The 140,617-nt window shown below is 52.7% G+C and overlaps 6 protein-coding genes across 12 annotated transcripts; 4 read left to right on the top strand and 2 right to left on the bottom strand.

Moving 5' to 3' along the window:
- Positions 1 to 23,103: 23,103 nt before the first annotated feature.
- Positions 23,104 to 24,688, top strand: cimip5 (ciliary microtubule inner protein 5). Its single transcript, XM_018731104.2, has 3 exons — positions 23,104 to 23,471; positions 24,177 to 24,216; positions 24,358 to 24,688. The coding sequence occupies exons 1-3, from the start codon at positions 23,260 to 23,262 to the stop codon at positions 24,553 to 24,555; spliced, it is 450 nt and encodes a 149-aa protein (XP_018586620.1). The 5' UTR covers positions 23,104 to 23,259; the 3' UTR covers positions 24,556 to 24,688.
- Positions 24,689 to 27,648: 2,960 nt separating this feature from the next.
- slc66a3 (solute carrier family 66 member 3) lies at positions 27,649 to 32,330 on the top strand. The gene is made up of 7 exons (XM_018732283.1): positions 27,649 to 27,948; positions 30,450 to 30,532; positions 30,627 to 30,696; positions 30,826 to 30,883; positions 30,984 to 31,104; positions 31,217 to 31,258; positions 31,362 to 32,330. Exons 1-7 carry the CDS (start codon positions 27,803 to 27,805, stop codon positions 31,451 to 31,453), a joined length of 612 nt encoding a protein of 203 aa, XP_018587799.1. The 5' UTR covers positions 27,649 to 27,802; the 3' UTR covers positions 31,454 to 32,330.
- A 74-nt stretch (positions 32,331 to 32,404) lies between these two features.
- On the bottom strand, positions 32,405 to 58,730 carry rock2a (rho-associated, coiled-coil containing protein kinase 2a). 6 transcript variants are annotated; one of them, XM_029258281.1, is made up of 34 exons: positions 58,421 to 58,730; positions 46,693 to 46,774; positions 46,391 to 46,491; positions 46,043 to 46,180; positions 45,610 to 45,870; positions 44,832 to 44,976; positions 44,590 to 44,728; positions 44,414 to 44,505; positions 43,372 to 43,531; positions 43,006 to 43,069; positions 42,763 to 42,774; positions 42,175 to 42,263; positions 42,039 to 42,087; positions 41,789 to 41,924; positions 41,347 to 41,685; positions 41,155 to 41,261; positions 40,806 to 40,965; positions 40,521 to 40,681; positions 40,114 to 40,298; positions 39,813 to 39,882; positions 39,630 to 39,733; positions 39,271 to 39,457; positions 38,945 to 39,038; positions 38,713 to 38,807; positions 38,239 to 38,430; positions 37,911 to 38,079; positions 37,346 to 37,549; positions 36,806 to 36,876; positions 36,591 to 36,679; positions 36,408 to 36,486; positions 35,817 to 36,084; positions 35,294 to 35,507; positions 34,847 to 34,916; positions 32,405 to 33,706 (listed from the first exon to the last, which is right to left on the bottom strand). In XM_029258281.1, exons 1-33 carry the CDS (start codon positions 58,517 to 58,519, stop codon positions 34,883 to 34,885), a joined length of 4,389 nt encoding a protein of 1,462 aa, XP_029114114.1. In that variant the 5' UTR covers positions 58,520 to 58,730; the 3' UTR covers positions 32,405 to 33,706; positions 34,847 to 34,882. The 6 variants fall into 6 exon arrangements, with proteins under 6 accessions (XP_029114114.1, XP_029114116.1, XP_029114112.1 ...); XM_029258282.1 differs by lacking the exon at positions 32,405 to 33,706 and adding an exon at positions 34,589 to 34,655; XM_029258283.1 differs by lacking the exon at positions 34,847 to 34,916.
- A 4,965-nt stretch (positions 58,731 to 63,695) lies between these two features.
- Positions 63,696 to 102,041, bottom strand: sobpa (sine oculis binding protein homolog (Drosophila) a). Its single transcript, XM_029258656.1, has 7 exons — positions 101,758 to 102,041; positions 92,123 to 92,258; positions 89,869 to 90,075; positions 85,434 to 85,585; positions 74,003 to 74,098; positions 69,075 to 70,997; positions 63,696 to 65,959 (listed from the first exon to the last, which is right to left on the bottom strand). Exons 1-6 carry the CDS (start codon positions 101,851 to 101,853, stop codon positions 69,084 to 69,086), a joined length of 2,601 nt encoding a protein of 866 aa, XP_029114489.1. The 5' UTR covers positions 101,854 to 102,041; the 3' UTR covers positions 63,696 to 65,959; positions 69,075 to 69,083.
- A 5,192-nt stretch (positions 102,042 to 107,233) lies between these two features.
- On the top strand, positions 107,234 to 132,992 carry pdss2 (prenyl (decaprenyl) diphosphate synthase, subunit 2). The gene is made up of 8 exons (XM_018733677.2): positions 107,234 to 107,975; positions 114,278 to 114,412; positions 119,623 to 119,821; positions 125,376 to 125,450; positions 126,223 to 126,396; positions 126,561 to 126,692; positions 126,899 to 126,934; positions 129,171 to 132,992. The coding sequence occupies exons 1-8, from the start codon at positions 107,731 to 107,733 to the stop codon at positions 129,324 to 129,326; spliced, it is 1,152 nt and encodes a 383-aa protein (XP_018589193.2). The 5' UTR covers positions 107,234 to 107,730; the 3' UTR covers positions 129,327 to 132,992.
- bend3 (BEN domain containing 3) lies at positions 129,474 to 139,714 on the top strand. Of its 2 annotated transcripts, XM_018733664.1 has the most exons (5): positions 129,474 to 129,502; positions 133,593 to 133,773; positions 135,396 to 135,450; positions 135,602 to 135,756; positions 137,292 to 139,714. In XM_018733664.1, the coding sequence occupies exons 3-5, from the start codon at positions 135,399 to 135,401 to the stop codon at positions 139,572 to 139,574; spliced, it is 2,490 nt and encodes an 829-aa protein (XP_018589180.1). In that variant the 5' UTR covers positions 129,474 to 129,502; positions 133,593 to 133,773; positions 135,396 to 135,398; the 3' UTR covers positions 139,575 to 139,714. The 2 variants fall into 2 exon arrangements, with proteins under 2 accessions (XP_018589180.1, XP_029114307.1); XM_029258474.1 differs by lacking the exons at positions 129,474 to 129,502; positions 133,593 to 133,773 and adding an exon at positions 133,789 to 134,362.
- The last annotated feature ends 903 nt before the right edge of the window (positions 139,715 to 140,617 follow it).

Genomic DNA, 140,617 nt, shown 5'->3' with positions numbered 1-140,617 from the left:
CTGGCATGAGCCCCGTGCTCTTGCAGTATTGCTGTACGATGCTGAATGCGACATGCTGTGCGTGATGTGGATGCCGAAGTGAGCCCAGGGTCGTTCGTACCCGTGCTCTTCACACATCCACTTGAGGGGTGTTTTTAATGAGCCAGTGTTTGGCATGGGTCACAACTATCATGTCGCTTTAAGGCCTTCAACGAGGTGAGAGCTTCACAAGAAAGAGTGGGAGAAGTGTGTACGGGGGGTATGTGCAGCTTGAAGCTCCTTGAAGCACATAGTTACTCATTTGGGAAAAATGTGAGGTATATTCATTAACAATAAAGCTGTAAGATTGTTGTTGTGTGATGAGGGTCATTGTTGGTACTCATTCAGTCTCCTTCAAACATGCGCGCGCGCGCACACACACACACACACACACACACACACACACACACACACACACACACACACACACACACACACACACAAAACGTTCATGGAAAGTCACATTATTTCAAGGTAACAGGCTTCAGAAACAGCAGAAGACTATCTGAAGGACAAACGCACTTTGATTTTGTGTCCTTTGGCTGCCAGCCTTAAAGTTCACTCTAGCTGTTGGTCTAAGTCATTGGAGTTAGAATAGATTCCTTGCCTTGTTCCCATACTATACTGCACCCTTGGCAACAGTCATCCATACTTCAAACATCTCCCTTTCTCTTGCAGAACATCACCTCCCAGGTTGGTTCCCTTCAAAGGGAAATCAGCATCTCTGCATTTCACCCTTCAGTGTTTAAAGAGCAGAAAGCATCCAGGGTGAAGGCCTTCATACGAACACAACACCCAGAGGTGATGTGGAACTGAGTTCGAAGGATGTTTTCCTTGCAAATGAGTATGCAAATGAGTGCGGATTCTTGAGAAGCTCCAGTTTGTTTCCTTGAGGGCTTAAACAAGTGAGAGCTGAAGGTCAACCCTTTTCTCCCCACCTGATCAGCCTTCTCCTTTCAGGATGGTGTGGCAGAAGGGATTGGCAGGGTGACACGCAAATGTCCTACTTTAAGGTTTGCCTTAGATGTTTTTTTTTTTTTTACAAATTACAAAACAAGCACATAAATGTCAAACACCTCCATCTCTGCAAGGTCCCTACTGCTTCTTTGATCTTGCTAGGCAACAAACAAACATCATTTCCTCCATCTTCTAAGCAACTCTCTATATCCATTAGGCCATGTCTCCATATGCTAGACCATCATGATTAATTCAAGGCCACGCCCCTTGTGTTTTAGGCCACTCCCTCTATTTCAAGACAAAATGCATATGTTCTCTGCAACCTGCATTCCTCACACAGCAGGAGCGGAGGTACAAGACAGAAGGCTCCCTGAGTCAGCTCATCTGACTCCTCCATATGATTGCCTCATTTATTCATGGCTAATGCATAAATTAATAACTGAGGGGTAGGAAGGAACTGATGGAAACCATGAAGAGTGTGCCAGGCAGGGGGCCATGTTGTGGGTGGAGTGGAGTAGGTGGGAAGGGGTCTGTATGCACCGATGGCAGCACTGGGAGCAAAAGCTGAGGACCAGTGGGATGTGTCCAAATGCTAACAGTAGTGTCCAAAGCAACCACTTGAAGAAGAACCACTGAGCCAATAAAACATCCAAAATTATTGCATTTACATCGCTTGTTCATGAAACTCTCCTGGATAGCAGGGGAAATGACAGGCAAAGGAGTGAAACCAGGAAGGTCTATGAGCTCAGAATGTCGCCCTGCTGTCAAGGCTGGGCAGAAATCCCAACATTTCACCTGGTGAGCAGGACTTAGTCAGCTGAAAACGAATTAGTCATAATTCCCACCAGCATTCATAAAGACACAGACACAATCGCAAGCAGTAGCCTGAATAAGCAGGCAGAAGCACATATACGCACAGCTTTGGTTCCATTTCTATGTCTCTTTATAGTCGAGAGAACACAGGAGAAAGGCAAGGTTCTGCACTCCATGCAGATCATCAGAGCGCTTCTGATGACGCACAAAGAGAAGTGTCCCAAAAACAGGGCCTCCTCCTGTTCATCAGCCGCTCCAGAGAAGTACAGAAGAGCGGGATCCAGATGAAAGAGCGTACAGAACTCCGAATTCCCATCTCTCAGTTACAACTCAATTTCACAGTGCTGCACAACACGGCCCCCTTTCCAAACCACACTTTGGACAATGTATGTGTGATGGAGGGTGCAATTACCTGAATGAAGAAAATCATGGTGATAAACAGTAAAAGCTGTAACAAAGAGTGATCAATGCTCTGGTGAGCACGCAGGGCTCAGGACGAATGTCATGTGTCCACTTTTTGGACTGATTGGCAGATTTTTTTAATTTCTATTGGACTGATCCATCTGATCCATCTGTGTCTAGAACAGACGGTATCGTCTCACTCCCACACGACACACTCACATATACATATATATGTATAAATATACAGACACGTGGATGGACATACTGTATATACATACAACACAGCACTAGACACTCATCCATTTATCCATTTAGTCCCAGTGCACGCTCCAGTCGGCACACCAGCGTACACACGCTTGTTTTTCAGAGAAATAAAGTATGCTGAGTCTCACAGTGCAGTACCTCACAGCATGAATCACCTTCCCAGTTTAATTCTCACCTGAAGCCCCCTGATAAACCCCATGCCCGAAACATGATGCCAAAATGATAGGGTAGGCGCCAAGAGAATGACGTCACTTCTCACACTCCGATTAGGCCTCTCCCTGCCTGCGTGGCATCGCTACCTGTGGACGGAGAGCGATCGTGCTTTAAAATGTCCCTCTCCATGGGGCCCTTGGTAGGAGCTCTCAGCTTTCTTCTGGCAGAACTCCATACTGCAAACAGTACTGTTCCATGTCTTTCAGATATACTAAACACATTTGTATGTACACTTCAGCACAAGGGTGCAGGATGTACTAAAAAGCCGAACTTTGATCACATAAATGGACACTGGCTTGGAAACCACACACACATTTCAGAACCGCTTGTCCCATACGGGGTCACGGGGAACCGGAGCCTACCCGGTAACACAGGGCGTAAGGCCGGAGGGGGAAGGGGACACACCCAGGACGGGACGCCAGTCCGTCGCAAGGCACCCCAAGCGGGACTCGAACCCCAGACCCACCGGAAAGCAGGACCGTGGTCCAACCCACTGCGCCACCGTACCCCTGGTGGAAACCAAACACTATAAAATGGAAAAATGTGCACTAGGTATGTAGTGACCCCCCCCCCCAAACACACTGTTTCTGTCACTGGTTTAATTTTTTAACATAAAATGATGAGGAACGTTATATCCATAATAACACAGAAATACACAAAGTCAGCGTGATGCTCAAGCTACGATCGTTGCCCAAGAAGCAAGAAAACTCCCTGATAAAGCAGAGAAAAAATGCGGAGGGATATTGAGACACAGACAGCTTCTGAGTGTTTTTGTGGAAGAAACACAATGGAGGTGCGTTGACCTTTCCGGCCCCTTTCTTCCGGATCCGGCCGAATTACAGCACGCCCCCTACAACGCTCACTCCGCTGCTCCTTGCTCTCTCTTTTATCTCGCCTTCCATCCAGAAACTTCGTCCTCTCGCATTTGACAAGGACGGCAGACTCTCGGGGTTCGGGGTGGGGGAAGGGGTCTGGACCAAGGGGAAAATAAAGCCCAGGAAAACAAGGAGGTCTGGAATCAACAAGCACTGGAATCAATAATGCAAGTGTTCACAGGGCAGTCACCGTGAAGGAGAAACAGGTTAGCGTGTGTGTGTGTGTGTGTGAGAGCATGTGGAAGGGTGCATGGTTGTGCTTCGAATGGTAGTGGAGGAGTATCCAAACCTTGAAAAAGATATAAAAGATCTTGCTTGCAGTTACAGGGTGGCTGGGAATCTCTCCATCCTCTGACCTGTTACCATGGATCACAAACTGGGGTGTGTTTCCTTTGGCTCAATACGAGAAACACTGCTCGATGCTCAAGTGGAACGACCTTATGGTTACCTTGGCGCCCAGAGGAATCTGCGCACCCGTCACCTACGGCAGAACAAATTCGCGCAGCAGCCGCGGTGCAGTAATTAAACCAGTGCTCCATGGGACCACGCTTGTTTTTCACACACATTAAACTGTCCCAGTGCGATGTCCTTCCCTGCAGACTCCTCAGACAGACCATGTAGGTCGATTGGGGCAGAGAACTGTGTGTGTGTGTGTGTGTGGTGTGGACAGACTCAATTCCATTAAAGCAGTTTGTCTCCCCAGTGTGAACTCCTCTGACTGATTTACCAGCACACAGTCACGGTCTCTATTAAAGCGGACCTGTTGTTGGCGATCAGCAAGGACCTTTGTGGACGGGGTGAGCTCGGAGCCCTTCGCAAGCACATACGCAGGCGCGCGCTGCTGGGGTCGCCTGAAACACCGCACCGTTTGAGGCGCTGTCTGAAAGCAGAAGCTCGGTGGCGACCAGTAATGAACGAGAGAGATGAGCCTAAATTATTCACACGTTCCCCACCTTTTCATTAATTCCCCTCAACATGTGCTGCTGAAACCTCTTACCTCCATCTTATTTATTAATAGCGCTTCCTGTCAGAAGGGCTGGGCTGGCAATTCAGAGTGGGGTGGGAGCGGGATGATGGTCTTGGCCACGAGGGCTTGGGAGGTGCACAGGTAGCCGTGCGGCTGAGAGGCGAGGGACCGCTGTCACCAGCCTTCAGGAGCAAAGAGCAGGAGACACTGATCAGGACTGACAGACAGATATATAGGTGTGACCCCCCCTCCCCCCCACCACACGCACAGTCTTAGTAGTCTGCACAACATGCAAAACTAAAACTCGTGGGATTTTTACAGCTACAAACTTTGCACTTCGGATAAGAACGCTAATAGAAATCATTTTTATGCATTTATTTAAATATTTTAATTTATTCATTGTGTTCAAAAGTTTTTTTATGCTTGTTATCGTTGTAAGAGCCTCCAGCACTTAATGGCGTCAGAAAACACTGAACATTAATTACCGTCACTCAGCTTGTTTATGAAAAAGCGCTACCTTGCAGATGTAATGATAAATCACATAAATCACATGGCCAGTCGACTCTCATCAGCCTGCTGTCGTATGCCAAACAACGCAAGGAACCGTTTTCACATTCCGATAGGGAGGAACAAACCTGCCACTTTGAACAATTTATTCTCGGGACGAGAAATTGTGTCGTATATCACAGATTAAAGAGTTGACAGCATGCATGTGGTGCAGAGATTTGAAAAAAAAGATCACATATTAAAAATGTATCACATCTGCTCTCTCTGAAGACATTTGTCGACTTTGTTGTGCAGCTGAAAGCTAAGGAAAAAAGTCAGCGTTAATATTTTACCACCTCCCACGGCACAACCATCAAAAGCAGAGTATTGGGGAAAGAGGGCGGGGTTTATCCTTGGGATGTCGTACGGATGAGCCAATAGGATTTCACACGTTGAGAGACACGGACACCTTGTCAATAGAAGCTCCACAGCAAAAGCCAGTGATTGGCTGACTGGGGTCGGGTGGTCAGGCCGTGCTGCGGCATGACTCAGGTGTCCGCTTGTGGACGTCCCCAGGGTTCGAGTGATTCTCTGTACGGATGTACCCCAGTCTGAGGCACCAGTGGACCGCAAGGAGGAGTGGATACGTGGCAGGGTTACGCGTTCAGGTCTTCAGAGTGAACCTGCTGAACCTCTGAGGGAGCAGTTCTGAAATAAAAGTCTAAGTGGACGAATATGTACACGGGCAACAAAGAGGCCCCGTTTCCTTCAATAGGATCCTTTCGTTATTGTTTGCGTCACACCGCATTCGGAAGTTTCCTAGCCGGTGACTGATCTGGAAAGCAACAGCTCTTCACAGGTTCGGGAGTGAGTCAGAAGACGCCGGTGGCTGTGAGGCGGGGTGGGGGGGGGATCTCCGTTCGCAGTAATGCCTCAGTAATGACCGGGGTGATAACAGTGCGAGTCCGACACGGAAACGCTCTTCCTGGCCCTTGTTAGCGATGTGCAAAAACAGCGGGCTTTCAGCGCGACTCCAGCGTGTGGAGCGAAGTGGCGGCCGAGCGGCGGCCGAGCGGCGGCCGAGCGGCGGCGCACACAGAGAGTTGGGCTGCAGCCAGGAAGGGCTTTTATACTCTCTGACAAAATGCACAAGAATGACTTTCTCACCATATGGGAGCAGCGGATGGGAAAAGAGCATTTAGCAGTGGCGCACTTAAAAGCTTGTCGCCGGCGCCTTCCGCCACGTCTCAGTACGTGTCGGAGACAGAGACCATGTTTTCGAGCAAAATGTCTCCTGAAGGACAGCGGGCCTGAAAAAACAGACAAAATGTCATTACTAAAGGGTAGTCATAACATTTCCTAAATTATTTCTGCTCTCAGCCTTCACGTGGTTTTGAGTCTCACTGGGGTGGACTCATTCCTTGCTTTAAAGTGACGGTCAGTGTGAACAAGCTACAATGACAGAAAACAAATGTGTGTTTTTAGAACATACGAACATCTGAAAAAGCAAATTTGGATGGATGACCCCCAGTTAAAAAAAAAGACTATGTGTGCACACAGGTGCGGGGCCTCAGATGGTCTCTGTTTCACAGTCGAAGCGACCGAGGAGCTCCGTCGAGGAAACGGATTACGGACGCAGCAAATCACTCGCATCACTCCCGAGCCAGAGTCGGACCCTTATGGCCAGAGCACACACCCTGCCTGCTCTTCACAACTGGCTTCAGTCCAATGTTGCATTTCAGGTTCTCTGCCCTTCTCAGCTCCCTCTGTGCTGCTCTGCCTCCGTGAAATTAAAGCGAAATGCACGGCCAGCATGGACCGGTGCCTCTGCCTTGACCGCTCTGCAACGTGAGGGCTGTTCCTTGAGGACCCCAATCTGTGGACCGTGTAGCCCAGGGCGCCGGACCTGATCTGCTTAGTTTTCATCCTCATCAGTCAGTAAACTGTAGCGCTCTAAACTCTGTCACGTCTGATAAGCGGCTGAACATTTTTCGGGAAGTTTTGCCTATTTTTGACTGTTTGCAGCAGTCTGGCTGGCGGAGACCCCGACCAAGTTCACAGCAGGTTGGAGAGAACATGCAAATGCTGCACAGCAAACTCATGATATCAGGCTAAATCCAATAAAATAAAGCTTTATTTTTCAAAAAAAAATATCAGATATCCTCTATGTATGGGCGTGCATGTTTGCCTTTCATAGCGCAATTCTAACAAACTACGCATTATTATAATTCCTACTTGATTAGATTTACATTACATTTATATTTTTATCATATCTGTATTATTCACAAATATAATTATTTAATGATATTTCATATCTGGAATTATTACAAGATCTCTGCCCTTTGTGATGCAGATTCCAAATGTCTAATGTCTCAACGGTGCCGGCTGTCCCCCCGTCTGTCAGATGAGCCCCTGTTTTGACGCTGGAATACCCCAGTTGTTCTTGAACCAGTGGCCCCCACCCCTCACCCTCCACCCCCGCAGCTCCCAGCCAAAGAAACAGCAGCGGCATTATGGTTTCACAAAGGCCAAAATGCCCTTCCTTCCTGCTTGCGCGCTTAGAGACCACGTTATTCTTAGCGACAGAAATATCTGTCACCAGAGGCAACGGGTGCAGAGAGAAGTCGTTCAATAGCTTTAGAAAATCATACCCACTCTGAACACTCAGTGTGACAAAGAAATAAAGACATGTTCGGGGGAGCGGGGAGGGGAGGCAGGGGGTGGAGGGGGGTGTAGCGGCGTTCAAACGGGAACGCCGAGGCAGAAACGAGCTTTGTGGAAGCGCACCCGCCATCCTGGCCCCGAGGCTTCGGCGAGAACATCGCTTTATCTCTCGTATCTGCAGCCGAACGCGGACCGTCTGCCGCCTGCGTTAGCTCTTAATCAGATCGATATCCGCTGCAGCCGTCATGTTCGTTTTTATCGTCTCCCCACCTTCTCCCCTGCCTTTTTACTTGACGAACACTATACGGATGTGCCTGCATTTCTTCATCTGTCAGTTAGAAGCTGTATTATATTCATTATAAATAGAGCGAGAGAGACACTGAGCAAGTGAGCTGGGTGTGGGTATAAAAGATGGAATCAGGCACAGTACGTTGTCTCCAAGGGCCATAACTCCGTTGCTGGACATCGCTGCTCTCTTATTTGGGCTGAAACACCAATCTGAGGACATGGTTGGGTCACAGAGCCCTGGCCCACACCGCGGGGGCAATATCTGCTGCTCAATGGGGGTTTCCTCCCACCCTTCCAGTTCGGCTCGATTTGGGTTTGTTTCCGAGGAACGAGCTGCAGCTGTGGTGCTGTCCCGATGGAGCCTCCACCGTCCCCCTGGCGCCTTCTTCTCCTAAAAAGTACAAAAAGGAAAGAAAAACTTGCTGAAACACAGAGTTTCTGAACATGATTGTAGTCACTCGTTCCAAGATCAAGACTCCTTTTACATTTTTTTTTAACTCTGCAAGATTTTCTTACATTTTCTGTAGAATTTATTTGTAAATATTTATGAGACTGTTCCCCAAGTACTACAATTATTTTGATGTGCAGAGGAGGTTTAGTGAGAGTTTTTTAATTAACTCTATGAATGATGCAAAACCCACAGACGGCTAACCACTCGTAAAGCTGGTAACGAGACCAGTGCAGAAATTTCAGGGGTCTTGACCTGAGATCACTCCCCTGGCCGCCCGCATCTGAAACACCTGGACGTGAACTTGACCACCACATGCCCTCTGCATGGCCTCTCTGTGGACCCTTTCAATAAGGGTTGGCGATATGAGAGGATTAAAGCTCAAGTCTAGCCCTCAGGAACCCAAACATCTCAGTCTTTTTTCTGTTTTTGACCCTCAAACCCTCAAGCTTCTGTTCTGAATATTCTTCTTGCCCTCCATTTCCCTAATCCCCTAAACAAATTTGCTAATAAAACCTACTGTTCTTTATTTAACTCAGATATCTTAGCCCTCTTACCAGTTGAGGGTAACTGGTAATGTAGTGGTCAGAGGTACTGCCTTTGGACCTAAAAGATTGCAGGTTCAAATGCCAGCTGTAGCACTCTTAAGCAAGGTTTTACTCTAAATTGCTCCAGTAAAACTAACCAGCTGTATAAATGGGTAAAAAAATTGCAGGCAGATTAGCACTGTAAGGTGCTTTGGAGACTGTCTGGGGTTCGAGCCCTGCTTGGGATGCCTTGCGGCGGACTGGTGTCCCATCCTGGGTGTGTCCTCTCTTTCTTCGGCCTTGCGCCCCGTGTTGCTGGGTAAGGCTGCAGCCCGCTGCGACCCCGCTCGGCACAAGCAGTTGTTGACGTTGGTTGGTTGCTTTGGAGAAAAGCATCAGCTAAATAAATAAATGTAAATGATGTTCGGTTCTGCACTTTGTAGTCATCTGTATTGCTGCTCCAGATTGAAAAAGATGACACCGAGCAACTCGTTCGGGTAGCTAAAGTTGCCCTTCTCCATCTTAAACACATAACCTTTTTTTTTCATTCTTCGGCCACAAAAGGTCACCCTGCTGCTCTGCTTGCAACCTGGCGAACTGGATTTTCAGGTGCCTGGCAAATAAAGGTTACACAGAGTGCTCTGGTCCTGCTGGTCCTTATTCTCTGTGCTTGCAGGAACCAGACTGAAATGCCTATTGAAAGGGCAGAGCTGCTGGAGGTCCGGAAACAGGATGGAGCCGTTAGTCAAACCGATCAGTAACCCACTAAGGTGAGGTGAAAAAAAAAAGGGCTGGCTGTCGATGGCCTTTGATTTTACAGTCAGTTCCAAAGAAAAATCCAGTTTGTCTACGAGGACCAGCTCCTCTTGCTGCACACACAGTCCTGAGAAGACTCCAGTGTTGAACTTAAAGACCTCTCCTTCTCTCTGACTGATCTCTTCTCCGCCAATACGAAGGACCCCCCCTTGCCCTTTCGTACATTCCTTTCTTTGGACAGATTCCTTTGCTCTGGATTCCCCGCTGTATTGGATTAAACCACAATCGCTAGCCTTGCGAGTGAGCCAGATGTTGCAGGGTGTGAGGAGGCGATAGCGATAACAGGATTAACAGCAGAAAGTCGCGCACAGGGGATTGACTTGGGGTGATTGACTCCGGGGGATTGACTCGGGGGGATGGGGGTTGCGGAAGCAGCTCATCTGAATCCAGCGAGCGAGAACGATTCCTGCCCTCGTGGGCCGTACCAGCGCTGTGCTGTGCCACGTCTCCTCAGCACCGACTGGGCTGACAGAGACCCCATCTCCACCTAGTCAGCTGTCACTCGCCAGCGAATGGAGGTGTCATCCTACATGGCTGGTGTCACCACCTTACCTAGAGCCCCTAAATCCTGATCATTCCACCTGACTTTTTAAGAAAAAGGACTTGAAAATTTGATAAACTGAAATAACCGCCAGTACAGCCCTAAACTCTAACAGTCTGTCTGAACCGCTTGTCCCATACAGGGTCACGGGGAGCCAGAGCCTAGCCCGGCAACTCAGGGCGTAAGGCTGGAGGGGGAGGGGACACACCCAGGATGTGACGCCAGCCCATCGCAAGGCACCCCAAGCAGAACTTGACCCCCAGACCCACCGGAGAGCAGGACCTCTAGACTCTAACAGTAGGCCGTACAAAAGGTCAGTTGGATTTTCCCTGAGTTGTTACAAACAAGCTACAAATGAAATACCCTTCCAATGTCATATCTCCATCCCTCGTGGACTAGACCAACACAGACCTTCCAATAAGCTGTTAAACTACTCAAACAGGACATTCCTGACATGGAATTGCTCTGTGATATCCTTCTGCTCTCACCTTTATGTTGTGCTGGTGGAACTGCTGCTCTAAGTGTGTGTATGTGTGTGTGTGTCTGTTTTTTTCCATGACGTGACTTCATCCCTAATTTTAGAGCTTGGTTGGTATGTAGTTGCCTGGTTACAGATCGGAATAGCAAAGCCCCCGTCGGTCTGCAATTCCTCCAGTATTGCGAAAATGTAAAGAGTACGTTACCCGTGGCTGAGACGCATTCGGACCGCCACGATCGACTTCCACGGCTGACAGGTGCCGTCACGCTCCCCACGTCACCAGTCAACCGGCCTGTGGTTCAACCGCCTCCATTTTTCAATGTGACCATTCTGCAGAAAGGGATTTAATTGAGGCCTTTAACTTCACAAATAGGCCTAGGATGAATAAAAACTAAAAAAACCACACAAATACAGGGACATATAATTATGTGTGCAATTAACCGTAACTACGGGATACGAACTCCGTGAGACAAAATTCCAGCGCCTGTCTTGCAAAACTGAGACAAATAAAAACCACTGTAATTTGCAGAGATGATACAGCCTATAGTGTATTAATATGAGGAGGTTGGCAGGGCACAAGCAGCACTTGTGAAGACGAGGCCATTTCTGTCTGGGTGACGGAAGGAGTGAGGGACATCCCCCCACCTCCACTGCCCCACTAGAGACAGTTAAATGGCCACCAAGTAGCAGACGGATTTTAAACACTTATCTTCAAATGCCATGTCAAGAAGTGATAATTACCATCATAATCCTGCCGTTGCCAGTGGAGGACCGGACAAGGAAAAATAAAGATTACATAATGGCTCCTAAACGCAAGGGGGAAACACGATATCACTGATGCCGAGTGTCAGCGAGAACAATTTACGATATAAATGCACATGAGGTTATCGTCCGCCGCTTCAAAGAGTGACCTCCGACCCCCTGCCGACAAATGCTGACGCAGGAGCTCGTAGCAGAATTGGCAACCAATTTGAGCTTGTCTGTCAAGGAGGGCCCTGGATGTGGCAGAAATAATTAAGCACACTTTCCTTGTCTGCTGGCATTTAAAGCTGTAGTGTGTGGAAGTTGAATATGCAGAAAGACTGTTTCTGTCTGTCACAGTTTACTGGGAGGCCTCATGGACTCTCGCCACCGCTACTCGCTGCCCTACTCGAACCCCGCTCAAGTAGTCCCCGATGTGAATGGTTTCGTGGGGGTTCCAGGGTGGCTGACAAGGTGGATCTGTAGCCCACACCCTCCCATCGGAGAAGATATAATGCCAATACACGTAGAGACACAAGTTTGACACAGAGCATGCTTTCTCCTAATGTTCCCACTTGGCACCACATTCTGGGGGCACAGATAAAATTGATGGTGTGTAACCCAGAAAAGGGAGGGTGCGGTGGTGCAGCGGGTTTGGCCTGTGCCTGCTCTCCGGTGGGTCTGGGGTTCAAGTCCCGCTTGGGGTGCCTTGTGACAGACTGGCATCCTGTCCTGGGTGTGTCCCCTCCCCCTCCAGCCTTGCACCAACGCCATAACTCATATGTGTCTCCCCGCATCAGTCAGACCTTCAGAGTTCAAATACTAAAAAAAAAACAGTAAAGGGTACAAAAATACCATTTTAAGATGTTTAAGTGTTACTACTTTTTCAGACACTGATGAGCAATTTCCCTATATTGTATCAATTGTGTTGTGTTTTGGGGTTTTTGTTGTTTTCTGAGAGGTTTAGTAGCTCAAGGTCATGGGAGGCTGGAGAAATGAATGTAGATAGTGATATCATGGTAGGTCAAATGAGGTCAGGTTTCCAGAGAATGATATTATTGCTACTGATTATTACAGCATCTGACTGCAGTACAGTACCTCTCCTTCTTGGGTCTGTCCCACACCGCCATCGGTCATCCACACAGGCCTGCAAGGATCACTTCAGTACTGCCCTCTCTCAGTATTGCTCTCTCTCAAAAAAGGAGCAGTCCGCTACTCTGGCCCAGGTGTCTGTGGTGCTGCGAGTGAGGACCAGAAACCAGCAACATCAACATCATTGGGACACCATCACTCCAGGTGGCAGCTGTCCACTCAAATACTCAAGGCAAACTGTATTTCGCATCACCTGAAGAGTGACAGAGCCGGATGGTCAGCTGCGATTACCTGGGTCTGAAAACCTGCTATCACACCAAGCAACCAGCATGCTGTCAGCCCGACACACAAGCAAAGACTGTGTCTCAGTGTGATCAGCACAGCTCTGCTGCAACCCGGTGTTTCTCAGTAGGATCAGCGTGTCTGTCACTGTGTGTTGTGTCACTTGGGTGCTTCACGAAGAGTAAAGGCCCGTCTCCGACGCGCTCGGCGGAGGGAGCCTCTGGAGGAGTGGCACCGGAGGACAGGTGAGAGTAGTTCGCTGAAATGCTGGTACAGAGACAAGAAGTGACACGGAGGAGGACAGAGTGAGATAGAGAGCACAGAGACAGAAGGTCACCCTGTGAAAGGGAGACACTCAGGATGGGCCACACTCTCTATTTTTCCTATGTATCACCAGCTATCAATCAACAAGTCACTCGCACCCCACCAGCACTCCAGGGAGGAGGTATTTTTAAACACGAAAACGAAACCCCGCCACTGCCAGATCCTTCTTTGCTGTTTACTCCTCATGCACCTCCTCTTCTCCACTTTGTCTCTCCACGCTTCCCCAGCGGGCTACGTGGGAGAGATCAGCGCCATGTTCCGCCATGTCGGCTGCTGAGTGACGACATATCAGTCACACACTCGCGCGCTTCTGCCAGCCATGTCAAGCATGTGACCTCCCACCACTTAATTTAATTTCACCTGCGGAGCCACGTGTGATTGACTGCCCCACTGGATCCCTTCTTACTCCGCGCATTTCCAGGAACCACTAGAAGAAAACTGTTCTCAAAAATAATGACTTTTGTCTGAAGTGTAAACATCACTAATGGTACTAATGGTCCCCGGCATGTCACTACACATTACAACCGAGTCTTTAGTTTCTCCTCATGGGTTTGCCTTTTCTCGATGTACTAATACTGTATACAACTGTATGCATTAAAGCATGAAGGTCACTCATAATTATTTCCCACTGATCGATGGCAAGAGGGAATGTTTTTAGTACATTACGTAATAATTCATTTACCTACTGCTATGATGCACAGGAACTTTAGTTATTCATTTGCTTGGGAGATTATACTTCCTCAAAAGCACATAACCTAGTTTAAGGTTTTCATCCACTTATTTCAATGGATATTTACAAAGGCAGTTAAGTGCCTCTTTCAAGGATACAATAACAGAGACCTCACTGGGACTCAAACCTAGAACCTTCACTTCGTCATCCACTATGTTACATTACACTTCTTTCTCCCTTGCCGTGACCGCTACTTTCCTCGCAGTGAGGCAGAACCCTGTTAATGCGGACCGAGGCTGTGCCATTATCACAAAAAGTCTTTCCAACCAGGGAAAAGCAGCGTGAACCAAAACAAATGGTTTTTTGAAGGTGAAGTGATTGAAAAGCACTCAATTAGGATTCAGACTAGGAATCGCTCGTTAAAGTCACACAAGACAGCCAACCAGAATACATTACGGGGGGCGGTTCATTAAGGAGAGTCTCCCAATCAATAGGAGTGTTCCCCGCGGGAGATCCCATGCTGCAGGTAAGAAGCCTGACATGAAGACCTAGAGCTGCCCTCAGCTTCCCGTCCCCACGGTCCTTCTAGAAACCATGGCAGTCAGTCCTGAGTAGTACTTCCTAACCTCCGCTGTAATCCTCAGTGCTCCATTCCCCTCGAACCCTGTTCACCTGTTGCACAGATATATTGTCATCTCATCATCTCATACATCACCGTTAAGGCATGCACTAGGAAGATGACCTCTAGACCCCATCATCACTCCGGTCTGAGAGTTTGAGTCCCTGCCCACAGTTTTGATCCCCTTGTGCCCGAGGCCTCGTCCAGCCTAAAATAAAGATACACTGAAGCAGGAAACCTGAGTCGGCGTCCTCTTGTTCCATGAATCACTGCAGTTGTTACAGTGATCATCTGAGCAGCACTGGCCTTCCACAGGAGAGCAGGAATACAAGACCTCGGGAGGCAGTCGGAACCAAAACACCGTTTTCTTCAGAGTGGTGGGCTGATGGTTCATAATTGATATTGGTTGTCTGATGTCAGGCTGATTGTACGTTAGCATTTCATTGTAATTTAAATATGGTATATTTCTGTGATGCCGCTGTGACAGCTGATGCCTTGTTTATTCAAATTGCTCGCCTGTCGTTATTATCTAACCGAAGCAGCACTGCCGTCAGGGTGCTGGTTGTCCAATATCCTTCCACTGTGTTATGTAACATTGGGACATCTGCGAAAGTGAGAGAACACTGACGGGTGTGTATGTGCGCATCCGTGCATCTAGGGTTGTGTGTGTGTATCCAGGCTGTGTGTCAGTGTCTGTGTTTGCGCGTGTAGTGCCGTGCCAGTGCTGACCTCGTTGACCCCAGCATGGCCGCAGGGGAATCTCCGACCTAACAAACGACCACCATTACGGCTACGCTTTACGCAGATCAGTCAGAATGAGGGAACATTTCGCTCCATTTGGTTTCTTGAAGGTAGAGCTGACCCCCCCCCGAGGACCACAACCAGGATGGAGAAGAAGAACTATAGCATAGCGCTAACCCTGAACCAAGACAAGTCCAAGATCAATACCTGCAGGAGAGAGACCAGCAATGAGACCACAATTGAGACAACTGACTGACAGCAAGAATGACTCCAGGACTGATACCAACAGTACGACAGGGCCAGAGAGCAGGACAGAGACCATGACCTCCTTGTATTAGTGGGAGAAGGGGAGGGAGCTTCTTCAGTGAGTTCCACACCCAACTGGCACTAAGTGCCAGTGTAATTGCAGAGAGCCAAGAGGCATCAAGCACATTCCACACACACCATCAACTTGCCAGGACAACACACACAGCCCGCCAACCGCTGACCCAGGGCCAGGTAACTAAACCATCCACCTCACCCCAATTATTTGAGGGCAGACACTCAGAAGACATCCTGCGTCACTGCTCGAGGAGTCACTCGTGGGCACTCATTATACCCAAAGGAAGCCAAACGACTTTATCCGTTTCAGTAGCATTTTGGAACGCTGTCATTACCCAAACCTGTGGGTGTTAATAAAGAGAGACGACCCAAAGAAATGACAACTTCTGAGCACTCAAGGCCTCCGAAAACACATTCTCCATCCATTATTCCAGCTGAAGGAAGAGGAGACATTTTTTAACGAGTTATCTGTGTTTCCCAGCATCTGCGTGGGTTGCAATGTTGTGCACGTATCCACAGGACCGCCAGAGCCCACTAGCATCCTGGGTAATTAAATGATTACCTTTTTTTAGTCCTCCTTCCCCCGCACTTGAGGAGACACCTTTGAGCAGAAAGGAGTGAGAGAGAGCATTTTCCGTGACTCGCTGTGAAAGAACAGACTTTTCCCTAATCTCCAATGCGAGGCGCCTTTTTGAAATTGCCAAAAAATGGGATACAAACATAATTCTGATGCAAATTGTGCTGAATTAGTCTAATTAGCATCAGAGGATTCTGTGGCTCTGGACTCCAGTGATTGATGGTGGTTCTTCCCAGGCACATAAGGCAAAAATAACAATTCCCCCCCCCACCCCAGTGGACAGAAATACATTTTGCTGGGGTCTTTAACTGGTAAACTCTCATCCCGATGTTGCGAGGCAGTGTCGCTCTTACCTTCACACCTCCACTGCCTGGCTTCTCGCCGCTGTCAGCAAGTAACAGGGTCCTTGTACAGAAGCCATGCTCTTCGCTGGCATCGGAGACAGGGCTCCTGTTATTTCTCCTGCTCCGGCTGCCAAATATGGCGACGAGGCGCTCGCTGAGGCCCGTGGCGACACGTCCAGCAGCTTTCGCTGCAAGGCCCATGTTCCAAGCAGTTTCGTTCGGTAGCTGAGCGGCCCGTGAATGCGGTTACCACGTTTCTGCAACGTTTATAGCTGCAGAAAAGGAAGACGAAGAAGCAACACAGTAAGAAGTGACAACGCAGCCCATTTCTTCACACTTACAGCAGACGTGGAGCCGGGCAGGACCACCGGGACGGCCCACGGTTTGCAGACACCACTTCTCTTCCACTTTGTCAAAAGTGAAAGAACAAGGAAGCGGTTCTCCAATAAGGGACCATGAGGAAGTGAGTTTGGCAGGCAGCGATGGCCACAAACTGGAACACAATGAAATTTAGTGTAACAACAGAAGAGAAAATTAATTGAAACACTTTCACGGTTAAAAGCGTTAATTGTCGTTTTGTGCGCGGGGCAGATTAAGGAGGTTCAAAGAGTGAACGCTGCCGAATTGTCTGCTGTAATTTAAAGCGGAGGCTGCAGTTCAGACGGAGGAGCCCAGCACTGGAATAACAATAACGGCGCCTCCAAATCCATTATAATACGGGGGGGGGGGGGAGCGTGGGTGGGGGTCCTCAGTCACAGATACGATGCCTTTGTTCCAGGATGTGAAATCCCCCATTATTAGACACAACAGAGAGCCGTAACTGTCACACAGTTGGGCATCATGCCATACACACACTGTACACACTGGGCACATGCACACACACACGCGCGCACACACACACAGAAGTTCCAGTACGTTCTATAGGACACTCCACTCACTCTTCTTGCAAGTTACCGAGAACATCTCGGTTTTCTGCCCTCTGTGAGATACACATGTGGATATTGAAAGGCTCTGCTCTAGCTTATAATATGCGGAGCCCAGCCTGGGTGACCCTGAGGAGCACCGTGGAGCAAGACCCTCCCCCCAGCCCCTCCTTGGCAATCTGATGACCCCCCCCCAGTCTACCACTGGCAGTAATGCCAACTTCAAGGTTAATGGTAGAAAAGCAGCTCCTCATCCTGGGAGTGTGAACATTCTTCTGTGTCCGCTTTGCCTAATTAGAGCACTGCTTTATTGGAGCCCAACATGCGTTCCTTTTTATGTAGCCTGTTCACACGCTCCCCACCGAGAGCACAAATTCATTTTCCTCACTGCTGCCTTTGGCGGCGACCCACAATCCACAGAAAGCAGTTATCCTCTTTTGCTGAGTGATTCTGAATGCCAGAACATTCTGGCCACGCGGCCGCAGGATTCAGCTGCCCGGCAACACCAGGCAAAACCATGTAACGCAGGAGCTGCAGCCAAGTAGGAGATGGGGATGTCATGGGCAGCAGAACTGTGAAAACACCGGCACTTCTGGGCATCGACTGAGACGTCAATGATCTCTCCTGTGGGAGAGCGGGGAGGGTGGGGCCAGGAGGCAAACGCAGCAATCAGTGCTCCCCAGACTAGGTGCTGGGAGGAGTCTCCTCCTTAAGACATCCTGCATCAGTCGCACTGGGGTCCGGGTCGGGTCTCATCACTGAAACTCAGTTTTTAGGGTACAGCTGATCTGGGGCAGAAGCCTTTTGCCTTTCAGTCACAACAGGAAGCAGCGTGGCAACACACTTGTGGTTTTTTTCATGCCAATGTCCCACTTTGCTCCAACCCTTTGCCTCGGCCACTCTCTTTGGGGGGGAGCAGAGTCCATGGGGCCAAGTTTAATTTTGTTTGAAAATGAGGCCAGAATATTCCATTCAGTGTGTGTCTGCTTTCGCTCCATGTGAAAATACCAAATGAAGCGAAAAGAGGATTGCGCTGTCGGACAGCTCGCTTGTGCGTTCAGGTGCGTGTCTGCGTGTATTCATGTACCTGCTGGCATTGTGCTCGCAAGCAGCTCGATGCTCTGGTGCCTCACCCGTTGCCATCAACAGCTCCGCTGCAAAAACAGTGCACGTGTTTTCAGACAAAGCCAGAGAAAGGAGGCTGAGCAAATCCCACTCTAGACTCTAACTACCCAGCATGAGCACAAGCAGCTTGGACATGGCTGGACACAGTTGTGGGACAGCAGCTGTTTGGTCACTCATTAACAAAACCGGGAGGAAACACATCAGTATGGCCACATGTTGGATCTTACACTGATTTACACTCCAGCTTTACTTGTCTTTCTCTGCTTTTATGAATATTGCCAGTATTGACTCAAGTTATTTTTTTCGCTCTCCTGCCATTCTTATGCTGGCTTCAAAACCTCTGTCATGGTGCCCATCAGCACAGTGGACCCCCGGCTGCCGACCGCACTGGCTAACGCCCTTTTGGCTAACACTGTGCTCTCCATAGTAATTCATTGATTTGGCTAACGTCTTATCCATCACTTGATGTCCTCTCGCTGTCCTGCCGGCCTGGCTTTCCAACGCAGTCCCAAAGTGTCCTCGGGGCTCAAACTGCCCAGCATGCCTTGCTGCAGGCTGCCCAGACTCTGTCCAGCCAATCAGAGTGCAGCTGGCCTTAGCTTCCACAAACAGATTTATACACTCACCGGCCACTTTATTAGGTACACCTTGCTAGTACCGGGTTGGACACCCTTTTGCCTTCAGAACTGCCTTAATTCTTCGTGGCATAGATTCAACAAGGTGCTGGAAACATTCCTCAGAGATTTTGGTCCATATTGACATGATAGCATCATACAGTTGCTGCAGATTTGTCGGCTGCACATCCAAGATGCGAATCTTACATTCCACCACATCCCAAAGGTGCTCTATTGGATTAGATCTGGTGACTATGAAGGCCATTTGAGTATAGTGAACTCATTGTCATGTTCAAGAAACCAGTTTGAGATGATTTGAGCTTTGTGACATGGCATGTTATCCGGCTGGAAGTAGCCATCAGAAGATGGGTACTCTGTGCTCATAAAGGGATGGACATGGTCAGCAGCAATACTCAGGTAGGCTGTGGTGTTTAAACGATGCTCAACTGGTACTAAGGGGCTCAAAGTGTGCCAAGAAAATATCCCCCACACCATTACACCACCACCACCAGCCTGAACCGTTGATACAAGAAGGATGGATCTATGCTTTCTTGTTGTTTATGCCAAATTCTGACCCTACTATCTGAATGTCGCAGCAGAAATCGAACATCATCAGACCAGGCAACATTCTTCTAATCTTCTATTGCCCAGTTTTGGTGAGCCTGTGCGAATTGTAGCCTCAGTTTCCTGTTCTTAGCTGACAGGAGTGGCACCCGGTGTGGTCTTCTGCTGCTGTAGCCCACCTGCTTCAAGGTTCAATGTATTGTGTGTTCAGAGATGCTCTTCTGCATACCTTGGTTGTAACAAGTGGTTATTTGAGTTACTGTTGCCTTTCTATCAGCTCGAACCAGTCTGACCATTCTCTTCTGACCCCTGGCATCAACAAGGCATTTTCACCCACAGAACTGCCACTCACTGGATATTTTCTCTTTTTCTGACCCTTCTCTGTAAACCCTAGAGATGGTTGTGCATGAAAATACAGATAGATCAGCAGTTTCTGAAATACTCAGACCAGCCAGTCTGGCACCAACAACCATGCCACGTTCAAAGTCACTTAAATCACCTTTTTTTCCCATTCTGATGCTCAGTTTGAACTTCAGCAGATTATCTTTACCATGTCTACATGCCTAAATGCATTGAGATGCTGCCATGTGATTGGCTGATAAGATATTTGCGTTAACGAGCAGTTGAACAGGTGTACCTAATAAAGTGGACGGTGAGTGTATAATAGAGACTCTGCAGTCAAAATGGCATCAAAAACAACAGGAAATGTGATTTTTGTGAAAACAAAATAAATCGTTGCCCAGTTTGAAGCTGGAAAAAAACTGAATTATTTGGCTAAGGAATTTGGACTGAATAACACGACTCTCAGGACCATCTTGAAGAATCGTGGCAGCAGCAGAAAAGCCTTCAATCTCAGAGTGGAAGTGCTGTTTGTCTCCCGGCTATGCGTTTTCCATCAAGACCTTAGACAAGCTGGACCTGATGAAGTTAACTTTACTTCACCACTATGTCCTTATATAAAAGTTTCTAATATAGTGATATACATTCTGGGAGGCGTGGTGGCGCAGTGGGTTGGACCGGGTCCTGCTCTCTAGGGGGTCTGGGGTTCAATTCCCCCTTGGGGTGCCTTGCGCTGGACTGGTCTCCTGTCCTGGGTGTGTCCCCTCCAGCCTTACGCCCTGTGCTGCTGGGTTAGGCTCTGGCTCCCTGTGACCCTGCATGGGACAAGTGGTTCAGACTGTGTGTGTGATATACATTCCTATGGAATAAAACTGTGGAACTGTTTTGAGATCAGAAAGAATTATAACATAATTTTCCTTTTAAACACCATTTCAGAGCTCTTATCCTCTCTCAAGCGTCTCATTTCTGGTATTGTGAACGCTATCACTGCTCAGCTCAAACTGACGAAACACAAAAAACATCTAAATGGACAGAGGAGGACGGGACCATATCCATGAGGAAAGGCGGAGTCCGACCCCTACCGACCCACAAAGATGTCATCCAAAATGCTCATCCCACATGTCATTATAATCACTCGACACACAGAAAAGTGAAGCTGTTATCTAAGCTCCCGGTACTTTGCTGTTGATTGTTTGTGCATAATATACATCAACATGGTCTCTAAATAAACCTGGTTGAGCACACAGACACGTATAACTTTTGACTGTGGACGCACGAGGACTGTGTGACTGCGTGGGTGTGCGCAGTCTCTGTGGAGAACCGGTTAACTCTGCTTCATGTTGCCATGGAGGCCAACAATCTCAAACGACTTGTGTGAATACCGCTGTAACACAGCAGTTCCCACAGAGCCACGCCCACTGAGACACTACTCCCACAGGGAGTGTCCCGCGGTCCTTCAGATCAATAACCACCAGTGCGTCGCCTCAAGCTTTCACCTGTGATCCGGAACGGGTCACGACCTCTCAGGTGTCCCAGAAACACTCACTCCTGTTTTGACCCCAGATAGAAGTAAGACCAAGTTTGTGGATGTAGCTGTTGTTCATCTGGGATTTAAGGATGTATTTGTTCATTTGCTTAACAGACGTCATCTGTATCAAAATGAATTACACAATACCCTTTGAAGAGATGTAAAGAGGGTGCGGTAGCGCAGTGGGTTGGACCGGGTCCTGCTCTCCGGTGGGTCTGGGGTTCGAGTCCCGCTTGGGGTGCCGTCCTGGGTGTGTCCCCTCCCCCTCCGGCCTTACGCCCTGTGTTGCCGGGTTAGGCTCTGGCTCCCTGCGACCCTGTATAGGACAAGTGGTTCAGACAGTGTGTGTGTGTGTGTGTGTGTGTGTGTGTGTGAGAGAGAGATATGCAAGTTTAACAGAAGTAATCAGATGTCTGTGAAAGACTCCCTGAAACAGTTTTTTTTTTTTTTACCTTCAAAGGATGAATCAATAATCTGAACCTAAATCCACTCCTTTTCACCAGTGGATGGAGCCACAGTCGTCCACAGTCATCTTCTTCCTCTCCTCCTCCTTCCCGCCGGACAAAGAGTCGCTCTGGATGCCAACATGTTCCAGTCCTGCAAGGAAAAAAAAAAACACAGTTCCCACAGCGCCTCCTGGCGGACATCCTGCGACCTTCTCGACACCGAACTGAACGATTGAACTACTTATATTTATATTTACATTCGTCAGACACTTTTCTCCATGGCGCCGTACATCTCATAGAAAATACAATGTGTTCATTAAATTAGTAGCAAGAGAGACGATTCTAAGTACTTTCCACTCTATGAAACTTTATCCGAATATCCACGATTTCTAATCACTTTCCTATTTTTTCAATTAAACATTTACATTAGAGGAGTAGCTGCGTGGAAGTTTAGCGTTATCTCAGTTATAGAGCATAAACATTTGTACATTACAGTGTAATGTAACTTGTGAAGCGAATTCAAAACGTTCATTTGCAGTATGATCACAGGAATACTGAAGCAACACGAACTGCCAGGTAACGCTTTATTGATTAATTTAACTTTATGAGGAAAACAGTTACGAGTCGTGTGTGAGGAGGGACTTTTAACAAAAAAGTTCATATTTCTTGTTTTGTTTTTCACAGCTGCTGTTATGAAGAGTATCGGGACAGCTGGACGAGGTCGTTTTTGGATTAGCACCCAGAAAAGGCGCATATTTACTGTTTATTTTTAACTAAAACTCTACCGTGTTAACTAAACACCTGTCCTGTGAGCTTTTTTTAATCGACATTTATACTCAAATTTACTTTAATTCGTTCAATAGACACTTTTCTCCAGAGCGACGTACTTCTGAGAACAACACAAAGCAGAGAGAACTGGAACTGGAGTCCGTTTTCACCCAAGAATTTCCACCTTTTCTTTCACAAATATAAATCCCTCCATTAACTTCGCCTCGAGCGAGGCGCGCGACGCCGAACGCGGCGAAGGGCGGGAGCATCGCGAGGCCGTTTCCACGGATACAGCGCGAGCGAAACACAGACACAGAGCGCCGCGGCGCGCGCGCGCGCGCTTCCCACAAGGGGAAAGTGAGCGGACGGCTTGTGCCGTTCCGGTTTTCGCGTTTAAGAACCTTTTCGTTTCGTTTCGTTTCGTTTCATTTCATTTCATTTCATTTCACGCTGGTTTGAAAAGGCGAGTAACCGCAGCCCGGGGATGGACGTCGTGAAAACGTCGCCTGGGTACCGCTTCCCGGACCCGTCCTCGCGCTCCTCCGTCTCCCTGAACCGGCACAGCGCGGGCAAGTCGCGAAGCGCGGCCGAGTTGCGCGCTCCCGACCGGCGCGACCCCGACCTGCGGGACCCCGTCAAGCAGGACCAGGCGTGGAGGGAGTTCGTGCGCGCGGAGCGCCACTCGGTCAAAGAGTGGTAAAGACAAAGTGTGTGTGTGTGTGTGTGTGTGTGGAGCCCTGTGCTGTCTTACAGCACCTGGCTGGGTGGTGCGAGAGGACGTGGGTTCGATCCCTGCTCAGTCTGTGTGGAGTTTGCATGTTCTCCCTATCATGTCTGTGTGGGTTTCCACCGGGTGCTCTGGTTTCCTCCCACAGTCCGAAGACATGCTGCTCAGCTTCACTCATAGTGTGTGAGTGACAGAGAGAGTGTGTGTGTGTTCCACTGTGGATGAGTGACCCAGTGTAAGTCACTGCAGTGAATAAGGTGTGTGGGCTAGTAACACTACATAGTATGCATTGTAAGTTGCTTTGGAGAAAAGTGTCTGATAAAGAAAGTAACATATAATATTTTTTCAACTTTACAATGGTGAGCTGGCAATAGGCATTCAGTGGAAACTGTACTGTGAATTTTGAATTTAGTTTTTTTTCCGGGTTAGCGAAACTCTCTCGCGATGCTGCGCAGTGGCAGCGATCCGCATCTCCCAGTCTGTCACCCAGAGGTGTGTATTAGTGTATTAAATGCACTTTCGACTTACGATATTTTCAACTTATGATGAGTTTTGGGGAACATAAACCCATTGTAAGTCGGGGAACGCCTGTATAGATGAAATATGAATCATCATCTAGTGCCCTCACTGACTGCTCACTATCTCTCTCTCTCTCTCTCTGTCCACCACCGCAGGCACAAAAACTGGGCTTTTCTCACGGACTTCGACCAGCTGGTAAGGCGTCTCACGCAAACTTAGCTCCACATGTCCACGACTTCGTGTGCCGCACAAGTGGTGCCTCTAATGTTCCGGATGTTTCTCAGCTTCCGGCCTTCAAAGCGACGCGTCCCATGACGAGGTTCCTGTCTCCCGCAGGGCCGTCCCAGAAAGGAGACGCCTCTCCCAGCACACGTGTCCGTTTTCTCGGACCGGGTCCCCAACACGGCCAACCAGGCGCTGGGCAGCCGCGTGGGCACCGAGCTGGGTTGCGAACTCCTCCGCCTCGAGCGCCTGGTCCTGCTGAGCTCCGGCCACCGCAAGGTCCGGCCCGACCCCGAATTGCAGCCCTGCTAGACGCCGTCAGCACGCCGGTCCGCACAGAACCGCTCCGGGTCCATACAGGGGGAGGGGCAGGCCAAGCACCTAAACTGCAGGGCCGACATGCAGCACAAAGCTGTGCTACTCACCTCTCAGAGACACACACACACACACACACACACACACACACAGTGTCACTGATCTCTGTGATACACTGCAGGGTGCAGCGTGTCTCCTGTTGTCGTGGAAACGGGAATACGGTGCAGGGTGTCAGTCTGTACAACAGTGTGCACATCCTCGACCACTCGTGTTGCCGACACATTCGTGAGCGTCATGTGAGAGCTTCTGAACTCTGCTGTGTTTGCAACAGTTATTTTCCATGTTTCTCTTTATTTTTGTACACACACCTGTGCATGAAATTAGCACTACGATACAAGTGTGGGAAAATGTCCATTTGTAGGTTCGGCACAATTCTGGACATGGTTGTTTAATACACTTTCGATAAAAACTGGTTTCACGTGTGTTTCGTTTTCAAGACATATCGTGATTTAATCACACACATAGTGTGTGACTGACCAGCCTGGCTGCTGCTGTTCGGTGCACAGGCCACCTAGTATGGAGAAGACACACACCACACTGGTGTCACTGTACACCAACATACACCACGCTGGTATTGCCATTTAAAGCTCACACCGCAGACTCCCGTTCCGGCGGGGTCTGTGCAGGGCGGGGGTCTCCATGGCGATGCACCCTCCCATCCAGCCTTGTGTACACAACAGGGTTAATGGCAGAGCTGAATGTCCCGAGCACCACAAGCAGCAGCCGGAGCGAGTCCACCCTGTAACTCGGACCGGGGTCGCTCAGAACCAGCACGTAGAGCGGAGTCCAGCACACGGAGAATGTGGTCACCGAGCTCAGGACCCACCAAGCGGCCGACGCCGTCGCGCACCGGCTCTGGGGCAGCCGGCGCCCTGCGCTGCACAGCCGCACCAGCAGGGGGCAGCAGCCGGCAACCATGGTGGCCAGAGGGAAGAGGTAGGCAGCTGAGAGCGTGGCCCACTTCCAGAGGCTACACCAGGGCCAGGGGGAAGCTGGGAAAAGCAGGCCGCACGAGGGCAGGGACAGAACCGCCGAGAGCGCCAGCGGGGCCGGACCCGCCGCGGGCTCGGGCGTGAAGGCAGCGAGAGGCCGGTGCGCCGACACAGACGTGGTGTTGGAACGCGGCTCGGCGACGCTTGCCGTCTCCGTCCGCGTCAAGAGCGGGAGGTCCGGCCTCGTTCCTGCCACCGGAGCTGCTGTTGACACAGGAGCTGGACCGAGTCTGGAAGAGCGATCGCACTCTGAGGGTAACGCTGATCCGGGCAGAGCTCTGGCCAAAAAGCCAGCTGGGGCAGCGAGCAGCAGCGACACGGTCCTGGGGAGGAGCGGGAAAAACACGGGACAAAACATGGGACAACACATTGGTCAGCGTGGAGGCAGGAAATGGGACGTTTGTCGCTGTCATATATCCATCCATTATCAAAAAGCACTGATCCAATGCAGGGTCATGGCGGTCCAGAGCATACCCTGGGGGCGCAGGGTGCGAGGCAGAGTACAGGACGCCAGTCCAAACTACAGCACGCACACACACACACACACACAAAAGGCAACTGAAAGTCTCTTGTGCACTTAAAACATATCTTTGGAGTGTGAGGAAAGCCCCAGGAACCCAGGAAGAGCGTCAAACTGCACAAAGACTGGGCCAGATTCGAACCCTGACCCACTGCGCCGCGCGGCTGTGTTGCGATGTACGGACAGACAGTTTTACAGCTGTTGTGCGTGTAAAACTGAGCCGACGCAGTGTTTTCACACACTCACCATATGAGAGCGCACAGCGCCCAGCCGGCCCAGCGGTGACCCCTGTGACCCCAGTGCGTCCGCAGCAGAAGACACCGAAACACACTGAGGGCTGCGAGGGCGAGGCCTCCGCTCACGTGAGCCAGGTATCCGAGGGCCAGGTGGGCCCCGCAGACCGTGTCCCCGAGCATCCTGGGGGGCAGCAGCAGCTGGGGGAGGGGCAGTAGCGTAGCCAGCAGCAGCAGGCAGTCGGACAGAGCCAAGCTGCGCAGTAGAACGTCACTCGCGTGCCGGAAGCGTAGCTGCGCAGTCAGAAGTGCGCAGTTGCAGGGCAGCCCGACGACGCAGAGCAGGACGGAGAGCCCCACGGGAAGGAGCTTCATTGCACCCGCACCTGGGCCGTCCTGCCGCCGGGCCGACATCGGGCCCACGGCTCCCTGGCAGTTCAGCTACGCACCCGCGGGAACGCGCTCTCGGGCTCGACGGGAGAGCGAAAGGACCTCGTCCTCGGGTTCGAGATGAGCGCGGATGAGCCGCGGGCCAGATTTGTGCCGAGGACTCGGCGGCGGGCGAACAAGCTGAGGGCGGCGAAGGCTCCTCCAGGGCTGTGTCCTCGGCGCGCGGGTTCCACTCTGCTGGGGGCCACGTAATATACCTGAGCTCGGCCCCCCATTCGTGTGTCGGCGCCTGCTGGGGGCGGTGGGAAAATGAGGTGTTGTACCTGAGCAGACACACACTTCCTCGCACCCGCATCGCAGCATCCGGCCGGCCGGGAAACCGGGGCCCCCGAGGACAGTAAACAAGCAGGGCGCGTTGGGGGAGGGTGTGCGGGAAGCGGTGTCTTTATAGCACCTCTTACCGTACAGAGCCCTGCCGTTTCCCACAATGCCTTGTGAGTGTGTGTGTGGGGGTCCATCACCTGGGGAGTTATTTCACACTGTGTTTCAGTGTTCAGTTGCAGCACCACAGTAAAGTGTATGAAAGAACATTTCCGCCATTTATCACTGAAACCAAAGCGTTTCCGGAGCCTGTGTGTGAATTATCAGTGTGGCACTCCGGGTTCCCGTACCTATTGTACATAAGTACGCATGTTATGTAAATGTTTCAGGAGGCTACAGGTGTACAGCTCTACACAAAATACAGACACACCCGAGACTGAACTCTTCACTGAAAAGCCTTATATCCCTTTTCCAGTGTAGTTCCGGCGGCCTCGCGCAGCGGCAACCGCCATACGGCTCGTCCCGAGGGCCACAAAGCACCGCGTTACGGATCCTGCGAAGGGCCACACGGCGCCGCGCTACGGACCGCTTGCGGACCACAATGCCGCGCGGTGACGGCGGAAGAAAGAGCGAGATGACGGTGAAGGTGACGATCGCACGATAGCATCATCGGCGAGCGGTTCGACTGCGGATTGAGAGGCGAACTTCCCGCCTCAGCCGACGCGACGATGGCGCTGGACGCCGCTCTGCACGCGGCCAACCTGAGCACCCTGCTCGTGTGTATGGTGCTCAAATTCCCGCAGATGTTCGCAGTCCTGCGGGCCAAGTCCACGGAGGGCGTCAGCGTGAGCAGCCTGGTGCTGGAGCTGCTCGGGTGAGTTTTAGCTACTAGCCTAGTAGGGCAAACTTTCCTCTTTCTTTCACTCTAGTTTAACTGCGCTTTGGTGCAGGTCCTCAGGTTCGACGTCAAATTGACATTTTCATTCATTCATTCATTTTTTTCCCCCTCATAACTGTTGCTTTTCCTTCCGTTGAAGCGACGTACAGCGCGCTAACACGGTACAGTTCTTACAGCAGCAGCAGGGACCAGGGTATTTTTTTTACTCGCGCAGTTAGGGTAGTACCTTTTTCAAGGGTACGACGACTGCTGGAGGTGGGATTCGAACCTGCGACCGCTTAGTTTGGCTCCAAAGCAGCTCCGAACACTGCGCTACCAGCTGCGTTACTTAGTGCGTAAAGTAAAGATCCACTTCCTGTCTCGACCGCGCGTTTTGTTCATCCGTGGTGCTCCGCACCTTTACTCTATTTTTAGTGTCGTGGAAAACTGTGATTTCAAATATGGAGGAAAAAAAAACAACTTATTTTTCTTTGTCTTCAAAGGTTAGAAGCTAAGGAATCATAGAGTACGACAGTACAGTAGAGTACAGTACAGTAGAGTGCAGCACAACATATTACAGCAGAGTAAAGTACAGTAGAGCAGAGTATGGTAGAGTGCAGCACAATACAACATAGTACAGCAGAGTACAGCACTGTACAACACGGTAGAGGATCGATCTACGGTCCCACTAAGGACCTCGGCCGTTATTCCCCCAGGAACAACGGAAAACGCTGTAAAGTGACGGAAGCAGAGCGCTGAACTGCCCTCGGACCTGGTCAGTTTTTGCATCGTTTGGTACACCGTTAAGGTACTCGGGATGAAAATAGAGGAGGGACAGCTGGTAGTGTAGTGGTAGAGTTGCTGCCCTTGGACCCAGAGGTCACAGGTTCAATTCCCACTTCCAGCTGTCGTACCCTTGAGCAAGGTGCTTCCCGTAAGTTGCTCCGGTAAAACGACCCAGCTTTATAAATGGGTAAATAATTGTAAGTAACTTACCCACTGCATTGTCCACCTGAGAGATGCTCTGTGCAGGTGGACAATCCAGATTGAACAGTTACATTAAATGTTACACTTCATATCTGTTTGTTACTCTGACAGCCGTCCTTCCTTGTGCTCAGCAGCTGAATGTTTTTTTGGGCACATTACGACAGCGCAGCCTATGAAACACAACGCGCACTGTAAAGCTGTACCTGTAGCTGCCAACAAAGTGACTATATTTTGAGAGGTTTTTTTGTTTACTGTCACTTTAAGGGACTCAGGTTCTCACTCTTAGTGGGAGGAAACGATGTGCAATATGCTAATTTATACATCAGTACTGTATCCTTCACCGTGTGGTTTAATTAAAAAGATTTTGCTAACAGTCTCCAGTGAAGAGGAAGTAACCGTTCACCTGTCGTAGACTGAATGTGAATTAGTTTATAACATATTAACAACTTTGATCTTAATTGCCGCCACACCGGTCTTCCATGTAGAAAGTCGAAGCTGTAATCCTGGTCAGTAGTGCGGGGTTGGGGATGTACTGGGTGTATTTAAATCAACCCTTCTTTTGTGGTCCCTTTGTGAGCAAGCAGGGCCTTGTGCCCCCTCCTCGTGACGTGAGCTGCCCGTGGGCCTCTACCCCCCCCAGTGCAAATGTGCACTGCCCGTTGCTGTCCAGGTAGAGAGACGCTTGGTGTTGTGCTCATGAGGATAGGCTCTCTGCACGCGCTGAGCTGTGGTGGAGCTCCTGTGTGCATCCATCCCGCCTCCCCATCACTCACTGAGTACATGTGGGTTTGACCACATGGGCAGGAGACTCAGCTCCTGGAAGGGCTGTGTGCATTTAGGGCAGTTTGTTCATCTCTGCTTGTGATTCTGCATGAAGAACATCTGAATAGCAGATGAGCATCACCGACCTTGTCAATGAGAAGCTCTAAGGGCTGCATGACACGGTCCACCGGTTACCATCTCCGGTGGCGTGTTCACCTGAAAGCTCGCATGCACACAGCTCTCCCACAGTTGGCGGTGAGGGTGGGGTCACTCACAAACACTCCGGCGGATTCATTTGGCGTCTGTGCGCGCACACACCCATCCAGCTCAGTGAGACACGTTTGGCTGCTTGCGTGTTTGCTTTTGCTGTACAGCGGTGGGAAGGGAAGGCATGGCGTCAGCCGCAGCACACCTTCCGGGTCTTTACTGGAAGGGAGTTGTGTACACCTGTAACCGTGACGACATAGTTAAAACAGGGTAACGTGCTCTCAAAATACTGAGCAAAGAGCATGAATTCCAGGCAGCGTCCAGCAGTGAACACGTTACACTAACGCTCCTGTTCGTCTGCACTTGTTTGCATGTTAGTAACACATGTGCGGCGGCACTTCTGTAACAACACATCTCACCACTCCTTCCTGGGGGTGACAGGGGGCTTAGTGGAATGTGTACTGATGAGGAGTAAGAAATCGAACCCCAAACCCTCGTCCCCACACACACAGGCTCGGTTGAACATCTCTCCTGTGTTGCAGGTTCATCGTGTTCATCACTTATCAGGTGTATTATGAATACCCGCCCCCCACCTACCTGGAGTACCCCATCCTGATTGCCCAAGGTAGGCCGCTAGGGTGAGCTTGTGGTCCTCGTGTAGTCCTCGTGTGGTCACCCCCCCTTGTGATCGATGGGTGCTGCTCTGCTCTGTGCTGCAGATGCCGCTTTGCTGCTGCTGATCCTGCACTACAGCAGAAACCTGAAGCAGAGTTTCCTCTACGCCGCTGTGTATCCTTCCGTGACGAGGGTTCGACATCCCTCCATCTCTCTCGCTCAGCAGGATTAGCAGGTGCTGCAGCTCCTTTCTAGGTGTTTTCCTCCAATATGGAAGAAATTCCCCTTGACTCCTCCTACCAGCTTCATCGGAGGCTGGCAGCTGCTCACCGTGCGCAAGTGGATCATTGACCTGGCCATGGTGAGCGTGTGCCGACGTGGCTCTCCCATTGGTCCCGTTGTTTTGTACTGAGCAAGAGAGGAAGTGCTCACCACATTCATTGTGGTCTTCCTGCCCTCAGAGCCTGTGCACCTTCATCAGTGCTGGAAGCAAGATGGCACAGCTGCAGTGTTTGTGGAGGTCCAAGGATGCGGGTCAGGTGAGCGCGCTCACTTGGGCCCTGGCCACGTACACCTGCCTAGGTGAGTCCCGCATGGCGAGTCTGTCTCGCTGACGGCGACTGGAAGTGGAAGATACGCAGCCTGGGCGTGTGGCTCTCTAACTACATGTTTTTCCTCTTACCTGGTGTTTCAGCGAGGATTTACACCACCATCGTGACCACCGGTGACATGCAGGGTGAGTTAGGACTTCGTGGCACGCCTTGCTTCCGGGTTTCTCGTAGGTGGGAACGAGTTGTGGGGGGAGCGCATCTCATTGTCCTCTCTCTGCCACCCTGCAGTTTTGGTACGCTTCATCGTCATGACGATGCTGAACGGGTGGGTGACGGCCACAGTACTCTACTACAGCCGTCGCAGGATCAAGACGGACTGACCTCTCGGGGCATCATTGTGGAGACACTCTCCTCCCCCGTGCCTTACTTCCCACTGTCTACAGGCAGGGATATGCGTGTGTAAAAACACACAGGCTAACCAGCATGTCACTGAAAATTGCAGGTTTTTTCTTTTTTTAAAAGACTAATCTTTATTTTCACCCTACTCCTGACATTCTCCTAATGTCTTTTTACTGCAGTATTTTAACAAGACCAGGGTAATATAGTGCAGTGACAAAAGCATGATCTTATGTTGCACACAGATATGGATTTAAACTGTAGTACAGTGATGGAATACCTCCTTTCTGACTAAACATTCCAGCTCTAAATTTCACACCCCCGTTTCCTTCTCCATAATTCCATCTTAAGCTACAGTGTGAGGTTTCTTGCCTACCTCACAGCTCACGTGCAGAGTCCTACTCCCTTGTGGTCACCTCTTCTTCTTAACTAACCATCTTGGGGAACAGCTCCTGTGTCAGCTGCCCAACCACTGTTTAGTGTGTCAAACCCAGACCTTCACAAGCAAATGAGGAAGGGGGGGGGTCTTCGAGCTCGCAGGGATTCGCACTGTGCGGAGCTGAAAGGAATGAGGCACGAGAGAGGGCTACATAATTTTATTGTCAAACAGGTTAACAACTTCAGCTGATCACAGCAGTATAAAACATGCAGTCTGAACAGAGCACTTTTAAAGTGGACAATGCAACATAATACATTTATGGAAGATGGCATGTAAAATATATATTGTATATGTTCATATGTTGCGTGCCATATTTGAAGGCTCTTGCTGAGTGCAGATGGTCCTCGGAGCACACCTACCCCCTCCAGTAGGCTCACGGCTACTCGATACGCTGGAGAGGAGCTCTATACAAAAAAAAAAAATCATAAAACACTCCTACAGCTTCTTTGTAGTTAAATACTCTAGAGCACGTGGATACAATATGTGCTGTGTATTTCTTTATTAAAAAAAAACTATCACAGCCTTTCAGTATCTTCTCGCTTTGCTCAGGAATAAGAATAAAAACACATTCTTGATGAGTAGACAAACCACGGGTGGGTCTGTAACAGCACTTGGTGAGGCAGTATCAGCACACGACGCGCACTCCTAACGACTACAGACGATGGTGAAACACAGGTGTCGCGCTTGCTGGAGGGCTTCATCCATGCTAGTGTTCAGCTTCTTGGATCGTGGTATTTTTTCCCCCCTGCAGGTGCACTGGAACTGTATGTATTTCTATAACTGCAGTGTTATTTTTAAATGTCCAAATGTATTAAGAAAAAAATGGAGCCACTTAAGTAGAGAGTCTGGACTAGGAGGTGCACAGATGTGGCCGTCCAGCAGTTAACACCCCTCATGTACGTGTTCTCATATTCTCTGTCGTGGGTTTGCAAATGTACATCATCCTGTGACGTAATGCTCTCGTCGTGGTACTGGCTGCTCCAGGATTACATTCGTAGGCTGGGATGATACTGATGCATAACAGCGGTGCACAGACAGTGTCCCTCTGCGAGGCGAAGCAAGCCACGCCTGGAGCGAATCCCGCCTGTCTCGGGCACCCTCCCCCACCTCGCACGGAGCAGATGGCGCTAAAGAACGGGCTACTTGTACTTCTTCACAGCGGCATCGCTCTGAAAGGGCTCCTGTTGGGAATGCCTATGGTAAAACCTGCAGAGATGAGCAGGGCCTGTCTGCACAGGCTTCTGTGTGCAATAGCTGCTTCGGTGACAGCAGTTGCCCCTCACCGATCATGTAGTGTTTGCATGTAGAAGTGATGCACACTTGGGACGTGTGGACTATACAGGTGAAAACCCCAGCACAGGCCTGTTGCTCTGGTCCTCCGGAAGTGACACCCCCTGCCCAGGATATGTGGATGGCCGCTAAGGAGCCCCTGGACCAGTTTGTGCTCTCAGCATCACAGATCACCCCTCCTCCAGTAAAGTCAAGTGAGAGAGAAGGTGATGCCGACAGTAGGAAACGTCATCGGCGTGTCTCCACGACCAGCAGCCCCATAAGTCCGACCTGAACCTGCTTGACGCAGAACTGAAGACTAGTACTCATAAGTGGAAGCCAAGAGCTGTAAACCAGGACAGGAAAGAGGTCTTTCTAGAAGAATTACAAAAATAATATTTGTGCATTCAGGTCTATTTTGAATATGCAGAGTGAACACGTTTTTTGGATGTATTTTCAGTCTTTCTGGGGTAGGAAGAAACACCTATCACCCTGTAGATTCAGCACCTCCACATAAAAAGGTGGTTAACTGGAAAGAGAAAGAGAGAAGGCAAAGTTAGTTTCACCCCAGTGAAATAGCACAGCCCATTTAACACCCCACCCTGTGTGTGGAGCACAACAAACCAAGAGCAACCACACACCCAGATCTTCAGCTACTACACAGCACACCACACCGCATGCTGGGAAATGGCTCATAACCACACCCAGGCTAGGCAACTAGGTCACATGTTTTATTTCAAAGCTTAACACTGAATCAAGTACAAACTTATACAACTATACATTTAAAAACAAATTGAAACATTGCAGAAAGAACATGTATCATGAGTCGCCGAGCTGTCCACGGCCTGATTCGTCCCACTTCATCTTGGGGTCACTCAGTCTGGGAAGTAGGGTCAAGGGTCATGTGGGAAAAGAGTAGGGTCAAGTGGGGGTAACGAGCAAAATAATCCCTACAGGCAGAACCAGGATGTTCATAAGAGTCAAGGGAGGAAAACAAGGTGCTTTTCAAAGCCAAAGTAGAATAACTTTCATTAACAAATGGTTTACAGGGGAACAAGTTAACATTAGCATTGCAAACAGACCTTTTCTACAATCAGTGCTAATTAATTTGTTGGTTAAATCGGATGAAAAATGATTGTATCCCATCTGGGCCATTAGCCAGTAATGAGCACAAACCAAAAGAACAGCGTATTTTGCCCTCAAATTTAGCTCCATTTTTTTTTTTTTTAAATGTGAAAATGATAGGAGAGTGTTAATGGAATTAGTGGCATTAAAACTCTATTAGATGCTAATGAGCTCAAGCCCCTGAAAACCAGACACATTGCCATGGCGACCATCCCACTGCACACACACATGTCCCAGCAAGCATTGCTGGTTACCCTCCCCCTCTGCTCCTCTCACTTCTTCAGAAATCAAACACAGTCTCATCAACATCATCCAAGGCCCAGTCCCAGTCCTGCAGGCCCCAGTCCAGCAATCTGGAACAGGAGAAGGCGGGTCTGAAAGGGTCCCGGCCCCCAGATGAGGCACACATGCAGATCCACGTACTTGACCAAACAGCAGCATCTACCAAGCTTCTGCGGTTAGTAACGCACACGCTTGCGTCAGCAGGATAAACCAAACACGTGGGTGGTTAAGTGTCAAGGGGTTGTGCTAGTCGGCCACTTACTGTCCACCAACAATATGAGAATGATGGGGTCAAAGGTCAGTGAAGGATGATTCTGAGCATGGGGCCACCACTACGGGGATTTAGCAGTGGAGAGAACGTTAGGTGCCAGGTGGAACCCACTAAGTACTCCAAGCAGACAGAACCTGTCTAGACCTGATTCTCTTCACAGGACTTTGTACAGCACAAAAAAAAAATAAAAATCCACGTACTATCAAACTCAAGAATGAACCCAGAGAGGTAAGGGGATGTAAGAAGCAGAAAGATCCAATAACTGTATATAAGATCTAGGAGAAATGTAGCTAAGTAGGTCTAAGAATAAGAGCACCAGGGTGCTGGATCAAAGCAATGGCAACGAATGAGGGTGGACTTCCCCATAAATGAAGAAGTGAGCACTCGACCCTTGGGTTTGGTGCCCACACGAGCACAGCGCCACTCCCCGGGGCTCACCTGGGCTTGTTGGGGGGCATCTGACGGCTCGGCCTCCTCATGGACTGGCTGGACTGCACCTTCATGGAGGCGCGAGGAGAGGAGCGGGCAAAGTGCTCTGGTGCTGGTGGCTTCTTAGGGATCTTCTTTACCAGCCGACTAACCCACTTCTGCTGCTCCTCCTGGGACTGGGCCAGAACCAGCAGGTTCTTTGCTGTCGACACATCGTAGTTCACTGGGAGGGAAGGGAGACATCGTCAATGGCCGATCACCTTGATTCTCTTGGCAGTGACTTACATAGGCAAAACAGGCTCTTCACACATGCTATAATCAGGCAAATCACTATTAATACTACCACTTTTGTCATTGCCACATTTGCCACGCATGTTGCTCTGAATAGGGTTTTTACTGTTTGTGTATACTTAACATTAAAAATATGCGTGCAACTAAACAGCAGTGAGCTGTACATAACATTAAAAAGACTGCATGAGCTATATCAGTGCATCCGCACAGCATCCCTGGCAACTATTTCTTTTCCACTCACCCCTGCATGGGGCAATAACCTCCTCCTTCTTGTCCATATGGTCCTTGTGGCACTTGATGTGGCAGCGGCGACACTCCAGTGCTGGTGGGGGTTTGAACATGTTCCACAGCGGCTTGGTACAGGCCTCACAGTTTGTGGGGAAGTGGTACAGTGTGGGGATGAACTCGTGGCCCTTGTGGCAGATGTAGGTGGACTTCTCTCCGATGGGCAGTGGCTCCACAGGGAACTCCTGCTCCTTCTTGCTCTCACCCTCGTTGGCATACAGGATCTGCCACGGGGAAAAGAACGGGATCACAAGATGTCAGACAATCGCCATGTGATCAGAAGAGCTTGTAGTACTGTATCATAAAGGCACATAACCTCACTGGTAAGGGAATCTTAAAATGTTCTCTGGACTACAAAATGTGCTCAGCTGAATTTCCTTGCAGTTATGTAGAGGGCTGATGTAGTCAGGCTCTTTTCACAGAACCAAAATGATTCCTTGGACAAGGCATTCAAGAGCTTTCACATAGTTAATGCCGAATACAATCAAGCAGACAATGGTAACATAGGAAAGCTGGTCAACTCCTTGAAGTTGAACAGGGTCTTCACCTGGAATATCCTGGGGATCTCTTTGGCATCTGCTCGGTACACATCTGTCTGGGTGACTGGCCGCACATGGAAGATCTTACTGCAGATGGGGAGTGGAGCACGGTTCAGGTCTCGCTCAGAACTAATGAAGCAAGTGAACATCTCCTAGCTGACAAAGACAGAGAGCTATATGGTGGCACTTACTCGATGTCCAGGACCATGTGTGGGTTGGACTGTTCTTTATCTTGTTCACTGTTGTAAAACAAGATCTTCTTGCTGCTCACTACAACATACTGCAATTGAGAAAGGAAAGATCGCTAGTGGCATCCATCACTCTCTTGCTCGGAGAATGTAGTGTTTGAGGTCCAAGGCAAACAGCATAAAGGGGTGCACCATGGCTATGTACATGGCCCCGTTACCTTCTTCTCCCAGCCAAACTTCTTGGTATTATTCCTCACAGGAAGTGACAGCCAGCCTTCTAGTCTGGTCTCTATAAGGCAAATAGAAGACAGTCATACCACACGAGTTCACATGAATTGCACATCCAGGTGTCTGAACAGACACATGAGCCTAGTTATGGAGCTCTACTACACATACCAGAGCAGAAAATGAAGGAGACCAAAAACCAATTAAAGCCCATTTTCACTTCTTACACAATGTGACCATAGAACAGTAATGACTATTCGGGTGTTAGGGCTTTTATTTTGTTAAATATAAGACTATTGCATACAAACAATGCAGTCCAGTTCCCAGAGTTCTGACTGATCACACATTCATTACACTTGATAAGCCAGCCCTGTCTGCTCTGAACTGGGCTGTTCCTCTGGAACCATGCTATTAGAGAGTGGTACCATTAAGCAGAAGCAGGCCAACAAACCCAGGTAGATCACGAGAGGGGCTTGTGCGTTAGCTGCATCACTTAGCAAATTGCGTTAGTTGTGCAACTCCATGCAGGTCACCTGCACTTTCATGATCTGATGGATCACAAAGCTCTGACTCGGACTCAGATGTGGGCTCTGACCCTGGTTCTGAATTGTCCTCCTCAGAACCGCAAGGAGAGTACGATGAGGAGAGACAGGGCCGGGTGTCCACGCAGACAGAGTGGGAAGTTTGTTGATAGGTGAGGGATATGGACTCCGAGGTATGGGAGTGAGTCATACGCACTGTAGGCCCACACAAGGAGGGAGATGGACAGAGGCAGGACAGGAATGGAGGTGGGAAGAGAGGAGTGTAAGGTATGATGGTAGGAGAAAGAGGTGAAGAGAATGCCAAAGATGCAGTTGGAATACATGGAGATGGAGAGGCAGAACCATGACAAAGACAAATAGAAGCAAGGAAGGTGAAAAGAAAAACAATATCCTGTAGGAACCACAAGAATCAGACAGGATGTAAGACAACCAGGTGCAGAAAGTAAGCAAAAGAAGGTAGAGAAAGACAGGCAACATGGGGCTCAGAGCAGAGACCAACCACCACAGGAGGTCCAGATTCCCACGAGACATGTGCCCAAGGTATTGGAGATTATACCTGGGTAGGTGTCATCTCCGTCGAATTCAGGTCCACTACTCATGCTCGCAGAGTCGAGCGAGTGGACGTTGAGCGAGTTGAGCAGGCTACGAAGCTGCTCAATGTCACTGTCCTTGCTGTCCAGGGCCATCTGCAGCTCGATGCGCACCTGGCTCTCTTCTGCAATTTGCTGTGGACGAGAAGGGGACTTTACTCACGCAACACACCGATAACACTGAGGGCAACCTCAGCATCAGTTTTTAACACTGAACTCGTTCTCCTTTGCAGTTACGCTGCCAAGGAAACCACACAGCTGCAGTCTACATCCGTGGTTCTGCTAGGTACTGACCGCCTGCATTTCGTTGATCTCACGCTGGTACTTGATGATGGTGCTGTTGAGTTTCTCCTTTTCTGAGCGGAGCTCCAATTGAAGCTTCCTGTTCTCCTTCTCCTTCCTTCGTACATCTGTGTCATTTCCTCGGCGACTGCCACCTCCACGCACCTCCTTCCTGTTCATGATCTCCGCCAACTTGTTCACAGCCTGAAAACACAAACATGCTGATGGCTCATGTTTGCCAACAGAGACGCAGAAAGTATCACCTTGATTAAGTTGGCGTGATGGACCACACTGGATTTGTAACAATATGTCAGTGATATGACCAATGAAAGCATGGACATCAAATCAGTGATCATGACCCTCCCTTAGTAAAATGATACCCTGTGATAAATTGGCAGGTGACATATCTTGAAATACGTATTTTTAGATAACGGAGATGGATTTGGTGTTATGACACCATCTGTAATGGTAAACAGACGCCTTCACCTGGGTTTTGAGTGTCCTCTCAGACTGCAGCTGCTTCTCAAAGGCCAGCTTCACATGGCCCACCTGAAGCGCCTCCTCCTTGCTCTTCTGCAGCTCTGAGGAATGAAACCCAGCAGTTGGGTGGGATACTCACACCACAGTTCCACTGATCGCTCACTGCCTCCTACTCAGTGACAAAGTCTGTCAAAGTTCATGCTGTCTGCCACAGCTTCATGTCAAAATGGAAACTTACGCTCCTGTGTCTCCTTCAATTTGTTATTCAGCTCCTCTTTTTCATTGGCCAGAATTCCCACATCATTCGTCAAGGTGCGGTTTGCCTCTTCTAGCTTTGGGAGCAGAAGAGACTAAGTCAGTGTGGTATTTTAGCATGGAAACCATGCCTGTGTTCTGCCAGCTCAAGACAACTTTAAATATCTCATTGCACATCACTCTTCTTTTAGCACAACATACTCGGCGCGCACACACACACACACACACACACACACACACAAATTTACTTATCTAACGCCACACAGTATTACAACAAGCCAACCCCTCCTATCCCAACATCCAACTCACAGAGCCAATGGTGACATCCTTTTCGGCAAGCTCCTGCTTGTGTCTTGCCATCATCTCCTTGATCTCCAGTTCCTTCATGATCTTCTCCTTCTCCAGATCAGAATACTGCTCTTCAGCTATAGACCGAGCTAGCTGCTCCGAGTCTGCCTTGGTCAACGTGATCTCCAGCTGGGCAGCCAAGGAGTCCCTGGAGGAAATGGGCCAATGTACAATCAGCATGACTGACAGACCACTGGGTGGAGCCCGTATCTGTAGCAGCATGGAGTATTAGAACAAAGGGGCAGCACATTATGTGAATGGGGACAGTCTGACTGACAGACCAGTGGGCAAAGTCAGTGCTCCATTTACCCCTCCCTCACCTTTCTTCCTGCAGCTCCTGAAGCGTCTGCTGTATGTCCTTGTACAGCTTGTTCTTTTCCTCACACTCCTCCTTCAGCTCACGCACCTGAGTCTTATATAGCGTCTGGACACAAGGATTACCGTGGTTAGAACAGCAGATTTACACACGCAAGCACATGCACCCTCACACTTACTAAACTCACAGAGAAATACTGCTCGGCCTCCAGTTGATCCTGCAGCTCCTTCATCTGCCCATCTGCATCTTGTCGCTCTCTAGAAAACACACAAGCAAGCGTATTTGTTACATAGTTGAATTTGACATCCCTGTCAACAGAAATCTCACATCAGCAGCACACCTACCATAAAGAGATTCCAAGTACCCAAACACTCATATACACAAGGCTCATTAAACAGCCTCACCAGATACCCTGGTCTGTGTTGCCTGTGTGACAGACTGTACCTGTCCCAGTCCCACTCTTCCCCAGCTACCATCCTTATACTCACTTGCGCAGTTCCTGGTTCTGCTTCTCCAGGCTCTGCTTGATCTCCAGAAGGTGGTTCACCTCCTGCTTCAGCTGTTTCTCAGACATGCGCAGCGCATTCACCTGCTGCTTCTGCGCCTTAAGGTCATTCTGCATTAGGCTGCGTTTCTGGGTCTCCTGCTCAATCTTCAGGGTCAGGTCCCTCACCTGTGGTTGGATGCGGAAAGAGGAAGAAGAGGTCTAAACATACTTCAAGTGAATACGTCACTGGTTTGATGGTGCCAGAAACACTTCAGCAGAACTCCAATGCTAGAAGGTAAGAATTCGGCAAATGAACTGAGGAAGAATAGACAAACAGAAATACTGTACATCACAAAGAGGAAAAGCAATGACACAGCAAGCAAAAAAAAAAAAAAAAAGCACACACACCTCCTCTGTGAGCTTCTCCTTGTGCCTGCGCAGCTCCTCCAGCTTCTGCTGTGACTGCTTATAGTCACAGTCTAGCATGGAGCATTGCTTCTCCAGCTCCAGCAGCTTGTTCTCCACCCGCAGTTTGGAGGCTCGTTCCTCCTGCAGCTTCTGCTCCATCTCTGTGGGAGGAGGAGGAGAAAGGTAGAGGTTTATTGACTCTTCTTTACCTCACCATCCCCAGCTCACCTCCTCTCCCAAACCCTCGCCCTCCCGTGACCCCTTTCCCAGTTCCCTTCCCCTCACCCTTCGTGGCTTCCGACTTGGCACCCTCAATGGACTCGTAGATCTTGTTCTTGTCAGCGAGCCGCGCCTTTGTGGTCTTGTGTGCTGCTTCCTCCTGTTCTAGCCCCTGCTGGAGGACCTTTAGCTTGTATGTCATATCGATCTCCATGTTACTCTTCTCCTGTTTGTTGGGAGAATAGGGTCGCAGAAGTCATGGAGAGCCCACCGCCAAAGGTAACACAGCAGGAACATGTTAAACACTCCACATGTAACACATACTACACATGGGAGTTCAGGTTACACCACCTGTAACATCACAAGCACCAATGCCATGGGACACCGCACTGAAACCTCATCAGTTCCACCTGACCTTCTCCAGATCTGTGAGCTTCTCCTGCAACTGTCTCTTCTCCATCTCAGCCTTGGACAGAGAGCTCTTCACCTGCCGAAGCTCATCCTCCAGCCCAGAGACGCGCCCTGCAGGGAGAGGAAATCAGTCACAATGTTGAGAAAGTCGGTTGAACTGCGCTGCTAGAAGCCACAGACAAAAGCCCCACCACACCTTGCAGGTCAGAAATGGTCTCGGACCCTTGGCTGCGGTCCCTCTTCTCAGACTCCAGCGCTGACTGCAGGCTCATGAAGTCCTTCTCCAGCTTCATCTTGCTGTTCTCCAGCAAGCAGCACTTGTCTTGCAGTTCACGCCCGTTGGACTCCAACTGCTGGATCTGCTTGTTCATCTCCGCCTGCGTCTTTCGCAGACGGGCGGCAGCATCCGTCTCCGCCCGCAGCAGCATGTTCACCTCATCCAGCTGTCTCTGCAGGTGGATGTTCTTCTCATTGAAGATGTGCGAGTTCTGGTTCCGCTTCTTCATGTCGTCCAGCTGGTCCCGCAGACCGTTCACTGTGAAAGGAGAACACCTGCTTAGAGAACTCCGAGCAGGTGCACAGTTGCGTAACTCTGCAGGTTAAACGGGTAGCTGGCTGCTGCAGCCATACAGACTCACCCTCATTCTCCAGCGAGCGCTTCTTTTCAGCTTCGCTCTCAGCCTTCCTCTGGCTCTCCACACTCTTATGCTGAAGGAGTGCATTCTCCCTCTCCAGCTGCCTCAGTGCACTCTCCAGGCTCTTCCTGCTGCTCATCTGGAAAACAAGGACATGAGAAGGGTCGCCCGAGTACCTTCTTGCTTTCCCGCTCTCTCACACACAGGACACGTGCATCCCTGTACCAACTCCTGTTTTCGGATTCCTTCTTACCTCCTCCTCAAATTCTTTGGAGACCTTCTCCAGGCGGCTGGTGGCGGTTCTGACAAAAGGGAAGGACTGCGCGTTAGTGGGGTACTTGTTGGCGTGGAGACCCAGGTTCCCACTCCTAATGCTGTCCTGCGCGTACCTGCACTTGTTCTCCAACTCGTCCTTAGCCTGCATCTCACCGTTGAGCTGTTCCTCCAGTACATGCAGCTTCTTCTGGAGCTGAGCAAACTGGGGTGTTGAGTAGGTGAACAGGCGCTGTTAAACACTGGGTAAACATCCTTACATCTCCAGTCCTCATGGACAGCATAAAGTTTTTGCTCTTGCTTGCTCTAAATGCTGACTGCTTTAACAAAGAAATTCTCACAGCCGTTTTACCTGGCATGTCGGGTATAAATCAGACCTTACGTAAAACACAGTGAAACCACTGAGTGCAGCTTGAGAGCACTGCAGTCTGACACGCTTGACTTCAACTGTCGCTCAAGGAGAGCGACCACAGGGCACCAATTGCTAGCTCAGTTTCACAGATCTCATTCTATGAGTCAGTGACTCTGCAGGGTTATTCTTACCATCATACAAAAAGTCTACATGAAAACATGGAGTATCAAGAAGAACACAAGCACTGTGGACTGTTCTGGAATGATTCAGGGTTGCGGCTCACTGCATGCAACCCTGGTTCTGCCTCAATGCTCACTGTGACTCTGGACGAGAGGACGGTGGTGGTACTTACTGCTGCGCTGTCCTGCAACAGAGAGAGAGAGAGAGAGAGAGAGAGAGAAGAGAAGATAATTCACTTGGTGTGATACTGTCAGTTCAGGTGTTTTGCTAGAAGTGCTTGACAGGCTTGGAAAGAATTAGACAGGCTCTCTTACCCACTGCGGGGGGAAAGCTGCTCGCAAGCTCATCAGACCAACTCCGGTTTTAACGGACTCATCCCATTAGTCAAGACACACAAACACACACATGCACGCACCTCCCCCTTGATGGCGGTCCGATGCTCATTTTCCAGGGTGGTGGAATTTGGGGCACTTAACAACCTATAGAGGGCAGGAAGAGAACAGCTGAATTCTTTGTTTATATGAGGAGAGGGGCAATTTAAGACAACAGCAGCAACAACAACGATCTAACTGAGCAACCAGCATTCACACAGCACTGCCCAATCACACTCCTAACCCTGACCACACTCAGATCTCACCACTCTCTCTCCCTGCAAGTTAAAGGTTTCAGTGTGACAGTAGTTATCAAAGTATCACTGCTGATATTACCACTACATGCATCTCCCACATGGACCAACCATCCATAACCAGTGAACCAAGGTATTATCGGACATGTGTCTTACTGGTCTTCTTTGAAATAGGTGAAACCCACGAAGGGGAGCTGGTTCCCCACAAATGCCTTGGGCATGGGAAAGGTCTCCACGTCACCCTTGTCGTCCTCAATCTCGTCAAAGTTACTGGAGTCAATGTCACTGGTCAGCTCTGGAACCACAGGGGCAACCGCTGGCAGGGATGTGAGGACAGAGACCGAGTTAGGGAATGTCGCTGACCTACACGTCAACCTCTGAAAGCCCCTGCTGCCACAGTTGAGCCCCCCTATTGTTCACAGTGTCACGCCTGAGATTATCACCGTCAGACAACGCACAGACATGTCTTGCACCCTCACTCCATGGAAGGCATCTCAGCCTGGTGAACTCACACCTGCAAAGGATCCAGCACCTTAAAGATGCCACAAGGATTTAAGAGTAAATCAATTACAACTTCTGCCAGCCATAGTGTGATTCGGCAACAGGTCTCTACGTTTGTAGTAGTTTACTCATTCGAGATCAAAAAAAGTGTAGCTGGTAGTGTAGCGGTTACAGCTGCTGCCTTTGGACCCAAAGGTCATAGGTTTGAATCCCACTTATAGCTAGAGTACCCCTGAACAAACTACTTATCCTGAATTGCTCCAGTAAAATTGCCAAGCTGTATGAATGGATAAATAATTGTTAAGTAACTGAACATTCTAAGTTGCTTTGGAAAGAAACGTAAGAGAGGGAGAGATTTATCCATTCTGGTGAAACACTGTGTTTACACCATATAAGTATGTGTTTCAAAGATCTAGTGTATCGTGTTTATTGCGTTGGTTCCTCCCACACACGTTCCGGAGACATGAACTTGCCATTTCATCCTATTTTTAAACCACCATCATTGGTCCACTAAGTAGAACTGACCCAAATAAATTCAAACTAAGCAGACTGACCCTAACAAGGAAACAGAGTACAAGAACAGCAGAGTCCCGGCACCATGGCGAATACCAGAACACCCTTCCCACGACTACTCGAGAACCACTCCAACCAAGCAATTTCTTCATCATTGCATGTGCAGAAAAGGGGTGGGGCTTACTATCTCGGATGGTGTCAAAGGTCCACTGGTCATTCTGGAAGAACGGGTGCCGCTTGATCTCCTCAACGCCACTGCGACCCAGCCGTACCTCCCTGCACACAGAACGATGATCAGCTCAACAGCGGGACGCTCTATCTGTTCAGGGGGTAGAGCTGGAGCTGTGGAGAAGAATTTACCTGTCTGTTAAGAAGGCACAGATGAGATCTTTGGCATCCTTGGATATCTCCACATCGTCCGGGAAGTTTAGAGAATTCTTATGATCCATGATCTTGCTGTATGTTCCAACAAGGGAATCGGCATAAAACGGAGTTTCACCTAGGAGAGATGGGCGGAGAACAGAGAGGATGAGAAATGACAACGAGATGGGCAGAGAACAGGATGAGAGGGGAGAGAATGTGTAGGACAATGGTTCACTCACCGACTAGCATCTCAAAGATGAAGACCCCCACGGACCACCAGTCACACTCGCGCCCATAGTACCCGTCACCACCCTGGGACTTGAGAACCTCAGGAGAAATGTAGTCTGGGGTTCCCACGGCTGTATCACACCGCACCATCCCGGTCTAATAGACAGATGGACGTTCAGAAAGCCATTGACCACGGACCCCCTCACTACACACAGACCATCCATCCCTCACCAGGTTTGATCTGTAGCTGGTTTTTACGCTTGATTAACACATTGATTTTCTCCTTTAAAGTAAGGTTCCTTCACACCAACATTACCACACCATTATGTCAGTTTCACAACCTGTCAAATGAGAGTGCAGCATAATATGAGCGAGCCATTAAATCAGCCCCTTTCACTCCGCTCCTCTGACATATGCACAATGAGCATTTTAAATTCAGCACTGCTCTCAAGTCAGGGCCTGAGCCACCAGATCACAAGCAGGGGAAGCACTGTCCACCTGGTGGCAGTACAGCACAACACTATGTTGCTGCTCAACAGGAAAAGCCTTCAGAGACAGAGCAGGCGAACAGTGAGCTGTGTCACCAGACTGCGGTAATGCAAGCACAGAAATGCACAGACTGTAGCTCAATGCAGCAACGTTCCGTCATCTGCGTTGCGCTGATTCTTCTCCTTGGCTAAAAGTCCCTTCTGCAACTGGTCCTGCACACAAACACTGCCACAATTTCTCCCGGTCTGAGTGTTTTCCACACCCCCACGTTCATTTTGGCCTGCAGGGCAAATCACTCACCGAATCCATCTTCATGCAGGTGCCAAAGTCGGCCAGCTTCAGGTGTCCGTAGCAGTCCAGCAGCATGTTGTCAGGCTTGACGTCACGGTGGATGAAGCCCATTGAGTGGATGGCGTCCAGGGCCAGGACCACCTCTGCCGTGTAGAACTTAGCCCATTTCTCTGGGACATCATAGGTACTGGTGAGGTTCACCAGGTCGCCCCCCGGCATGTACTCCATCACCATGTACAGGTAGCGGTCATCTTGGAAGGCACAGGAGAGCTGGGCAGAATCGCACACAACATTACACTAGATACACGACACACAGCGTCACTGATCATACAGCACCAACAACTCAGAATGCCAATACAGATAATGTTGTCATGGGAATCCAGACAGACAAAATCTTGTGTTTGTTGTACTTCCCTCAACATGTGTGGGTCCTGAGCCTCACCTGGACAACCCAGGGACTGTCAGCAAAGGCCATGATGTCTCGTTCCTCCCAGAAGAATGCCGAATCAGAGCGCTTGATCATCTCAAATTTGCTGAGCAGCTTCATGGCATACACCTTCTGTGATGCTTTATGCCGCACCTGTCCAGAAACCAGGGTCTGAAGGTCTGAGACGGAGAAACGTGCACATGCACAAATGCACACTCGCTGTACCCCCAGCATTCTGTGCCGATTCTGCTGTATCTGCTGAATTTCCTCAGACCAGACCCATCTTGTCAGTTTAATGGAAACTCCTCCTGAGCACAGAGGGGTTGTACCTTTGCAGCAGAGAGAAACATGCATTTTCCTTACCAGCTGCACCTCACCAAAGGCACCCCTGCCGATGACCTTCACCTTCTCAAAGTCTTCCGACTTCATCTGCAACTCCCGTACATGACCCATTACTTTCTCATCTGTCGAGATGAATGCCGCAGGGCCAAAGGGGGGGGGGGGGGTCACATGAATACAGTGACACGAGTGGCATAGAGCGACACACCATGAGAATGTGTAACCAACTGCCGTCGTGCCAGGTAGGCACTCTACAATGGCCGAGTTGCTCCTTCTGCCCCCCAGCACGCTGCACATTCACCCGCCAGAGCAGAGGAAGAACTTACATCTGTTCAGAAATGTCTCAATGTTTTTGTTTTTCCGCAGCGCAGGGAAGTCCAAGTCCAGGACTAAGGCATTCATGGAATCCTGAAGGGGGGGGGAAGAGAAGAAAAAAGAAAAGAAAAAAAAAAAAATCAACAAGAAGGTAGAACCAAATATAACAATGACAACGGAATTTAAAAAAAAGAATCTGTGAAAAGAAGCATTTTGCACTGGCCTATTCAGGGCCACTGACAGCAATAAAGGAACACTTTTTCAGAGACTCAATTTAACACCAATTTATTCGGGGCAACAAAGATGGCAGATTTCATTATAACAAGATCGATTTCCATCACTGCCAATTCACACCTGTTAAGCGACCTATTTGAAGTGCTCACAGTTAAACCCAAATCAATCAAATTATGTCAAAGCAATAAGGTAATGAGAAACAACAGCACAAACTGATTGAGCCACACACTCCTCTGGGTCACTGGGTCAGCTTTGAGAGTCCAGGGTGAAGAGGGATGGAGGATTGGTGGGGTGAACTCTTCAGATTCACATCATTGTGCCCATGCCTTGATAGTCAGCGTGCGAGGCTACCACGATACATGTTCAAAGACAACATGTCCGGCTCATTTATCCATTTACACGGAGTCACAGCCACTTTCGCAACAGGGTCATTTTTGCTGTATTCGTCCAGGGCAAGTATCTTGCTCAAATGTACAACAGGTGGATGGGATTTGAACCAACGACCTTCTTACACCAAAGCAATGGCTGTAATGATGCTACGTGTCGGGTTCATATTACAGAAACTACACATGCTACACACAATACTTTCCCCACACGCATACTTGTCACACTAACTGGGACTGCAAACGCCAGTGTTTGAACCTGTAGTGTCAGCAGTGGCACCGTGAGGACAGTCACAGCATCACTCTCTCTAGAATGCAAGTCTCCGGGGCAGCTGGTATTGCAGTGGTTAGAGCTGCTGCCTTTGAACCCAAAGGTCATAAGTTGGAATCTCACTTCCAGCTTTTGTACCCTTGAACATGGTACTTACCCTAAAATTGCTCCAGTAAAATTACTCAGCTGTATAAATGGGAAAACAGTTGTAAATAGCTCAACGTTCTAAGTCACTTTGGAGACAAACATCAGCTAAATGAATAAATTTAAGTGTGAGTCATATGACCGAGAGAAGATGCCGGAACAGGATTCATCACCTCTCCAGTTTCCCCGACCAAACTTTGCTAGGTCTGTCGCGTTTACAGGAATAGCTGTACCAAGTCTCCTAGGAAACATTACCCACAATGCCTCCGTCTCGCCTGTCCATGTCAACCCTGCCTCCTGCAGCTACCCACGCTGACAGCCTGCCTCAGCATCAAAAGCTGTTGCTCAGCAGACGACCACACCCCGTTCACCCTCCTCATATAGGATTGAGTTTGTGCAAAAACTGCTATTTAAGGGAAGAAAGAGGCCGAGTGCAGCTGTCAGGGTTCAGCAATACAGGAAATGACACACGGCATCCAGTACTCCACAGATCTCCTCATTCTGTGCGGAAGCTGGCCCTGCCACTAGTTCGCAAGTCATTTCCTCCGCTGCTGCAACAGACGTCCACTCGAGCCTAGTGCATTCTGGGAACAGCCTTCCAGTTGCCCCACCCCCCGAGCAGAACCGGTGGCCCACTGCCCCGAGATGAGTCCCTGGGCTGTTCTGTTCACAAAGCCCCCCCCCCCCCACACACACACACACACACACCAAACCCAAACCCTGGAGCCGTCAGCTGTACTGCATCACAATGGTCCACAAGCACTGTGCCAAAGGCCTGAACCACCCCCCATCCCCACCAGAAAACAGGAAATAGCTTGTGTCTGAACATCCATTCCAGGGATGTTTGTGGGTAACAACAGGGCAGATAGGGAGCCCTCCGTCTCCTGCTGCCACCAGGCAGAGCGAGCAGACGGCAGGCCGAAAACTCACAGATATAGAGAGAGGGAGCGAAAGACTAGGTGAGGCAGAAGTTCAGAGAAGCAGTCGGAGCCCAAAGACCTGCATCAGAGAGCTCAAGACTGACTATCGGTGCTGCGGTGTTTATAAGTTTGTGTGTGTGTTGGGCACAAACCATGGATGTGGTACGTGCGGGCAAATGAATGCATCTCTCGCAATCCCCAGCGGTGACTTTCACAGCTACAGTTGCGCACATTTCCACAGCGGGACGTTGACTCATGTCACACAGATGCTGTACTCCTCTCAGCTAACCTCCTGAGAGCTGAACCAGCAACCTTGTGGTGTCAAGTCCAGCTCGATACTGGGGGCCTGGCGAAGAAAAACAGGCCCGTCTGCTCCCAAAGCCATACTCTCACATCCTGGCTCCAGCTGCGGTCATGTGGAACACAGAACAACAAGCCATGGACTTTTAAAGGCTTGAGCAAATGTTACATGTTTCGTGGAATTCCTGGCATTTAAAAATAGTCTGACCGAGTCCAAGAGCGAACACATACCAGCCGGGCTATAACTCAGCAGGGCAGGAGCATCTCCTTCAAAGCAAGGGGGTGGGGGCAGAAGCGAAGGCTCATCGCGGATGCCTCCCGACAGCGTGCTGACTGACGGCACTTCCAGAGCTGCAATCTGACATCAAGTAAACATGACTAATTGTTCACGCATGTCTTTTTCACTGCTGGACCCCCTGCATCAGAGCTCCCACATCCGACTAGTGCGCAGCAGACTTGTCGAACCCGCTTCGGCTTGCTGACTCATACCGCGCTCGCCACACACCAACATCCTCACATGGTAACATCACTGAACGCAGACATTTCCTTAAAGCTGTAGGGCCACAGAAGAGGTGCCGGACAGCGCGAGGGTTCGAGTAAAGGGTGCATTCATCCAGCTTCCTTCTTTGTGGTCACATTCCACTTCCGGGGCATTTCACAGTCGAGATGTCCAACTACAATCAAGTATTCTGGCATTTCATTTCCTAATTCAGATCATCATCATCATCATCATCTATTCAATTACAGTCCCTTCTCCCCATGACCTCTGCCCCTCACGTGACCCCAGGACAGGGCTGGAATGCACTGCTGCACCATTGCTGATAGAAAGAGATAAACCCACTGCACTGTAAGGCATGTGGGAGGGATGTAGCATGGGTGGAACCTGGGAGCACGGCAGTGGCTCAAGGAACCCGTGAGCCACTGCCGACCTCCAATGACCCCAGCACGAAGATCACACATCGCCCAGCCTTTCTGGCCATGGGCTGTATGTGCCACACACACCACACATACATATTACTGTGCACTGCAACATGGAAGAGTGTTTAACATCCTGCCAAAGAGGACAAATGGCACCTATACATCCTAACTGTAAACAAAATGACTGTTCTGCAAACACAGCTGGGGCAGCGGGGTGTGGAAGCACAGACACGTCCAAGTGTGCCGTTTCACCACATCGGAAAGAGGTGACGGTACTGACCGACCCAGCATGAAACGGCTAATTTCAATAGCTGGGTGACGGGTTACGCAAGAAGCTGTGGAACAGCGCGGGATCCCATGCCGACACCTTCCAGAATCACAATGGTTCTGAGGAGAGCTGTGTCATGAGCTCTGATGGTTCGCTACCTTCACCCTCTTCTCCGCAGACCAATGAAACACCAGTGTTACGGAGTAATGGTGCGTACGGACAGCAGGGGACAGAGCGTTTAAGGCTCTACCAGAAAGACATCACAAATGCTGCCCGGGAGAACTCGTCATGTCCTTGAACAATGCTGCGCAGGGGCTTCTTACACCGATAAATACCCAGTAGAGGAGCAATCTTGCATAATGGAGCGAATCGCTTTATAGAAAAGCATCAACTCCGCAAATATAGCCCTAAAAAAAAAAAGGTTAAACTTCACAACTGGCATCTGGGTTAAAATGCATCCCATGCAAACGGTTGTTAAAGAGGGAACTCTAACGATGGAGGGGTTCGACTGTAAGGCGAGCAAAGTTCACAACAACCGTGTTCACACTGCTGCAATCTGAATGCTGCTCGGACTGACAAAGTTGCGCTCGACACCTTGTCTTGATTATTTTAATGCAAAGATCATGATTGCAGGAAGGATAGTCACATTAAGGTATGTGGATCACACCCATATCACCTGAATTACTTGAGAAATTTCAGAACCCGAGAACACCTCGACTGCATTTCTCAGCTTCCAGCACATGTGCCCAACAAGGTGCCCGGGTTTGCTCGGCCACTGCACTTCGCCTAGGCTTCCGCTTACCCACGTGGAAAATTTGCTAAGAAAGAAGCACGAAGAAGAGTTTAACAAAAGTAGAACGACGCGTAAATGCTTCACCTGGGGAGAAGCGGTGTGTGGGGCAACACCGCCGAGTTGTTGGGTAACCTTTCGTTTGATTTCCGTTGCTTCTTTGAATAAAGGATTATACGCATGTCATTGGGAGTATTAAACAAGAATCCATTTCTACAGAGACTTGCAAATGGCTTAATCTCACCGTGGACTTAATCCGACTACTGAAAATAACCACGTTGTTTTGCACATAAGACCGACAACAGCGGCTCGCTTGGCTTCACGCCTGCAGCATACACTCATACCAGCCTCTCTCACTCACGCCAACTGTCCCAGGAGACGAGAAATCACAGGTAAGAATATCTATGGATTTAAACCCAGCGCAATTTTACGCTACAACAATGACATGAACATGCACACCGAACATACATAATTATGCAGGAAAGACCGAAGCTGCATGTGGTTGAGGGGCTCGGGCTGACCCGCACGTCACCGGTTCTGATCCGCAGCCACGTTTAACGCACTTCACTCCATTAAACAATAAGCTCCACGAACGGGGGACGCGCGATACCGGACAGCGAGGTCAACTTGGGGGAGGAGGGCGAGACGTCTGCCGACATAGTGAATGGCAACGGGGCCCCCCTCCCCCCACCTTGGCTGCCGCACATCTATAAATAAAGCCTGAGTCAGCTCCCAAACTCGCACATATGCACCTACCTTCCAAAGAGGGAAAAGCGTCAAACACTTGCACGCATAAACACACCCCATCCATTATTACCCTCATCATCATGCACATACGCCCTTTGCTCACGTAAACACGCTTTCGTACAACCATATTCTCAAACGACTTACGTCAAAAACAGACACACACACACACACACACACACACACAAGTGCAGTTCCCTGGAGAGGGCACCAGGCTGGTGTCCAAAGGCCTTTGCAGACGCCATCAGCTGACGCCACCCGAGTCTGTCTGCTTGCAGCAGCAGTCAGTTCAAAGTCTATGACGGAGCTCTGCGAGCTTCCACTATCGTCACTTTGGCTGCAAGACTCGGCTGGGTCCAGTTATTGACGCGGCACGTCACGACAGCAAGCCGGAAGGAGCCGAAGCCCGAGAGCACGAGGTGCCCAGAGAACGAGAAGGCCGAGGACAGCAGCGAGAACTTCCAGCACGCTCCTCTGCGACATGGGGACGTTCCCAGGTCCACGCAGCTCCGCTATGCTTTGCCTTGCGCTTGAGACTCGCGTGAGAGCGGCTAACGTAGGTAACTAAGCCACAGCAGAGAACGAACCTGACCCGGGTCATTAGAGAAAGCAGACCTTGCACCGTTGTGGGCGTCAGAAACACTTCAGGCTCATCGGTGTTTGTCGGGTGAACGCCGAGTGGAATCGGCAAGGAAGCGCAAGCCACCGGGTTCATTCGATGAGGTTAGCGATTACATGCAGACCAGAGGAAACGGAGGCCGTGGTTTCTTTGCAACCACGAAGCCAGAAAATACTGCTCTTTTAGCCTGAAGAACCACCTGTATGGAAGGACAAACTTGCACACCTCACACTGGAGGACGGAAACGCGTAGAAGAGTTTCATGAAAGTAGAACCGAACAAACATCATCGCAACATCCTAACTCTGATTAACATGGCCCTCCAAGCAGCAACAAGCTCACTGAATTGGGCTTTCTTTAAAGTCTTTTTCTTACGTATTTATAATAAATAAATAAAAAAAAAAAAACCCAGAAAATAGATTCCTTGTAGATGCAACAATTTTTCTGACATCTTTGCCTACAGCACCAGGGCAGGTTCAGCATGGTAGCCTAGTCAAGCTGACTCAAAGCGGTCACTCAATGCTGAGCCCTGCACATTCTTGTGATGCTCACCTAGGTTGGGGTACCACCCCACAGCCACCACAGGTATACCAGGGACACCACCCACCACTGACAGCTCTGTGGTCCTAAGTCCATCAGAATCCCCCCTCTTTAATGCAGAGCAGGCCAGGCACAACGGGGGGGGGGGCTATAGGGCTGCCGCACAAGGAATGGGGAACGGGGGAGGGGGGGAAGTCCTACTGGCAGCGAGCCGAGCGCAGGCCGTCAGGAAAGCGGCCAGGCCCCCGTCTAACCACCTTATACGGCAGCATTTCTCCCCGCGGCCGGACCCATCGCGCATAAATCTACAGGGGGACGGGGAACAAATCGGTCATAGTGGGACCCCCTGCGCTGTAGGAGTGATGAGGGGTAGTGGAATCAAGAGGAAAGAAAGAGGTGTGTGGAGATGGGGCAACAGAAATAAAGAGCAAAACAGGCAGGGAAAAACAAGAGGACATTATTTAAAAGAGCAGGTGGGGGGCTGCGAACTCGAAGACGACAACAAGTGGACTCGGGAGGGGGGCCACAGCGGCGTTTACTCTACACAGCAGCAAATTCACAAGACAAGTCAGCCACCCTTGAAACACAGCCAGGCAGAGAAGCTGGTGAGACATTAACTACAAGCAGAGCCAGGTCAAGGAGTCAGAGTCCACTCTCTGGGTGATGTGGGAGGGGGCATCTCAGGGAGGCGATGACCAGCTGCCGATGTCAGGAGTTGGACCAGGACAGAACCCTGAAAGTTACTACTCCAGAGAAAAAAAAAAAAAAGACCACCATCCAGCACCAGAATGGCAGGCAACTCTAGTCCCCTGAGGCTGTGCACAGAGATCAGGATCACAGTTTACCGACACTCCCATCATCATCAAATTACTCTCACAGCAAGGGCCTCAATCCAAAGCACTTTTTTTTTTTTTTTTTTTTTAAATCCAAACACATTTACACTCCTACCCATGTATAGATGAGAGTGTTAAATATGGCCGAATTCCTTGCAGATCCCCGTCTCGGAATTGGAACCTGACGTCACGCCCATCTCGGGCTGCTGGACCGGATACGAAATGTTTCGAGGATTAAGAGCGGCACCTTTACCAAGTCTGCTCGCCATCGAAATGTACAAACGGGAGTCAAACGCACGCAACGGATTCCTCTGCTCCTCTCGGGAGGTGGAACGGAATCGCGTGGCAGGAGGAGCGCTCATAGAACACGGGCTAAGACGGCACGGCTCTTCTCTTGAAATCATTATATTGCCACGTTTCCTCGTTTCCCGAAAGGTGTGCGACCGCACCACGACACGGCAAAGCCAGTTAGCGTTATTTAGCTGACAACTCTGCCCGAAGTGACTTATGATGTTAGGCTTGTGCTCCGGACTACTTACAACTATCTGCCCATTTAAAAAGCCGGGTGATGTTTACCGCGTCAATCCGGGCGAGGAACCTTGATCGGAGATACTACGGCAGAAGCGGGAGGGTTCCAGCCTCGGTCTTTCGGCTGCAGGGCGTCCGCCCCTTTCTCAGTCGGGAAACGGTGAGCCTGGAAGCAGTAAGACTCAAAGTGCAGCGTGAGCTTAACGAGTCGTTAATTACGAGCTAATGCAGCTCAACTTCCCGTGAGCCACGGCTGATCCCTGACCTCTGCGCAACGATCCCGCAATCCCCCGGGGCAAAGAGGGGCAGCCGTTTTGCACCGCAGCGGTGCGAGTGGACAAGCGTGGCGGGAAAGGGATGGTTTTTGGAGGCGGCGCGGATGAAGCGAACGCAGGTTCGACGGCGCGCGGCGTCAACCTCGCGTACAAGTACTGCGCCGCTCCTCCTACTCCCCGTCACACAAAAGGAAACAATTGCCTGCGCCTTCCTGTTCCCCCCCACCAACAGCCCACCTTCAGCCAAAGCTTACAGGCACACACCACCTCAACCCAGCTCACAGAGATAAGGCCTTTATTTGGGCTGGGGAGGGGAAACGTCTTTTTGTACATATTCGTCCTCAAATCCAGGATATGATTTCAATTTCCTGAAGGTTTTTTCCTTTCTTTTTTTTGTTAGTATCTAGGGAAGAGCGTGTAGGAAGACGATGGCTCGGTCTAGAGAGGGGAAGTTTTACCCACAATGCCCTGGTACATCTGCAGCCCACAAACCGCGGCACTGAAAATTCATCGGACCCCCCCCCCCAACACTTCTGCAATGACCCTATGCACCAGGATGTAAAAATAAAAAAAAAATTAAGTTTTTTTGACGATTCAATATAAACATGTAAATGTCATTCAAAATCCAAATCGTGTTAAATAAATAAAGGGGTGACTCACAGCTGGGATTTCTGTGCCCGAGTCGTGATAGGCAAAAATAAATCGCACTAAGAACCAGCAGCCAGCATTTCTGGTACATCGCATTCATGTCCTGAGGATGACTCTAAAGCAATGGTTTCCATCCGTTTCTCCCTCAACACAAAAAAAAGGAACATACTGACCCTGAGTAACAGAGTTAATCTGTTTGTGTGCAAAGTTCTGACTTCTTATCCAAAAGGTGTGTGTGTGCGGGACCGGCAGCACCAACAGAAGACTTAATTCCATACACCGAATCCCACAAATTCTACCAAGCATCTGTTTATTTAAAATACTCCCCCACCGTAAGCCATAATGTTTGAAAAAGCAACAGCCATCCAAAAAAAAAAAAAAAACGCTTCTCAGCAGCGCACAGCACTGGAGCTCATATCCCATAAATAAGAACGAGAAACTTACTTAAACCATTTTAGTGCAGTGCCTTTAACGGAAATCAATTGAGCGCATTTCCTTGCCCAGCGGGACGGGGCCGGGGGGGGGGGGTCAGGGAAACCCATCAGCTCTTTGTGGGAAGAACCTCCACAAATGGGCAGGGCACCGCAGATTTAACTAAAAATTAAAAGGGGTCAGAAATAATTACTCTGGGGGGCCCAGTTGATCATTCCTGAGAGATCACTCCCAGAATGCATCTGTACCCAAAGAGAGAGAGAGTGTGTGTGTGTGTGCCAGGAAAGCTTCTAAATCCACAGGGTGTGTCCTGAGATGCTATCACACCAGAGCAGAGGGAAGAGAGCAGTCTAAAAACTGGATACACACACTCAATGTGCACAGTGCTGACCAAGAATTTTAAAAAACAGATTTAGAACAGAGAATATGGACGATTTTAAAAAAATCAGCTCAGAATCTTTTTTTTAAAGCCATCTATTTCTCCCCCAATGGCCACTTAATGCTCATAACATGACACCACATTTCATTTTGCTCTGTTGATTTTCTCTCCCTCTCACACACAAGTCCATCGCCCTGCTGTTAGCAGATAATGTATCATATTAAAACAGCAACAAACCATAAAAAAAAAAAAAAAAAACACCTTGTTAATGGGACTCAAAGTACTGGAGGTGGGTTGTCAGAAACTTCCAGAATGTTAGCCCTGTTCCACAAATGCACCCTACAACTCCAAAATCTGGCACATGGATGGAGACCTCAGGAAAGCTGGAATGTTACAGCAGAAACACGATTCCACCATGGGCTGACCTCCTCTGACTGCAGTCTGGAGGCAATAAGGAGGCACTGATGACGGAAAGGTGACTTCACATCGGTCTGGGATGCAGCTCGTCCCTTTCATCGGACACGACCGCACAGAACCAGGGTGGCGGGGGCAACATCAGGGTCGTCCTGCCAACCTGGCTGGGAGGGAGGAGGAGGACGAGGAGGAGCTCTGGACCTCTGGACTCACTGGCTCTCCGGTGTCACTCCCCAGGACGACCCGGGAAAACCACTCAACCTCAGCGAGAAGGAACTCCACTAGGGACGAGGAGCGATGTTTCCGCCACTGATGCAACATTCACATACTTGAGGAAATCGTGACGGGCGGGTTGAGGGGAAAGAAAGATGCTTTCCTAAGACCAGGATGAACACAGACTATAGACACAAGAGGACCATCGAGAAGACGCGCCTGAAAAACACCGCAGAACGATGAAGAAGAAAGCACCAGAAAACCACGGGACAGATTTACAGAACGCTACGGAACAGCGCCCACGTGTAGACCGATGCGAGAATGAACTTTCCTCGAAGGGCCTGCAGGCTCTTCAACTATTAAGGACCTTCACTCTTGGAGGATGTTATGAGTGAAGCGGAGCCGATCAGAAGAAACGTCACAAACTGCTGCGTAACTGTGCTGGGCACCGCGGGTGGGGTTCTTCTCCAAATCAGCTCTTCTAAAGGCTCCAAAGCATTAACCGAATGAGCTCGGGTCTAAGTGCATCTCTCTGGGGTAAAACCCTCGTTACGTCTTTGGACCCGAGCCCGGAACGCGGCGAGATCTGGCGATCCGGGTCACACCTGCGCCCGAAGAAACTCGACTTCGGCGTCTGCTTCTCACGGGTCCCGGTGGAGAGGCGAGTGCCTGGTTGATATGCGCAGAGCAAGCGTGGGGGGGGGGGGCTGTAAAAACACTAGCTAAAAATGGCACGATTATGGAAGCGTGTGCGCACCTCCCCCGCCATCCTCCCACTGCGCTCTTTTACACCGATCGCTGCGCCTCATTCCCGGAAGATAAAACACCCCCGACCATCGGAGCACGGCTCCTGCCGCAGGTTTGACCGATGGCCTCGCCGCTTCCGCAAGCGAGAAAGGGCCAAACGTCCGACACCAGCGGCCGCACGCGTGGATCCGTGGGGAACTCGGAGCAAGTTGAAGACGCAGCCGAACACGTCCGCGGGCCGCGGCAACGTCCGGCGCGGCGAGGGCTCCTTCTGCACGGAACCTTCCGGGAAGGAGGCGAACCGCGGCGAGCGGGTCGGTACCCCGGAGCTACGAGGACGGCAGAGGGCCGCAGGTTCGAACGGCTGTCCGCCGCCACGTCTCCCAAACGCTGTTCCCGGTGTCCAGGGAGGGCAAAGAAAGGAAGGAAGAGAGCGGTGACCCTGGTCCTGTCATCCTGGCTGCCAACAAGGGGCGGCAAATTGACGTCTGCACACATCAACACTCACTTCATTCCCGTCCCACTCGGACTCGGACCCGGACCCGCCCCCTCCCCCCATGCGACAGCGCGCGGTGCTTGCGCGAGACGCACTTTCACGCAGGACGCGCGGGGACGACGCGGACGAAGAAAAAAAAAAAAAAAAAGTTACTGATATTATGGATTTCATTTTGAATGGAATGGAGGAGACGAGACAGTCCGAGGTCCTTATGAGACGGAGACACCTGAACGCGTTTCGAATGACGAGACATACACACACAGAGAGTGTATATACACACACACACACACACACACACACACACCGTCACCCAGGATAATAAAGAGCACAACACACAACAATCTCTCTCTCTCTGTCACACGCACGCGCGCTATCGGTGGGACGGACGGGGGTCCGGGAAGCAACAGGTCGCTGAGCTCTCGTCCAACACGAGTAGTACAAGAGAGGAGGAGTGAAAGAGGAGTAATTTAAAAGGCCTCCGGGGCGCCATCATTATATAATTATTATTACCGACACGATGGATGGGGCCACCAGACAGAAGGCGGTAAACCCAACGCCGCCGCCGCCGGTGCCCAACTTTGGCTTCGGGCGGCGCCGAACAACAAAAGCAGCGGCGCGCGCGCTCGCTCGTCCGCTCGCTCTCACCAGCAGGCTCTCGAGGGTGAGCGCGCCCCGCGGGTTCCTCATCATGGCCTCCAGGCTCCTGCGCCGGTTCTCCGGCCGCCGTTCGGCCCCCGCCGACATCTTGAGAGGCTCCCGGTCGGTGCTGCAGCCGCTCCCGCTCCTGCCGCCGCCGCTGTCCGTCCTGCGGCGCCTCCGTCCCTCCGTCCGCTTCGCCGCTTTTCACTCTGACGAGGGAGAGGGAGGGAGAGCAGCGCGCGGCTCGCGGCGGGCCTCCAAGCGCGCGCCGCGTCTCTCAGAGGTTCCAAAAAGAAAAAAAAAAAAAAAAAAAAAAAAAAAGGACCCCGGGGGGGGGGGGGGTTCTCTCCACCAGCTCGCGGGGGGGTCTCCTCGGGGAGGGAGCCCTAGGCGGCCCCCTCCATGATGCCGTCCCTCCGACCGGCTCCCGGGGTGTCCGCACCAGGGCGTTTTCCTCCGCGGGGGGCTGCGACGGCTCGCGCTCCCGTGGCCCGCGGTGTATCCCGCCGCTTCGCCGCGCCGCGCCGCGCTCCTCTTCTCTGCGCTCCCGCGAATGAGGACTTTCTTCTTTGCATCCAGTCCGCGCGCCTCCTCCGCGCTCCCGCGAGCTCCGAGCGCCCCCGCGCTTCCCTCCTTTACCCAGAATTCTCAGCTGCGGGACTGCGTGTTCTCGGAGTCGCCGCACGCTGGACTCCGCCACCAGCAACTTAGGAAGAGTTAAAAAGCTTGAATAAATTGGGGGGTAAAAAAAAAAGTTCTTTAAGAAGAAATAAAGACAGTCAGAGAGTAAATATCGCCATGATTTGATTGATTATTACCTCATATACTGCATGATCCATAGTCCGAACTTTTGGGACTCATGATTTATAAGAACAGTGAGTGCGTCATTATTTCCATAAATAAATCTAAACCACTCACCTTCGGTCGCCCCCATAAAGCTTCAATTTAATATTTGGCATTTTTATTTTATTTATGAGTCAAATTATCAACAATAAACACAGGATGTACTTTATGCAAGAAACTGACCTCACACAGCAAATACTGTCATCTTCAGAAAGGCGTCATTCCTGCAATATTCTACTCTTAACTGCTTCTGTGAAAGTTTAATAGAATTTAAGCGTAACCGAACGGCGGTCACGTGCCCCACAGCGAACGTCTGTTCTGCCCCCTTGCGGAGAAAGGCGGTATTGCAGTAACGGCAACACGCCGCCCGGACTGCAGTGGGAGCGCGTGCAATAAAGAGGGTTAATGACGACCAGTGGCTTCACGCCTTCCGAAGGGGAAGCTGTGCAGGTGACACCAGCACAGGAGCAGTGGACACAAGGAGCGATGGACGATTGAGAGCAGTGGACAGAGAGAAGAGCACCGTCTCCAGGTCCTTCTCCACTCCCACTGTGAGGACGGAGGGAGATGTGCAGCTGGCAAGAGCTCATGGAGATCATCGTCCACGTTTGTCCAGACAGCTCTCTGTCTCTGCCCTGCGCTACAAGCCCAAGTCATGCTGGAAATGCGCACGTCAAAGAACACCGCCGCCACCACTGCCACCGTCATTCAAAACCCGGTTCGGAACCTGAGTGCTACTGTGGACACCTGTAAGTTGAGGTTCGCTCGATCACAGCAGCTGTTCGCATCCCATCGGATCCCCCCATCAAACTTTCCTTCTTTTCTCCTTTTCTTTCCTTCTTTGATGGTGTCGCTCTCGGGCGCCATGGTAACGCAGCACTAGCCCTTGTGTCGTCGTCCCCGGATTTTCCATGTGTTCACCTAGGGTTCCTCTAGGTGCTCTGGTTTCCTCCCACAGTCCAGAGATGAGTGTTTCAGATGACCTGGTGACTTTACGTCACACTTGGTGTGTGTCTGTATGTCTGCGCGCCTGTGATTGCCTTGCAATGGACTAGTGTCTCATCCATGGCATTTCATGCCTCGCACACTATATTTGTAGGACAGGTTCTAAAGCACCACTGCCCTGTAGAATAAGTGTGTGTGTGTGTGTGTGTGTGTGTATTTTTAGAAAGTTGTCATCATCCTTATAATAATAATAATAATAATAACAACAGTAACCCTAAGCATTGAACCCTAAAAAAAAATCTGTTATTCATTCTAATTGAACGTGTCACAGTTTTTCCCTGATGACATCATCACACATCATTTACAGTGATTTCGGAGCGAATGTGATTTTTTTTTTTTCCCCCCCTAAAAAATAATGTGATTAATTAATTCTGCGTTTTCCTGGTGACTTTGTGAGACAATGTGTGTAGTTGCTGATGGCGGCCAGGAGGGGGCAGTGTTGACACACACACGAATACACACTTTCTCACAGACACATAGCAATGCACACTCTCACACACACACACACACACACACACACACCATATAAAATAAGGTCACTGCAGACCACAAGCGCCACTGTAGTTCGTGGTAGAAAAGTTTCACTTAGCAGACTAACCTTAAACGGACTGCGTGTGGTGTAAAGCGCATGTGCCAGCGTGAGAGTGACAAGAGCGGTTGACGGACACAGGGACACACACAGAGGGAGGAGGCCCATTTAGTGCGCGCCTCTATTTATTAGTCTCAATAAGCCATTCACTGGGAAAACAAATACAGTTACAACACAAAAATTGGACTCTTTCGAAGCAACCTTGGCGACAAGTTCTAGTACGAGTTGAATGGTAAAAAGACGAGGGTTTTCCGTCTCCGACCCCTTCTTCGCCGTGCAACTTTGCCGCCAGCGGTCCGATCCGCCGGGAAACGTCGCTCTTGTAGTCATTTGCAAATGCAAACACTTGTCTTTAATAAATAATACTATAAAATGTTCTGCAAGTACACAAAAAGGTCCACGACAAGGTCAAATGTACAGGGGAGTGTGTGTGGGGCAGAGTGCGGCTGTGGCGTGCGCGTGTGTGTGTGAGTGTGTGTGTGTGTGTGTGGAGGGGTGACTCTTTAGCAAAATACAGGGGTTTCATACAAGTCACAGAAAAGCTCATCATCTATACATCAACACTAGCAAGATAACAAAGTCGTTTGGATTTTTTTTGATTGTTTTGTTTTTTACAAAGTGGGTTTGTCTCCTTCTTGTCGCCGGAGCCGCGCGGCGCAGAGCGGTTAAGGCAGCTCTTCCTTTGAGAAGTGACTCGGGAGGAAACGCGGCGACCGCTTGCTTGCTTGTCGGTCGCCGCCGACAGCTTTGGATCCCCATCACGTAACCGATGGGCGGCGCCAGAGCGTCATGTGTGTGCGTCTTCCCCCCCTGCGCCGCATCGCCGCCCCCTTCAGTCATACACACCGTATGGGGTTAGGGTCACGCGTGGCAAGCGGAACCCGACCAGGTAGACTTGTGGTCGGCGACGGTCAATCTCCCACCGAGCCGCACAAACACTGTTTGACTCTCTGGTTTGTGAGGGAACAAAGATCCATGAAGACATGTGGGCGGGTTGGGGGGGGGGGCGTTACCCAGATGGCCATGTGACATCAAAGGAGCAGGGAGGAGATGACAGCTTGGAAAAAAGACTGAATTACGGTTTGCCTCTGCGTGTGTGTGTGCACGTGTGTGTGTGCGTGTGGGTGTGTGTGTGTGTTACTTCATTTGCCTTTATCACAACCTGCACTGATCCAACAGGAAGTGCAAATGACTAATGTGAGCAGTACTGGACAACAGTGCCCCTAGTGGCCGTGGGCGTCACCGTGATGTCCCCGCCGCCGAAGGACGTGGACAGTGTGTCACAGGCTGCTGTGCAAGTGTGAGCAGCGAGGAACACGCTGCTCATGCAAAAGGGATGGGGCGATGGCACGACCGTTCCGTGTTCCGCCGGCGGTTCTGCTAACGGTCGCGACCGCAGCGCTGGCACACGCAGGGAGGCCGCGCTGCCAGACTAAAGGAGCCGCTGTTAAAACGGGATCCCAAGTCTGCGAGGAACCGCAGTCGCTACAGCAGTGTCCGCTTTCGGGGTCATACGGGTTCGGTTACACGGGCAAGGTTGCGTTGACGCACGCACGCACGCACGCACGCACACACGCGCTCCGCCCACAAGCATATTTCAGTAACCTCCCGCTCCGCTGCTGCCGAAAAGTTTTGGCGCTGGGCTCTCCGACAATTAATTTCCCATCTCGTGAGAAATAACCACGTGTATTTTGGGATTCGTAACCGGTCCCAGGTGGTGGGAGGGGCGCAGGAGCTCAGTGAGCCCATAGGAACGGCTGACCCCGGCGCTGACCGAGAGCCGGATGGGCTTACGGCGCGAGCGGAGGGCACCGCCGTGTTTATGGCACAAGGGGGCTTTGGCCGGAGCGGCGCCACCGTGTTTATGGCATTCCGGGGGGCGCTTGTGTCAGCTGTGTGTGGAGCCCCCCGTGGGAGGAGGGGTATCCTCGACCCCCCAGAGGCCCCATCTCCCCCCAGCAGGATTAACGCCGTGACAGGGCTGCGACGTGTTTGTCTTTTAAGAAGAGGAGCGACGCGCTGCGTTTCGGGGAAACCGGTGCCAACGTCCCCGCGGGCGCCGTCCCCATCGCTGACCGTGACTCCAGCGCTGATGCAACGTGATTAAAACCACCTGGCGAATGAGGCGGGGCGACTCGGCGCGGGGGCGTGTCCTGCATGTGCGTTTTGGAACGAGTAGGAGCTGCAGACACATGGAGGCCCACGGAACAAAACGCTTCTTCTCCACATTTTTTGGCTTCGTTGACATAAACAAAGTTTACGAGTCTCTAGATTTCAGAGCCTCGTTGCACCATCGCTCTGTGCTTGTGTGCGTGTGTGCCTGAGCAGTCGCTGCCACACCCCACAGTCGCTCCTGGAAAACCGTTTTCGGCTCCGGGACGGCAGAGCCGCGCAGCAGCGGATGGGGTCGGGGGGGGTCGGGGGGGTGGAAGTAGAAATTAGCGTTACGGCCAAACGGCCCTTTTTGGCAGGAGCCACCCGCTCCTGAACGCTGGACCGTCCACGTGGTCCAGGTCCGGTTTCACCCCCGGCTCCGAGTCAACGGTGTCCAATCTGAACGGCGCTCTCGGGTTTCGCGGCCCGGCAGAAAACACGGACGGCAGCGCGCGGCACGCCGGGTCGAAGGGCCGTCGCGGGGCCAACCTGCTCCCTCCGTTCCTATGGCCCCTGCTCTGCTCGCGGTCAGGGCTCCATCAGACAGACAGCTCCCCCCCCCCACCTCCCCCAGACCACCCGTAACAGTACACCGACACCCGGGGCACAGGACGCCCCCCCACCCCCCCCGGCCACAACGGATTCGGTTTCTCCATAAAGGTTCCAGCAGGAAAGCAGGAAAAAATGAAACGTGCGCAAGGACCGCGGCCTGAAAAAGAGAGCGCTGAGATGTGTAACAATTAGACGCAAAGAACCCCAAATTAAAGCAGCATGAAACCCCAGCGCTCCAGTGGGGGAAGGGGGTGCCGGGGGTGGGATACACCGCTCTTTGTTTGGCATCCGGGATTAAAAAGCGGGGGCAGCTGAGAGGGAGAGGGCGCGAGTCGGGGGGGGCGGCTGCGAGTCTCGAGGAAGTCCTTCGACCCCTCGACGCGGTCCGCGAGAGGAGCCGCAAACGACGACGGTGACGTTCCTTCGGCGGTCGGACGCGGCTCGGCTTTGCCAAAAATATTCAATTCGGTGCAATCAGTTTTGGCGACGACTCGCGAGACGATCCCTCTCCGGTTCCCGTTTCAATTCCCGACTCATCAATTGAGCAACAATTACATTACGGTCATACGCAGGAATAAATTATAATACTGATAGATTCCGAGGCTTATTTTTAGTGACAAGGTCGTTTCACTTGTGTTGGGAATAAATCTCGGCAACAAACATTTGGCATCGATGATCGCCGCGGTCACAATGGCAAGCCGCTCCCCAGGGGCATTCTGGGAAGTGAAATTTCAGAACAGGTGTTGCTCTCATAAATCATGTTCGATGTTGAATTAATTACGGCACATTGGTTCTCCTTTCACCGGAGAGCGTCGGACACCCCGCGGCGGCGCGGTACTAACGCTGCTCGCGCCGAGAACGGAGCGCACGTTTCATCTCGGGGAACCCGGCGTCAGACCGTTGGCCTTCGCCTGTTCCAACAGTTCAAACACACATTTGTTCCTCACGGTGACACGTAGCCGACGCCCACTCTGGGCCGCGCCCCCAACACCGACCGCAAAGGACGTATTTTAGCACCTGATTATGAAAAGTCCCGGGGCGGCGGCAGGAGGATTCCGGTCTCACAGTGTACTGCCTCTGATTGGACGGAGCTCTGGTGACATCACAATGCTGGCGAATGACTGTGTCGGAGCGCCGGGCCCGTTTGCGGCGTCGTACCGTCGTACCGGATCTGAGGTGGGAGGGTGCCGGAAGCTGTTTGAGTGAAGCGATGGCAGGGACCCCCAGGACGACGACCTTATGTGGAGTGTGCGGCGAGCGGGCGGGGCTCCGGCCAGGCCTGCGGGTCGATTGCTGGTGAGACCCACACAAGGTCCACGGTACCCTGTCGTCCTCGAGCCGGCGGTTCAGGAATCTGCTGTTCGCTTGCGTGAAACCCGCAGGAGCGCCAGAGTAAACGGTGAAACGGGACCCCGGGGCCCCCGGTCCCCCATCTGGTTCTCGCGGGCTGCCGCCTGCCATCCTCACCATCGCCCGTGGCCCCCGGTGTGTGGAAGCGGGACGGGACGTGAAACTCTGAAATTTCATCGCCCTGTCTGGGGACGTCCGGTGAACTTTCCCCACGGATTGTTTTACACCTTCGGGTTTTTCACGCCGCAGCTTGAAAAAGCCACTCTGTTCTGAACAGAGTTTGCTGGTTGTGTGTGTGTGTGTGTGTGTGTCTCTGTGTGTGTGTGTGTGTGTCTCGGTGTGTGGGTGTCCGGTGGGGGTCAGGGGTCTAAGCTAAGAGGAACCGACATCTACCGAGTGTGCTTGGCACTCAGTCCACCCAGGAAGCCACAAGGTGGCACTCTCCGCGGGCATCCTGAGAGAAACCACCTGTCCCGACCCCACGCAGAACGAGACGCCCCTCCCCCGCTGACGCCCCCCACGTTGATCCACATGTCCAATCAGAGAGGGACGGAGCCACCGGGCAGCTGCGCCTTGGGCCCGCGAGGCGTCGCGACTCTTGGCGCACCGCACCCCAACACCGCTCCGAGCTTTTTGGTCCAGGTAGGAGTGGAAGTCCGAAGACCGACGTCCGTCTCCGGCGGAGTGGCGTGGCCGGACGCGGGAGCAAGGTGGACGAGGAATGTCTCTGGGACGAGGCGAGTCGACTCCATGCGAGAGGAACATGCGTGACCTTGGCCGAAGGTCAAAGTTCGCAGGATCGACAAGGGCACTGTGGCCTGGGGGGGGGGAGGGGGCTTCCATCTCAGATCGGGTCTCTGTCCTCTGTCCAACTGCGGGCACTCGGCGATCGCCCATTGGTCAGAAATCGGGGTCGGGGGCAGGAATCGGCTAAGGGCGCAGAGTGTCGGGGCAGGGGGCGCTGGTGTTATATGCAGCGGGGCGGGGCTTGTGGCACTGGCTGTGGCACATCTGTCCTCATCCCATCAGCGAGAGGCTGCTTTCCATCACAGCTGCAGCGGGAAACAGGAAAAAAAGGGGCAAAGGTCACGTAAGGACGAGAGGGACAAACGCAGGAAGTGCTTCCTCATGACGGCGCTCATGTGCCGCTTCAGCCTTGGCCGCTTGAGGACGAGCGACGGTATTTTGACCACATCGCTCCTAGGAGAAGCAAATCACAGAATGACGTGGTGGGCGGAGAGCTGAGGAGCACAGCGGAAGGTTCTGGGTTCGAGTCCCTAGCGGAGCGCTGCCCTGGATCCTGCTGGCGGGAAGTTCGCTCAGGCCTCACGCGACAGAGTCCTGTCCGGCGAAAACGTACGAAAATATCTGCTTGCCAGAAAGAATCGCGCGGTGTGCAGCTGTGCGGGAAGAACGCGGTAAAAGTGTCATCAGACAGAAGTGTGTCTTTCAGTGCTTCTGTGTGTGTTGGGTGCTCTCCTCAGTGTGTCTGCAGTGCTGCAGTTCAGTTCACGGAGACCCTCCTCGGGCGGCCGCTTCGGTAATGACCCCCCCACCCCCCACCTCCCACCGCCGCCCTACTCAAAAACCGCGTTAAAAACGAGTAAAAGGGTTTATAAAGTATTTAAAACACAGAAAAACACACACTGAGCGTCACTCCTCTGCAGAACGGAGCGCTCGCCGGTGAAGCACTTCTTCGCATTGACAGTCACGCAGTTTACAACACAAACTGTCCAAAAACGGTAAAACAGAATCGTTCTTGAAAACACCAGAAGATATAACAGAGATCAAAAAAAAAGGAGAATTCATAAACACACTGCACTGCTCACTTATTATTATATTATAATTATTATCATAATATTATTGATTACTATATATAATTATTATTATTATAGGTGTCCCCAACGCAGAAAAGCTTCATAGTTGCTTCTTGAGCTGGCATTCAGACCATGTTTAAAATACGTTAAAATCCACACTATGGTGACCCCTGATCGCCGACAAAGAGTGAGTGAATCAATGAATATTAAAAGACATAATATGATGAGCAATACAGCAATAACAATATATAAAAATATATAAAATGTGTTATTTTTGTCATTGCCGTGCACAGAAATACCTTTTATTTTTCTATCTGAGATCATTTTAGGCCACTTATGTTCAATCCCGGAACGGATTGTTTATTTCCATGGGAAACGACGGTAATTCGGTGCCCTCAGCGGGAGCTCCCTCAGCGGTATGATGTTAGGAAACACAGTTATTTACACCACTCCCTCTGTCCCTGACACTCGTGACGCCGCACAGGTCCTCCGACAGGTTCCGTCCAACACAAGAACTGGCTCTCGGTCACCCGGAATCTCCTGGGCCTGGACCTGGTCCAGTCCCCCCAAAAGCCACGCCCCCAAGCCCTGCGAGCGCGCGAGGCTGGCCGCGCCCAGTCCTCGCATCTCGAGACCCAGGTTGAACGCCGTCGAGACGGAGACCCTAAGCCTCCCTCCGCGCCGCGGCCCGGCAGTGTCCGGAGAGGGGGAAAGTGGCTCCGAGACAGTTCCGGAACATCACTTTACAGCACCCTGGAGGTGTCACTGCGTCCTCTCAACCGGGGCACAGCAGGGCAAGTAGGTTGTGATACCCTGGAGACCATCCTCCGAAAGTCCTGCTCACCGTAAACACTCCTCTATCCTTCTTATTAACTAGTTACCCTATTTGTCTGTAAGAGGGGGGTGTGGTGGTGCAGCGGGTTTGGCCTGTGCCTGCTCTCCGGTGGGTCTGGGGTTCGAGTCCCGCTTGGGGTGCCCTGTGACGGACTGGCGTCCCATCCTGGGCGCGTCCCCTCCCCCTCCGGCCTTGCGCCCTGTGTTGCCAGGTTAGGTTCTGGCTCCTCTGGTTTTTTTCCCAAGGCAACTTACAGCATGCGATCTGTGTACTCAGTCACTCAGCGATTCACCTACTTAGCCAGCTGGGCAATTTTTACTAGAACTCAGGAACTCTGAGAAGAGCAGAAGGTGAAAGTTGTAACCGCTGCGCCACCTGCTGCCCCTTTCAGGGTAGAGGTGGATGCGCGTGCAGTTATTTGTGCGTTGCGGCCACCCGAGGGGCTCGCTCAGAGGCCGTCCCCAGGGGGGGTGGTGTAGTTACAGCTGCGGCAGGCTGAGACACCCCAGTTCGGCTATCGCTGCGGGACACTACAGTATTGTTGTTTGTGACCTGATGGGAGTCTGTAAGGGGGGGGGGGGGGCTCCTCGCAGGTTAAACCCATCAGCAGTCTGGCGGGAGGCCGCGTCCCAGCCGCAGCTGCGTGTTTTTGCGCACACGCCCATGCGCGCAGCTCGGGTTACCGTAGTAAAGTAAACACAGAGTGGAAAGAGCGGCTGAAATGAAACCCCGTCACGCAGGGCCCTCCCGATCTGAACCGCTCTGCGGTTTCGAACCTGAGCGAGAGCGTTCGCCGCGAACCCAAGCACCGCTGCGGAGAGACGAGGGAGCGCTGCAGCCAGGTAGCCGCGGGGAAAAGCTGCTTCGTAAGGGTCACTTAAGTTGGACCGAGGGCTCGGATTACAGGGGAACAGAACTCGGGCTTCCTGTGGTTATTACTGGCAACCAGCAGCAGCACCAGTTGCTAGGCAACAGCTAAAACAAAAAACAGAGGAGAAACGGCTGCGGGAACTGTCCCTGGAAGTCCAGGTCACATGATGCACTTCATGTGTTGTGGGTACTGGGCACAGCAACAAGTGTGTGTGTGTGTGTGTGTGTGTGTGTGTGTGTGTGTGCGCGTACGGGCATGTGTGTTGTTGTGTACACCTGCCGAGTTGTCATATCTCTGCATATTCACGGCGGTGTGCATTCAGTTACACAGTTACACACACACACACACACACACACACACAGTCTGCTTCTCGTCAGCTCTGCTCTTCCTCCGCAGCACCGTGCAGCTCGTCCCCGTACACACACTTCGGAGGCCTTAAACTAATGCACTACAGCCACAATCCTACCTTCCCAGGCTTCCTCACTGTGTGTGTGTGTGTGTGTGTGTGTGTGTGTGTGTGTGTGTGAGAGACAGGGGATAGTGGAGAAGGGCGGGGTCAGCGGGGGGGGGCACCCCCAGCCATGGCACTACAGCCACGCTCCCCGGGGGCGGTGTGCAAAGGGCAGGTGCGCAAGGAGACCAACCTTTTGCCTCTATTTGTTCTGATTGCGAATTCGCAGACACCTCCTCTTTAGCGGCGGCTCGAGCTCCGCGGGTCCAGTGGCTGCGAGGGGGGCGGCGCCGTCACAGGGGGTCCTGTCTGCGGCCTTTGGCACGGGCTGGATGACACAGCCAGCCTTGGGCAGCACGGGCAGGGCGTAGGCGTGGTCCTCGTCGGCGGGGCGGGTCTCCTGTTTGTCCCCACCGGCCCCCGGCTCCTCCGAAGGGGCCCTCTTACCTGTGTCGCGCTGCGCGGCCGAACACGTGTTCTCCTTCACCGACTCCAGCTCGCTGAGGGCCGGGTCCTCGGGCGGGGCTGCTCTCCGCGCGGGGCCGTCCGGCGACCGGGTGCCGTTGACGATGACGTTGCAGGGCGTAGCCGGACTGGGCTCCGCCCCTGCAATGGGAGGGGGGCCGGGTGCAGGAAGAGGCGGAGTTGTGCTGGTGGCGGCGACAGCGCAATAGGCGGGGTCTCCGCAGGGCAGGGCGACGGCAACGCCGTCCAGGGGGCTGCGAGCGTCTCTGTCCTCGTCTCCTGCGGCGGCCCCGCAGCCCCGCCCTGCTCCCGACTCGCCCACGAAGGCTTCCACCTGGGCCTCGACCTTCACCTGCGTGCTTGGCGCCGCCCGCTGGATGACCTGCTGCAGCCGCGATCGGCGCCCAAGCGTCAAGTCGATCACCCCCTCCTGGGGCGGAGCGGGGGGCGTGGCCGAGGCTAAGTGCGAGCTTCCCGGGCTCTCTGCCTTTACGGTCAGGTCGACCACGGCGGGGCGGTCCCGCTCGGCCCCGGAGGAGTGTCTGCAGGAGCCCGGGGACAGCTCATTGGTTCTGGAGGGCCCCTGCTTGGAATCCCCGCCCTCGCCCTGGGGCGGGCCGGCCGAAAACAGCCCCGGGTCTTTGGACTCGCTGCCCTCTCCCGAGGCGCTAGGAATGGCGTCACCGTCTCCTGGCCGGTCGCCCGAGGCCTTGGGGCTGAACGGAATGGGAACGGGGATGGGGATTGGCACCGGCAAGGGCACGATCACGGGGTAGGGCACCAGCAGGGTGGGCGGGGGCACCAGCGGAGCAAGCGACGGCACGCCGAAGTTCACCACGGGAGGCATGGGCAGCGGGCCATTGGGCAGCACGCTCACCGGTGGGAAGGAGAGGCCGGGCAGGTGGGCCGCCGGGTGGGGGGGCACGGCCGTGGCGGCCGGCGGGTGGATGTGCGGAGACAGCAGGGGCCTGTGCATAGGGCTCGAAGGTGGGCCCAGGGTCCGGGGGGGAGGCGGCGGGGGCGGCGGCGGCGGGGGCGGCGGCCCAATGCCCGGGATCATGGGGTTAGACAGCGGGCTGTTGGGGCCCGGCGGGTGGGGCGCTCGGAGGAACGGGGGCCGCATCTGCTGCATCATCTGGTGCTCCATGAAGAAGGGCAGCGGCATGGGGCCACGGTGGGTCATCACCACAGGCGGGCTGCCGGGCGGCACGCCCAGGGGCGGGTGCAGGGCGGGCATGGGCGGCGGCAGCGCGGGGCTCTCGTGGGGCCGCGGTCCCGGCGTGGGGATCTTGGCGGAGGAGGACGAGGGGCCGGTGGAGATGGCGGGGTCCGACGGGGAGGCGGAGCTGGATCCCGACGGCCCTGGGACCGGGATGGAGCCCGCCGGGGAGGGAGCGCGGCGACGCAGCTCACTCAGCGGCGTGTTCCAGGACTCGGGTGTGAGCAGCTGCACGGCCCCGCCCACCTCGGGCTTGCTGTCTAGGGAGGGGCCGCAGAGCCCCCCAGGCAGCGCCGCTTGCGTCTCCTTGTAGAAGATGTCCATCTTGTACTGGTTCAGGCACTTGGCACTGCAGAACTGCAGGCGGCGCTCTCCCGCCCCAAAGTCCAGGTACTCCTTGGTGTGGCGGATGTGTTTGCACCAGTCGCACACCTGGAAGGGAGGGGAGAGCAGAGTGCGTGAACACACTCACACGCACCCAGACACACACAGAAACATACATACAGAGCCTTGCAGACACACACACAGAGAAACAGATGCAGACACAGGAGAAGCACAGCGTGTGTGTCAGTGTGTCCTCTGCACTGCTCTGTCACCCGTGACACCGGACGGCCACTGCTGCCCCCTGCGGCCCTCACCCCCCATTGCATCACCCAGGGGGGCATCGCCGTGGCCGCAGGGGGCGGGCCTCTTAGCCAGAGATGGAAGATTTTCTTTTGCGGGGAGCGACGCTCGGCCGTGCAGATGGCGGGATGGAGACGCACCTGTACGGACCGAGGACGTCCACCACAGGGGTGTGAAAGGCAACGAGCGGCACCGCTGATAGGAGGCGTCACAGCAACAGGGAGAAATTTACTCTCTCTCTATCAGTCTCTGTCGCACCCTGGACAATCTGTGCGCCTCTTTCCCAGAGCCCTGAACCAGAAGCCATGCGTCGGACCCGGAACCGAACCCAGCGGGATGTTCTGCATTCGGGTGCGCGGTGGGCTTACGGCGCTCCCCGGCAGCAGCTCACGAGACTTAATTAAGGCATTAATCAGCTGTCAGGATTGTCAACGACACACATCCGTCAGCAAAGCGTCACTCGCTGAGCAGCGGCACCACGCTGGGCCATGTGCATAGAGATGGCGCGCTCACGCACGCACACGCACGCACACACACGCACACACACGCGCGGTCAGACGTACGTACTGTCACACGACGCACACACGCAATCAGACCTATGTAGTGCCATACACACAGACACACAGTCACACACTCCAGCGCACGCTCACACATTGTCAGACGCACGCTCATGCACGTACTTAGTGTAATTGGCAATTATTTCCATTTCTGTCTCAATGAACCTTATAATTTAAGAGTAATGTGTTATTGCAGAAACATTCCTATTAATGACAATTTGGTTCAGCCAACGGTGTCGCACAGAGACACAGCAGCACGTCATTTAAAACACGGTATAGATGGGACCGCGGCCGGAGCTCCGTTCACGTCTGAGCAGGCGGAGCGACCGCAGGACACGGGGGGCGTCGTTCTCCACCTTGTTCCTCCATCCTGCCTCTGTCCTCCATGGTGCCTTGACTGCTCAACCCCTCCTGCGGAGGTGGAGCGGACTCGGACGTCCCCCTTCTCCCTACCTCACTTAGCGCTGATCTCAGGTCAGTGTGAACAGAACGGCCTCGACCCCACAACTTCACGAGTCCCGTGGTAACCATGTCAGTGTGCGGGCGGTACAGAGCCAGAGGAGCAAGGGACAGAGATGGTGTGTGTGAGAGAGAGAGAGAGAGAGAGAGAGAGAGAGAGAAAGAGAAAGAGAAAGAGGAGAGATGCTGCAGCCCCAGTGTCAGTGGAGGCGGAGCCAGGGCTGTGTCGTCCCCCAGCGGACGTGCCGGGGAATGACGGATGGGGGGTGGGCCCACAGAGAAGCTGCTTGGACCGCGACCGGGAGCAGAAACCCGACGAGGGCCGCGACGAAACTGCTCCGCCTGTGACGGCAACGGACAATTATCAACGCGGTTCATTTGCCCCGCCGCGAAGGAGACCGGTGGGGGCGCTGCGGCCCACACTAATGGAGTTATTCTCCTCGCTCACGGGTGTTTGTTTCCTCCCATCAGCGTGGTCGGACCGTGGGCCAATCACCGCAGGCGGTGCTGGGCCTGAGCCCCCCCCCCCCCCCCCCCCCCCCCGCTCTGTGGGCAACTGTCAATCAATCAGGTGTTAAAGAGCCCCAGGCGGATGCTCTACAGACAGAGACGTCCTCGTCCGTCACAGTCACCGCTGACACACACCTGGGGAGCAGGACTGTGGTCGCCACAGTTCCGTGGGATGACGGCGACCCCCCACCCCCTCCCTCGTCGCACTGCGCAGTCGCTCACCGACTGACCACATTACCACGATTAAATAAAGATGCACTTTAGTGGCCCTGTGGCTCCGGGTGGCGTTTAAAGAGCACATCCAATGTACCGGGGGGGTAGACATGTGCTCTAACACCCTGACAAAACTAGTTCAGGGTCTGATCAGTTAGGATCTAACTATGGGCTCAGTGGTCGTTTGACCTTTGACCCCCGACCAATGACAAACCCGGCTCTCAGTTGTGACCGCCGATATCCGCGTGACTATTGCTTACATTATGACCTAGAGCCGGGAGCTGTGATCTAGAACTGGGCTGTTAGGCAGGGCCATTTGAAACCAGAAGGTTGTGTGTCGAAATCCCTGAAGAAAGAAGACATTTCGCCTTCGGGAGTCTTCGGGTGTTCCTCCGCTAACCGACCGCAGCTCTCAGGATGCGCTGACCTCCGGGGCTCGGCCCCTACGCCGCCCCGGTGAACTTCACAAAGCCGCATTCGGGAACACGCTCCAACACGCAAACTCGCACGCGCCTCTTCGAGGGAAGTCGCGGCTACGCTAAGCTGACGAGCGTCTCTCCGAGACCGATCGTTTCCGTGCGCTCCGAGGCACTGCGGGTACGGTCGAGCGGGACGGGCGAAGACGCTCGTGGCCGAGGGCCTCGAAGACAGCCTGGGTCCTCGAGTGGTGTTTCGGGGTGCGCGAGGCCCCCCGAGTCCCGTCGGGCCTCCGTGCACCGCGCCGGGTACTTACTGACGTTCACCTGACACAAGAGCCCCTACGGGCGGCAAAAAGCACACCTGGATGACACAGCAAAATGCAGAATGAAAATGTAAAGAACACAAATGAGACTTGGATGGAAAATGAATGCAATCTGCTCATCTTGCAAGATGGAAAAGGAAAAAGAGCAACAAGCTAAGAGTTAAAAAGCAACATAAAGACAAAATTCTGAAGACACACTGATTTAAAATGCATGACTATCAAAAGAAAATACAACAGGTGAGTAAAGCATTACTCTTAGCCATTAGCCGTTAGCAATTAGCCGTTAGCCATGACACTGGAGCTCTACGTGTGGTTAAATGTTTTATTCTTACAAGAACATCGCTGTTTATCTTGAAGACAAGCCTTGGTGTGTCCTTAGAAAAGCTGTGCTGGGGTAAATTCTCACCGTGTCCATCTTCGTCTCTCGCCTATGGGGGAGAAATAACGGCCTCTTTTACGGACTGACAAAATAAAGAGCTGAGCAGCAAAACAAAACGAAACCAAAAGACAAACGAAAGGAAAACAAAAAGGAATGTAAATGTTGCAGACAAAAGGAAAACAGGTGGCAGCTGTAACAGCAGTGAAACACAAAACACTGGGCATGCACCATGTGCCTAGGGCTGGGGGTGGGGCCGGGGGTGGGCGTGGGGGTGGGGGGGGCACATGTGGGCACGGTCGAAACCGAACGAGACCCATCGGTGTGAGCGTCACCATGGCAACGGGAAGGAACACTCAGGTGTGCACGAAAGGGTATCGGTGCTACGACTGGCTGATCCAGAGGTGGTGCCGGAAACAGGTGCTGGGGAGGTCCCTGCCATTTCTGGGCCTAGAGCGACATCACTCGCCGTCCCCGGCATCCCTTCGCTCCAACCGCCCTCCGGTGCTCCCGAGGGGTCGACGCCCAAGCTCTTTGCCGGCTTACAGTTCGAGTCGCTAATAAAGTCCCGGGCGTTGGTCCAGGATCGGTGCATTTATGAGTATTCATAACGACGCATCCAGAGGTTCGTGATGTGATGGAACTCATGAGCGCCCGGAGGAGCCAAACAGAACCCGTTTCCCTGGCGGTTGGTCTTCAGTTCGGATCCCGGGTGGCGAACGCACTGCTGCACCGTGACCGATTTCCCTACACGACGTACAACCAAAAAGTACACACGGGGCTTGGAACCCTTCTAGGCAGCAGGTGGCACAGTGGTTAGAGCCATCGCCCCGCCAAGTCCCGGGATCGAATCCCCCCACCTGCTACAGCAGCCTGGATCAAGGAGCCTACCCTGAATTGATCCGGTAAAAATTACCCTGCTATGTAGATGGGTGGCCTTGCTCAGGGTTACTCCATCCCATCCCCCCATGTAGATGAGTAAATGAGTTGTGTACCAACCTCACACTGTCAATTACCTGTGTGTCGACATAATTACCCGTCACACACTTTTGTTCTTGTATTCTGTCTTCCTCCTGCTCGCCCTCCTCTTAAGTATCTCGTCTCCCTGATCCTCGAAACATCATGAAATACCAGGCACCAGTGGCCCCGTCCCAGGAGCGATGTCACTTGCTGTTCCTTTGACAATGGCTGTCAGTGTGAACCCCCCCCACACACACACACACACACACACACACACACACACACACACACACACAGATGGTTTCATTCCCATCTTAACACAACCCAAAGCGCTGAAGAAGGGGTCATCGTGAAGGAAGTGTGACCGCACCGTTCCGGAAGGATTCCTCTGATCGGATTACGCTCTGCATCAGGATTTGGAGCTCTGGGACCGACGCGCTGACGACACCGAGCGCCCGAATTAGCGTAGCACCCCCCGCAGAGAAGGGGAGACGGACAGCTTTGTGTTGCTAATTCTGCAGCGAATATGAGAGGAATCAGCCTGCGGTGGGGGGGTCGGGGGTGGGGGGATGTATAAAGAGCCATTAAAGAGAAAAACACATTTCATAGCAGAATGGATCTGCAGCAAGGTTAACGCCACCGAGCTGAGGAGGGGGACCCCCTGCGGGGAGCGGCAATTCGGGGTGGGGGGGGGGGGAGTCTGGCTAGGAGATCTGTTTATGGTCTTTATCTCCGTGCAAGGGCACACACGCTCACGCACGCACACACACACTCCCTCTGTGTCTCGCTCACCTGTCATTATTCAGGCTCCATTTGGTGGTGCATCAGGGCTACGGGGCTCTGGCTTCCCTCCAGCCCATTTACACGTGGCGCTAATGAGGCACTGCCGCCGCCAGGCTGCCCCCACGGGTGGCGACGCGGTGCACTGGGCGCGGGGGGGCGAGCGGGGTTGAAATGGGCACCTGGCAGGGTCAGGCAGTGCCATCGGCATGTGGGAGGGGGGTGAAGAGGGCTGTGCCGGAGGTGGCAATGTGACCGAGTCGTCCAAATCTATCATCTCCACACCTCCCCGCTTGTGCCCGTCCCCATCTGCACATGTCACCTGCACAGGTACGCAGACCCCCCCATGAGAGGGAGCACGGCTGATGGCACAGAGGTGCTGGAGCACCATCCTTCGTCTGTCTGGCAAAGATGTGTGTGTGTGTGTGTGTGTGTGTGTGTGTGTGAGAGTGTGCGACCTCCTTCTGACCACTTGCCGGCTTTCACACATCACGTTTCAGCCGATCGTGGGTTCGACCGCCTCCGCCCACACGCCTGCTTCCTCTGGGGGCGTCCGCGCTACCTGCGGTACTGACACACACGCTCAGCCCTCCTCCGGTTCCGGACTCGTCCTGTTAGCCGCTGTCCGCTAATGAAGCCCTGGGGCTGATGGGGAACTCGAATACACCTGAGACACGGAGCCGCTGCCCTGGGCAACGGGGTGATGCATTCTGGGAGAAGGCGGGCGAGCGGTTGGCGCGAGCTGATCAAAGCGACCAGGAATGAGCCGTCAGGAGAGACAGAAAGTAGCGCGAGGAGGTGGGTGCGGGGAGAGAGAGGGCGGCGAGTGCTCCGGAGCCCCATCGCGGTCTCCGTCATGGCGAGCGGTCAGACTGCAGGCTACTGGGGGAAACACGCCGGACGGAACCGCTTTGACCGCGCCGGCCCCCACGTGGACCGACTCGTCCCCGATTCCCCATTTTCGCATTCGTTCGAGACAAGCCCTCCAAGAAAGATCACTCGTAAGTTTCACGGACCGTAAGCGGATGAAAGGCTGTTCCTCTCTGCCCGTGTGCGACCTTAAGCGCCTGCGCTCTCTTCCTACCGCCAGGGACGGACTGCCAGACTCCACCGCTTTCAAACCATTCCAAGGTAAAAAAGGGGAAAACCGCTGATGCGACAACGGGGATGTTTCTCTCTGGCTGATCATGGCTGACCAAGATTTCCGGCTCTCTGGCTGACCCTTCGCACCCAGGCCATCGCAAGTTCCAATCCCCGTCTCGTGGGAGGGGACACGGGGGGGGGGCGATTGGGCAAAAAAATCAGCTTTTGGGTTTGCATCGGTACCACAGTGTTTACCCTACCTTCATGGGTTTACTCAAGTGTCTCCTATTTATGACCGGTCTCTCTGCTCCTGTTCCTGTCCAGTCCTTTTACATAGTTCTTACTGTATTACTTTCAAACCATGGTACTTTACCCCAGCTCCATCAGGTCTGTCCTGTCTGTTGCTCTTTGTGCTACGTGTGTCTCAGTGAACATCTCCAAGTCACCTTCCTTGCTCTTGCAAACATACTGGGCCAATATGACTTTTTCTCCTCTTAAAGACCCCACCTGATCTCTGATCTCTGACCTCTGACCTCACCTGCTGACCTTTGTCCCGTTACCCCCTCGCTGCCCAACCCTAATGAAGAGAGGAAGGAGGTGCGAAGAGCCTCCACATTCCAAGGGAGCGGGTTCGCTGTGGTGGCAGACAAAATCAGTCTAAGCCCCCGCCCCACCCCACTGCTTAAAAAACATGGTTAAAAACTCTGAGTGGTCTCGAAGAGCGAAGTCTAAAGCCCCCCGAACCCGGAGGCCCCGACGTCGCCGCGCAGTTCGGTCTGCTCATTTCTACTTTAATTGCTGGTAGCTATGAAATAATCAGCGCTCCCCAGCGCCGCCCTGCAGGGGACAGCGACACGTGACGCTGACAGACAGGCGCACTCCCCTCGCCGTCCCGGGGCGACGCGCCGCTGTAATTGGCTCCGAAGTGCGCGGCACACGCCATGAGCGCCGGGGCGGCTCTGCCCGCGTCCTGTCAGCTGCCATGTGACATTTCCAGGGCGACGCACTGATGCGCCTCTGCTCGTCTCGCCCCGAGGAACCCCCGGGAAAGAGGAGCCCGGACGCGCGGGAGTCCCCAGGGGCTGCGGGGGGGGGGGGGGGGGGGGGGAGCTGCGGCAAATAGGTAAAAAATAAGGAAGAATGTGGCGTGTTGCACGTTTATTTCTGAGTGCGGGGAGGAACAGGAAGTCGGGTGAAGAGGCCTGAAACGGCAGCTTCATTAGAGGGAACCGCGGTACAATTTCCACAGACGGCAGCCCCCCCATCCCCCTACCCCCCACAACCCCGGCACTATTCCCAACCTGTACGGCCTCTTTTCTCCTCCATCTGTTCAGACAAACCCTGGCAGTGGAGCGAGTGGCCTGCTGCACTCCATGCTAATGAGTGTGTGTGTGTGTGTGTGTGTGTGTGTGGAACAGACAGTGACAGGAGGTATGAGTGAATCTCAATGTACAACAAGGGAGGACTGATTGAGTGCGCTTGTGTGTGTGTAACTATTTGTGTGTATGCCTGAATGTGTGTGTCCCGTTAAGACACCGAGGCTGTGATCACAGCACTGTGTGTTTGCACACACACTTCATCCCTTTACAGGTGACATTTAACACCTTCAGGACCTGAGACAAAAGACCCCCAACTTCCGACCCCCGATATCGTCCAAAAAAGTGTGTGTTTCACAAGCGAGCAGCGAGGAGACAAAGAGTCACGGCCCAGAGCGCCTCAGGCGGCTGGAACCAGACGAACGAGGAAGGAACACGGAAGCAGCAAAGGCCGAGTGTGCAGAGAGGGGGACGAGACCCTCGGAAAGACCCGCGACTCCAGGGGAAGGGAGAGAGAGACGGAGAGAGCCCCTTCCCTGCGCGCATGCACACGCACACACACACACACTATTGTTACAATGAGTCCCGAGGACACGCCACGTTTCCTGGGCAGAGCACATGTTTGGCACGGCATCGCAGAGACCCCCAATGGGCCCTTAGAAATGCTGATGATCCCAATGCAGGCTCTCACACACACACACACACACACACACACACACACACACACACACACACACACACACACACACACACACCTGCCAGCCCAGGGCCGGACCTGTCACACCTGCCCCAGGTTTGCTTACCGCTGCCCCGCTGTTCCGGTCCGACCAAACAGCACCGCCGAGAGCCATTTACTAAGACATCACGGTCGCACATGGGTGGGTCTCAAACAAATCGACCGCCCTGCTGCTTTTGGGTACCGTCCCGGCAGCACAGTTTAACACTGTGAACTGCGAGGATGCGTCGCCAGGACAACCAAACCATGCTTTGGCCCAGCATCCCTTTGGAAGCACTTTGGGGACTGTTTAGTGTAACGGCACAGCAGAAGCACAGCCTGGCCTGAGCCACGGCCGATCGGTGGGGAAGCTTTTACCGCAGTAATTAAGGGACGCCGGGACTGATACAGCAGCTGCTCCCTGTGAACACTACAGCACCGACACCTGTAGTCCGCCGCAGACGGAGAGGAGGAGGGGATTCTGGGAAATGGACACGGATATCAGGATGAGCTGCTGGCACTCAGGAACAATGTGGTGAGACGGTGTCTGTGGTTACCATAGCAACTGGGGAGGGACCCAGCGATGCTCTCATCTCAGGTGCTGCACTACTGAGGGAGTTGGGGGCAGAGACTCTGTACCGGAAAGACCCCCGATAGAGTGCGGCCGACATTTCTGTTTGTTGCCATGGCAACACATGGGTAATGGAGTCTGACAACGCCTAGACACGTCATCAGGGCATCCGAACTGCCCGCTGAGCTCCTAGGTGTGTGAGTTCCCGAGTTTGTCCAAATAGCCACATTTACCTTTCGTCACTAAGTTATTAGGTCACCATGTTTATGGTCAACAATAAGACTCCACTGTGTCAACTGGTGTAGCGCATCCTCAGCTCTGGGGTAACAAAGAGAAAATCAGTCATCACAATGGTTCTTCTCCCTGTGTCCAGTCATCACCTTGGTTATGCTCCCTGTGTCCAGTCATCGTCATGGTTCTTCACCCTGTGTCCAGTCGTCACCTTGGTTCTGCTCCCTGTGTCCAGTCATCGTCATGGTTCTTCTCCTTGTGTCCAGTCATCACCTTGGTTCTGCTCCCTGTGTCCAGTCATCGTCATGGTTCTTCTCCGTGTCCAGTCATCGTCATGGTTCTTCTCCTTGTGTCCAGTCATCACCTTGGTTCTGCTCCGTGTCCAGTCATCGTCATGGTTCTGCTCCGTGTCCAGTCATCGTCATGGTTCTTCTCCTTGTGTCCAGTCATCACCTTGGTTCTGCTCCCTGTGTCCAGTCATTATCATGGTTCTGCTCCGTGTCCAGTCATCATCATGGTTCTTCTCCTTGTGTCCAGTCATCACCTTGGTTCTGCGCCGTGTCCAGTCATCACCTTGGTTCTGCTCCCTGTGTCCAGTCATCGTCATGGTTCTGCTCCCTGTGTCCAGTCATCGTCATGGTTCTTCTCCGTGTCCAGTCATCACCTTGGTTCTGCACCCTGTGTCCAGTCATCGTCATGGTTCTTCTCCTTGTGTCCAGTCATCACCTTGGTTCTGCTCCATGTGTCCAGTCATCGTCATGGTTCTTCACCCTGTGTGCAGTCGTCACCTTGGTTCTGCTCCCTGTGTCCAGTCATCGTCATGGTTCTTCTCCTTGTGTCCAGTCATCACCTTGGTTCTGCTCCCTGTGTCCAGTCATCGTCATGGTTCTTCTCCGTGTCCAGTCATCGTCATGGTTCTTCTCCTTGTGTCCAGTCATCACCTTGGTTCTGCTCCCTGTGTCCAGTCATCGTCATGGTTCTGCTCCGTGTCCAGTCATCGTCATGGTTCTTCTCCCTGTGTCCAGTCATCGTCATGGTTCTTCTCCTTGTGTCCAGTCATCACCTTGGTTCTGCTCCCTGTGTCCAGCCATCGTCATGGTTCTTCTCCGTGTCCAGTCATCGTCATGGTTCTTCACCCTGTGTCCAGTCATCACCTTGGTTCTGCTCCGTGTCCAGTCATCGTCATGGTTCTTCTCCTTGTGTCCAGTCATCACCTTGGTTCTGCTCCCTGTGTCCAGTCATCATCATGGTTCTTCTCCGTGTCCAGTCATCGTCATGGTTCTTCTCCTTGTGTCCAGTCATCACCTTGGTTCTGCTCCCTGTGTCCAGTCATCGTCATGTTTCTTCTCCGTGTCCAGTCATCGTCATGGTTCTTCTCCCTGTGTCCAGTCATCGTCATGGTTCTTCTCCTTGTGTCCAGTCATCACCTTGGTTCTTCTCCTTGTGTCCAGTCATCATCATGGTTCTTCTCGTGTCCAGTCATCACCTTGGTTCTGCTCCCTGTGTCCAGTCATCGTCATGGTTCTTCTCCTTGTGTCCAATCATCACCTTGGTTCTGCTCCCTGTGTCCAGTCATCATCATGGTTCTTCTCCCTGTGTCCAGTCATCACCTTGGTTCTGCTCCCTGTGTCCAGTCATCGTCACGGTTCTTCTCCTTGTGTCCAGTCATCACCTTGGTTCTGCTCCCTGTGTCCAGTCATCACCTTGGTTCTTCTCCTTGTGTCCAGTCATCACCTTGGTTCTGCTCCCTGTGTCCAGCCATCGTCATGGTTCTTCTCCGTGTCCAGTCATCGTCATGGTTCTTCTCCTTGTGTCCAGTCATCACCTTGGTTCTGCTCCCTGTGTCCAGTCATCGTCATGGTTCTTCTCCCTGTGTCCAGTCATCACCTCGGTTCTGCTCCCTGTGTCCAGTCATCGTCATGGTTCTTCTCCTTGTGTCCAGTCATCACCTTGATCCTTCTCCCTGTGTCCAGTCATCGCTATGCACCTCATCTGGCCACTTCCCTGGGGAGTCACATCCTCTGGTGTGTTAAGAGCGGAAATTCCTCCTGTGGGGGTGGGGCTCTGGAGCGCTGTAACTGAACCCCCCATGACTCACGGTCACCACAGAAGCGGTTCGGGTTGCGCAGATGAGGCAGCTGCAGGTATTTGCAGAAACCCAACACCCCGACCACCCCCCCAACCCCCACCCCGACATGCAGCGATGAGCGACGCGCGACGTTGCTGCTGGGAAAATCGGCAGGTTTGTTGTGACCAACACTGTGGTCCAACGGAAGGAGAAGATGAACGGCCCTTCGGAGCAGCGGGACCGAGCCACTCAAACTTGTACGGAACTGGTTCGAACAGGAGTGGAGCACGTTTACATTTTCATTTATTCATTTATTTACCTTCCTCACCTCACTTTCCTCCAACGCTACTTACACCGATTTACCCATTTACACAGCAGGGTAATTTCTACTGTAATTTCAAGTTACATATCAAGGGTACTACAGCAGGAGGTGGGATTCAAACCTGGGTCCTATGAGTCCAAAGATGATTCTATAACCACCTGCTACCCTGGCAACAAGTGCACAAGGAGTGTCAAACAAATCATCAGTGTGTTTTCAGGGAAAGTGTGTGTGTGTGTGTGTGTGTGTGTGTGTGTGTGTGTCCGTCCTCCTGACAGGAAGACAAGAAAACGACACTAAGGCTCCTCCTCATGACTCTGCTTTCACTGAATGGCTAAGAAGCTGAACCGTGACTTAAGGAACAGCGGTGTGTGTGTGTGTGTGTGTGTGGCGGTGGGGGGGACTCAGCACGCCCTCCTGTGGCCAGAGGTGATGCACAGCGCAGGTGACAGGTGTCCAAACATGATGTCGGGCAAGAGGGCGGCACGGGACTGACAGGTGGCAGCGGAGGGGCACCCCCGTCATCTCAGGCTGACAGGCGGCATCATGGGAGCTTCAGAGGAGCCCGAGGGGGGGCCTGCGGATACGACCCCCCCCACTCTGACAGCTGCTGTCAACAGGCCTTTTGAGCGGGAAACGTACAGGGGTGAGAGGAATCGACAGGTTCCCGCCGCAGCGAGACAAGCCGCATGGCAAAGGGTGTCCGTGTGTGTGTGTGTGTGTGTGTGTGTGTGTGTGTGTCTCACGCACAGCAAGTCACACACTGATCACTCGAATGTGGAAGACACACCCTTCGCAAGTACTTTAACACCCCAAGTCAATTTGGAGAAAAGTGTGCAATTAATGAATGACTAATAGAGGTAATGAGAACGAGCTTCTGTACGCGTCACACGCGTGGCCCCAGTGGGGCACTATCAGGCACAGACACAGACACAGGCTCCAGATACAGACAGAGACAGAGACACAGACACCAGACAGAGGCACAGACGCCAGACACAAACACAGACACCAGACTCCAGACACCAAACACAGACACAGACACAGACACCAGACAGAGGCACAGACACCAGACTCCAGACACCAAACACCAAACACAGACACAAGACACAGACACAAACACAGACAGAGACACAGACAGAGACACAGACAGAGACACAGACACAGACGCCAGACACAAACAGAGACACAGACTCCAGACACCAAACACAGACACCAGACAGAGGCAGACGCCAGACACAAACACAGACAGAGACACAGACACCAAACACAGACACCAGACACAAACACAAACACCAGACTCCAGACACAGACAGAGGTACAGACACCAGACACAAACACAGACTCCAGACACAGACAGAGACACAGACACCAGAATCCAGACACCAAACACAGACACAAACACAGACACCAGACTCCAGACACAGACAGAGACAGACACCAGACACAGACACCAAACACAAACACCAGACTCCAGACACAGACAGAGACACAGACACCAGGCTCCAGACACAGAGACAGACACCAAACACAGACACCAGACAGAGGCACAGACACCAGACACAAACACAGACACAGACAGAGGCACAGACACAGACACAAACACAGACACACAGACACCAGAGCTCCGCCTCCTCACACACAGGTATCACATGGCTGTTGTGGTCAAATCAATCATCAGTATCAATATGTGAAAATGTCAGTGAAGCACAGGAGTCCACAGTGGATTGTGTCTCATAAATTTCACATCCACCAATCAGTTTGATAATTAAATGGAATGCGGGTGGGGGGGGTACAGAGGTGCATGCGCCCCCACACCCTGTCACCCAACACTTATGAGAGAGGAGTGTTTTCTCTGACACACTATCCATTGTGTTTGCGTTTGAGAGCTGTTGGGGGGGGGGGCGGGGGGGCTACAGGAAGGGGTGGATCTCGGCGGTTCAGACAGAAAAACTGAGTGTGGGGGGGGGCTTGCCAAACCCCACAAGGTGACAGAGGGGGAGGGCAGGAACGGGAGCGCGACCGGGAGCGCAGAGCAGTTAGAGACGCCGCTGTCGCCACGGCGACCTTTCGCTGTGTAAACACCTTCCTGGGGGCCCTTTCTACATGTGACCTTTACTGGACTCTCAGGCTGCAATCTCAGCGCCGGAGCGATGCGTGACTCAGCTGTGGCAACCAGGGGGGGCTCTCAGTCGAAGCGCACGGCAGTGAGTCCTCCTGCTCTTCCGTCACCCCGACTCCCCCCCAGCCCCCTGTGAACGTCACGTCCGGCAGCACAAGAGTCACCCCGAGGGGCCCCGAGTCCGGCCGGTGGGGGTGACCTTTGAGAACGTGCTGAGCTGGACTGTGGAGCATCAGGCTGTGCAAACCAGTGCCGGCGACCAGGACCTCCTCAGCATAGGATCACAGTGACGCGTGAACTAAACAGGTAAATCGGTGTAAGCAGCTTCACAGCGGCCCTAAAGGTATACAGCTGTCATCTGGCCATCAAAGGTCCTGGGTTCGAATCCCATCTCCTGCTCCAATACCGCTGATCGAGGCACTTACCCTGAACTGAAAATTGCTCTGCTGTACGGGAAGTGTGAATCAGGGTAAAAGTATTAGTGCACAAACCTCCCACCGTAAGCGACTCTGGAGAAAAGGTGTCGAATATTAAACCGATGTGTCACAGAGCGCAACCCGACCTCAGCTTCCACAGGAAGCTGCTGTTGCTCTTCTTCACCGGTACATCTAGGATGGCGTGAACATAGCCTCCCCATCAGTGATCCCCCCCGGAGAGGCTCGGCAGGCTGGGACGGGCCATCAAACATCACGTGTGGAACTTGGCAACAGGAGAAGGAGGAGCCATTGAACTCTGACCCCAGGGAAGGCAGCGAGGAGATGCGCTGACACCCCTCAACCCCCCCCGCAGGGCTATCGGCAGTCGCCACGTGCCGGGAGCTCCCCCCTCTGCAGCGGCTCTGAAGGCCCAGTGATATGTGCTGATGGGAAACTAGTCTAGGACAAACGGGGTAAACGGAAAGGAAAACACTGCGTACTTACTGCGTAGCTCCTGACACGTCCGAGCTGAGACAGAGGAGAGAGAGAGCAGAGAGCGGCACGTGACTCAACAGAGCTGTGCTGCCACATCTGGGCTGTGACAACGGGACGTCCCCTACTTAGAGTGTGGCAACACGGCCAAGAGCCGGAGCCTGAGTCGGGAACCCATGAGGGGTGGGGCGGCCGCAGCGACCGTGTTGTTTCGCTACAGAGCCGTGCGGACACAAAGAGGAGGTGTTGGCGGTGCGGCGGGCGCGCCGCCGGCTGTGGGGGGGTGTGGGGTGGGGGTGGGGGGCGCGGGACCTCACCTTGTTGCGTTTGAAGTAGGCGCGGCGGCAGGCGGCGAAGCACTTCTCGCTGCAGAAGCTCTTGAGTTCGCTGCCCATGCTGAGGGAGTAGCGCTTGATGCCCACCTTCTGACACCAGGCGCACATGATCTGCACGTTGGACATGTCCTCGTCTGCGGCGGGATAGCGTGGGGGGGTACATGGAAATGGGGGGGGAAGGGAGAGATGTGAAGAGAGAGCAGTCAGGTGGAGAGGGCCTCTTAAAGGTGATGACAGGTTTCACACTGCAGTGCCCCTCAGAATGGGAGAGACCCCCTCCCCACACACACACACACACACACACACCAGTGTGTTTCCAGTCTGGTTTCCAGCACAGACGATTACAGAAAACAAACTGTAGCTTGTGGGCGCCAGCAGTTGAAGGAAGTCCACATTAAACCGCAGAGATACTGGTTCAAATCCCAAGGTGGACACTGCTGTTGAACCTTTAAACGGACAGCACATCTATATGACTCTTTTCTCTAAAGTGACTCACAGTGGGCTACTTACACTGATTTACCCATTTATAAGTTTTACTGGATCACTTCAGGGTAAATACCTTAATTAAGGGATTCGAACCTGACACCACTGCACCACCGGCTAGCAGTATTTTGGAGCAGAGCTGTGAAACTTGTCAGGTCTGGATAAAAGCATCTGGTAAAAATGGTAAAAAAATGAGAACGAACGATGATAATATTTTGAAAAATTATTTCCACCTTGGGTATGATCCACGTGTGTGTGTGTATTTCCACCTTAAGACAAAGAACATCAGTCTCGCGCCAACAGAACCGCTGTGGTGTTTTACCGCAGTCGCGGCTGTGATGGACAATGAACTGCTCGCAGGCCCCCGCACCGTAATTTACCCTCAGGTCTGAAGTTAGAAAGACATTTTTTATTTGGGGATTCCCCCCCCACCCCGATGGTGTGAGACAGACCCCCCCAGGGGAACAGCAACATTAGTTAAGGTGATGCTAACACTCAGGCCCTCTGTCTTCACAAGTGGGAGTCTTGGTTGGCGTTGCCATGGAAATAACCCCGCTCCAGGGAGGGGGGAGGGGTGGAACTCAAATCAATACGTTCGCCGTGGAGCGCGGGGGCTGGGGGGCGTGTCTGCGCTCTGACAGCAAGATGAGACGGAGGGGGCCGGGGGGGTGCACGCAGCGAACGTGCTCTGAATGACACAGGTTCGTCTGCGGCTGCGTCTGGACGATGGAGAAGCTGGACCGGTGGGGTTGGGGGCTTGTAAAACGACAAAGTGGGGGTGTGACTTCACCCTTCACCTTGCGACCACCCACTACCCAAGGTGCTAAGTTAACTGGTGCCGGGCTGTGTCACCCCCCCCGTCACCCTCCACAACCCCCCGCAACCCCCCCCCCCCCACCCCTGTCATGTTGTATAAGCGTGTCAGACTGCCTGCACCCAGCAGAGTGAGGACTGACAGCAGATCACTCCCCTGATGATTCCTGACAGCTCTGCCCTCCCAGGCGGGGGGGGCTTGCTGTCGCCCGAGGGGTGTTTCACCGCAGTCGGGAGACTCTGAGAACACTGTGCTGACAGGGGAATCAGTCACGAGTCCCCCACAAACATGTGGTAGGGAAACAAAAGGTTCTGGATGAGGTCTGTGGGCTGGAGAAGATGTTGGTGACCACCTATCTGTCAGTGTGTGTGTGTGTGTGTGTGTGTGTGTGTGTGTGTGTGTGTGTGTGTGACTGGGCAGGTGGGAGACTGAAGACTACATACTGGTATATTATCAAAAATATTCCATGTCTGCATGAAGAAGATTTATATTCATATGCAGTCTTTAGCTCTGCTCAGGGAGCCTTTACCTCTCCTCGGGGAGCCTTTACTTTTCTTTGGGGAGTCTTTACCTCTCCTCTGGGAACCTTTACTTTTCCTTGGGGAGTCTTTACCTTTCCTCGGGGAATCTTGACTTTTCCTTGAAGAGCCTTTACCTTTCCTCGGGGAGTCTTTGCCTTTCCTTGGGGAGTCTTTACCTTTTCTTGGGGAATCTTGACTTTTCCTTGAAGAGCCTTTACCTTTCCTCGGGGAGTCTTTGCCTTTCCTTGAAGAGCCTTTACCTTTCCTCTGGGAGTCTTTACCTTTCCTCGGGGAATCTTGACTTATCCTTGAAGAGCCTTTACCTTTCCTTGGGGAGTCTTTACCTTTCCTTGGGGAGTCTTTACCTTTCCTCAGGGAATCTTTACTTTTCCTTGCGAAGCCTTTACCTTTTACTCGGGGAGTCTTTGCCTTTCCTTGGGGAGTCTTTACTTTTCCTTGCGAAGCCTTTACCTTTCCTTGGGAAGTCTTTACCTTTTCTCTGGGAATCTTGACTTTTCCTTGGGAAGCCTTTACCTTTCCTCGGGGAGTCTTTACCTCTCCTCGGGGAATCTTGACTTTTCCTTGGAGAGCCTTTACCTTTCCTCGGGGAGTCTTTACCTTTCGTCGGGGAGTCTTTACCTTTCCTCAGGGAGTCTACTTTTCCTCGGGGAGCCTTTAGCTGTACTCTGATATAAAAGGCAAATTGATGAGGAGAAACAGCTGTCACTTGTCACAGTCAGACTTAAATCCATAAGGTGTCATTAATCCTGTCACCTCGGCCATCGAAAGCACTCAGGAGCTTCTCTTCTCTTCTCTTCTCTTCTATTCTCTTCTCTTCTCTTCTCTTCTCTCCTCCATCTTCCTGCTCCACAGAGACCAAATGCCTCCCAAGTGAGTTCTGCTTTAAAGACCAATTTGCCACGAAGGGGGCTAACTCCCTCGGGGAGCTAGACGCACAGCAGACGCAAGGCTAATACTTCATCAGCACGCGCCAGAGTGAAAACCTTTCAGCTGCTCTCTCTCTCTCTCTCTCTCTCTCTCTCTCTCTCTCTCTCTCTCACACACACACACACACACACACACACACACACACAGAGTGGACTGAATTACAGTGTGGAGCCCAAATACTGTGCATCCATATTCATGTTGCTCTCGGCTCTGGCCTGTTCCTCACATGAAGAGGCAAGAGAGGAAGCTGCCCCCCTCAGTCTGCACTCGCACTGCCGCTCATACCCTAAACCGATAGACGACCTTCCCCGAGGCCCATCCTGCTGCCCGCTGGGCCACTGGTCACTGGCTGCAGAGTTCGACATCGCCCACCCGGGCTCGGTCATGAACACACCCTGTAAACCATCGTCGCTCAGCCTCGGAGCTTCCTGTTCTCCGTTCTTCTACAGGCAGCGAGTGGCAGGGGGTGTGTGGCGGGGGGCGAGCCGCGGTCCCGCTAGGCGTTTCGCTCAGAGTTGCAGCCAAGCGGAGGAAACCCGCTGTAATTACCATCCGTGGCAAATAGCTGCATCCGTGAGCCGTAACCCCCCCCAACTTGAGGCTCAAAAGCCCCTCTGTGCTCTGGCAGCAGGGCAATGGGGGGGGGAACGCCTGGCCAAATTCGAAATCCGAGTCGGACCTGTGCCCGTTTCTCGCCTCGGAACGAGCCGATGAATAATTCAGAGGTGGGGTTGGGGGAGGGGTGGGTTGGCTGCCAGTGAAGTCCGCCATCTGTTCCACCACCCCCCCTTCCCCCACACCGCAGCGAGGTGCCGCAGAGAACCAAGGGGCTCGACTCAGGTGATGCCAACAGCCCCCACCCGCACGGAGCTCTCCCCCACTTCTTGCTGTCTGATCACTCCTCTGTTTGCTTCCAGTCTGGTGACACACACACACGCGCGCACACAGAAACAGTGGTGCAACGGTGGTTCTCTAAAAGGTAGTTTTTTGTCATTATTACTTCTTAAACGTCTCCCTATGGTCACAGATGTGCATCAACCATTCTAACATCTGAAGTCGGCGGTACGGTGGCACAGCGAGTAGCCTTGCTGTCTCACAGAGCCTGGGTGGAGCGAGAGGATGTTGGTTCGATCGCCACTCAGTCTGTGTGGAGTTTGCATGTTCTCCCTGTGTCTGTGTGTGGGTGCTCTGGTTTCCTCCCACAGTCCAAAGACATGCTGTTCAGGTTCACTCATAGTGTGTGAGTGACAGAGAGAGAGTGTGTGTGTGTGTTCCACTAATGTATGTATGAGTGACCCAGTGTAAGTAGTGTATCAAGCAGTGTAAGTCACCACGGTGAATAAGGTGATAACGCTACATAGAGTTCATTGGAAGTTGCCTTGGAGAAAAGTGTTTGCTAAATATATAAATGTGAATGAAAGTCACGCTTCTCAACCGCAGCTACGATGTAAAGTTATTTATCACATTTATGTTTCCATCACAGACTTCATCCAAATACGCTACAAAGACATTGCCCAGGTGTAAAGGTGTACTTGAGGTGTCGAGGGTGTGTGGGACATGTCCACATGTGGCAGGTGTCAGGTGTGGGACATGTTTGTGTCTGTGGGAGCTGTCCATGTATGTGGGAGGTGACCAGCTGCAAGTTCCTCACCTGCTGGTGGCTTGATCAGTGGGGGCGGGATGAGGGGGACGATGATGGGGATGTTCCCGTGCTCCTTGGCACCGGTCGAGGAAGAGGAGGGCGTGCTGGACGGCTCCGTCATCCCGTTCCGTGAGCTGGGCGTGGCATGGGAGCTGTTTGCGTTCATTGGCGACCCGACGCTTTCCTCCATCAGTTTGGCTTTTGGCAGCGAGTTCTCTGCAGGGGACACAGGAGGACTCAACGTGTAAACTCTGCTAAGGCACAACTACTCTGATGGTGACATTCACATCTGGACATTTAGAGGTCACTTCCCCACACTGCGTCAGCACTGAAGACCTGGAGGATTGCGGGCAAGTTGTGCCTTCAAACCCCACAGCGACGAGGCCTGTGTCCTGCTGCTGTCCTCCAGCTGCGGACTCGTGTCATCAGGCCCACTTAGTTCTGGCCTCCGTCATTGGCCCTGGCTGTACAACACGTATCCAATGGATACTAACAGAGCAAAAGAACTGATCCAACTTCCTGCTCACGGTGAACCGTTTGACCGCAGGTGACCGAAAAGCCACATGGCCGCAAAATGAATGAACCAAATGAATGCGAATCTGAACATGTCTGTCCTGAGAAGAGACACACCAGGCAAATGCTGGGGTACTGGGGTACGAGGGAACGGGCTGCACGTTGCGACAGGTTTTGCCGTGGCCACCAGAAAATGTCATAAATCCCGTTAAACTAGCAAATATCTACCGAAATGTTCAGTGTCAAAAGGTTTGCATGCTGAGATGATGAGACATTCAGACAGGCACACGGGGGCGTTGTGAACCTCGTCTGCCCAAAGAATTGGCATGATTAAAATTGGGGTGAAACATGAAAAAAGGTGTTTAAGTACAGCTGTTGAGTGTACAGGCTGTCCTTTGTCCCCCGTTTGTGTCACGCATGCAGGCACTGCACCCCCCCAACCCGCCCATCAAAGCCCTGCACAGCTTAGCCTAACAACATTCTGTGGATACTTAGCTGTTTTTTTTTTTTTTAAACTGGCGGCATTCTGTAACCATGGCAACCGCCCTTTCTTTCCCAAACGCGTTCCACTAACGAGGTGAAAATTATCGTGGCCAATCGCCGGCTCCGGCAGGACACAATCCTTTCACGGACCATTACCCTGACGGAGAAATTAAATATTCAAATACCTCGCCCCCAAATTGGCAGGCGATTAGAGCTTTCTCCCAGGTTGTGGGGAGGACACCGACATGCGGGCGTTTGTTTTATTCATCCGTAGCGAGTAAAAGCAGGTGGAAAACAATCCCGTACCTCATTTCTACGGTCTGTCAGCAGAGAGCTACACCAGCCTGGATAGGACACCGGCGCTGCTTACCTTTCGAAATTTAATTATTAAGCGTTGACAGTAACTTATGTCTTTACTTCTCCCAGAATGCATCTCTCTCCCTGTCAGGAGCCAATATTACGGCAGACTGTCGCATTCTGCCAGGTGCACTTTCGATTTTTCTCTTTCCAAATGACTCGCTACACTGTCGAAGTACCCTGTGACCGGGAAGCGGGTGGTCGGAGGTGGAGGGAACCCGGCTGGGGTGACCACAGCACTCTGGGAAAGAGCAAGCCGCCCCAGTACAGCGCAGGTTCTGGACCCACATCAGCCCAAGAGAAAACTTATGCAGGCAAAACGTAGCCGCAATGGAGGAACCAATTAACACACGGCACTTTGTTTAAAGAAATACATTTCAGCAATTCCCCCTCAACATTTATGTGCAATTTGAGATAAATTAGCTCCTTAATTAGGGCCTCATTGTTTCCTGCCTAATCTCGCCATTCACAGGGAAGGTGGCGGACAATGAGAAACGCTGTAATCTGCACGCGCGTTTTGTTCTGCGCTGGAATGTAATTACGCTTCTAAACAAGTACGCGCTGGTGAGGGTTCGAGGCTCACACGTGCGGGATGTCGCAGCTCTCACCACTAATCTTGGTGGCACAGAAGGGATTAGCATCCCATTGTGTCCCAGACCGCAGATGCCAGACAATGAAGATGCTTGTTGGCCTTAAAGAGCAGGAGGTGCACTGCAGCCTGGAGAGATTGCTGCTGCGTGGAAGATCTTCATGCTGCCAAAAGCTTCCATAACTCATGGGGGATGATGGGACAGTCCGACATGTTTACTCAGTACGACGGTTCTTCGGGGCCCACCTGGGATCAAGGGAGCCCAAACGGAGATCTGCCCTCTCTATCTCCTACCTGCCCAGGTATGATTCCCACCCTCACCTTTCAGGACGGAGATGTGCTGGCGGGTCTCGCCGTCAGGGTAGTTGCGGATCTCGATGTCGTCCGAGTCCTTCAGCTCCACTTTGTCGTAGCCGTACCAGCCCAGAAGCTCGTTCATTGTGTTCTCGGCAAAGCTCTGCAAGGAAAGGAGACGCCAACCACTGTAATTCACCATACAGCACGATAAAAAGCAACTGTGGGGCATGAAGGTACTCCAACACCTGAAGGTCAACACTCCCAACAGTCCCCCTTCCATGTCCAGCCCACACAACAAAGCACAACTTCCTTCTTCTGCCCCTTCTCTGAGATCACCTGCTTCCTGCAGTTGCCTGGATTACAAGTAGGGTGCTGGCTGGGGGCATTAAACTGGAAAGCAACTGCATGGCACAAAACCCAGGGAGGAACCGAAACCCCAACCGACCTGCAAAGGTGGTGAGCCTTCCTCCTTGCTCATCTCTTCTGGGTCCTTAGTACAGTCCGCCTGCTGAGCTATGGGCAGCATCACCATCCTTACAATAAATTTCAATGACTGCAGGTCACAGGCTACAGAGACCAGGCACAATGGGCCCAATGAGCATCCTGTCCTCCTTGATCTGATTCAAAACCAGCACAGAACTAGAGAATACTTGGGTCAGAGCAGTCTGGATCCCATCAAGAACCCATCAGGGACCAGTCCAAAAGTAGCCCAGAACAACTCTGTAAAAGTCCAGAACTTGCAGAGACCTGGTTCAGAAACATACCGGAACTGGTCTGGAATGATACCATGTGGACCTGTACGTGCTCCACAAACAACCTCACAGACACTTCCCACAAGGTTCCATCCATGATTCACAGACCTCAGTGACGCCACCCTTCACCCCCCCAGCCCTTCCTGCAGCTCAGAGCCACTGCGGCACCACAACCTGCTTCCCCAGATCCAAAACCCAGCTTGGTGTGTCTACGGACACCCAACCTGACCGAGACTGGGACGGCACAGGCAACTGTCTTTTCACATTAGTCTGGATTCGTTGACACTAGCAGGAGGTCCAGAGGAGCTGAAGGTTGCCTTTCACGTGTTTGACTGCTGTATGACAGAACTGAGCAGGAAGTTCAACAGAGCTGCAGGTAAACATCCATGCTGACCCGCCATGTCCATCCCAGCAGGGGTGTCGACCAGGTGCTGTAAAAGGCAAGGAACAGAGTTAGGATCGCACTCTAGATGGACCGGGCTTCTCGTGCTCCTGCCTCGCTCTCTGGGTATGGCAGCGGTCCGGCCAAGGAGGCCACAAAGAGAAGAGATGCACCGGGCCGGATCGGAACCTGCCACCTGAGGAGTGACCTCTTCCCACCCCACCCCCTCCAAGCCCAAAATGGAGCCTCCCCACCTGCTTCCTGTAACCATACACCCCAGACAGAGGGACTGTGTGTCCTGCCAAGGCAAAGAACACGAGAACGTTCCCCTCCGCCCGACACCGAGAACTTTCACTCCATTCCGACACTGAAACTATCTCCTCACTCGGACACAAAGGAAACTTTGTCTCGGCGCAAAATAGCTCTGAACCTGCGCCGCACGGCGCACCAGACAACAAACAGCGGATCGTCCCGAGACGCAACGTTTAGCTTCACGCCGACTGCATGCGGTTCAGCGAAGGAGCCACGCGCGTGCCCGGGAGGATCTCCTGACGCCCCGCGGGGAGGCCCGAGCTCGACGCACACCGGGAACCAACGTAACGAGTCTCGAACAGAACTTTGAAGAAAGTTCACGACGCTCCAACAGCGGAAGATCGTTGTCCAGACAAAGAACCGACACTCATACACTCCAGCTGGGGAACTCCAGCTGGGAGAGGCACGCTGACAAACGTGTGAGACACAGTGCGAAGGGATCCTCGAGTTCACAGCCACCCAGAGCAAACGTCAGGAACCCTCGGTGCGCTTCAGCGGGGAGCACAGGGCAACCGTCCCACTTCTGGCATGAAAGAAACTTCCTCTCGACCTGCAAGGACAACAGTTCCCGATCTCCCACGCAACCTTAGTCTAATTCACAGCAGGTGTCACGGTGGAGGTGGGCGCGTTGCCATGGAGACTGCCCGCAACGCTCGCCAAGTGCACACCTGGTGAGATGCGACTTGTGCGGTACAGTCGATGCAGTTGCCTGTCACTCATACAGTCGAACCCAAGCCAAACCCGTGGCACAGGGCCTTCTCGATCCACGACCACCCCACGAGCGCCAGGGCGGAGGGCCGCTAACCAACCGCCACGGATCACGGCCCACATCCATTAAGTCGTCGCAAAAGGCGGCGTGGGCTCCACGACGCCGCTTCTGCCGTCTTCAACGAGAGACGAGTGAGCGCTGGGGCCAGGTGTATGACTAACGATCAGCAGCGGGAGCAGAGCTGTCACCCGCTGCAGCTTGGGCGGGACGGCCCATCGGGGACACCCACGGTCGGCACAGCTGAGCTCCAGCGGTTCGACCGCAGATTGACTGCACTTTTTTTGACGGACAGGTCAGGATTTCAGTGAATATGATCTCCAAGAATTTATTCTTCTTTCTCCTGCCTTGGCCTATGACACCGAAAATTTCAAATGCATTTCCCCGTCCTGCGAAGTAAAAAAAGAGATTCGGCCGTACGCCTCAAACAGCCGTAACGCCGGAGAAAATTATTTTTGAAATAATCTGGATTTCGACTTTTTACTCAGGCTCGATACACTGCGACGGTCTAGATAGTGTCAGTTATTGAGTGAATTTGTGATGTCTGCGGTGCACAGAGTTGGACGGATCGGCGACACAGCGCAGCAGCGCTGGATACGGGAACATCGACTTTCCACAGAAACAGCAACACGAGATTAATGAATGACAAATGTTAAAACAACCGTTGGCCAGAAATCTTATCGAGGGCTTCAGCCACTTGTATTTGTTCATTTAGCTGATACTTCTTCCAAAACAACTTACAATACCGTTACTACATACACTGATTTATGCATTCAAACAGCCGGGTAGTTTTCGATGGAACATTGCAGAGTAAGTACCCTGATCAAGAGGGGCACGGTGGTGCAGTAGGTTTGGCCTGTGCCTGCTGTGTGGCAGGTCTGGGGTTTGAGCCCCACTAGGGTTGCCTTGTGGCGGACTGGTGTCCCATACGGGGTGTGTCCCCTCCCCCGTTTGGCCTTACACCTTCTGTTACCATGTGCACTCTGGTTCACCTCAACCCCGCTTCTACAACAGGTGTGACATTCGAACCTGGGACCTCTGAGTCCAAAAGTGGCTGTGTCATTCACTGCACCACCTGCCGAAAAACCCATTTTCTCTTTATCTGGTGAGCGGCAGAGGTTGTTGAACTCACAGGGGGAAACCACGGGACCCGAGTGCGCGTGAGGATCTCTCCGGACCTGGGGGTGTTGAAGCGGGGCGGATTCACACCGGAAACATCAAACTGTCCCACAGCTGTCCGCGGCAGCTCTTCCCCACGTCAACCACTAGGTGTCCGTGTCGAGGCTCTCAGGAGTACGTTACACAGAAACCAGAGTGGATGCTCAAACAAGAAAAAAGGCAGTGAATGACATTTTCCCGGATACCGAAAACTCCCCAAAGGTCCGAAGATGCTGCGTTATTTATTCCAGAGATGATCGCTGACGAAAGTTGAATGACCCTCACCGAGATCAACTTCAGCGCTGACTGTACGTCTTGATGCGAAACAAATGAATGAGAAAAGTAGAATACAGTAAAATGCGCGCAGGACACACACAAGCAGGCCTGTGCAGCCATCTGCTGTCGGCTGCTTTCACAGCACGGTCCATCTGAGCAGGGTTTGGCACGCAGGATCTCAGCAATCAGATCTGCTCCTAATCTGCTCCCATATTGTGAAGGAGATTTACTTCTCTAAATCACATTTAGAACAATCTCATGTACTAAATCCTATTCAAATCAAATTGAGACGATGCGCTATGTGCAGAGATAACCAAAGGAAACGGGGCGAAAATTAAAAGCGCCGTAAAGACAAAACTGAGCGAACGAACCCTCGTCGCAGTTCGGTGCTATATTTATTTATTTAGCAGACGCTTTTCTCCAAAGAGACTTCCGATGAACTCTATGTAGCGTTATGAGCCCACACACCTTATTCACCACGGTGACTTACACTGCTAGATACACTACTTACACTGGGTCACTCATCCATACATCAGTGGAACACACACACACTCTCAATCACGCACTATGGGTTAACCTGAACAGCATGTCTTTGGAGGGTGGCAGGAAACCCACAGAAACAAAGGGCGAACATGAAAACTCCACACAGACTGAGTGGGGATCGAATCCACGTCCTCTCACATCCACCCAAGCGTCGTGAGACAGCAGCACGATTCGCGGTACCACTATGCTGCCTGTGCTAAAATCAGGATCGCCCTGGTACCCTGGGAACGTGACTGGCTGCAGCCCATCTACCAGTGACCCTGGAGCAGGCCGCCCGCACACACACACACACACACACACACACACACACACACACACACACACACACACGCTCGGCTCTAACTGTCCGACAGCGTGGAAAGTCAACCAAAACAAGTCCCGCTGCGACAGCTCAGAGGCGGACGGGCCGCCTGCCGCGTGACACGTGTGCAGTGACACAGATCAAAGGTGTTCGGCTGGGGAGCACCCCCAGGTTCACGGCAACGGCGACGAGAACCGCCATCCCTGCCTTCAGCGAGACAGCGCCGCGGTGCATGCCGTTGTCGGACAGCGTGGCGTGGAAGGCGATGTCGATATTTCCGACTGTTTATTAGTCATGAGCGGCAGAGCAAAGCCGAGTGGATATTAAAAGCCCGTCGAACACCGGTGCGTGTTCATGCGAGAGCTGCGGCTGCGCCGCTCTCATTTTCCGCGCTTTATGTGGCAGATCTGTGCCGCTGATCAGGGACCCCATGTGGTCTTACCCTGAGCCGCCCTCCCTCTCTCCTGCGCTCCGTCCACATCTCCCTCTGTCCCTTTGTCACAGTGCCACCGCCAGAAGGCAGGAGATAAAGAGCGTGGACTCGGGGAATCCAGTCCCGCGGTAGCTGGCAGTGAGAGCTCTCCAGTGCCGAGTGGAGGAATGGGCACGGAGCCCCGGGCAGCGGGGTGTCAAATGGCGAGACACAGGCGAGCAGACGCAGGTTAGCGGAGACAGGCTCATGGGGAATGGACAATACACGGGCTAGCGGGCCAGTGGACACGCGCTAGCGGAGACAATGTGTGGAAAGGCAAAGAGCGACGGGCCGAGAGACGCGGGACAGGAGACTGTCCCATCAAGGTGACGTCAAGCCCGCTGACAGCCCGACTGGGGGCGTCCCCGGTGCCGAGTCAAAACCCGTAAACAACCAAGAGGCCGAAGCGGTGCTACAAAAGCAGTGTGGGCTCACGCTGCCGCTTATAGAGAAGCCGAAGTTCTACGCACCTTCTCCCGCTAACATGTAGGGAACTCAGAAGAGTTTGGAACACAGTTGTCCTTTTCATTACCCTGCATGAAACAAGCCATCTCTTCAGCAATCCCTTTCTTTCAGTGACCAGGGTGGGGACTGGGCCGAGCGCGGCCAGCGGAAACCCGACGCCATGTGGGCAGAAATCGGAGTAGGTCACAGTATACCACGATAAAATTCCCTAATCCCTGGCCAAGTTTCCCTGAGGGGCCTCCTCCCCACACTTTCCAGGGCCGAGTCTCCATTCCCTCGCCCCCTCTCCCTGCTCCGCTTTCACTCCCCCCACCGCCCAGCCTTGATATTGGAGCCCAGGCCGCTGCTCAGGTTACAGTTTTTACAGCCCGGCCTGCAGAGTGCTGTATACATTCCTTTCTCCCTGCTTTCCCCCCGATTATTTACCACGGCTTATTTTACCATGGTCCAGATGAAAGCAGTTCAGATGAAGGAAACACAGTCAGACTGTTTAGTTTTTCTAGGTATGATCCTTCTGAAGGGCACTTTGTGTTCTTTGCTCTTTTTTAATAAGGAAGAGAGAGAGAGAGAGAGAGCAAGAGGGGAAATAACACACTCGAGTTTTTTTTAGAAAATGTTTCAAACAAACCAGAAGTCACTCATGTCGAGGAGATGGTTCTGCTGCACCGTAGCAACATTGGAACAATGTGGGAACAATGTTGGAGCAATATTGCAATAATGCTGAAACAATGCTGGAAAAATATTGAAAAAATGTTGAAACAATTTTGGGACGATGCTGAAACACTGTCAGAAGAAGGCGGGGTTCCCTGACACGATGACTGCCGACATGAGTGTTTGGAGACCCCCGTAAAAGGGAGGGCGGGGTGTGAAAGGGCAGCATGGGGGCAGTTAAGGAAGGGGGGTGGGGGTTGGCTTCATCCTGAGGGGGTGTATGAAGATGCGATGGACAGCAGGGTTACGGCCCCCGGACATCAGCACTTAAGTCTCCTCCTTTCCGACATCCACTGTAGGAGCCACCGTAACTGTACACTTATGTAGAGCAACGATGTTGCGGCTCATTTTCTTAGCGAAAAGTTTTATACAAAGTAAAATATTTGGTGAGAATTTTTTGCTCAAGCTGCTTTACCCTGGGTGAGGAAGGTCAGAGAAGAAGGTCTGGGGCTGCAGCTCTCGCAGGGTGGTGCAAACCAGTGCTGGGCCATGTCGGGTGGGTGGGGCCACATCGTGTGGGCGGGGTCTGGTTTGGCAAAGTGGGCGGAGCGTGACAGGGTGGGGCGAGTGGGGCGGGGTGGCCTAGAGGAAGGAGGGAGTGCCAGGAATCTACCTCACAGCACATTCACATGAGTGCTCCACTGGCTGGTTACACACACACACACACACAGACACACTCTCCCACACATGGAAAAGATCACACCGTAATGTACAACAGAAGAGTAAAATGTACACCAAACATTTTACTGTGAATCCAGTTTTATCTCCGATTATACAATTCATTTGTGTTCCAGAAATGTTTCTGGGCAAAATCCAAAATACACACATACGTTCGAAGTGATATTTAAAAGTACTATCGGACTATTTCTGTATGGGTCAGTCCAGTCAAACCGGTCAACGCGAGAGTTTGTCGCACGGAGGGAGGGGGCCACGAAAAAAGGAACCCCGGGCACCCTCCCGAACTGGCAGAACCTCGCAACACCGGATTGGTCCACGACCTGCAACTTGCCAGGAGATGCTAAGCGCTTGCGACCAATCAGAGGGTTACACTGCAGGGCCTGACACACCGCTCCGCCCCGCCCCGCCCCGCGCCCACCTCCTGGCTGAGCAAAGGGGATTGGCCACAGCGTGGCATCGACCGCGCCTGGACGCTCGCCTGCCGATTCTCGTTTCTCTTTCCTCGGCGTCAGCGGTGGCATCGTGTCAGCTGCTCGGCAACGGTCGTCATGTGACGGCCTCGAAGTCGCCGGGGGCCACGGGACCCGATTGACATGGCCTTACAAGGGCCAAAAGGCACCTACAGGTAACCATTCTCACGCAATCTGGCACCTGGGAGTCGAACCCACGACTTCTCGGAGTCGGGGGGACGAGCGAACGATTGCGTACGCGTCAAGGCTCCACACACTTTGATGAGCATGCCGGCGGCTACTCGCCACGCAAAGGGCAGGTCTAGGACACCTGAGGTACAACAGTACAGGTGTGGCCCCTGCCGCTGGACCTGTGACACAGCGAGGACAATGTTGAGGACAACGTCGAGTCCTGGAGTCCACGAGCATCAAAGTTTCGATCCATAAGGGAAATCTGAAGAGAGTCAATTCCTGGGGGAGATGACCGGCATGTGGAGGAGGAGCCTCCTGCACACTTCTGGGGTGGAAACGTCACCTCCAGTCCTCGTGCTCCCGAGGCCCGGCGGCGCGAGGACGGACCCGAGCCAGTGGTGCGGATTGACGCGCGCTGCCGGTTCGCGCGCATCCCGGAGCACCGACACAGCGCCGCGCCGAGGAGCACAGACAGAAGAAGGAAAGAAACGTCCGGCGGTTCGGCCGCTTTACTTCGTTTCATTGTCGCTCGGCTTGAGACTGAGGGAGAGGTGGCGCGCGCTCCCGTTCGCACAACGTCGCGCTTGTGTCTCGCGCTGTACTCCACAAACATCTGCTATAAAAGACCCAACTATCTCCCAAACCGCCGAGCGAGTCTGGCCAAAACAAACAAAACAGAGCCACCAGATCCAGAACAGCGAGCCTTTATATCAGGCCAGGATAACATTTCACGTGTTTTCATTAAAATTAGTTAATTCGTAATTGTACACCGCGTGCGTGGAACCAAAACGTCCACTCGGTGGGAACAAAAGAGCGCAACTGACTCCTCCGTCCGTGGGACCAGCCGCAATCTCAACCCGACCGGACATTTTAGTGCTGCGAAAATGTATTTTTTGCGGCAAAAACAATGCATGGCGTGGATTGGTTGTCAAGGCAACCGACAACAACACGCCGGTAAATGGCCATTTCAGGAGACGCGGGTACGACAAATGAGGGGAGAGGGCACGGGGACGGGCACGAGCGGCGCACCAGGGGTCACGCGGAGCCTTAATAAAGCCCTGTGTTCGGACCCTGGTACCCGAGGAGGGGATGCTGCACGCATCGCTCGGCGGCCACGAGGAACGCGCGCTCACCCTGCATCATGTGTCGGTGTCTGGAGTGATCGGGGAGGATCATGGCTGATGGATGAATGAAGGGTGATAATGATGAGAATGATGATGGTGACGATGATGATGCTTCGGGAGCACGGCCTCCGCAGGGACAGGTATGCCCCCCCCCCCCGGTTCACAGCGCGAGGGCAGGTGTTCCCGCTCAGTTCGGCACAATACCGGCGGGCGCACAAACGAGCCGGCGATGTCCCTCGCGGACGCACTCCTTACTGCCGAACCGCCCCCCAGCCTCAGCCCGTCACCCCGCACGGCCGATGTGTACAAACAATGAGCGCCGTTGCAGACAAAGCCGCGCGCGCTCCCCTGGCACGCTCCACTTTCCACTACATTTCCACGCGAACGGAAGACGGACGGCGCGCGCCGAGAGCCCGTGGGACCGCGAGAATGCCCGAATCACGAGTTCAAGGAAAAAAGAGAAGAAAACAAAAAAAAAAAAAAAGAAAAGAAAAAACGCGCTCCCGTGCGGTCAGCGGCGCGCACATCTGGAGCGCGCGCGACCACAGCTGGGCTGAGGGAGGGAGAGGGATCGGGACAGACGGGCGCGAGGCGGCGAGCCCATTTGCAACGGTGCGCGCGCAACGCGGCCGTGGACGTCGACAGATGCCCGCGAAGTGATGGGGAAGCGCGTGGGAGACACGCGGCGGGGGGACGGCCACGGAAACAGCTGTTGGAACCCAAACCATTATTCGGGAGAAAAACAAGAACGGCGGACGGCGGCGCGCGCGGACGCAGAACCCCAGACCCCCGAGTGACACACACACACACACACCGCTTCCTCTGCTCTGGCTCTGGGTGCGACAAAAGGGAAGCGACTTAGTCTTTGCGAGCGGCGGACACGAGCGCGGGGGAAGCGAACGAGGGAGCGAGCGAGCGGCAAATCACGGCGAAACGCGGGGTGAGCGCGCAGGGTCTGAGAAGCCACGCAGACAAAGCGAAGCACGCGCGTGACACGCGGATCGCAGCGACGGTCCCGCGGCCCCGCCGGCGCGCGCCTGGCACTTGACACGCGCCGCGCGGCTGTCTTTCCACGCACCTTCATCTCCTCGTTGATCTCCCTCTTGACCGGATGGGCCGGCTTCCTGCTCCGCTTGTTTTCGGGGGGTCTGCCCTCCTTCTCCATCTCTGCCATGGCGCGTGCCTGCGCTGCGCGCTTCACGGGCGTGGGGCCGCGCGCCGTGCGGGTGCCTGCTCCCTGCTCCAGGTCCGCGCTGCCGAGGAAGGGCTGCGATGCCCTGCGCAGTCAGCCATCTTCTGCCTGCCTCTCTCCAGCGTGTGAGTCTGTGTGTGTGTGTGTGTGTGTGTGTGTGTGTGTGTGAGAGAGAGAGAGAGAGTGTGTGTGTGACAGTGTGTGTGTGTGTGTGTGTGTGTGTTTGAGAGAGGGAGAGAGAGAGAGCTGGTGTGGGGTGGTGTGAGCTCGTTCTGCCGAGCAGCTGAGGGCTGAGAACACCCCAGCCAGGGAGGAGGGGCCTCGCCTGTAACCCAACACACTGAGCCCGTCCCACCAAGGCTATTTCCCCCCATCCTACACAGATACGTTTCCACTGACGCGCCAGGGGCCCATGCGGCGCATCCCGGCGCCCGTCCCCCAAAAGCTCACCTCGGCGTTTCACAAAGGCCCATTTTCCACTGACGCCTCCGCCGCGCCGTTCGCGTTGGCGTGCGCGCTCACACACACGTGCGTGTCGGTGCCCGAAAGTACGTCCGCGGCAAAACCCACTTTGAGCGTCGACTCCTCTATCGATTGATATCGGCCGGATGCGGCGAGGACGCGCAGGATTGGCGATCTTCAGCCTTCCGAGGACCCGGCGGTGCAGCCCCTGCGTGAACGTGCACCATTTCCGAAAGGGAACAAACGAAAACGTGCCGGCCGTCGGTCCGCGTCGAAATCTATAAGCGGAGCCCGTGGGACGCTTGAGCTTTTGCACTTGGTCCACACGCACACGGCGAGAATACAGCGAAGTTCAAAATGCGCTCGCAGTCGACACACAGCACCGACAGGAGGAACGCCGGCCTTGAAGTCGCCCCATCGCCGCACATTTCCTTAAGCGTGATGAGTTTCACATGACATCTGAGGAGACGTGCTCATCTGACCGCACTTGCGGCAGCTCGCCCGCTCCTCTAATGTATGCAGCCATTGCTTTTACCCAGTGGAACCAGTGTGACTATTGGATTACCAGGGTTTCACCTCCAGCAGATGTGTCACGCTACAGTAACAGCGCGCACACACTTTTTTCGGCAAAACACACCGAGACACGTTTATGCGTTTGGCACACACTTTCTTCCAAAGTTTCGCACAGCTCCGAGGAAACGCTCGAAGAGCTGCAGACACAGACGCAGGGCTGCTGACATACAGCTTGTATGTCTCACGCCACCGTGTTGCTGGTTCACATCCCACAAGTAGGTCCTATGGAAGTGACATTCAAATACAATCACAGCAGATGGTGTTGGACTCATTTATAGAGCTGTCAGGAGATCAGGAGAGAAATGAATCTGAACGAGATGAGCTTTGAAGCCCTTTTTGACTGCAAGAGGGATTCAGCAGTTCCGAGAGACAGAGGGAGGCCAAAACTGAGAATCGGTGAGCTTTTGATTTTGGACCCCTAGAGTGTGGGACCACCAAGCGGCCAAAGTTGGAGGAGCTCAGAACTCTTGCTGGGCTCTGAGGAGCGATCAGGTCCTGTAGCTATTGGGGTCCGGATCCTTTAACTGTTTGTAGGCCATGAGTAGTGAATTTGTTACAGGCAGCTGCAGCAGCCAGTGGACAGACCCTCTCTGCCATCATCATCATCATCACCTTCCCCGTCCGTCACTTCCGCTGATGTCTCACTTCCATATCAACTGTCCTGTGTCACCAGTCCCAAAAGCAGCGTGTAGAACCAGAGCCGCCAGTCCCAGAAAGGGCATCGCATCCGGCCTCGACAAACACAGCGTCCGACACACCGAACCCGGGGACGGCGGTCAAACATTGTCCCGCAATAAACAATTACATCGCACTGCAGATCGTCTTACGCACGGTGCCACTAAAGGGTGTTTGCCTTATACAAGCAGGGATGCTGCGTTGCTCGAACCAGATTAGTTTTCAGCCAATTCAATTGGACGGCTTTTACCAGCGCACTGCGTGTACAGAGAAATTCGAACCGTCAACACAAGTTAGGCCTCATGACAAATAACATTAGGAGCCGGAGAAGTGGACTCGGTATGGCGGACAAAGTGCCCGAGTCGCGCAGCGTCCAACGCCCGCGTCCTCAGCCGGCCGAGCCGTCGCAGCCGATTTCGATTTCAAAACAGATTTAGGAAACTTCCTGGGGAGGTTGGTTTTACAAAGGGAATTATAACGATATGCAAAACAGCTGGGGTAAGAGCATCGTCGGGATTGGAATCATCCGCCGCAGGTTGAACAAACACACGATTTCTGAGAAACGCGAACCGAGAAGAGCCTGAGAGAAGAATGCGTGTCGCTGTGATCAGGCCAAGCTGGGGGGCCCCTTCGGTTCCCCGACCTGTTCAATAGGACAGCGTATCTTGCTCAGGTTTTGGCACGTGGCACGAGGGGTAACCCTATCTTAACCCTATCCTCATCCTAACCCTATTCTAGCCCTACAGCAGCTCCTGCCACCCAGGTACCCCCCAGCGTGCAGTTTATTTCAGCGGTCGACCGTATCGAACACGACTCTCTCTGGGGCCAATCGGTTGCACCGCTTGTGCGCAGGGTCACTCTGTTACTCGTGATTGGCAAGTGACAATAAATACTGACGAGCACTGTATTGAGGTCGCGCCCCAGACAGCAGTTCCTCCAGAGCAGCAACCCAACACACCTGCATGACGTCGAGGAGAGAAGTTTAAAGGGGAGCAGCCGCCCAGGATGGTTGCGGAACCTCCCGGAGACACGCCTTTCTTGCGATCGCGCCCCTGTCCCTCGCTCCTCGGTGATGTCGACTTTGACCTTTGCTCTACCCCTCGACGCGAATTTCGGCTCTGTCCCGCGCTCACGCGCCTGACCGCTGCTCTGACCCCGACCGCAACTCGGACCACGGCACCCGTGGCGTCGCTGCTTCGAAACAAAGGGAAAACAGACAGCTAACCTACTCCTGCTTTATGCTCCTCGATGCCCCGACTTCCCAACATCGCAGCGTCCGGCATCCCCGTGTCACACCTGTTCACAAACCACGGTAACTGCAGGTTTACCTCAATAAACTCTGCAAATGGCTCCAAACCCCTCTTGCCTGAGCCATGTGTAACAAATGTGCTGCACAGATCCCTTTGCCTAACCTTCAACATGTGCCGGAGCACAAAACAGTCCTAAAGCACTGTGTGTGTGTGTGTGTGTGTGTGTTTTAATCACCGATGAGCAGCTCCTCGCTCAAATTAACGTACGGGTTTCTGCAGAGGAGGATTAATATGGCGATGCCACCACTGGCCTGGCTCCTCCCAATCAGCACTTTGATTAGATTTGTTAATCACCTTGAAGCCAGAGTGTGTGTGTGTGTGTGTGTGTGTGTGCGCGCGTGCGTGAGAGCGCAGGCTTGTGCCTGCGCTCGGCTACAGCGGCGTCACCATTCTAAATGGTATAATTAGGAACGGATGTGTAAAAGATACACAGTGCATGGGGGCACCCCCCCACCCCCTACTGAGCAGGCAGGGGGGCTGGTGTGAAGTACATATGGAAACACACACACACACACACACACACACACACAAGTGTACAATCAACACTCATTTTCCAGACTATTCTTCATGTTCCCTGGATCCAGCACAGAAGGGCGCTGAGCTTGCCGGAGGATGATGCCCCCAGGAATGTGTGTGTGTGTGTGTGTGTGTGTTTGACCAGTTCCCCGTATTGATTATCATTTCTATTATTGATTTGTTGCTTTCATCCCTAAGTGCCTCGCAGTTTCCCCAGCTGGATATTTAATTTCAAGGAAATGGAGTTCCAGACGCAACACACAGTCACGCAGAGAACCTGTTGACGAGGGGCCTACGGGGGTAGGGTATGGGTTCGGGCCCCGGACGCCTGGCGGACGACCGGCGAACGGCACTAACCTCCCGGTGAACCGAACGTGACCTGAAACGATTAAATCGCTCACCGCCGTCCTTCAACGTTCGTCCGCGTCCGGGTCGCGGTGGTCCGAAGCCTATCCCTGGGGCGCAGGGAACGACGCTAATCAGGATACGGCCTCAACGGGATGCAGGGCCTGGAGGATCAAATCCCAAAGGAAGAAAAGCTTTTCTTTCAATTATTGTCTAAGGAATGAGTGCCGCTGCCTGCGGATTATGGCGACGCTCTGCTCATTGTACTGAAAGGAAAAAAGCGTCACAAAGAGAAGTGTCTCGTAAGACGGAGCGCAGCGCCGGGGACTGAAACACATACGTGTGCGCAGTAACCGATACCCGTGTTTCTGAAAGGCTCCGTCTCCAGAGGCGAACCTCACTGTCAGCCACGGAGACGTCAAACACAACGTGCAGTCGGGCAAAACTCGTGTTAATCGTGGGAGACAAAGCAGCTGCTGTTCGGATCGGCCGTGCCGCGGGCAGGGGGGGGGGGTCGCGTCCCCTCGCTCCGATGAAGAGGGACCGGACGGCCTACCCAGGGCTTGCGGTGTGGAGGACCCGTGATGCTGGACATAAATCATCCCGTCGGCATGATGACAACGGAGCCTCTCAGTGTGTCCAGAACAAATACGAGTGTGAGTGTGGGAATTCGCACTGCTGTGGAGTGTGTGGGGGGGGGGGCTGTTCTGTGTGGTACTGGTCAAAGCAAGGACATGGGTCTCAGCAGAGAAACACACACGATGCACACACCCCCACCGTGCATCCTGGACAGGAGATGGTCACGGGTTCGACTGGACGCCCCCCGATGGTCACCAGTACGTGTAGAACCTGCAGGGGTTCGAATCCCACCAAGGCACTAACCTGAACTGGTACAGGTAAACTTACCCTGCTGTGTAATTGAGTGAATCAGCGGAAGAAAGGTAACAGTGCAAGTTGGCTTTGAGGAAAAGCAGCAGTTAAATGAATAAATGAAAAAAAAAATGACCGGGGGGGTTGGACTGAAGTCATGTTCATAAAGCTCTGCTGCCCTTTTTTCCTTCTAACATTTATTTTAGGCAGCAGTGACTAACCCTCCTCCTGGAGACCGACAGCGCACACACACACACTCAGTGTTTTATTGTTTTTCCCTTCAGCGAGGAATCAGTCACACTTAATTTCCTAGAACGACAACGGAACAACTGCGAATTCAAATATCAAAAAAGCAAATAATAAACACGCGGCTTAGATGGAAACAACTGAATTGTAATAGGAGCATTTTCACGGAGCGTCTGAATTTCTTTTCATGGGAAGTTACATCCCTGTAATATTCTCGAGACACTCACACTTTACGGTTTATAAACGTTAGAAGAAAAACACGAATCAGTCTATTCGACTCTCCCACGCGGAACATCGGCATTTACAGAGTTAACCGAAGTCGTCTTTACGACGGTGCCGGTTTCCAGTTCGTCAAAGATGGCGGATCACATGAGGAGTGTATGCGGTTCTTTGCGACATGCCGACTTCCAGTTTGCCAAAGATGGCGGCGTCCGTGGAAACGCTGTGAAATCCGACCGGCGGCGTTCGGGGTGTTGCGAGACAATGCAGTAACAGCACATGACATTACTCGGCAGTGTAAGATAACGCACTAGGTTATATTTTTCACTTTCGGGTTCGGGCAGCTCGACTGGAAATATCTGAAGAATTGAACTGAACGCACTGAGTGAGTGAGTTGGGAAACTGGACGGCGCGGATTCGAAAACTCTCTGGCGACTACAATGTCAATGATCAACATCATCATGGCATGACATGATCATGTGTAACTGCTCCATTTCCGGTTTTCTCCTGTTTAAACTCACACGAGCTGTAAGTAGACGAGGTCAATGAGAGACAGGGGCGGCGTTTGTCGTCGCTGCTGCTGCTGCTGGACTATCCTTTTATCCTCGTTCGCTGACTGAGCTCCGGGCCGCCGGCCACAATCATGGCCCTGCTGCTCTTTCGGGTCGCCCTGCCCCCCCTCGGGCGCGTCGCGCGCAGGACGCTGAGCCTCTTCTCGCACCCGAGTCCCTCCGACTGGAGCAAGGTGGTGTCGGACGCCGAGAAGATCGTGGGATACCCCACGTCCTTCATGAGCCTGCGCTGCCTGCTGAGCGACGAGCTCAGCCACGTGGCCATGCACGTGCGCCGCCTGGCGGGAACCAACCACCCCCTGCTGAACACGGCCAGGTAGGTAGGAATAGATGGCCGCGGTCCGGGGCCGGTCGGCCTCGCTCTCGGCCCTCTCGTGCGATCCAGGGGTCGCGTCCCAGATCGTGGCAGTAAAGGTCACCGGCGGTGAAAGAGGCTCCGGTTTCTGGCAAGAAGATGGGCTTCCAATGCAAACTAGTGCCCCAGGCTACTAAGACTAAGTGTAAAGGTGCGTTCGTGCGTGCGTGCTTGCGTGCGGTGTTCCAGCAGGAGTCTCTCAGAAGGTCCCTCGTCTGGTTTGAGCCTCCACTGCGCAGCGGTCGTGGTCGCGCCTGGCGTTCGCGCGTCCCGCGGCAGCCGGCGCGGCGGATCACCCGCTCGAGCAGCCGTGGAGCTGTTCTTCGGTGTGAATCGAAAACAGAAACGTTGTGCCTCCTGGAGTCGGCGTCAACATTTATTGCTTTGTGACGTTTCTTCCGATGCTTTTCTCCAAAGTGACGTGCAGCTCAGAGTACACACACACACACACACACACACACACACATTGTCTGAAGCCGCTTGTCCTAAGCGGGGGTCGCGGCGAGCCGGAGCCTAATCCGGCAACACAGGGCGCAAGGCCGGAGGGGGAGGGGACACGCCAGGGACGGGACGCCGGTCTGCCGCAAGGCACCCCAGGCGGGACTCGAACCCCAGACCCACCGGAGAGCAGGACCCGGCCAAACCCGCTGCGCCACCGCGCCCCCCTTCGGCTCAGACTATAATAAAAGTGCATTTCACACCAGACAGAGGTTCCATAATCACACGGTTTATGTAACGCAGCGTAATTGTAATCATTAATCGCTCCGACTGTCAGCGCGTGTGCTGTAGTGCTTAGAGCCGCCAACTCTGGATCACAGAGGATGCAGGTTTGAATCCTGCCTTCTGCTATAGCACCTCTGAGCAGGGTACCTGTGCTAAAATTTCTCAAGTGAAGATGATCCAGCTGTGTAAATGGGTAAATTGTTGTAGGTAAGTTAACACTTTAAAGTAGCTGCGGGTTCTATGCTCATCTCACAACATACTGTACACAACTCCTGGTCCAGACCATGGTGATACCCCACTTGTACTACTGCAGCTCTCTCCTGTCTCATCTCTCAGGGTCTACCGTCAGACCACTCCAGTTGATACAGAATACCGCGGTACGAGTTGTTTGACCTGCCGAAGCGTTTCCATGTATCCCCCCCTCCTCGTCTCTCTGGGTACGATCTACAAAACCACCAGCGTACCTTCTCCCTAATTTCTACAAGACCTGATCCCTCGCAGTCAGGAGATCAGGAGAGAAGTGGCTTTTAAGGAGATGGGTTGGAGACCTTCCTTGAATTCTGGAAGAGATTCAGCAGCTCTGAAGGACCCAGGGAGCTCTCGGGGACAAAACGGATAACCGACAGACCTTCGCGTTCGGACCCTTGCTGGTGGGACAACAAAGCAACTCGAGGTGGTGGAGCTCCGTGCTCTAAGTGGGCAGTAGGGATGGTCAACGGCTAGAGCAGAAACTTTGACAGTTCAGATACATGTGTGGCTGTTGCGTGAGAACATCGCAGGTGGTGCAGCTCTGGAGAAAATGAACACGGCAGTGAAAGGTTGCAAGTTGTAAGTCCCGTAATGAGCTCAGCCACAGAAAAAAATGCGAAAAGTGCGAGTGAGTCGATCAATAACCGCTTGTCCAGTGCGGTGTAGCAGTGGTCCGGCGTTTATTTCAGAAACGTACGATGTGAGGCAGGGTACACCCTGGACGGGCCGCCACTCCATCTCGCACACGCACAAAGGTCAACTGAGAGTCACCAGTTGACCTGAAGCATGTCTTTGGTCTGTGGGAGGCAACCAGAGCACATTTGCCAGCTTTACTTCAGCTTTCTCTGGGAGAAACTTTGCTGGCGGGCTGGCAAGTTCTGCATGTCCTCCACCTCCCTGTGGAGGGACGGAGCGGAGACAGGGCAGGAGGGAGGGCAAGAGTGGCAACTCGATCTCGCTGGGCAGGGAGTTTGCTGGAAACCATAGCCCAAGGGTGTAATAACCTATACAGCCGAATGTGATATGAAGATCCATTTTGGTGTTGTAGCACCGGCGAAGTGGACCTGTGACAGTCTGGTTCCCTGCTGTCGGACCGGGTCGGCAGGCTCGTATTTCCTCCTGTGTCTCCGCCCCAAGACGCGTAGCAGACAAAAATACCCCAGTGGCAGACAGACGGCCCCGGCGCTTTCCCTCCTGCTTCATTCTTAAAAAGCGTGGTTCGGCGTGGCGTGGCGTGGCACGGCGTTGCGCTGGCGTGTGCCGGGCCAGGAAGAGGTTCCAGAACGCTCCGGAGACGTTCACAAAGACCGCCGGCGGGAAAAGGGATTAGGTCACTGGGGCTGCGGTGTTGTGGCTCCCGGTTCGAGTGCCAGGAGAACACCTGCTGTTGAATCTTTGAAGACGGAACGTGTGCTGCTCGTGTAGAAGCGCGAGCTGAGGAAATGGGTCGAGAGCGAGGACTGTATGAGAGTCACTGTGAACGTTTACTCACAGAGTCACTGAGAGTCACTGTGTCCATTTAAAGCTTTAGCAGTAGTAGTAATATATGCTGAAGTACCAAAATGTGTCGTCCTGGGATCTGCCACCTGTTCAGTCACTAGTCTAGTTAAACCAGTGGACTGTCTGCCACCTTCTGGTCTTTTCTCTGCAGTCTTTGCCCAGAAACAGGCATCCGGAGCTTGTGTAGGGACAGCATGCCTCCTGCGCCCAAACCTCGGACCTCTGGCACCTTCTCCTGGACCGGAGTCCCTTTCCCAGGCTTTTCCCAGGCTTCTAGCTCCCTTCCCACTGATCCTCCAGCACCGGTTCACTCTCACTGTATCGAGTGTTGGCAGGAAGGTGTTGGAAAAATCCGGTGGGTCTCTAAGGCCCTCTAGGGCACAGGACAGCTCCTTGTGAATGGAAGGGTGTGCCTATATCCATGCTGTTAAGCTGTCTGCTCCAAGTAACAGTCACAGAAATACTTTCTCAATTAGAAGTAAAATTATATTGATGCTCCGGCCCATTTAAAATAAATGGAAGTAAAATCAATTTTCCTCCTGAAATTCTTGCTGCGTGCTGTGATTAGGTTTCATCGGCCAAACGGGGCAAGCCAGTTTCCACGTTTATCTGCAAAAGTGTCTGTTGCACCGGGCTCTCCTCGACACACACTCGCGCTAACGTGGACATACCTGCCAATGGCTGGGCTCAGCTACCTCTCCGACTATGAATGTTGTTACCGGTTGGAGGCGAGGAGTTTGGCTTGGAATTGGTGCCCTGTGTAGACGCTCTCTGTCGTGTCTCGCTGTTACTTGTCATTCCGGATGATTCTGGTGTCAAATGGAGCTGTGTGTCAGCCATGGTTGATCACGTTTTTGCCAGCGCTGCTGCAGCAGGAATCGGGGCATCGACGGTTGAGAAACGTACCCTTCGGTTTTGTCGGTGTTCGGCCCACAGCGCTGTGATGCTGTTAGTAGAGAAATGGCTTTCTCCGGGTTCGAGGTGGTGCTGCAGAGACACTCATCACATTCCATGTGGACTTCGCAGAGAGGTGGATCTTGGTTTGGGGGTGTGGCCAGCGCTTGCTCCTCACCTTGCTATTCCACAATATGTGTATGAGGGTTCCTGCAGCCACACTCTCTGTAACTACACTGTTAGTCCCATGGAATACACAGCCAGAACCAGTCAGAGGTTTTGCTCACTCACCACTCCAGTGGCAACTGGCAGGTGATATCACTGATGGCTCTGTGAGAGGAAACGACTGCCTAGCGCTCAGCGGGACAGTTATCAGGCTCCAAGCTGTGTGTATAGCTTACAACTCTTCATATATGGCATTTTGTTCCTCTCGCTGTGCTGGGTGTGTGTGACGGTCCTTCTGTCGCGTTAAACAGTTCAGCGCTGTGACGGCTCTGTTCCTGTGCACACACCGCGTGTTTTATTCACGAGGACCGGGGCCATTCTGTCCTCTGTGTTTGTTGCCCCTCGGCGTGTGTGTTCGTCACGCCGGTTGGCCGCCCACCAATCTCACGCTCCCTCGCACCGATGCGTTCGCGCTTGGCTGATTGTGCAGCTCCGGGTGTGTCGGCACCCCTCCCCGGATCCCGGATTGACCCAAACTGGTGCCGGTCTCCGTCGAAACCCGGGATGAACCCCCAAGGCAGCGAATGGGTTTTGTGGAACGCGATCATTCCGAACGTGCTGTTTGATCCTCTGATCGCTCTGTCTTCCCCTCTTCCACCCCTTTGGCGCTTCCCCCATCGCCCAACCCCCCCGTGCCAAGTGGTTGATATGATTGATGGAGATCCTGTAGTGCGGAAACTGCCATAAATATTAATCAGTGGTGGTGACGCGACCCGGTCTCGTCTCTGGGTTTCGGGATTTGGCTGGAACGCGTTGGCTGTGGGTCCAACCGGGTCTGGCTGTGTCCAGGGGAGTTCTGGGTCTCCCATTTGTCTCTGCCAATCGCCTTGACCTGCATGCGTCTCCCTCCTCCTGCAGCGGCAATTAGAGGCCAGTCTGCCGGTGCACGCTTGGGGAGAGGGGGGGCATTCTTTCTTCAATGACGGGAACGAAATGAAGGGTTTCGCCCCTGGAGAGACAGTAAGGCTAACACACCATCTCATTAACAGAGCTCTGTGCATCTGATTTACATGCAATTATTGGGCATTGTGGGAAGTTTGACTGTGCGCTCCGATTGGCCCGTTACGGCTACACGTTCCTCTCCCTGGTACGAGGTGAAAATTCAGGTGAAATTTAGCCGGGGTTTGGAGGGAGAAATAAGAGAACTGACCGGTATGGTCTCCTGAGATGAGGATGCGGACACCTTGGAGCCCAGCTGAGTGTGAGAGAGGGGGCAGGTGGTGGGTTCAGGTGTGTAGGGGGGGCACGTTCTCGAGAAGAGACTCCTGATGGAAACTCCATCTCTCTCGGTTGTGCGTTTCAGGCTCCGTTTCTGTTTCTAACCGGACGGATGGGTTGTCAGTTGCACTTGTTTTACTTTCACGGTGGAAAGACGGACTCGTGTCGGACGGGACGTCATCTCCAGGGGTGGTGTCCGCCATTCTGTCATCACCCGTTGGTGCTGTTTGCAGCTGTCCTCCTACAGAGGCCTGGAACAGAGTGGCAGCGGTGGAGTGAAACCAGCATCAAGAAGCTTTTTGGTTTTCAACGTGTGGTTATGGACGATCTCCTGGAAGAGTGGAGCAAGGCTGTTAGATGGCAAGACCAGAGGATCTTCCATGGGATTCATATCCCTCAGCTCTTGGTCAGGTCTCCACCCTCCCTACATGTTACATAATGGCAGAGCACAGGCTGTGTGTGTGTGTGTGTGTGTGTGTGTGTGTGTGTGTGTGTGTGTGTGTGTGAGAGACTCATGTGACACACAGCCATGTATAATCTGACATTCCCACAGCGTTCACCTACAGAAAAGCTCCCCGGTGCCACGTATCCCCCCCGTCCACAGTGTTGTTGTCAACAGCTCTTTCGGAGATGAACGTGCCGACTTGTCGATCCCCAACAGACTTGGCCCCGCGAACCCGAGTGTCACCCTCCCGAATAGGGCCTGTTTTCCGCCTCCCGCCGCTTTTAGGCACGCTGCTCCTTTCATGTGAGCAGCAGCTGGCCCAGTGTGGCCCCCTCTGCGCCAGGGGAGGTTGGCCCTGGAGGGAGGAATTTCCGGAAAAATAAAAATAAAAACCCCAGCAGAGATGGTGCGAGAGGTGCTGCTCTCCAGCGATCGGGGCCTCATTCAGTGCTTCCATGGAGGGTCCTCAAGCACCGCGGCTGGAGGCCATCGCCTCGTACCCTTTCTTGTGTAAATGCAGGAGACGCTCGTCACCTTTCCTCAAAGCCGCTCACGTGGGGGTCCGCGTGGCTGCCGACACGGCATCCCATCCGAGGTTTTTAGCCAGGAGCTTCTGGTTCGAGAGCAGCCCTTTAACGGCCTCTCCACATGGCTGCTTTTATGTCCCGTGACACCGTAAACTCGTTAGTAATTCATTTCAAACTGGAAAATGTTTATTGGGCCGTAAATGATGAGTTCGTCTCAGAGATTTATGCTTTTAAAGTGCTGCCAGATGTTTGAGCAGGAAAAAAGTGAAAAGAGTGGCAGTTTCGCGAAGGCGCCCAGTGACCGTGGAGTGCTGCTTGTTGGCTGTTCATCATAATTATGAAATGAGCCTCTCGATAGAAATTCAATGAAATTTCTGCCCGATTAGGGGAGAATCCAGTTGATTCTTGTCAAACTTTCTGTGGAGTGCTGGCCGACGGTTGACCGCTGACCGGCTGACGACTCTCTTGCCTCCCTTGCTCAGGGGCTTCGTGCAGGACAGCCGGAACAACCTGCAGACGCGAGGCCTGGTGGTCCTGCTCATGTCCAAGGCGGCTGGGCCCAGTGGCGCCTCCACATGTTTCCCGCAGCAGGACATGGTCAGTGGAATCTACCCGAGGTGAGTTACACCCCTGCTGAGCTGCTGGCACATTTGTGTCCCCAACTCTACAATGTGTGTAACTCCACACGCCGCTGCTGTTTAGGGGACTGTGTGTGGGTTCAGACGTACCGCTGTACCCCCGGCCGGACCCTCGCTTGTGCTCTTCAGCTGTTAGTTACCCTGTTTCCTGAAGTTCATGTTCCTCTGACTACTGTACTGTGTGCGCTGCCTGTGCCACGTCTGCTTCCGGGACTCACTCGTGGGCGCTGACCTCTGTCCGGCCACTCCGACCTTTGACTGACCTCTATCTGACCGCTGTCTGACCTTTGTCCAGTCCCAGTTTGGCCTACACTTTAGCAACGGTCAACGTCTCGGTCGCACAGTCAGCCAGCGGCTCTCAGCCTGTTCGAAACATACTCCCACTTTGAACGCACAAAGTGAGTTTCAGCTGGAAACGAAATTGGAACTTTCCGAATCTTTTCCGCCACACTGCACTTTCTCCCTGAGCAGTGCATTATGGGAATGTTGAGAATATACATGTCACAGCCCACCGTGGACTCTAATTCCAACTGATACCCGACTGTAACCAATTGTTGACACTGTTGCCAAGGATACAGGTGAAGAGACAAGGTGAGGGAAGAGGTTTTTTTTTCCTTTTTCCCTCTCCCCGTTCCCGATGTTTCGTCGTGGCTGAAATAATCTAATCGCCTCTTGGACGTCACTGTAGGGGATAAAGGTCACACAACCTTGGAAAAGGTCTGATACCACGTTTGAGCGGTCTGAAGAGAAGTGATAATCGCCGTTTGACTGACGGCAGCCGGCACTGCGGGAGAAGAGTGACAGTGCGGGGAGGATCCGAACCCAGTGCACTCGACGCACTCCGTGTTATCTTCCTGTAACGATAAACCTGCAGGCCCCCTCCGGCCCCCAGTGTGCTTGGGCCTTAATGAGGCGCTTAGAGGTGATTGATGGCTGAGATCCCACGTCCCACCTCTGTTTTTACACCACTGCAGTGGTACGGCCGCATACGACCCAGGGGCCCACGAGTGCACTCGTAACGGCACCTCACTCGGGAGGGTAGAGCAGACTGGTTCTCCAAAGACCCGGGTTCGAATCCCACCACCTCCTGTCCTGCCCTCAATCAAGGTACCTACCATGAAATTATACAGTAAAACAGTTGTATAAATGGCTCAGTCACTGTGAGTAGATTGAGTCACTTAGTGACAAAAGTTTTGCATGAAAAGTTAACGTAATGTTAATACTACGTTAAAAAGAACCAAAGTACTGCTCTTAAAGTCACCTTAGTGTGTTGTGCTCTCATGACTCCAGTAGTCGTATCACTTATCAGCTCCTTTTATTGATGGACGTTTTACATTTGAACCATATTTGCAATTTAGTATTTCTGATAAAACTGCTTAGTTTTATGAGAGAAGCTTATCAACCGTCATCCGTCTCACCGAACCGCCCTTGGACCGCTGTGTCACTTGTTGGCTGGAGCGTAGTAGCCCTCAGTGCTTCTGGAAGTGAGAGCAGCCTCTGGTCACGGTAGGAAAGCCCTTGGTGGACACCAGTGGGGTGCAGCCTGCCCTCCTCCCAAAAACGCGGCCCTTTTGAGCAGGAGGGAAAACGAGAAGGCAGGACGTATCCGCAGACGACCGCTGTGATGCGCAGGTCATTGCTGCTCCCTGCCAAGGAGTTACCAGAAGCTTCTGTTTAGCTTGGCGGCCCACAGCCCCGGGTCTTCAATGGCTCCTTTCTTGCCGGGGACTGGCGTACGGCCCCTCGCTTCGACCGGCGGTGTCAGGCTGCGTGGCCCCGCCCCCTGTGAGCCACACCCTCTGCCAGGAAGTGACCGCACTCTTCCAGTCCACGGACATGTTTGCAAATGGTGTTGCACCTTGTGTGTGTACGCGGGTGTGAGGGAGGGGCGCCCCGTCACATGTACGTGGAACAAGCAGTTCAGATTCTCCAGATGGACAGACGAGCAGCTCTGCCCTCAGTGTCATGTGTAAAACATGATGCCGGTGCTACGTTTACACTTATTTGTTTAGTCTCCTTGCAAACAATTTACCCGTTTGTGCAACTGGTGCATTTTTACAGTGTTAAGCACGATATGTTTCTTGTTCAAGGGCACTACTGCAGGAAGTGGGATTGAAACCTCATCCAAAGGCGGTGCTTCTTTACCATTGCGTCACCTGCTGGCCCTAAAGTGATAATGCTGTGTGCTCCGTCTCACTGTGAGGCAGAGTATTGTGGAGGGTGCTGCAAAAATATACATTGGCTGCAGCTGAATTTACTCTGTTTTTCTCTGGATATGTTGCTGCTGCTGTGCTGAGGATGTGATGTTATTCCAGGTCACGCCAGCAGGGGGCGCAGCTCCCTCCCCTGGGGACAGGTGAATCTGCCTGTTGTGCTTCCTTGCGGTGGGACCTGACTGTGGTTCAGTGTCTCACCTCTGAGCTGAGCCGAGCGGTCCAGGGCCCGGGAAGGTCAGAATTCACTGGTCGCGGCTGTCACTCACTCTCGCACCCTGTCGGGGGATGGATCGTTTGGCAGACGGTCTGTGAGCCAATGACAGACACCTGGTCTGGAGGCTGACAGTGAACAGGTGATGTGGACACCTGTACCTGTTCCGTCTGTGAGCCACGGGAAGCCCATGGGGGCATGTGACCAGAACGCGTAACTGGAACGTATTAGACATGGTTCGAATGCACACTGACCCATGTGTGGCATAGCCAAGGGGGCGCAGCCTGACATCAAGGACCACGAAGGAGCTGTTGAGTGGGGATGTCAATGGCCCATTAGCGACCAGGCATTTTGTGTGTGCTCTTTCAACAACAGTGGTGTCAGAAGTGGGATTTGTCCTCATGCACGCGCATACATGCACTTCACGTGTCTGCGGCGCCCTACCCCCAACTTTCCTAACAGGCTCTGAGTAACCTGCCATCACCTCATTCCCGCTCCCCTCTTCCCCCAGCTCATTAGTTGCCATGCTGGTGGGGTAGATTGATGTCACCAGGGGGACGCCCCAGTCCCCACCTCCCTCCGCCAGGCAGGACGTGTGTGAAGCCGTCCTTCTCGGGTGTTCTGCCAGTGTGCTCTGTGCCTGCGAGGTTCGGAGCTGCAGTCCTTCCAACACGAGTCGCCTCCTCCCGTATTGCGCCACCTGCTGTCCCTGAACGCCGTGACGAGGGTGGCGGCTGACGGGCGCGACTGGGCGCAGGACGCTTTTCTCCTGCTAAGCTCTCAGCTCGAACCCACAGCCCACAGTGAGTGCCCATCGATGATGCAGAGCTTCAGTTGCTCAGCGGCGCTGTAGTAACTTGTAATTACCGCGGTTATTTATAAACAACCGCAGAGCTCAGCATTTGTTAAATTAGTTCGCACAGCAGCCGTCTGTTCAGCAGCCAGAAACAGCAGACGCAAATTTATCACATTTACATTCATTTATCTGTCTGACACCTTTGTCCAAGGCAGCGTTGGGTCCGCTGTACTATGGTACTGCCAGTAATTTACCTGTTTATACAGCGGAGTCATTTTTACCGAATCACTTTAAGGTAAGTACCTTGCTCAGGGGTAGTAGAGCAGGAGTGGGACTGGAACTTGGAGCCTTTGATTATGAGGTGGAGGCACTAAGTGCTGCGCCCCCTGCTGCCCTCTTAACTTCTTCACCGTGTGGCTGACGAAAGTGACGCCTGATTTTACCCAGTTGAGCTGTGACAAGCTGCAGCAAAGTTCCAATCTCAACTGTTGTGGGTTTGAGTGAAATTAACTTTTTCCATAATGAGCAACCGTGTGCGGAAATGGGGCAGATAAGGCCGTATGTGAGGGTGGGGGGTACGTGCGCACCGTTATCTTGGCCCTCGAGGCTGGACTCTCTTATCAGGGATTCCCATTGGGGGGGACGGTGTGGCGATAAGGGAGGACATACGCCGGACACCGCTGTCCCTGTGGGGGGGCAACCCCCACCCCACCATGGTTTTCCCCAGGGACACAACAGCAGCAACATTTGGGAAGAAGGCGTGTCGGAGAGGCGGAACTCTCCAGCAGGATGGCATCTGATGCTGCCTTGTTGCCACGCAACTGAGCGCAGGAGCTATTTATAGATGAGCACCCCCCCCCCCCCCCCCCCCCCGGACACGCACACACACACACACAGCTGTTCGGAGTGCCGTCGGCAGGGGGGTGAGGATGTGGGGTGAGCGCTCCCGAGAGGCCAGCTGGGAATTGCCCTGCATTTAGGGACCAGGTGGGGAACTGTGGGCAAAGGACACACGCGTGCGTGCGTGCGTGCGTGTGCCAGTCAGCTGCTCACATCTCACCCATCTGTTAGACGAGTTTTAGGATGTGACCCCTGGTCTGTGCCTCATTACCACGCTGTCCCTACTGGCTCATGAGCTGCTCTCCTTTCTCCCCACAGGTCAGATAAGTTTTCCACTCAATAACACAATAAAATCAGTGTAATAAACCAAAACATACAGTAATGTGCAAAAGTCTTAGGCACTTAGATGTTTCACAAAAATGTTTGTTTTAGATGGTTATTTAATGTCTTCTGCATTAGTGTCAATGGGAAAGAGCATAATTTAGATTTCCAAGCATTCCTTTTGCAAAAAGTTACAGTATTACAGTAAGAGTTTTGTATGTCGTTAAGGAAAGTACACACACACACACACACACACACTCTGTCTGAGACCGCTTCTCTTGAGCGGGTTCGCGGCGAGCCGGAGCCTATCCCGAGAAACACAGGGTGTAAGGCAGGCGTGGGAGGGGACACAGCCAGGACAGGATGCCAGTCTGTCGCAAGGCACCGCAAGTGGGACTTGAACCCCAGACCTGCCGCAACCCCGCTCGGTACAAATGGTTGTGGACGATGAATGGTTACTAAGCTTTGTAGGAAGTTTTTTTTTTAATTAAAAGCATTATTTTCAGAAGCATTCTCACTTTACAGCTTTTCCCCCCCAAGTGCCTAAAACTTTTGCACAGTACTGTATATACATGGATATATAAAAATATACTGCGGGACAAGTACTTAACATGAGACTAAGAAGCACCCCCCCAAGGCTGTATCACTTATGAAACATGACAAGAAAACATAGCCAGCAACTCCAGAATTGTTAGAATTGCTGCCTTTGGATTCAGAGATGACGGGTTTGAATCCCACCTCCTGCTGTTAGTACCAGTGATTTTAACGTGTGCCGATTAACATGTTCGCTTTCCTGTCCACACAGCCAGCGCAGCCTCGCCGAGATCACGGAGCTCATCCACACAGCCTTCCTGGTGCATCGCGGCATCGTCGATCTCAAGGACTGGAGCAGCTCCGATGGGCCACTCAAGGACATGCAGTTCGGGAACAAGATGGCTGTGCTGAGCGGGGACTTCCTGCTGGCCAACGCCTGCACGGGCCTGGCACAGCTCAACAACACCAAGGTGAGCCCCGTGCATTTATACTGCCACCGCCGCATCCAAGTGCTTTTCAGCAGGAGTCATTCCCTTGCTGGATCAATTCCCTGGATTCGGGGATCACCCATCTGACATCTCAAGCTGCTGTGAAAAAGGAGAGACACGGGTCCCCGCAGAGTCAGCAGTGGTCATATGGTCCTTTTCTCATCCATGGTGTGCAGTTTAGGATCCAGACCCCAGAAAGAAACTATTTTTATTACAAACGCCACACTGAGCTGGATTCAAGCCCACCTCCAAACCCGCAGCCCAGGAGATGGGAGGCACCAGCACTACCGGTGTGCCACCGTGCTGATCAGCTTCCCAGATGCCAAGGGAATGTTAGTAGTCAGTCGTTCTACAGGATACCGTATAGGAAGTGGTCATCCCGGGGGCCCCTATCTGGCCCTCACCTGGCTGCTGCTTGCATTTGGTCAAAATAAAACATGAGCTTTAAAATGTGAACGGTGTCACTGCAAGGCTGTGCTTGGGGAGGCGCTGTCCAACAGACATGTTCATTAGACCTCAAGGTGAAGATGCTGGGGAGGTGATGAGTCCGGGCCAGCAATCAGTCTGGGTGCCGCAGACTTACCCTCCATCATTTATCTGCTCATTATTCCTCCATCATTCAGTTTTGACCGTGGTGTCCTTTCCACAGCTACAGAGGGCCTTACTGGACTTGTACCAACAGAACATCTAGCCTGCTGATGCATGTCCAATGTCAGCTCCCAGCCTGGCTCCGCCCCTTATCAGTCTGCTCCCAGCCTGGCCCCTCCACCAGCTTTCTCTCCAAAATCGGTTCTGCCGAGACCGAAGTCCCCGCTGAGTCGGCCGTCTCATTCATCTCCACCAGGTGTGAGGAATGAGTGGCCCCAGGGGGGGCGCTAGCGAGGCGATGAAGTGAGACCTTCCAGGACGACACAGGATATTGATGTGAACAGAAAGGCTCCTCGCTGGGAGTTAAACACCACTTACGCAGGCTTTGTGTGTCAATACGGGTACGTCCGCAGCTCATTGATGATTGGCAGATCAATCTTAGAGCTCCAAGACGGAGGGGGTGCAGGTGTTTATGTATAAACACACACAGACACAGGCAAAGCGTAAATGATGGACTGTGCAGAGAGGTGAACTGTGTGTTTAAACAACTGCACATCATCCCAGAGACACAGGAGCAATGGGGGAGGGGCTCTTGGAGGTGTTCTGCAGCTCGTCCGGGATTTGACCAGATTGGGGGCATCCGGCGATCCAGTGTCCTGCGGGGCGGGGGGATCGGGGGACAGAGAACACACTGCTCAATTTCATGGTGTATTATCACAGGCGAGCGGAACATGTGAGATTTGGCAGGATGCCCCCCCCCCGGCCAGCGCGGTGCACTCGACTTGACAGCCAAACTCCGCGCCCCCTCCAGCGGCCCTTTCTACATTGTGTGTATGGTCGCTACCTGCTGTCCAGCCCCTTAACTGCTTCTCGCCTGTCAGTAGAGTTTGGGTCTGATGCTCTCCTGCACATGTGGTGCCCCTCGACCCCCATGGGGGGGAGGGGGTCGTCTTGGCCGCGACCCCAGCCGTAGGGGGTGTGGTGCTGAGAAGATTGTAATTGTGTGTGGTGCGAAAACGTGTGGATTGAACTGTCAGCGAGGGAGTGATGTTGTTAACCAGAGGGAGCGCCAGCGTGTCACTCAGACACACACACACACACACACACTCACTCGCACGCACGCACGCACTCTGGTTGTGTGTGTTGGAAAGCCTCCCTGTGTATCAGTTCTGGATCTGCAGCCCATGTGATCAGTGATCTGGGCCAGTTTCGCAGTCAGTTTTGCATACGGAGCTGGAGCCGCACGTCCGTGAGAAGAACTCGAGTCGAGCTGCTGGTCGTTGTGAAGCGCCCCCTGGTGGACGGCAGTGTCACTGTGTGGCTCACACTGAAGACTCTTACCTGCACAGGTGTGCGCTCGCCCTGCTCACCCAACGCACTGCTCTGTGGTCTGAATAATTTCTAATTGTCAGTGATGAACAGAGAAACCGTTCCAGTTTTTTCCCCCTTTTTTTTTTTTTTTTTTTTTTAAAGAACAATCACATCACCAGATTCTTGTCTTTAGCAGATGATTGCAAGGAACATAAAACCATTCACTTCAAATGTTATTAATTAAGATGTTGACTGGAGCAAAACGAAAACTCCCAACGGGGACATTATTCCATGATTTAATCTCTTTTTCGGCAGTATTGTCATGCCTGCAGTTATAGACGGGTCATTTAGCACTACAGATGAGGACGAAACACGGTTCTTTTTTAATTCCGCAGCATCTGTGAGCCGTCATTACTGTGTGCGACAAGTCAGCTCATCACCTGTACTTTACTCGTAGCTTCACCTGGGGTTCATTCAGTGTTCAGAACATTGTGGGACAGAAGCTCTTCAGGAATTCCTGCAGAAATGATGCCTCTTTCATAGTCGAGAGGAAATCGTTACCGTGGTAGAAGATGGAAGCGTTCTGTGGGTTCAGACCAGACTGTGGGTAAATGGATCACTAATTGAGCGTACAACTGAACGCGCTTGTGAACATCCACCCCGAACGTGCTGCGAATTCTCAGAGTTCGATGAAATGGACAGTTGAACAGGACAGCGACAATAAATTAAAGAAAGAAAACATTTGCTGCAGCTCTTGTGTGCCTTGATGAAATATTATGGGACCAAGTGTAGACCCTTGAGGGACACCCGGGACAATGAGAACTTGGCCTCTGTGTTCAAGCATGGAGATGAATTATTGTCGTTTTAGATGAAGCATGATAGAGCACTTCTGGAAATACCAGTTTGGAGCTCCAGATGGTCCACAATGTTATGATTAGGAGGATCAATTGCTGTGAAATCCAGTAAGATGAGGCTGTGAAGTGCGCTAATGTCAGCAAAGGACAGGAGGTCACTGACAGCTTTAACAAGGGCTCTTCTCGCTACACCAAGCGTGAAACCGGCATCGGGACACTTGGGTCAGGTCTCTTCAAGCAGCAGGGGGGCAGAGGGCAGAGGGCACGGAGCAAAGGAGGCACCTCGCCTGTGGAAGCGCTTTCATACGAGGACTTTTCGTAAACCGTGTGTGGAGTAGTGCGTGGAGGAGCATGCGGGGCAGCCGCTCTTCGCAAACGCGGTCCTGACAACTCGGCAGTGGCGTGGTGGAGAAGCTGAGAGGCAACGGGATGAGTAAACAGCGGGTCCAAACAAACCTCGCCGCTGTTATCCCCTCTGTGAAGGATCTGCCAGGGCGCTGCGCTGCTCTGCTCTCGGAGACGTACGGCGAAGGCCCACTCTAATCAAATACAGACCCTTCGTCATCTGGGAGGGGGGCAGTTGGGTCGAAGTAAGAAGCTCAGCATAGCTAGGCTTCGCCTCACCGTGAGGTTCGGCAAAATGATGGTTAAAGCTCCAGTTCGGCTTTGCGTTCCTCCTGTTCCTGCTGTCACTGCAGGTGGGAGATGTGACCCTTTCTTGGGCTGCAGACATCTGCATGGAGGACTGTGGTCCAGAGTGGTCCATTGTGGTCTGTTATGGTCCATCGTGTTTGATTGTGGTTTGTTGTAATCCACATTCCATAGGGAGAGGAGCTCCTGAAATCACTTTCCCACCTGGGAGAAGGAGCCGCCCCCCCCCGCCTCCATCTGACTGTGACACAGACCGATGTGGACAGTCGATGGGCCGCAGCTGTCCGAACCAAACACACACACACACACACACACACACCCAGACAGACAGGGTCGGACCCGCGACATCGAGCGCTAGCCGCCCCGCTCCCCTCACGTTCAGCGAGGCCTTGGAACGTTTCGCAAACCAGAACATTTTTTAGCGAGTGATTGATCTGTATTATGTGTCGCGGCCTTGAGAGGAATCCTGGGACGGCGCTTGTATAAACGGTAACGCGATGCGGAGGCGCCGCTCCGGTTTCGGCCCGCCGTAGTCCCGTTGGCGACACCCGATCCGCCTGGATTTGGGAATGGCGCGTATCTGATACTTTCCAAAAAAAGCTGCTCATTTTCTCTATTCCCAGGCTCACTAAGACAGCACATCTGGTAACAGTGGAGGGCCATTGTCCTCCGGTCCGGGTGCGAGCTCACGTTACCGCAATATTTCCTCGAGGATCCGATCCGCTTACCCAGGGGGCGAGGCGACTCGCACTCAGCCCTGTTTGTACCGGCGTCTGGATTTAATGAAAAGGGCTGCTTTGCTTAGCGTGTAACGCAGTCTGCGTCCCGCTGCCGTCGGCGGAGGACACGGGTCCCGCACCCCTGTTTTCGGGCACGGCCGGGAACCGTGGGCAAAGGCAGGAAGCGTTCGTTGGGCATCTTTGGTGCAGGTGAAACATTAGCTGCGCTGTCAGGACCTTAATGGCACGAAACACTTCGGGATGTTTTGCCCCTCGCAGATGAATGTTTTCTAATTATAGCTGCGCGACTGTATGGGGCCCCCTGGTGGTCGGAGGTGGCAGTGTGCTCAGGGGAAACGCAGGGATCTTTCAGCGTCCGAAGTGTCTCCCTCACCTGTGGGTGGCACATTTACCGGCACTGTGGACAGGGTGCGGACCGGGTGTGGACACGAGGAACTGTTCACAGGCGTAGCTGCCAACGCCGTGTCCCTACCATACGAGAATGGGGAACCGACGGCCAGATGTTCTTCTGTTGCCCTGGGGCCACCGGGGGAGGGGGGTGCAGGGGGAGGAGCTAGGGGCTAAAATTAGGCTGCTGGAGGGGCAGGCGCTGCTTGCCGTGTGAACTGTGAGGAGGAGGGGACATTAAACCCCCCAGAGCAGCAGCGGTTAAGAGGCCGTGTGAACAGCTTCACTTCCTCAAGTCATCCTGTTCGCTGTCGGGTTTCCCTCCATCCGGTCAGCAGTCGGGGGTCTCTCTGTCCCGGCCGACACCGTTGGGCGTGGTTATGTGAGAGAGGTGTTACTTCGACAGTCATATTAGCAGAAAGACTCCGTTCACATTTCCCAGCACAGGACGGTGGAATGGGAGAATGTTCCGGAAAAGTACCCGTCACAGGGCAGCCTGGAGGAGTAAAGAACAGTGATCGTTGATTGGTGGGTTCAGGGTTGCTGGACTGATGGGTCCATTTTGGCGTTACCCTTTGCCACGTGTCTCCCGGGGTCTCGTTAACCACTCTGGCCATCTCACTCTCCTGTTTTGACTCCCACTCTCCCCTCTGGTGTGTGTGTGGGACTGCGGGACAGACGCCTGGTATGTCAGTGTGACACTGTGTTGACATTTGAACTGGGGGTGCGAGGGGTCCGTGCCCCAGGCGCATCCTCCAACACGGGGTGTAGGTGTGAGACCTTCCTAGAGATTAGATCACACTGTGGCCCCGTGCAGCTGGATGTTCACTGAAGCGCTCAGACTTACGAGGGCCCCAGCGGGGGCTTGAACCTGTCACCCCATGTGTAGGTGCCAAGGTCTGCTTCATGTAGTGCCCTGCGCGGCCTTCCCACCTTTCGCTGCGAGTGTCTCGTTTGTGGAACAGTAAGGCATTGTGGGTAACATCGGTACGCTTTCTTTCTCAGGTAGTGGAACTGATCTCCAGTGCCATCGGGGACCTGGTGCAGGGCATCTACTGTGAGAGCTCCAGCGCCGCAGAGGTGAGACACGAGCCGGTGCCCCCCACCCCCGATGTTCCTTCGAAGGAGCCGTGAGTCGCCGCTCTGCCTGGAGGGGGGCGGTGTCGAGAACCACGTGCTGGTGGACGCACCGCAGCGCCCTCATTTGGACGCGACGCAGAGAGCGGCGGCTACGCCTGAAATTATGGATCTTCCATGCTGCGGAGTTTGACGACTCGGGTTACGGCTCGACCGCCGACCGAGGGAGAGTTCCCCGCCGAGAGGGACCATGCGCTCCTCTTCTGCATGGGGCTTGGGTTCCATATCTACTCAATTTCCTCTCTGAAAGTGACAAGTGTTAATGGGAGTGTGATCTACCCCACCCCGCCCGCTGTGTGCCGCTGCTCAGGTGGGGAGCTGTGCAGGTAGTTTCGACCAATAGTGTGTCAGTGATTTGCATATTCCGTACTTGGTCTTCGCTTGTCCAGCGCAGGGTCACGGTGGTCTGGAGTCTGTCCCAGAAACATGGTTCACTGGGCTATGCAGGGTACAAGCTAGATGGGAAGACAGCCCACTGAAGGACATTCACACTTACCCCAATCACACTCACTCACACACTGCACAGTTTAGAATCATCCATCCACCTGAAAGATGTGCTTGGACTATGAGAGGAAACCAGAGCTCCCTGCTGTGCCACCATGCCACGTCACCCTGTGCACTAGTAATGGTAAATAAGTGCTGTTTTCTCAGTGCTGTACCATTCCGGCAGGGTTTACCGTGTTTTTTTGAACCCCTGTGCTGTGCTTGTTTTCAGGAGAGCAGCGTAACCGAGGACACGACCATGGATTCCTGGGAGGAGCGGACGTTTCTTTCCCATGGTGCTTTGCTGGCCAAGAGCTGCAAGGCGGCCATGGAGCTGGCGAACCACAATGCAGAGGCGCAGGGTCTCGCCTTCCTCTACGGCAAACACATGTCCCTGGCTCACAAGGTGTAGGGCCCGGCTGGGGTCGGGGGGAGGGGGCACTCAGAGACCTAGAGGGTTGCAGGTTTAAATACGTGAAAAGGTCCCAGCTGTTTTAACCAGAGTAAATTTCCAATCCAGTACTGGTCAAACATGACACTATTTGTGTGTGTGTGTGTGTGTATTTCCAGATCAACTCTGACCTGCAGCCGTTTGTGAAAGGAAGTGCCAGTGACCTCATGACTTTTAGCCTGAACTGTGCCCCCGTGGTCTTCCACCGTCAGTTAGTGGGGTCTGAGAGATGGGTCCACCAGCTGCAGCAGGTAGTAATAATAATGGTAATGATGATGTTGTTGTTATTATTATTATTATTATTATTATTGTTATTATTATTATTAAGAGCTGTGCTGCAGCGTCGCCAACCCGGCTCTGTCCGACCCAGTGTCTCTGACCGCTGTGTCCCTCTGTTTCCGATGCCACTCTGAGTGCAGTGCATCTCACCCCGTACCGTATCTCTTGGTCTCTGCAGGCCAGGAGCACTGGAGAACACACAGACTACACACAGGTGAGCCGCCTCTAACCTTGTTTCCCCCCTTCGCTGTGTTCCTTGTGTTTCGTGACCACACTCTGTTGTCTGGAGCGGTTCGCAGCAGCTCGCGCCCTACCTGTCGCTCTCAGCAGGTGTCACAGTGTCCCCATATGCTCAGTAAGGTCCCCCAGCGCCCCTCCATAGGACCAATCACCCACCCTTTCTCCCAGGGTATGATGTAATAGTTGAAGTCAGGGAGGTCACATTAATTTCAGAGGTTGTGACCCATAGTCACAGATCGGCCACAGCCAGAATGAATTTTCATTGGCTGATATTTAATTAGGGGTGCGGTGGCGCAGTGGGTTGGACCGCGGTCCTGCTCTCCGGTGGGTCTGGGGTTCGAGTCCCACTTGGGGTGCCTTGCGACGGACTGGGGTCCCGTCCTGGGTGTGTCCCCTCCCCCTCCGGCCTTGCGCCCTGTGTTGCCGGGTGGGCTCCGGTTCCCCGCGGCCCCATATGGAACGGGCGGTTCTGAAAATGTGTGATATTTAATTACTTTACATACTGTACGTATTCAGTCACTGCATTTGCCCCAGAGTTTTATCCAAAATGACTTAGTGATTGACTTGTTTAAATACGTAAACATTTGGACAGCTGGTAGAGTAGTGGTTAGAGCTACTGCCTTTGCGTCCAAAGGTCGCAGGTTTGATCCTCTCCTCTTGCTGTAGTACCCTTGAGGAAGGTACTTACCTTAAATCGCTCCAGTAAAATTACCTAGCTGTATAAATGGGTGAATAATTGTAATCTTGTAATAACTGTAACCTTATCATTGTAAGTCACTTTGGAGAAAAGAATCAGCTAAATGAATAAATGTAAATGTAAACAGCCGGGTAACTTCTACTGCATCAGTTCAGAGTAAATACCCGGATCACGGCTTCTACAGCAGGAGGTGGGATCTGAACCCGGGACCTTGGAAGGCAGCAGCTCTATTCGCTGCACTACTCGCTGGCCCTGCTCTCGAAGTTCTCAAAGTAATTATATGGGTTTAGAGTCTCTGCTGCGCTACAGAGCTGCTCGTCTTTGGGTCCCGGGTGAGCGTGGGGGCGGAGCTCCGCTCCTTGTAACTGATAGCGAGGGGCCAATTCGGTTTCCAAAGTCACATGAAAAAGGAGCTACAGGCAGAGCGGGGGCAGGAAGACTCTCGAGGTACGGCGGGGATCTCGAGTGGCGTCTGAAACCGGATCGCTGGGGATTCGATGGCCGGGCCTCTTTGTGCAGGAGACAGAGAGACTGTGTGGCAGTGGCGGGTAGCATGGGGCACTGGGGCGCGACGGCGGGAATGGCAACCTGCGCTCTCCTCTTAACCACGCTGCCACCTGTTGGCCGCTGTAGTGTGCAGCACTTAGTGCGTCAGTGATGGAGAGCCGTGGTGTCCTGCCTCCGCACGGCTCTGCATTAATCGCCCCCATCAGCCCCTCCCTCTCCGACACGCTCGGGGTGCCGTGTCACCCAGAGGGGCTTTTCAGCACCGCTTGTCCCTGAATGCATTAAGCAGAATGCCTGCAGCAAGCGCTGACCTGAGTGAGTCAGGCTGCCCAGAGGAGCCTCACGGAAGAGTGCGCGCGTGTGCGTGTGCGCGTGCGTGTGCGCGTGCGTGTGCGTCCGTGTACGTACACCCACCAGTGTTCCTACTCTTAGGTGTGTGTGTGTATTTCTGATGATTGCGTGTGAGGTTAAGGGTTATTCTGAGCGCAGCAGCTTCATAATTCATATTTATTTTTGTTCTCATTTTCCTTATTTGTGTGTGTGTGTGTGTAGACAAAGTTTATTGATCCCAGAGGAAACTGCTCAGACCTGCTCATGACGTGGCTTCTGTTCTGAATGACTTTTTCCCGCCGCTTACGTGGGAAATCTATTTATGGAAAACTTTCCCTGACTCTCTTTGGACATTTATATTTACTCATTTGTGACACTTTTCTCCAAACCGACTTACTGTGTTCAGCTATTTAGTTAATCATGTAAGTTTGGGGTCAGTACCTCGATCAAGGGTACCGCAGCAGGATTAGGGATTCGAACCCGGATCCTTCGAGTGACCGTCTTGCCACCTGTTATATTAACAGCAAATTAAATTAAGACAGCTGGCGCTCCTACATTCTCCACCCCATCCCCATTTTAATGTCTCACTGCAGTTTCTGAAGGAATAATGCGACGGAACGGTCGTTTCCTCACTTCCTCCCTCACCGAGGTCACTTCCTGTCTCTTGTTCCCACAGCTGTGGAAGGCCATCAAAGCTGATGAAGGCGTGAGCTCCACCGTGGAGCTTTGCCGTTACCATGGAAACAAAGCCCTCAGCGCCATCAAGTGGTTCCCGCCGTCCGACGCTCGATCCGCTCTGGAGAACATCGCCTCTGCCGTCACCAAGTTGTGACCCACTCCGAGCTCCAGCTTGTCCTCATCCTTTCAACTGGTCCAACGCGGCGCAGAATTTGCGGACCCGGTCACCTCGGCAGGGTCGCGGTTCGGATGTCCTCGGGACTGGGAGGTCACTTGTCAGATGGAGCCTCGTTGCCTAGAACATGGGAAAAAATGGATCACAAGAAACGGGTAAAACTCCTGCAATCGCGTGTTTGTAGAAACGCACGACGTGTGTGTGACACGTCGCCAAGAAATAAATGTGGTCATCGTGTCACCCTGTGAATGGAGGCTGTCGGTGTGTGCGGTGCGATAGGGGGCCGGCGTGGGGGCGGAGGGCGAAAGGTCGCGCTGCCTTCTCCGGGTCCTGCCAGAAACACACTTGAAGCTGCGCCGGCAGAAATAATTAATGAGCCCCACCGGCGTGACCCTCAGCAAATGGACAGGAAGCGCGGCGGTATCGATCACGCGGTGCGTGCTCTGGCGCCAGCCTGGGGGGCCTGTGGTTTTCCCGGCGCTTGCTCCGGGGACACGGGGCGCGTGAGGCGACAGCGGTGGGGGAGTGTCACCAGCCTCCTGACACCTCGAGCCCGGGCCACGCGAGCCGCTATACGGCCACCTGAAGGGCAACCTGGAGACGGGGTGACGGAGAGCCAGGGAGGAGGGAGGAGCGCGGGCGCCGAGACGGTTAAAATGCTCATGAGCTGCCCCCTCCCTCTTCCCTCCGTGCCGTGCTCCAGGTGCCGTGGGGCAGCTCCTGCGCTAAATGGGCACGTGGCGCTTCCCTGCCGCTGGCTCTCGCTGAAATATTCATGCTCGCGGGAGCGGGCGCGTGGAGGCGGTTAAAGGCCCGTCAAAAAAAAAAAAAAAAAAAAAAGGAGACACAAGACACTGCAGGGTTGCTGTGGAACCGCTGTGAAATGGCATGCCACACGCCAACCGAAGCGAGCGCCGCCACCACCATGTTGCTCAGAAGCAGAGTTTCTCTCTCATACCAGAGGAGTCGGCAGCGCGTTCGGTTCATGCTGGAAATTTGACCCCCGGAATTTCATCTGGAAATGGAGCCGCGCATATTTCTGTTCCGCCTCCAGAGGGGTTTATTTTGGGGTTTTGTTTGTTTCTGTGTTTTGACAGCGTCCAGGGGGTGCGGGGCCGAGAGACTCGTTGTTCGGGTGGGCCGGTGGGGGGTGGGCTGTGGGGCGACAGGTCCCGCCCCACCGACGGAGAGACTGCGGTGCGACGCGGCTCGGCAACCCGACACTGTCTCTGTTTGGTTCATAGAGATGATTTTTGCGGTTTGCATGAGTGGAACCCGAGCGCGCCGTTGACAAGGAGGCTGAGCTTACACAAATGATCATGGGGGGGCATCACCCCCCCCCCCCATCACCGCCTCTCCGCGTGGTGTAATTACAGCTGAACGCTGGAGACAGCCAACACAGCACCGCACGTCCCTCACAGTCTGGCCTTCGCAGCCATGGGGGAGGTGTTTGCTGTCAGCCCCCCAGCAGTGCCTGCGGTGCGAGAACAGGTACAGGTACGCGGGGGGGGTCTGCCTCCATCCGAACACCTCCTTAAACCAGCGGAAGTGACTCATGTACCACTGGATGACAGGACTCTTAAATGTTTTTCCCACATGTGTAAATACACAAATACCACGGTGCAGGCGTCCCGGTGCGGTGAGGTATTTTTCTTTGAACCCCTTCATCTCTTCCCACATCATCGCTTGCTGTTAAGAGCCGTCGATCTTGACTTTTGTTGATCATCTATAGAGTTCTCACAGAATCTTCTGTCCCCCACCTGCGTCCCTAGTGCTGAAAGGGTCATGTCCACATCTGGATGCTGCTCCACCTCTTCTTCTTCCAGCTTTTCCCATCACCACCATCTTTGAGAGAATCCAACATTCTCATGGTGTCGCCAAAGTATGAAAACCTCAGTCCCACCATTGGTGCTTCCAGTGAGTTCTACTTTGATTGGATCCAACACCCATCTGTTTATTTTCCTGCCTGTCCGTGGGGTCCTTAGTCTCCCCCAGAACCACAATCTAAAGGAGTCCATGTTTCTCTTGTCCTGCTTCTTCAAAGTCAGGCTTTCAGATCTGTGTAGAGATGCAGGAAAGGACATTACTTGATCATTTATGGTCTTCGTTATTGTCGCCATGTTTGAGCATCTTTTCCGGATCTTTCCTTGCAGCCCTGTCAAGTGCTCCTCTCCGGTGTTTCTCTTCACTGTCGGATCCCATGTTGATCGTTATTCATCCAAAGAGACAACAGATGTCAACAGATTCTGTCTTCACCCTCAGAACTCAAGTCTGCTGCTCTTTTTAGCAGGATTTTAAGGTCTTCATCCTCGGCTGTTACTGTGGTGTCGTCGGCATTCCAAATATCTCTGCTCCATCTTTGGTTCTGCTTCTCGCACGAACCCTTCGGTGACGATAGGTCAAGATACCTGCAGAAGTCACTGGCGGCCTGAGGGTTCGGGTTCAGCTTGGGGTCCCGCACACCCAGGAACACAGCGTGTGGCTAATCGGTGCCCTCCGCCGGTCCGACAACACGGCAACGGCTTCATTACGGCACACCGGTCACCTCCGTTCCAGATCACCTCGCAGCGACTACCTGCGTGTCCCAGGGCGGTGCCGACAGCGCTCCGGCCCCGAGCCGCGCGCTCTTTCCCCCAAATTAAAAATGACTCTGCGGCCTTAAGTGCTCGTTAACGAGCGGTGTGCGATGAGCGGTGCCTGATGATCGCGGCGCGCAGCGAGCCCCGCCCCCCACCCTTTGCGACCCCCAGCGCCGTACCTGCCGGTGTCTCACGCCTCATTCGCCTGATGGATCTGACGGCTGCGGCGGGAGACAGCCCATTAGCTGAGTAATGACTGCCGTGTGCGGCGGCGGTCCATGGCGAGCTGTGCCGGGCGCTCCCTTCATTTGCGCGCCGCGTTATTTTCTCGTGTGCCGCTAATACAGACATCATTAGAGGGTGGTCGAGGCACCGCGGGTCATACGACGGCGCCGGGGAGTGCGCTCTGGAGACCGATTACCGCTCTTCATCAGGAGATCACAGGCCTTCCGCTGGGCCCACAGCGTCGCATCTCAATGAACACAAAGGGTAATAAGTATGTGTGCGGCATGTGTGCGCCGTGCTGATTTAGGCGTGTTGCGGCAGCCGCGTCGCCTCCGTGAGGGGCGGCGTCTCGCACCGCTGACCCCCCTCCCCAGCCGAAAAAATGACGGGAATGCCGAAGAGCAAAGGCTTCAGATATGGAATATCATGGACGTGCGTAAAGCATGTTCTCTTTGGCTCAGGTTGCGGCCCTTTCTCCATTTATTTCCCACAAAGCAACTCACGGTGTTTATCTGCTCACACTGATTTACACTTTGATACAGTTGCGCCATCTTTACTACATCTGTTAGGGGTAAGTAACATGATTACTGAATTTCCTCCCAGAGATCAATAAAATAGTTATCTAGTAACTGGCACTACAGTGGGAAATGGGATTCGAACCCAAGTCCTTCAAGTGCAAGGTAGCTGTAACCACTACGCCACTTGTTGCCCCCAAAGGAAATACATGTGTGTCGGCCTGGTCCAATCGTGTCCCGCTGTCCCAGCTTTACGTAGCTTACCCCTGGTTTTTTATGTTCATGTACAATAAAAAAAAAAAATTAAAGATAAATATGATACTGCAGACACTCTCTCCCTGTCTCCTTCCATTACATATGGAACTGTATGTAACATATTATTACATGCATTATAGGTATGAGCTATTTAAGCACAAGCTCATGCGACAAAGTGGTCGCGCACCGTCGTACACCCTGGTGGCAACGTCCACTGTGATGTCCAGCAGATGGAGACACCAGCCTGTCTCTGTTGCCTTTCAGCCGCTTCAGCACAGCTGCTGACAGCCCGAGGCTTTGCCCACGTTGCCACGGAAACGTCCAGACTCAAGGCCGGTGAGGGACACAGGGAAGGTGACGGTGCGAGTGTGGTAAAGTTCTCTGTGTTTGGGGGGAAGAGGTGGACCGCTGATCCTGGACTCACCTCAGTCTCCCTACCGAGAGCCACGGTGACTGCGGGGGAACTACCTGTGACCATCCTCGTTCGCCATGGCAACAAGGGCCGGCAGGTGGCGCAGTGGTTGGGAGCTGTAACCTGAAAGCTGTTGGTTTGCATTACACTCCTTCTGTGCTGCTGCTGAACCCATACCGTAAAATTACCCTGTTGTGTATACCGTGTGGGTAAATAGGTGTAAAGTGATTTTGGTTTTACTTGTTTTCTTGGTTCATAGTGACTTGCAGGGTTAAGAGTCACCACAACAAACTACTTCCCGTTATGGACCCATCCTCCAGAAGAGCAGTGTGCACACACACTGGGGGCAATTCAGTCATCGGTCCACCTGCAACACACACCCCTGGAGCTGTGAGGCACGAGCGCTACCCACTGTGCCCCGTGCCGTGCCACCCCCCACTGTAAGGTGTCATTTATAAATTTTGTTAGTAGTAGTAATAATAATGATGATGATGATGATGATGATAAGTGCCCGCTGCTCTCTGATGGCCCTTTGTGTGTGTGTGTGTGTGTGTGTGTGTGTGTGTGTGTGTGTGTGTGTGTGAGCGCACGCGCGCCGCAGTGTAGAAGAACACCACACACACACTCTGCGTCAGGATTAACGGTCCGGCTGTCGGAAGCCGCATCCGTGGACAGTTCCTCCCGCGTGGGCAACACACACTTGTTGCTCGCACTTCTCCCTCCCGTCGTGCCGCGACGCTCGTGCGCGACGCGGCCGTGCCCGTGCCCGTGGACCGCGCGCCCGGCCGCCCCTCCGTGCACACGCTCACGCAGGACTCGCGCCTGTCCACAGCGACCCACAGCCGTGCGGAAATGACACAGCGCGCGGGTGGCGTCACGTCACGTCACGCGAGAGGGCACGGGGGGGAAAAAACACGGCGGACACGAACACGGACGGCGCTCGCCCGCGCGAGCATACACGAGGAACGCGGCCGCGGACATGTCCCCAGCGCGCTGAGCCTGCGTGGGGAGCTGCCTCGGGCCGCCAGGGTGAGTCGGGACCGAACGCGGGTGTTTTGTTTTTCGCAGCGGCCGAGCCGACGCGGGCGCGCGCAGCCCGCGCGGGGCGCCTTTTCTTGCCGCGTCACGCAGCGAGAGTTCCCGAGAAGGGCTCCCACCGAAAGCAGACGAGCGTGGGCGGGTTCGTGGACGTGGCCCACCTTCGCCCCCCCCTCCACGGGCCGCGCGAACCCACGGCGTGCGGGGCGAAGCGGCAGAAAAAGGGGAGAAGAAGGAGGAGGCGCCGCCCGCCTCTTGTTGTGGTTCGTGGGCTGCTGGCGGAGAATGAGGAAGTGGAGTGGAGTGGTCGAGGCGGGGCGGGGCGGGGCGAGGCGAGGCGAGGAGAGGCGAGGCGGGGCGGGGCGCAGTGGCGCGAAGCAGCGACACGCGGAGCCACAGCGCCCCCGTCGCGCGCCCGGCGAGCCCGCGCCACTGCGCGACTGCGCGAGTGGCTCCGCGCGAGGGAACCGAGCGAGTGTGTCGCTCTGAGGCGAATAACGACTCCGAGAGCTCGAAAAAAGGAGTAAAAAGAAAAGTAGTAAATTCGGGGGTTTTTTTTTAAGTGCCTCAAAATGAGTCAGAGATGAGTCAAAAAAGCGAAAGGCGATGAAAGAAGAAGGTAAATTATGAGAAAAGGTAAAATAATGTGCCAAAATGGAATCAAAATGGGTCAAAAACAAGGCCAAAGGAGTTAAGGATGAGGGAAGAATGAGTATTAACAAGTATCAGTGTAATAGGATTTCAGTTTAATATGTCAAATGAAAGCTGAAGGATATTGTAGTGGTGGTTAGAGCTGGTGCCTTTGGACCGCCGGTGGCAGGTTCAAATCCCCCCTCCAGCTGTTGTACCCTTGAGCAAAGCACTTACCCAGAATTGCTCCAGTAAAAAATTACCGTGCTGTGTAAATGATTGTAAGTTGCTTTGGAGGAAAGTGTCAGCTAAATGAATAAATTTAACTCTTTATGGTATAATGCACACACACACACACACATTTCTCACTTTCTCTGTGTTGTTGTTGCTCCAGGACATGAGCTCATCTGAATGTGAGGAGAAGTCCAATGGCGAGGTGCTGGAGAAGGGTAAGAGAGTACAGTTACTGACCACGGGGGTCAGCATCATGGGCTTGTAGACACAGCTCGGTGGCTCTCAAATGTCTACTTTTATCGCCACTCTTCAGTGTTTCTCCAAGTATGGAGTGAATGGCAAGCAGTGTATGCTTTGTGTCCACAGAGAGGGGGTCCCTGCACTGTGTGAAGACCGAGAGGGAGATGGAGGACTACGCAGGCAACAGCCTTGGCAAGAGGGGTTCCATCACGATGGCAGACGGCTTGAACGATGAGCAGGACCAGCCCACTTCCACCAAGAGGGTCAAGGTCTCCGCAGAGGTGGGGCGAGCGGCAAGGCGACTCGTGGGCCAGACTGGAGATATTAAAGTTCTGCAACATTTCATGCAACAGACACGGAAACGCTGGAGATTATTTTCTATTGCATTTAACCAGGCATAAATACACATTCCACATTGATCTCAAATGTAGTGGTTAAAGCCATTGGCTTGAGCTCAAAAGCCCCAGGTCCAAACTAATACATGTGTAAATAGGTAAATAACCATAAATATCTTAGTGTACAAACCTAACATTATAAATCACCTCAGATACATACATCAGATTAATTAAAAATTACTAAAGTAATGCTTGCTAGCAACCACCCTTACCTTGAAAAGGGTAGCAGGTATTGTAGTGGTTAGAGCTGCTGCCTTCTGCTCAAAAGGCCCGGGTTTGAATGCCACCCCTTGCTGCAGTACCACCAATCAGCTTACTTACCTTGAATTCATTCAGTAAGAATTACCCTGCTGTATAAAATGGAAAAGTCATTCTAAGCACCTTAGTGTACGAACACTACATTGTTTTGAAGAAAAATTGCAGCTAAATGAGCAGATGACTGTTGTGCTCTTCCCATAGGTAAAAATGAACACATCCAACTAGAACAGGTGCAGTAATGTTGGGGGAGTACTGAGTACTAGTAATTTTAGTCTGACAATACCTGACAAGTTGTTGCTGCCACAGATAGGATTCCATGTTTGTGTTCAAAATACACAGTCTTTTAATTGCCATTCTAGTTCATGTTTGTCAGTAAACTGTGCAGAAGGGGAGAGTTATGTCCTGCATGACACATGATGTCTCACTGTGTGGGGTCAGATGGGTTACTACAAATTGGCTTTGTCTCGGTTCAGCGGTCCACATGACACTGTGTGTGTTCTTCTCTGCTCCTGTGAGTCACTCCTTGTACTCAGCACTGGTCAGGAGTTTCTCACAGTGCAGAAGGCACCTATGAAATGATAATATGTTACGACAGGCAGATGCCATGAAGACCCACCTTGTTATGTGATTTGAAGGGGAGGGAGTCTGTAAATAACTTTTAAATCAAACATCCTTTTCATTTATTTAACATTGTCTTTTTTAATTTATTTATAGTTGCATTGGACTATAAGCAGTCCCCTTTAGATAAACATTTTGTAATTTAAGACTAGGAATGGTGTCATTCCTAATCATAGGATTAACCAGAATCTGGCACCGACTAATTCAGTATGTATTGTCACTTGTTGGAGTTTTTGTGTAACATGAATTCAGTGGTGAAAGTTATTAAAGTAATTTACGTCAGTTCCATCTAATTACAAGGCCAGTTTGACAACAACAGTTCAACACAGGTCAGCATCCCTACCTGGACAAGCAAGCTGCCCATTATTCACAAATAATTCATAATAGCAGTTTAACCATGACTTCAATGAGCTACATAAGATGAAATTTGCATTTTGTTTTAGGATTGGCTGATCTGGCCATGTTTAAAACACGCAAAAGCTGTAGAGCTCGTGCCGCAAACATAATCAGAATCCTGATATTGATATCGGCTGGTGTATTTTTAGGGGATCCGGACGGGTGACAACTTGGAGAGAAGTCCTGAGCACTCTACCCGTTCCCGTTTAAGCAATGTGATGTCAGCTTTGGAGGACAAAGACACCCCTCAGGAGAAGACAATAGCGTCGTACAGGAAGCCCCTGTACAGCATCTCACACAGGATCACAGAGAAGAAAGCCTCATCAGGGATGGAGCAGCATTCCCAGCATGACACGGGGGGCCGGTTGGGCTACAGCAGCCTATTCTCCAAATCTGGCAACGGGGAGCAGAGTCGTCGTGAGCCTGCAGCAACAACGTCAACAACGGATAATGACTCGCATCTGTACCCCCTAATCGAGAAGATGTTTTTCATTCTGAACACCCTCAATTCCAGCATGACACAGCTGCACAGCAAGGTGGATTTGCTTTCTCTGGAAGTGACCCGCATCAAGAGGCGGATTAATCCCTCGGAGCTGGTGACCGAATTCCAGCCGCCACCCGAGTACCAGCTGACGAGCGAGGAGCTGCGGCTGCTGACGGAACAAACATCCTCACCTGCAGAGCTGGGCTGCAGGCTGCTTGTCCAGCTGTTCCCTGAGCTTTTTGCGGCTGAGGAGTATGGCAGCAACTGCACGGCCTGTGGTGTCACCTGCAAGAGAACTCTGGACTCTCTGCACTTGCAGCTGATTCGCAACTATGTGGAATTCTGCTTCCCACTGGTCAAAAATGGTAACAGCTGGCAGACTGAGTGTTTGCCCCAGATTAATGACTTCTTCAACCGCTTTTGGGCTCAGAAGGATATGGAAAGCGGAACTGTAGCAGGAAAGCGGGCTTCCACTGCGCTGGCATCTGGGTTTGATATGAATCAGAACCAGGCCTGCCACTACATTGACAAGGAGGGACAGGATGAGGGCCTATCACTAGAGTCCACTGACAACATGGGTAACATTAATAAAAATGCAGCCTCGGACCCAGGATTTCAAGCACAGGAGGCAGGTGAGGAGCTGGATGACTTCTCCTCCCCTGGGGACTTTGCTGTTTTCCTAATGCATCGGCTTTTCCCAGAAATTTTTGAGGAGGGAAAACTGCCTGAGGGTTATAGTTGCTATAATGGAGCTGGGAAGCAAGTACTCGACTCTGACAGGCTGGAGATTATTCGAAAATACATGGAAACAAACTTCCCAGAAGTCCCAGAAGACACCTGGCTACAGCTGTGTGTCCAGCGAATGGAGGAGGTGCTAGAGAGTACCCACAGCAATGGCAGCGAATCGGAAATGGCTCGGGAGGAGAGCTATGACTCTGCAAGCCTTACTGACGATGTGTCGGTCGTCAAGATTGGGGATTTCTGTGACTATGAAAAACCGGGTCGAAGGTCGAAGAAAATGTGGCTGGTGCCCATTGATTTTGACAAACTTGAAATCCCGCCCCCAGATTTTGACGTGCCACAAGAATATCTACTTTCAAAAGAGCAGCTCAAGAGCATCTATGAGAGCAGCTTGTCAATTGGGAACTTCGCCTCCCGGCTGTTGGTGTTGATGTTCCCTGAGCTCTTCACTTACGAAAACACACGGAAACACTACAACTGTAGTGGTTCGTTGGGCAAGAAGCAACTAGACCCCGTCCGCATCAATCTGATCCGCCACTACGTGCAACTGCTCTACCCTCGAGCAAAGAATGACCGGGTATGGACCCTTGAGTTTGTGGGCAAGCTGGACGAGCGATGCCGCCGACGGGACACGGAGCAGCGCCGGTCCTACCAGCAGCACCGCAAGGTCTACGTTCCTGAGGCAGAACCCGAGTCCCAGGACCTGGCTCCGATATGCCAAACGAGTCAGCTCGGCCCTGAGCGCTTCAAAGAGGACTTTGAAGTACCCCCTCTACCCCCAGAAAAAAGCAGCAAGGACTTCTGTAAGATCCCCCTGGAGGAGTTGGTTGTGCCTCCTCCAGATTTCCCTGTGCCTTCTGTGTACTTGCTCTCCGACTCTGAGGTGCGAGAGATCGTCCAGCAGAGCCTTTCTGTGGGCAACTTTGCAGCCCGCCTCCTGGTGCGCCTCTTCCCCGAGCTCTTCACACAGGAGAACCTCCGGCTGCAGTACAACCACTCGGGCGCTTGTAACAAGAAGCAGCTGGACCCGATCCGCCTGCGCCTCATCCGGCACTATGTGGAGGCCGTGTACCCTGTGGAGAAGATGGAGGAGGTGTGGCACTACGAGTGTGTCCCGAGCATCGATGAGCGCTGCCGCCGACCCAATCGCAAGAAATGTGACATCTTAAAGAAGGCCAAGCGTTCCAACACCATTTCCTACCTATGAGACATTTCTGTGAGCAGTATTTATCACAAACTTTATCATTTGCACAAGCATAAGCTGAGGACTTAACCCTTAGTATCCTATTGAATTAGGCTAGTTTATAGGATTTAATTGGATTTTCTTCAGTCCAGTGGTACATATTTTTTAAATTAGTTGTTGCACCCAACAGTATAGTTTGTTACCTAGAAAACTTTGATTTTATTGAGATGGTAGAGACTTTATTTATATATAATGCCAAATAATATTGTTGTAGCAAATTCTAACTTTAAATCAGGACTTTCTCATGTTACTAAACTTTTGTTAGCCTTAATTACAGGAAATGTAAATACAATATGATAATGCAGATTTCAGAGATTTACTTAATATAACATGTACACTTTGGTTTCAGTATTGCTTATTGTTTCTTATATCAGCATCTGTAATCGCTTTGATTATAGTGTCCAGCCTTACACAGAAACATTGGTTTCATCCAAATATAACCATAGAGCAGGTAATAAACCTCTGTTCTGAGTACAAAATAATCAAATCTTTGGTCATCTTAGAGTTCAACAAGAAAATTGAACAATGAAATTGCCACTTATTCCTAGGTAGTAGAGACCAGGTGAGTCATGCCAGGCAAGTACCAAAAAAAAGATCTCATTAGTCAATGTCATTTATAAACCTCACATATGAACATGAGAATATTGAATCATTAAATTTTGAGAGCGTGCAGCAAAGATGTCTTCCATATTGATTGTCCATAAGACTGTAAAAAAGATTAACCCAAACAGAATGAAGTTAAAGGGGCAATTGGTGATCAGCTGGCACCTAAAAAAGGCTTATGTGTAACATTCACTCATCCTCTGGAAGAGGAGTGCAAATCTATAGCCTGTGTAAAAACTCTATCTGGATGCTTTTTATAAACACTGAAAGTGGGTGAATGTTATTCATCTACTTTGTTCTGTGACCTCACTGCCAAAGTCTAAAAAAATGCCAACAAAGTGACATCAAGCTCTCAATGTACTGCGGTGGCAAATGCTGACAAGAATAATGTCCAGGATATCGTG

Source organism: Scleropages formosus, chromosome 15 (genome assembly GCF_900964775.1).
Source record: "Scleropages formosus chromosome 15, fSclFor1.1, whole genome shotgun sequence".
Lineage (NCBI taxonomy): Eukaryota > Metazoa > Chordata > Actinopteri > Osteoglossiformes > Osteoglossidae > Scleropages > Scleropages formosus.
The sequence above is the reverse complement of the archived record's forward strand: the minus strand, read 5'-3'. Positions and strand labels throughout refer to the sequence as shown.

What these genes read in the sequence shown, in the direction of transcription:
- slc66a3 (XM_018732283.1), top strand. Translation starts at nt 27,803, where the DNA reads ATGGCGCTGGACGCCGCTCTGCACGCGGCCAACCTGAGCACCCTGCTC. An exon ending in CTGGTGCTGGAGCTGCTCGG is followed by an intron (nt 27,949 to 30,449) that starts GTGAGTTTTAGC and finishes CCTGTGTTGCAG; the next exon opens with GTTCATCGTGTTCATCACTT. An exon ending in GACCACCGGTGACATGCAGG is followed by an intron (nt 31,259 to 31,361) that starts GTGAGTTAGGAC and finishes GCCACCCTGCAG; the next exon opens with TTTTGGTACGCTTCATCGTC.
- rock2a (XM_029258279.1), bottom strand. Translation starts at nt 58,519, where the DNA reads ATGTCGGCGGGGGCCGAACGGCGGCCGGAGAACCGGCGCAGGAGCCTG. An exon ending in CCTTTGGTGAGGTGCAGCTG is followed by an intron (nt 46,181 to 46,390) that starts GTAAGGAAAATG and finishes GTTTCTGGACAG; the next exon opens with GTGCGGCATAAAGCATCACA. An exon ending in CATCTTTGAGATGCTAGTCG is followed by an intron (nt 44,729 to 44,831) that starts GTGAGTGAACCA and finishes CATCTCTCCTAG; the next exon opens with GTGAAACTCCGTTTTATGCC.
- sobpa (XM_029258656.1), bottom strand. Translation starts at nt 101,853, where the DNA reads ATGGCAGAGATGGAGAAGGAGGGCAGACCCCCCGAAAACAAGCGGAGC. An exon ending in AGATCAACGAGGAGATGAAG is followed by an intron (nt 92,259 to 101,757) that starts GTGCGTGGAAAG and finishes CTTTCCTTGCAG; the next exon opens with AGCTTTGCCGAGAACACAAT. An exon ending in AGATAAACAGCGATGTTCTT is followed by an intron (nt 70,998 to 74,002) that starts GTAAGAATAAAA and finishes CCTCCCTTCCAG; the next exon opens with GTGTGCGACTGGTGCAAACA.
- cimip5 (XM_018731104.2), top strand. Translation starts at nt 23,260, where the DNA reads ATGGACGTCGTGAAAACGTCGCCTGGGTACCGCTTCCCGGACCCGTCC. An exon ending in CGCCACTCGGTCAAAGAGTG is followed by an intron (nt 23,472 to 24,176) that starts GTAAAGACAAAG and finishes CCACCACCGCAG; the next exon opens with GCACAAAAACTGGGCTTTTC. An exon ending in TCACGGACTTCGACCAGCTG is followed by an intron (nt 24,217 to 24,357) that starts GTAAGGCGTCTC and finishes TGTCTCCCGCAG; the next exon opens with GGCCGTCCCAGAAAGGAGAC.
- pdss2 (XM_018733677.2), top strand. Translation starts at nt 107,731, where the DNA reads ATGGCCCTGCTGCTCTTTCGGGTCGCCCTGCCCCCCCTCGGGCGCGTC. An exon ending in AGAGCTCCAGCGCCGCAGAG is followed by an intron (nt 125,451 to 126,222) that starts GTGAGACACGAG and finishes GCTTGTTTTCAG; the next exon opens with GAGAGCAGCGTAACCGAGGA. An exon ending in AACACACAGACTACACACAG is followed by an intron (nt 126,935 to 129,170) that starts GTGAGCCGCCTC and finishes TTGTTCCCACAG; the next exon opens with CTGTGGAAGGCCATCAAAGC.
- bend3 (XM_029258474.1), top strand. Translation starts at nt 134,186, where the DNA reads ATGACACAGCGCGCGGGTGGCGTCACGTCACGTCACGCGAGAGGGCAC. An exon ending in AGCTGCCTCGGGCCGCCAGG is followed by an intron (nt 134,363 to 135,395) that starts GTGAGTCGGGAC and finishes TTGTTGCTCCAG; the next exon opens with GACATGAGCTCATCTGAATG. An exon ending in GGGTCAAGGTCTCCGCAGAG is followed by an intron (nt 135,757 to 137,291) that starts GTGGGGCGAGCG and finishes GTGTATTTTTAG; the next exon opens with GGGATCCGGACGGGTGACAA.